This window comes from Salvelinus fontinalis, chromosome 21 (assembly GCF_029448725.1).
Source record: "Salvelinus fontinalis isolate EN_2023a chromosome 21, ASM2944872v1, whole genome shotgun sequence".
In the NCBI taxonomy this organism is placed as follows: Eukaryota; Metazoa; Chordata; class Actinopteri; order Salmoniformes; family Salmonidae; genus Salvelinus; species Salvelinus fontinalis.
This window is the reverse complement of record NC_074685.1, coordinates 41,400,399-41,529,032: the sequence shown is the minus strand read 5'-3', so window position 1 is coordinate 41,529,032 and position 128,634 is coordinate 41,400,399. Positions and strand designations below refer to the sequence as shown.

General features: G+C 43.5%; 7 protein-coding genes and 1 pseudogene across 17 annotated transcripts; 4 read left to right on the top strand and 4 right to left on the bottom strand.

Annotated features, from left to right (window-relative positions):
- The first annotated feature begins 3,805 nt into the window (after positions 1-3,805).
- Positions 3,806-5,477, top strand: LOC129818916 (D-dopachrome decarboxylase-A-like). Its single transcript, XM_055875268.1, has 3 exons — positions 3,806-4,018; positions 4,210-4,385; positions 4,899-5,477. The coding sequence occupies exons 1-3, from the start codon at positions 3,911-3,913 to the stop codon at positions 4,969-4,971; spliced, it is 357 nt and encodes a 118-aa protein (XP_055731243.1). The 5' UTR covers positions 3,806-3,910; the 3' UTR covers positions 4,972-5,477.
- A 2,752-nt stretch (positions 5,478-8,229) lies between these two features.
- On the bottom strand, positions 8,230-8,568 carry LOC129818917 (caspase b-like). The gene has a single exon (XM_055875269.1). The coding sequence runs from the start codon at positions 8,563-8,565 to the stop codon at positions 8,299-8,301; it is 267 nt and encodes an 88-aa protein (XP_055731244.1). The 5' UTR covers positions 8,566-8,568; the 3' UTR covers positions 8,230-8,298.
- Positions 8,569-8,825: 257 nt separating this feature from the next.
- On the top strand, positions 8,826-27,984 carry LOC129818913 (outer dense fiber protein 2-like). Of its 4 annotated transcripts, none has more exons than XM_055875263.1 (19): positions 8,826-9,192; positions 10,253-11,193; positions 11,441-11,554; positions 11,799-11,951; positions 12,171-12,361; positions 15,458-15,605; positions 15,854-15,979; positions 16,318-16,392; positions 16,595-16,666; positions 16,775-16,891; positions 17,086-17,271; positions 17,496-17,605; positions 20,222-20,357; positions 20,840-20,950; positions 23,082-23,345; positions 23,639-23,739; positions 25,932-26,094; positions 26,292-26,417; positions 26,586-27,984. In XM_055875263.1, the coding sequence occupies exons 2-19, from the start codon at positions 11,023-11,025 to the stop codon at positions 26,754-26,756; spliced, it is 2,535 nt and encodes an 844-aa protein (XP_055731238.1). In that variant the 5' UTR covers positions 8,826-9,192; positions 10,253-11,022; the 3' UTR covers positions 26,757-27,984. The 4 variants fall into 4 exon arrangements, with proteins under 4 accessions (XP_055731238.1, XP_055731240.1, XP_055731239.1 ...); XM_055875265.1 differs by having other exon boundaries at positions 8,826-10,566; positions 11,080-11,193; XM_055875264.1 differs by having other exon boundaries at positions 8,826-11,193; positions 15,893-15,979.
- Positions 27,985-33,326: 5,342 nt separating this feature from the next.
- Positions 33,327-84,912, top strand: sptan1 (spectrin alpha, non-erythrocytic 1). Of its 7 annotated transcripts, none has more exons than XM_055875252.1 (50): positions 33,327-33,451; positions 51,452-51,691; positions 52,117-52,242; positions 52,936-53,076; positions 53,314-53,594; positions 53,723-54,022; positions 54,291-54,426; positions 54,568-54,669; positions 54,768-54,905; positions 55,005-55,115; positions 55,192-55,269; positions 55,559-55,714; positions 55,991-56,195; positions 56,498-56,679; positions 57,363-57,729; positions 61,707-61,924; positions 62,082-62,174; positions 62,432-62,566; positions 62,796-62,944; positions 63,429-63,485; positions 64,280-64,478; positions 64,699-64,803; positions 65,001-65,033; positions 65,146-65,181; positions 66,420-66,467; positions 67,418-67,509; positions 67,632-67,776; positions 67,881-68,162; positions 68,306-68,503; positions 68,911-69,161; positions 69,277-69,439; positions 70,007-70,021; positions 72,959-73,090; positions 74,947-75,084; positions 75,430-75,534; positions 75,811-76,019; positions 76,138-76,380; positions 76,539-76,770; positions 76,988-77,147; positions 77,307-77,383; positions 77,495-77,704; positions 77,903-78,199; positions 78,483-78,595; positions 79,419-79,436; positions 81,070-81,124; positions 83,215-83,411; positions 83,492-83,545; positions 83,866-84,012; positions 84,187-84,334; positions 84,528-84,912. In XM_055875252.1, exons 2-50 carry the CDS (start codon positions 51,455-51,457, stop codon positions 84,651-84,653), a joined length of 7,440 nt encoding a protein of 2,479 aa, XP_055731227.1. In that variant the 5' UTR covers positions 33,327-33,451; positions 51,452-51,454; the 3' UTR covers positions 84,654-84,912. The 7 variants fall into 7 exon arrangements, with proteins under 7 accessions (XP_055731227.1, XP_055731225.1, XP_055731231.1 ...); XM_055875250.1 differs by lacking the exon at positions 33,327-33,451 and adding an exon at positions 42,332-42,470; XM_055875253.1 differs by lacking the exon at positions 33,327-33,451 and adding an exon at positions 43,941-44,113.
- Positions 84,913-89,351, bottom strand: dync2i2 (dynein 2 intermediate chain 2). Its single transcript, XM_055875260.1, has 9 exons — positions 88,942-89,351; positions 88,108-88,368; positions 87,711-87,820; positions 87,458-87,615; positions 87,229-87,338; positions 86,701-86,868; positions 86,275-86,507; positions 85,641-85,798; positions 84,913-85,387 (listed from the first exon to the last, which is right to left on the bottom strand). Exons 1-9 carry the CDS (start codon positions 89,017-89,019, stop codon positions 85,149-85,151), a joined length of 1,515 nt encoding a protein of 504 aa, XP_055731235.1. The 5' UTR covers positions 89,020-89,351; the 3' UTR covers positions 84,913-85,148.
- A 440-nt stretch (positions 89,352-89,791) lies between these two features.
- LOC129818912 (protein SET-like) lies at positions 89,792-93,594 on the bottom strand. Its single transcript, XM_055875261.1, has 8 exons — positions 93,375-93,594; positions 92,387-92,444; positions 92,148-92,290; positions 91,861-91,964; positions 91,672-91,785; positions 91,348-91,518; positions 90,829-90,954; positions 89,792-90,693 (listed from the first exon to the last, which is right to left on the bottom strand). Exons 1-8 carry the CDS (start codon positions 93,442-93,444, stop codon positions 90,673-90,675), a joined length of 807 nt encoding a protein of 268 aa, XP_055731236.1. The 5' UTR covers positions 93,445-93,594; the 3' UTR covers positions 89,792-90,672.
- Positions 92,688-102,252, top strand: uap1l1 (UDP-N-acetylglucosamine pyrophosphorylase 1, like 1). 2 transcript variants are annotated; one of them, XM_055875259.1, is made up of 9 exons: positions 92,688-92,878; positions 96,847-97,051; positions 97,272-97,447; positions 98,240-98,412; positions 98,591-98,784; positions 99,101-99,241; positions 99,507-99,692; positions 100,218-100,284; positions 101,039-102,252. In XM_055875259.1, the coding sequence occupies exons 1-9, from the start codon at positions 92,872-92,874 to the stop codon at positions 101,126-101,128; spliced, it is 1,239 nt and encodes a 412-aa protein (XP_055731234.1). In that variant the 5' UTR covers positions 92,688-92,871; the 3' UTR covers positions 101,129-102,252. The 2 variants fall into 2 exon arrangements, with proteins under 2 accessions (XP_055731234.1, XP_055731233.1); XM_055875258.1 differs by lacking the exon at positions 92,688-92,878 and adding an exon at positions 93,662-94,387.
- A 7,386-nt stretch (positions 102,253-109,638) lies between these two features.
- Positions 109,639-128,634, bottom strand: part of LOC129818907 (serine/threonine-protein kinase N2-like) — a 25,439-nt pseudogene continuing 6,443 nt past the window's right edge.

Below are 128,634 nucleotides of genomic sequence, written 5' to 3'. Positions count from 1 at the left end.
GTTACCTTCGCTTTCTTGGGAACAGGAACAATGGTGGCCATCTTGAAGCATGTGGTGACAGCACACTGGGATAGGAATTGATTGAATATGTCCGTAAACACACCAGCCAGCTGGTCTGCGCATGCTCTTGAGGATGCGTCTAGGGATGCCGTCTGGGCCGGCAGCCTTGCGAGGGTTAACACGTTTAAATGTTTTACGTCGGCCACGGAGAAGCAGAGCTCACAGTCTTTGGTAGCGGGCCGTGTCGGTGGCACTGTATTGTCCTCAAAACACGCAAAGAAGTTGTTTAATTTGTCTGGAAGCAAGGCGTTGATGTCCACGACGGGGCCGGTTTTCTTTTTGTAATCCATGATTGTCTGTAGACCCTGCTACATACGTCTCATATCTGAGCCGTTGAATTGCAAATCCACTTTGTCTCTATACTGATGCTTTGCTCCACGGTTTCTGGTTAGGCAAGATTTTAATAGTCACAGTGAGCACAACATCTCCTATACACTTCCTTATAAACTCGCTCACCGAGTCAGCGTATACGTCAATGTTATTGTCTGAGGCTACCCAGAACATATCCCAGTCCATGTAATCAAAGCAATCTTGAAGCCTGGAATCCGATTGGTCAGACCAGCGTTGGATAGACCTAAGCACAGGCGCTTCCTGTTTTAGTTTCTGCCTATAGGAGGGGAGCAACAAGATGGAGTCATGGTCAGATTTGCCAAAAGGAGGGTGGGGGAGGGCCTTGTATGCATTGCGGAAGTTAGAGTAGCAGTGGTCGAGTGTGTTACTCGCTCGTGTACTGCAATCGATATGCCGATAGAATTTAGGTAGCCTTGTTCTCAGATTAGCTGTGTTAAAATCCCCAGCTACAATAAATGCAGCCTTAGGATATATGGTTTCTAGTTTGCATAAAGTCCAGTGAAGTTCCTTGATGGCCGTCTTGGTATCCGCTTGCGGGGGGATATACACGGCTGTGACGATAACCGAGGAGAGTTCTCTTGGGAGATAATACGGTCAGCATTTGATTGTGAGGAATTCTAGGTCAGATGAACAAAAGGACTTGAGTTCTTGTATGTTATTACAATTACACCATGAGTTGTTAATCATGAAACATACACCCCCGCCCTTCTTCTTACCAGAAGAATGTTTGTGCCTGTCGGCGCGATGCATTGAAAATCCTGTTGGCTGTACGGACTCTGGCAGCATGTCCCCGGCTAGCCATGTCTCCGTGAAACAGAGTATGTTACAATCCCGGATATCTCTTTGGAAAGCAACTCTTGCCCTAATTTCATTGACTTTGTTAACTAGGGACTGGACATTAGCGAGTAATATACTCGGAGGCCTCACTAGAAGACCGCTCCGGCACACTCTCCTCTGACGGCGTTGTTTTGGGTCTGCCTCTGGAATCAGTTCAAATGCCCTGGGAGGTGCAGACAAAGGATCCGCTTTGGGAAAGTAGTTTTCCTGGTCGTAGTGCTGGCTGTGCTGGTAAGATGACATCTCTCTGATATCCAATAGTTCTTCCCGGCTGTATGTATTAACACTTAAGATTTTCTGGGCTAACAGTGTAAGAAATAATACATAAAAAAACAAAATACTGCAGTTTCCTAAGGACTTGAAGCAAAGCTGCCATCTCTATTGGCGCCATCTTGAACTCGCCATCTTGAATACTATGCATGCCAGTCTCTCTTGGCTATGAGTTGGGGTGAGACTGACTGCATCACTTCTTCTTTTCATAAGAAACAATGTGTTGAAAATTCCAACTTGTTTGCATAGTCAACTTACACACAGCTCTGACGAACACTTACCCCACCAGACATGTCTTTTCAGTCCCCAAATCCAGAACAAATTCAAGAAAGCGTATATTGAGCCATTATTGCATGGAAAGCCGTTCCATCTCATATTGCTCAAATAAACAGCATACCTGGTTTGAATAAAGCAACACTTCACGGTACAACCCCTCTCCCCTATTTGACCGAGATAGTTTGTGTGTTTGTATTGATATTGAAATGACCTGACTAGATCATAAAGGAACAATTGTCCAGACAGAGGATTGAGTTTACGAATTGACGGTTTATTAACCCAACTTTACACAGGCTGCTGTTTGGCCGTAGCTTACGCCAAATAAAGGAAAGATACCCCACAAGCCAACCGTGACCTCTTGTGAAGGCCAGATGAAAGAGAGAGAACAATGGCTAAACCTGGTCTTAACTTCCAATGCTCCATCCCCCTCCACGCCACTCCGCCAACCACCAGGATGCCCGGCACCAGAACATTCCAGGCATTCCCGTGATTAGCAGATAGTGGGTTGATTGGCATGTCGGACCCCGCGAACACTGGTGAATACAACACAACCCACTAATAGCCTGCCTAACACATAACACACCGCTGTCTGTGCGGGTCGCTACAATATGTAGGCTACGTGTGTTTAAAGAAAATGTATGTAGTTCTGTGCTTGAGCTGTTCTTGTCTATTAATATCGTGTATTATGTCATGTTTTGTGTGGACTACAGGAAGAGTAGCTGCTGCTTTGGCAACAGCTAATGGGGATCATAACAAAAAAACTAATCTGTGTATATTTAACCTAACGTAAGGCGTAAAAGTGTATCCTTCCAGAGACGCATTTGGCTTATTTTGGCGAGAGTGAAATCACGGGGGAAATGGCGCAATGGATTGTGGGATTGTAGTTAATTACCACGTTTCTGACCTGAACTAGTTTGAATATGTTTAATGAAAACTACAACTCCCTTCAGACATACATGAGAACACCCCATTTTTCTCCTAGAAGAACTGGTTAGGGTGTTTTCATGTTATCTAGAGCGTTAGTGACTGTATCTGTGCTGCTGGCAACAATTTAATTACGTTTTTTGCCGACCTTTACTGACACAGGTCATATTCAACGTGTGTTGCGCGTCTCGTAAATTCAACAGTTATTCTGCACTCTGGCACACTCAGACGAGAGCACTCTGAAATCGGAATAGATAGTCAGAGTGAATTTACGAACGCACCCCCAGAGAAACTGCACTGTTGGGCTCACAATTTTTTTGGATGTTTATTAATCGCTCAGCACTATTCTGCACAAATAATATTATATTTGAATAAAGTATTGAATAAAATCAAAGTTTATTTGTTATGTGCACAGGTAAATAGTACAATGTGTAAATAGTACAATGAAAGTATTACTTGCAGCTCTTCCTCAACTGCAGAATGAATGTAAAGTAGCAGAGTCAATCAATAGACAATAAGACAATACAAATAACATTATCACAACAGTTGGTAAAAAAAAAAGACAAGGTAATAAACCTATAATAAAAGAACACAATAATTTAAAGATGCACTATGCAGAAATCGCTCCACCACTTTCTGGTTGCAAAAATTATGTTTATGTGACAAAACAAGCAAGTATAGTGTAGAGAGTAATTGTACCATATAAACAACTGTGAATATATATTTTACATAACCATAAATATTGTGTTTTCAGCTGTTTGAAGCTGGTGTTCAAAACCCAAAGTAAAAAAAGCAAAACCGAAACTTAAGCAGAGGAAGCATAGAAATAGAACACAGAACATATCTACTGCTTCTTAAACTTGCATTCAATGAGAATGACATATCTGTAACACACATTTCTATGTAAATTTGGTTGGGTCGCTACATTTTGCAGCTTTAATGTCAAAATTCATAAAGGAGAGCAAATGTCCATAACTGATTAGGATTTCATGCCATGGGTTGCTATCAAATATAACATGAATAATGCATATGAACCTGGTTGGGAACCGACAAATCACAGCTCATGAGGCGTTTCTCTACCGACCTATGCGCAGAAGAGAAGTGCAATCGCTTTCTCGAACTGTGAACACTCGCAGTAAACTGACCCCTCTAGCCACCTCATCTGACAGAACGGCCTCTTTACAAAATCATCATGCCGTTCATTGAATTGGAAAGTAACTTACCTGCTAGTAAGTTTTCTGAGGATTTCTTGAAAAAGCTAGGGTCCAAAACAGCGGCTGTTCTAGGCAAACCCGAAGAGGTGAGTAGGTAGCTCTGGTTCACCGCGTTACTATATTTAATAACGCTACTTGAGTGAAGTTGCCTCACTGTAGCTAAAGAGCAGAGGTTACAAAATATCACCAATACAACATTCTCTATTGAGATTACAGTTCACTGTAGCTTAGCTAGGTTGTGCTCGTGTGTGTATTTATGTTGTATTTTTTTATGTAGAGAATGATGTTGGTGGTGAAACCTGGACTGCCAATGCTCATGGGTGGAACTTGCGCTCCGTGCGTCATACTGTCCGTGTCCGCCATCGGTGTCACTGACACTGCGGAGAAGAACAAGGAACACAGTGCAAATATCTTCCCTTTTCTTATTGGAGAACTTGGTCTTACTGAAGACAGGTTAGTAGCTGATTATGTGTGTAATATGCTACAAATCATTAGTTTTCATATGCAGACGATAAGGAGCTTGCTGTGGATAGAGGACAAAGTCATGTGATACCTCCTCTGATATTGAAAGTGGGAGTGTCCAACTCAACTCAGTTATGGCCAGTTCCTGTATCCTGTAGCCTCTTTAGAGCACAATTCAACATTGACTTCTCTAGCAAGTTTCTTACCTGTTATGCCATGATGTTCCTGGATTCATGGACAGTGTAGATGTTTAGGGCAACGCTACTAATACAATAAGTTGTTGATTATAGCCTAAGGCTTGTAAGTAAGGTGCTCCACTGCCGTGCAACAGCGTCATTCAAAGGGAATATAAATGTAAAATATGTATTTACTATATACTGGATTTCATTTGATATTGCATGAATATAATATTGTATTTAGTAGATTTTAATGATATAAACATGATTTTTGTGTATATGATTTGCATTACATTAATCTAATTATAGGTTAACTTGTATTCTCCAGGATTGTGATCAGGTTCTATGCACTGGAGCCCCATCAGGTTGGAAAGAAAGGTACTGTTATGAGTTACCTGTAGCAGGCATTGTGGACGACAGAGTGACTTAAGGCATCCATTCCACAACAGTTGCCATTGGAGAGGACAAACCCTGTCAGTGGATTTCCACCACTCAAATGGACATGAGTGCCACATGTCGTCAATAAGACTTGCATTGCATTTTAGGATTATGGAATTTGTCCTTATGAAACTATGTCCTGGAACCAGGACTCATTAATTTATATTACTGTACATGTCTGCCATAGTAAACAAAACCACTCATTTGACAAGCTAGATGATAAAATACCCTGATTAGAGGAAATGTAAGTCAATTGACCTGTATTCAATGTTATTACTATGTCATTTCAACTATTCAGTTCATATCACAAGAACATTGGATAATGTGGTTATAGATTTTTTTTCTGCTGTTTTGGTAGTAAGAATAATAATGACTAACATACACTACCGTCACTTAGAAATGTCCTTGTTTTTTAAAGATAAGCATGTTTTCTTTGTCCATTAAAATAACATGAAATTGATCAAAAATACAGAGTTCCTCTGTCCAGTGTCTGTGTTCTTTAAACCAAATGTAATTTTTATTGGCCAGTCTGAGATAGGGCTTTTTCTTTGCAACTCTGCCTAGAAGGCCAGCATCCCGGAGTCACCTCTTCACTGCTGATGTTGAGACAGGTGTTTTGTGGGTGCTATTTAATGAAGCTGCCAGTTGAGGACTTGTGAGGCGTCTGTTTCTCAAACTAGGCACTAATGTACTTGTCCTCTTAATAAGTTGTGCACCGCGGCCTCTTCTTCTTGCTTCTTTAATTAGCACAACAGTTTTCAGCTGTGCTAACATAATTGCAAAAGGGTTTTCTAATGATCAATTAGCCTTTTAAAATGACAAACTTGGATTAGCTAACACAACGTACCATTGGACCACAGGAGTGATTGTTGCTGATAATGGGCCTCTGTACGCCTATGTAGATATTCCATAAAAAAAGTTTTTTTACATTTTATTTCACCTTTATTTAACCAGGTAGGCCAGTTGAGAATAAGTTCTCATTTACAACTGCGACCTGGCCAAGATAAAGCAAAGCAGTGCGACAAAAACAACAACACAGAGTTACACATAAAAAAACGTACAGTCAATAACACAAAAGACAAGAAAAAATGAAAAAATCGATGTACAGTGTGTGCAAATGTAGGGAGGTAGGCAATAAATAGGCCCTAAAGGTGAAAATAATTACAATTTAGCATTAATAGAGTGATAGATGTGCAGATGATGATGTGCAAGTGGAGATACTGGGGTGCAAGAGGGTAAGTAATAATATGGGGATGAGGTAGTTGGGTGTACTATTTACAGATTGGCTGTGTACAGGTACAGTGATCGGTAAGCTGCTCTGACAGCTGATGCTTAAAGTTAGAGAGGGAGAAATAAGTCTCCAGCTTCAGTGATTTTTGCAATTCGTTCCAGTCATTGGCAGCAGAGAACTGTAAGGAAAGGCGGCCAAAGCAAGTGTTGGCTTTGGGGATGTGCCAGTGAAATATACCTGCTGGAGTGCATGCTACGGGTGGGGGTTGCTATGGTGACCAGTGAGCTGAGATAAGGCGGAGCTTTACCTAGCAAAGACTTATAGATGACCTGGAGCCAGTAGGTTTGGCGACGGATATGTAGTGAGGGCCAGCCAACGAGAGCATACCGATGGCACTGTGATAAACTACATCCAATTTGTTGAGTAGAGTGTTGGGGGCTATTTTGTAAATGACACGCCTAAGTCAAGGATCGGTAGGATAGTCAGTTTTACGAGGGTATGTTTGGCGGCATGAGTGAAGGAGGCTTTGTTGCGAAATAGGAAGCAGATTCTAGATTTTATTTTGGATTGGAGATGTTTGATATGAGTCTGGAAGGAGAGTTTACAGTCTAACCAGACACCTAGGTATTTGTAGTTGCCCACATATTCTAGGTCAGAACCGTCCAGAGTAGTGATGCGGGAGGGTGCGGGCAGCAATCGGTTGAAGAGCATGCACTTCGTTTTACTAGCATTTAAAAGCAGTTGGAGGCCACGAAAGGAGTATTGTATGGCGTTGAAGCTCGTTTGGAGGTTTGTTTACACAGTGTCCAAAGAAGGACAAGATCTTCCATTTCCAGCTACAATAGTAATTTACAACATTAACAATCTCTACACTGTATTTCTGATCAATTTTATGTTATTTTAATGTGCTTTTCTTTCAAAAACAAGGACATTTCTAAGTGACTCCAAACTTTGAACGGTAGTGTAGATAATAGACTAGTATTACCAAGTACTTTCAGTATAAAGAAAGCTAAGTAAATGTCATACTGATCACAGCTGTGAAACATCATTATATGCATTTATTGAGTGTAGAAGCAGTTAAGGACATAACACATTTTATGCTGCATTGGACTAATATGCAGACAGTATTTGTGAAGGGCTTTGCTCAGTGAATTTCCATATACTGTATTCCTTTTGAATTTATTAGGCTCACAAGTATCAAGAAAATGTTGCGAAAGATTTGCTGTAAAGTTAGTCATACTTGAAGTAAATATACTTATATTCTCAGTTGAGTGTCCCACATGACTCCAAATTATTTGCAGAATTTAATGTCTTGTAGATATTTCTTTACACTCAACAGGAAGAGTGGAAGTGTGTTAAAATTATACAAGATGTGCTTAAAATGTGACATTGAATAGCTAGATATTTAGGAACAGTGCACTGTAAACCAAACCAATGTAAAAAAAACAAATGCTATCTTTCCATGCAATACAGCCCACAATAGTCCAGTATTAGGCCTAATCTTGTCAAACAGCCATGTACATGTGAAGGCAAAAAAATAAATGCATATTTCGACTGTGGGCTTGCTGTCCATACATTATACAATTTAGTATTTATTATGATCCATAATTAGCCAAGGCAGCAGCTACTCTTCCTGGGGTCCAAACAATATTGTTAGTCTTAAGTTTGCCTTGTAACAACTCCAGCTGGATCAGCTTATTAGTATACAGAATTGTCCTTTTGTTTGAAACAGCAAGGCAAATGAAGATGTTGCTCATTCTTGTTTGGCTTGTGTTGAATTCAGAACAACACCCCTTTAATCTTGCTGTATGCATGACATCTTTCAGGATGTTGTCTGCTTCTCCAGGTCCTCTGACAGGGCCAGGTAGAATCTCCCCTTAGCTTTATCCTTATTCATCAGCTTGGTCAGCAGAGCCACTGAGCCTCTTCTCTCTAGCTGCTCATCGTTAAGGATGTGAAGACAACTAGGGATGCATTACTTTCCTAGATTGAGAATTACTGCACAGTGATTACTCCCCATATCCCCATATTAGTCAAAAGATAAGACTGTGTTACATACCTATATGTATTTATTTAACTTCTCAGCGAGACTATTCTGGTTCATCTTCTCCAGGATCTTCAGAGTGATTGTCACAGCACCGTCCAGTCTGTAGCTCTGCACCATCTTATCCACTGTGTCCATCCTGTCTCCATTCTCCAGCCAGCTCTTTGGGATGGGAGGATAGTCATTCAACACACCCTGAGTCAGGAACCACTGAAATCTCTTCAACCCGTCTGAGTCCAGATCCTCCATAATGTTAAACAGCTGAGCCGAACTGATCACCATGGTTGATCACTACACACACTACTAAGTAGAAATACTGGTCAAACTTTGACTGAAGCACCCTCTAATAATAGTTTTTTGAATACAGAAAAACAATACAACCTTTTAGTGTTTATTGAGACAAAACATTGTACCTATTGTACCTATCCAAAATAAGCTTTTCTCAGTGCCAACGTGTCACGATTGCGACACCCAGGGTTTACTTTCACTTTTGACACCAGGAAATATCTGTATATGAGTACACTCTGGCGGGAAACAACTCGCAAACTCCTTCTTCCTTGGGTGTGTGTGTGAGAGAGAGACAGCGAGAGGCAGGTTTGACAGACTGAGGGTTCTGTAGGACTGCCCTGTTTAGTTGTGAAAATGGTCCTGTTAAAAACATGTAATTTCAGAAATGAAAATGAATATGGAGGACCAATAGACTTACAATAAGTGATTAGAATCAGGACCAGAACATGTGGATTAACATTGTGTTGGCCTGTTTGCATCTGTTATAAGTAGGATTTAAACCTGGGAATATTGTGCATACAAGTTTTGCTTTGTTTACAGTATGAATGCAGTACTGGACAGTGCCTTGCACAGATTGAAGAGGAGTGGACTCTCTCCTGTACACTCTTCCACCGATCCTTGGTTAGTATTGAAATGTTCCCATAGTTCCTTCAATTCAATAATGGACACCACTGCTGAAAAATTACTATAAGAACCCATGACTAACCTCACATCATGTGGACCAGGTGATAGGCTACACATCCCATAATGTTGTGTACGAGTAGGACAAGACATGAGTGGCAACCACAGAAGGTAGAGCTGACAACAATTAGAACATTGGTTTACTTTGAGGGCCACCCTGAGCCTGATTTAATTTGATGGAACTATCCCCTACCAACCAGACCTCAACATTGACAGGGTGGCTGGGGGAAGTGGTACAAACTCCATCAGTAAAGAAAAAAACCTATAAAGAATAATACATTAAAAAAACATTGACATCTACAAGACAACGTTGATGATCTGGAATTTTATATAAACTGAAACAATATTGGGTCTGGGAAACTCTGATATTGATCAGTTTTGCAGTCCTAGCTTCATCACATAACAATAGTCTGTCATTATCATGTGTGAATGTTGCTGTTTCTTAATAATCTACTGTGAAAGCCACTTGCCACAGCTGACATCCCTCTGTGAAAAATAAAGTTATTATATTGTATTATTTTATTTTCTATCAGTTACACTGCATTCTAGAATTATATTATATTCTCGTGGCTGTACCTAAAAGTGACTTAGTTCACAACAACTGTCTTATCTAGGCTTGTGGTTCCCAACCTTTTTTGCTTACTGTACTACCAACTAAATTTTGCTCTGCCCGGAGTGCCCCTGAAGTATACCCTCGTGGGCATTTTACCAGTAAGCCTATGGTCTCATGAGTCTTCTTAAGTATCCCCTGTGGATAGGCCAAGTACCCCCGGTTGGGAACCACTGATCTAGGCTATTTTCATCCTTAATTTGACCACCTAACTACTGCCATCACCATCATGAGTGCAGCCAGGATAGTCATGGCTAGAACAAATCCAGCTTTGGTAAATTAAGGTCAAAAGGTCATGTGTTTTGCATTTTACCTAACCCTAACACTTTTTCTCACCTTAACCTAATTATCCTAACCTGCTAAGTTAATTATTCTAACCTGCTGCATAAGCCCTTCTAACCATGACCCCAGGAGAGGAGAGAGCAACTCCCAGCCAAAGCAAACTTGTGTTGGCTTGGACGGTTTCTAGGGAACCTGTTGCTATCAACAACGTGGATCATAAAACACCAAGGTCAGTTCTTTGCTCCAATCACAGATCAGCAAAGTTTTGAATCAGCCAATCACCTATCAGAATGCTAGTCTACCGGAAGAATGGTGTTTTGGAGGAAGCTTTGCCTGTTGAATGAAATGCTAGCAAGCTAAGTAAAATATATTTAACAATATACATAATCTACCAGTTCGAGGAATATTGGGGTTTTCACATGGTGAGTGACTTCTGATGTTAACGCTACAGTAGATACTTCAACTTATTTTTAGCTAATCAATTTGTCCACATCTTAGCAGAAACTCTGTTTAGCCAAATAGCTAGCTAGCTAACGCTACCAGGCCATTTCATATGGTATCTACTAAATTTCATAAGCTACGTATCTATCTATCTTGCTAGTATAATGTCTATCTAACTAACTACTTATATTTTGATTGACGGACAATCTCCTACTAAACAAGAATCACATCTGACAGTGAATCAACCCCACCTTGTTTGTTTACACTTGCCCCAATTTCCTTGATGTTTGTGATGTACCCAGGGAAACTGTCCCTTATCAAGGCCTGCTTTGCACCATTTACTCTGTTTCAGACAGTGCCTCCCTTTGAAAAAGTCTCCTTGACTGGGTTTGTTTGAAGGTGTGGTAGTGCTGGGCCACAATAGAAAGGTTGAGCTGATGAGGGAGTTATTTTGTGGCCTTTGCGTAGTTGACACACAGCTTTTTTTACTACAGAAAAAAGCACTGAGAACCCGATCAATCTCACCACCCCTACATGTGCACGTGAATGAGACCACGCCTGTGCATGTGCATGTGAAGAAGAGTAGGAGCCCTGCCAGGACACCACAGGTTGGAAAAACCTTTTCAGGCAAACACATTTGAAAAGTTCATTAGATGTCCTAGTTTCCTATGAATACAGTTCTGATTCAGAGCCTGAGGTGCTGAATTGATACGAAAAGCATGGAGAATATGTTCTACACTGTTTCCAAGGGTCTGAATGTATACCCCTTTCTTTTATGCTATTTGATACTGTATGCCATGCACTACATGTAAAGGCATAGTGTCTCCCTTGAGTTTTATGCAGTCTGTTTTTTAGGGTAAGACTAAGGGCGATGGAGGGAACCTGCGACCTACTGCAAAGGTCAAGACACGGGTGCCGTGGATACCGCCTGGGAAGGCCTCCATACGGGATGCCTCCTACAAATGGGAGGTCTGACATGCTATTCACTCCTTTTATCTTGTCTGTCTATTTATCTTAATTTCCACTAATACAATGTATCCATACGCCTATTAAAGCAGTATCTTATAAAATAACTAATTTCAAGACTATCCTATCAACCCTTTAAATAATATGTTATAAAATGGATCAAAAGAAGCAATGTTTCCAGAGTCTGTGGTCACTGAATCTATTCATGTCTCAGAGTCTGTGGTCACTGAATCTATTCATGTCTCAGGGGCCGACTCATCGTCTGGAGATCACAACATTACCTCAGCCCGAGATCTCCCACTCTCCGCTGCGATTTGCCGACCTCTCGTCAGAGGAGGAGGAAGTGCTGCATGGACGAATCAACCAGTACGAGAGGAAGATTGACAGCCTGATGACTGAGGTGAGCACGTTCAAAAGTGTGGTCTGTCCCTCCCGTAAAATTCTCCTTAGGACCGGATGCACAAGTTCCCCTAGTTCCCTACGTCTTGATACAACATTTATTTAAACTTGTGTGTGTGTGTGTGTGTGTGTGTGTGTGTGTGTGTGTGTGTGTGTGTGTGTGTGTGTGTGTGTGTGTGTGTGTGTGTGTGTGTGTGTGTGTGTGTGTGTGTGTGTGTAGGTGGAGCTACGAAGGAAGGAGCAGCTGCTGGAGCGGCAGTCTGAGAAACTTAGCGCCTCCCAGCGTGTCATTGAGGAGCAGGAGGAGGAGCTGGCCGAGGTGGCCAATGAGCTGGAGGTCACGGAGAGGGAGAACTCCCGCCTGCGCCACTCCATGGAGAAGATGCTGGACGAGAGCGACTGCACCAGCAGGTATGGACCAGACAGATACACTTGAAATCATAGTTTATTTAAATTTACTTTGTTTTCGTGATATTACAGCTTTAACTTATTTTCTTATTTTTGCCCTGTATTAAAAATGTACTGTATTTTATGGACAGTGTTAGTCAGAAAGTAGAGAGGAAAACAGATAGTGAGTGTCAGACAGAGAGGAAGATGTGATTCAATACCCTGTTGCCGGCAGGTATGAGTTGTCCAGAGTTGTTATGACTGTGATGATGAGCCATGATTCTCAGACGCCTTTAACCCATTAATAGTCCTTGTAATAAAAGAAGGTCTATTTAGTAGTTCTTTATATATAACATCTGATTTATTGTCGGGAGCCAAAAGTTAAGTTATCGAGGGCCACCAGTGAATCGCGAGCCAAGCAAAATATCACTGGCCTGTTATAATGTCATACAATGAGCCCCGGTGTCCTGGCTGAAATTCCCCATCTGGCCCTCACACCATCATGGCCACCTAATCATTCACATCATTCAATTGGCTCATTCATTGCCCCCCCCCCCCTCCCCCCCATCCCCTGTAACTATTTCCCAGGTCATTGCTGGTGGCTCTCAAACAAGCAAAGCGTCAGTATAGAGACAAAGTGGAGTCGCAATTCAACGGCTCAAGCACGAGACGTATGTGGCAGGGTCTACAGACAATCACGGATTACAAAAAAAAACCAGCCCCGTTGCGGACATCAACGTCTTGTTTCCAGACAAATTAAAAAACTTCTTTGTGCGCTTTGAGGACAATACAGTGCCACAGACGTGGCCTGCTACCAAAGACGGTGGGCTCTCTATCTCTCTATCATGAAGTGCTTTGAGAGACTAGTCAAGGATCATATCACCTCCACCCTACCTGTCACCCTAGACCCACTCCAATTTGCTTATCGCCCCAATAGGTCCACAGACGATGCAATCGCCATCACACTGCACGCTGCCCTATCCCATCTGGACAAGAGGAATACCTATGTAAGAATGTTGTTCATTGACTACAGCTCAGCATTCAACACCATAGTTCCCTCCAAACTCATCATTAAGCTTGAGACCCTGGGTTCTCGACCCCGCCCTGTGAAACTGGGTCCTGGACTTCCTGACGGGCTGCCCCCAGGTGGTGAAAGTAGGATCCTCAACACTGGGGCCCCACAAGGGTGCGTTCTCAGCCCCCTCCTGTACTCCTTGTTCACCCACAACTGCGTGGCCATGCACGCCTCCAACTCAATCATCAAATTTGCAGACGACACAACAGTAGTAGGCTTGATTACTAACAACAACGAGACAGCCTACAGGGAGGAGGTGAGGGCTCTCGGAATGTGGTGTCAGGAAAATAATCTCTAACTCAATGTCAGCAAAACAAAAGAGATGATTGCGGACTTCAGGAAACAGCAAAGGGAGCACCCCCCTATCCACATCGGTGGATGTGGACAGCAGTGGAGAAGGTGGAAAGTTTTTTAAGTTCCTCAGTGTACATATCACAGACAAACTGAAATGGTCCACCCACACTTACAGTGGGGTGAAGGAGGTGCAGCAGCGCCTCTTCAACCTCAGGAGGCTGACAAAATGTGGCTTGTCACCAAAAACCCTCACTAACTTTTACAGGTGCACAATTGAGAGCATCCTGTCGGGCTGTATCACCACCTGGTACGGCAACTGCACCGCTCACAACTGCAGGGCTCTCCAGAGGGTGGTTGCGGTCTGCACAACGCATCACCGGGGGCAAGCTCCCTGCCCTCCAGGACACCTGCAACACCCGATGTCACAGGAAGGAAAAAAAGATAATCAAGGACAATAACCACCCGAGCCACTGCCTGTTCACCCCGCTTTCATCTAGAAGGTGAGGTCAGTACAGGTGCATCAAAGCTGGGACAGAGAGATTGAAAAACAGCTTCCATCTCAAGACCATCAGATTGTTAAACAGCCACCACTAGCACAGAGAGGCAGCTGCCTACTTACAGACTTGATATCATTGGCCACTTTAATAAATGGAACACTAGTCACTTTAATTATGCCACTTTAAGAATGCTTACATATCTTGCATTATTCATCTCATATGTTGTATACTGTATCCTTCACTATCTATTCTTTACTATCTATTGCATCTTAGCCGCTCTGTCGCTGTTCATCCATATATTTTATACTTATATATTCTCATCCCATTCCTTTACTAGATTGTGTGTATTAGGTTTTGTTGTGGAATTTGTTAGCTATTACCTGTTAGATACTGCTGCACTGTCGGATCTAGAAGCATAAACATTTCGCTACACTCGCAATAACATGTGTATGTGACCAATAAAATTAGATTTGATTTTAAATGATAATGTGTTCTCAGTCAATTTATATGGTAAAATAAGGGTAAAATAAAATCTGTGTACAAAACATTAAGAACACTTACTCTTTCCATGACAGACTACGAGGTGAATCCAGGTGAAAGCTATGATCCCTTATTGATGTCAAGGGGAGGAGACAGGTTAAAGAAGGATTTTTAAGCCTTGGGGCAAGACAAAAGATTGAAGTGACTTTGAACGGGGTATGGTAGTAGGTGCCAGGCGCGGCGGTTTCTGTCAACAACTGCAGCGCTGCTGTATTTTTTACGCTCAACAGTTTCCCGTGTGCATCAAGAATGGTACACCACCCAAAGCACATCCAGCCAACATGACACAATTGTGGGAAGCATTGGAGTCAACATAGGCCAGCATCGACACCTTGTAGAGTCCAGGCCCCGAAGAATTGAGGCTGTTCTGAGGGCAAAACGGGGTGCAACTCAATATTAGGAAGGTGTTCTTAATGTGTTGTACACTTAGTGTATAATTAAGCAATTAAGCCCGTGGGGGAGTGGTAGAACTATTAGCCATATACCACAAACCCCCAAGATGCATTATTGCTATTATAAACTGGTAACCAATGTAATTAGAGCATTAAAAATAAATGTGATATACAGTCTGATATACCACGTCTGTCAGCCAATCAGCATTCAGGGCTCAAACCACCAAGTTTATAATACAACAATCTTTCCTTTCTGTGTCCCATATTCACAATCTGCCATTCCTCTGCCTCTCATACGACGTCTGCCTACACACCTGTCCAGACTAGAGAGGTCTATGGAGTCGATGCAGCTGGAGAAGGACACTCTGCTCAGGAAGTTGATGGAGGCTGAGATAGATGGGACAGAGGCTGCAATACAGGTGTCAGCCCTCAGAGAGACCGTCACTAAGATGAGGAGTGTCAGCACCAGCGTGAGTGACAACAGAGACAGGGTTAGGGGGTTGAGCACAATTTCAATTCAGGAAATGGATTGACATGCCAATTCAGACTATTTGTTATTTTCAGAGGGGATATTAGTTAACTTCCTCAGTTGACTGAATTCAAATGGAATTGACCCCAACCATGCTTAGAAACCAATATAGGTTTTCAAAATGCATATGGTAGGTGCAACCTCAGGATATAATGTAGGTGTTGAAATTCTTTCATTTGGTTGGAAAAGAGGATGTCTGGGACTGAGTCTTCCCTCCTGGCGATTCAGAAGGAGCTGCTGCTCCAGAAACTGGAGACGTTTGAGGCCACCAACCGCACGCTGCGCCACCTACTGAGGGAACAGCACGGACGTGAGGTACCGGTACACGCTTCAGGCCAGTAGAGGGCAGATTGGCCTGCAGTAGAGTAGAACTTACTTTTAGCTATAACATGCCTTGATTTAGGGCCACAACATGATTTGCAAAGATACTTTACTTAGCCTGAACCCTAGCCCTACTTGAACCCCTAAGTTTCAACAAATTCCGGGATGGTGAAAATGCTGACAAGATGAGGAACCAATGACTTTCAGAAGCAGGATGAGGCAGCAAGCCAATTACAACTCACAATCTTATGTTGTGGCCTGAAATAAGGCCCTCTTATAACTGCACTTTTACCTGTTGTGGTGGCTGTTTTTCTTGTTTGTTTTTTGAACAGCTGGAATCCACGATGATGTCAGAACAGAAAGATGTACTTCTGAAGAGGCTTACAGACACAGAGGCAGAAAACTCGGTGTGTTTCTTTGAATAAGCCACTGTCTGTCAGCAAAATGTTCCTCGTATTATGAATCACCAAAATGTCCTCTTCAAAATGGTTTGTGCTCTTGGGGCAGTTGATGAATAGAAGAAGGTTCTACTGAAGTTAATGTCTGTGTCATTCGTAAAGCATACATTACACTAAAAGCATATTATAAACATGGCATGTCATCACACAGAATATTGTGGTGAAACTGCAAGAGAAAAAGAGGGAGGTGAAGCAACTGACTACGCTTCTGGACACAGAGAAGGTGAAGTACAGAGGCAGTAATGTGTCTCACACACTCGCAGCGTGTTCATCAAATATATCATTATTTGAATGATTATGATAATGTATTTTCTGTCTGTTGATGTTCCAGGAGAATGCTAAGACCACAGGCGAACTGTCTAAAGTGCTGGAGTCTACTCGGGCCCACTTGCAGAGCCAGTTACGCAGCAAAGAGGCTGACAACAACCGCCTTGCTGTGCAAATCAAGGTAGAGTGACATCTTTGTTGCGTGGATTCTGTTTAGTACGCATTTCATCTTGCTCTGGAGCAGCTTCATTTTGCTATATTTACATACTTTGCCTATGCCTTATTTGTAAAAGAAAAGTGAAAAGATCAGTCCCACTACAAATAAAATTTCTTCCTGTATGTTTTTTTTCATCCTCTGCTTTCGGATTTGTCAAGAACCTGGAGCGGGCGGCCAGTCAGCAGCAGGAAGAGATGGGTCACCTGCTGGAGCAGTTGCGGGGTCTGAAACTACAGGCGGAGGCCGACAAAGAGGACCTAAAGAGGGCCACACGGGCCCAGAAACACCGGGCTGAACGCAGCGAAGATACCGCCGGGCAGCTCAGCACCCAGCTACTGGATGTGGTAGGTGAAGGGGAGGAGAAGGTGGCCTAACTGTGTCTAATCTTTATAAAAAACTGACCTTGAATCAGTGCTTAGGAACAAGATATCCCACAGAAGAATAGCTTGATGATAAGTCAACCTTTGTTAGTAATGGGCTAGAACAACAGCCAGATGTACCGTGTAGCTCTCCATGGCCCGACTTGAATAATGTTAAAATCTATTGGATAATATTGTTGACTTCACAGAAGAACCAGATGGCAGAGGCCCTATCAGCAGCAGAGAACTGGCGTGGTCACCACGCCCAGGAAATGAAGGACAAGACTCAGCTAGAGATGGAGGTCTCAGTCCTCAACAGGTGAGAGAAAGAGAGATGCTTCATTTGATTGACCACTTTCTCTCAGAATAAGAGGGAACACAGAATCAAGCACAATCATGAATATGTCAAATGTAAAATATAGTCAAATCAAAGTCGTACACAGTTTAGCAGATCTTATATCGAATGTAGTGAAATGCCTATGTTACTAGCTCCTAACAACGCAGTGAAATGCCTATGTTACTAGTTCCTAACAATGCAGTGAAATGCCTATGTTACTAGCTCCTAACAATGCAGTGAAATGCCTATGTTACTAGCTCCTAACAATGCAGTGAAATGCCAATGTTACTAGCTCCTAACAATGCAGTGAAATGCCTATGTTACTAGTTCCTAACAATGTAGTGAAATGCCTATGTTACTAGCTCCTAACAATGCAGTGAAATGCCTATGTTACTAGTTCCTAACAATGCAGTGAAATGCCTATGTTACTAGCTCCTAACAATGCAGTGAAATGCCTATGTTACTAGTTCCTAACAATGTAGTGAAATGCCTATGTTACTAGCTCCTAACAATGCAGTGAAATGCCTATGTTACTAGCTCCTAACAATGCAGTGAAATGCCAATGTTACTAGCTCCTAACAATGTAGTGAAATGCCTATGTTACTAGCTCCTAACAATGCAGTGAAATGCCTATGTTACTAGTTCCTAACAATGCAGTGAAATGCCAATGTTACTAGCTCCTAACAATGCAGTGAAATGCCTATGTTACTAGCTCCTAACAATGCAGTGGAATGTCAAAGAAGTACACAGATAATCCACAACCAAAAAACAAATCAAGAATTTCTGAACTAATTAATTAAAAACCCAAATAGAACTGTAACAGTAATCCAAATGCAATCTATACATATACAGTATACTGTATACACCAGATGAATTTACACAAGATACATAATATATACAAGAGTATGTGGACATCAGCCGCACATGTTGCTGACAGGTGTATAAAATCGAGCATACAGCCATTCAATCTCCATACACAAACATTGGCAGTAGAATGGCCCGTACTGAAGAGCTCAGTGACTTTCAATGTGACACCGTCATAGGATGCCACCTTTCCAACAAGTCAGTTTGTAACATTTCTGCCCTGGTAGAGCTGCCGCAGTCTACTGTAAGTGCTGTTATTGTGAATTGGAAATGTCTAGGAGCAACAACGGCTCAGCCGCGAAGTGGTAGGCCACACAAGCTCACAGAACGGGACCACCGAGTGCTGAAAATCATAGCGCTTAAAAATGGTCTGTCCTTGGTTGCACCACTCACTACCAAGTGCCAAATTGCCTCTGGAAGCAACATTGGCACAAGAACTGTTCGTCGGGAGCTTGATGAAATGGGTTTCAATGGCCGAGAAGCCGCACACAAGCCCAAGATCACCATGCGCAATGCCAAGTGTCGGCTGGAGTGGTGTAAAGCTCATTGGACTCTGGAGTAGTGGAAACGCATTCTTTGGAGTGATGAATCACGTTTCACCATCTGGCAGTCCGACGGACAAATCTAGGCAGATCCCAAGAGAACGCTACCTGCCCTAATGCATAGTGCCAACTGTAAAGTTTGGTGGAGGAGGAATAAGGGTCGGGCTGTTTTTCATGGTTCGGGCTAGGCCCCTTAGTTCCAGTGAAGGGAAATCTTAATGCTACAGCAAATCAAATGTTATTTGTCACATGCGCCGAAAACAACAGGTGTAGATCTTACAGTGAAATGCTTACTTACAAGCAGCAGTTTAAGAGTAGCAGCAGTTTAAAAGAGGGGGGGCAATGCAAATAGTCTGGGTAGCCATTTGATTAGCTGTTCTGGAGTCTTATGACTTGGGGGTAAAAGCTGTTAAGAAGTCTTTTGGACCTAGACTTGGTGCTCCGATACCGCTTGCCGTGTGGTAGCAGAGAGAACTGTCTATGACAAAGATGACAATGCCATTGTAGATGATTCTGTGCTTCCAACTTTGTAGCAACAGTTTGGGGAAGGCCCTTTCCTGTTTCAGGGTGACAATGCCCCTGTGCACGAAGTGAGGTCCGTACAGAAATTATTTGTTGAAATCGGTGTGGAAGAACTTGACTGGCCTGTACAGAGCGCAAACCTCAGCCCCATCGAACACCTTTGGGAGGAATTGGAATGTCGACTGCGAGCCAGGCCTAATCGCCCAACATCAGGGCACAACCTCACTAATGCTCTTGTGGCTGAATGGAAGCAAGTCCCTGCAGCAATGTTCCGACATCTAGTGGAAAGCCTTCCCAGAAGAGTGGAGGCTGTTATAGCAGCAAAGGGGGGACCAACTCCACATTAATGCCCATGATTTTGGAATGAGATGTTCGACGAGCAGGTGTCCACATACTTTTGGTCATGTAGTGTAGACTAAGAATGATATGTAAAGCAGTAGATATATTAGAGTGAGCTACATCAAGAATCCATTATATAAATAAGTATGCTGTGTTTATAAACAGTAACTAAAATGTAATTTACAGTAGTAGAAATATTAGAATGAGCTATGTCAAGAATAATGTCTTTAAATATACAGTACAAACCCCCATGGTCTAACATAAAGCCCAGCTGACATTAAGCCTTCCTAATCCAACTTTTATCATCCTGCTCCACCCTGTGTGTGTGCAGCCGAATGTCAGACCTGACACAGCAGCTCCATGGGAGAGAGGACAAGGGCCGGGCCGAGAGAGAGGGGCTCCTGGACCGCCTACACAGTCTCACCACAGAGGGCACCCACTGCAGGCTACAGAACCAGAGCCTCAAGGTCAATGATGACAATGGATTAACACCTGAAATGTTTTGCCCAGTTTCCCGGAGACAGATTCATTTTAGTCTAGAAGTTGGACTAGAAATCGCTTTTAATGGATATTTTTCATTGAGCTTTAAAGGGGAATGTAAACACTTTAGGAAGTAAAGCCAAGCAACGTTACAGTTAGCTGACGTTCTAAAGCCTAGTGTTTCCCTTCGCCTTTAATCTGTTTCTGTACCAATCCATTATGTGGTACTTTCTTCTTTTACGAGAATCCCATTTCTACGCGGTACCTAACAAATAGTACGTGTTGGTTCTGGTTTCAGTACATTACAAAGATACAAATGTAATTCATTATCCATAGATTTATCTGACCATATAATAGATTGCTTCATTGCATCATAACATCGACTTGCGGTCAGATTATTCTGGTACACACATGTACACCGTTCTGTACTGCTGGCTGACAGCCATATGTGTGTGTTTCCCTCATTCAGGCCAGGTTATCTGCTGTAGAAGAGAAGCTGGCTCTGTCCCAGTCAGAGGTACAACAAGTCAAAGCCTCTGTGAAGCAATACGAGAGCCTGGTAAACAGCTATAAGACCCAGGTATGTAAACACACACAAGCGCACACACACACAAGTATACGCCCACGTAGTACCCACATACAGTGCCCACAAACATGCAATAATAGACTAAATGAAAGAGAATTAAGCAATAAGGCCCAATGAGGTGTGGTATATGGCCAATATACCACGACTAAGGGCTGTTCTTATGCACGACGGAAAGCGGAGTCAGACCGTATACCATGGGTATGACAAAACATTTATTTTTACTGCTCTAATTACAGGGGTAACCAGTTCATAATAGCAGTAAGGCACCTCAGGGGATTTGTAGTATATTACCAATATACCACGGCTATGGGCTGTATCCAGGCACTCCGCTTTGCGTCGTGCATAAGAACAGCCCTTAGCCATTGGAATATTGACCATATACAGTTGAAGTCGGAAGTTTACATACACCATAGCCAAATACATTTAAACTCAGTTTTTCACAATTCCTGACATTTAATCCTAGTAAAAATTCCCTGTCTTAGGTCAGTTAGGATCATCACTTTATTTTAAGAATGTGAAATGTCAAAATAATAGTAGAGAGAATTATTTATTTCAGCTTTTATTTCTTTCATCACATTCACAGTGGGTCAGAAGTTTACATACACTCAATTTAGTATTTGGTAGCATTGCCTTTAAATTGTTTAACTTGGGTCAAACGTTTCGGTGGCCTTCCACAAGCTTCCCACAATAAGTTGGATGAATTTTAGCCCATTCCTCCTGACAGAGCTGGTGTAACTGAGTCAGGTTTGTAGGCCTCCTTGCTCGCACACGCTTTTTCAGTTCTGCCCACAAATTTTCTATAGGATTGAGGTCAGGGCTTTGTGATGGCCACTCCAAAACCTTGACTTTGTTGTCCTTAAGCCATTTTGCCACAACTTTGGAAGTATGCTTGGGGTCATTGTCCATTTGGAAGACCCATTTGCGACCAAGCTTTAACTTCCTGACTGATGTCTTGAGATGTTGCTTCAATATATCCACATAATTTTCCTCCCTCATGATGCAATCTATAATGTGAAGTGCACCAGTCCCTCCTGCAGCAAAGCATCCCCACAACATGATGCTGCCACCCACGTGCTTCATGGTTGGATGGTGTTCTTCGGCTTGCAAGCTTCCCCCTTTTTCCTCCAAACATAACGATGGTCATTATGGCCAAACAGTTCTATTTTTGTTTCATCAGACCAGAGGACATTTTTCCAAAAAGTATGATCTTTGTCCCCATGTGCAGTTGCAAACCATAGTCTGGCTTTTTTATGGCGGTTTTGGAGCAGTGGCTTGCTGAGCAGCCTTTCAGGTTATGTCGATATAGGACTCGTTTTACTGTGGATATAGATACTTTTGTACCAGTTTCCTCCAGCATCTTCACAAGGTCCTTTGCTGTTGTTCTGGGATTGAGTTGCACTTTTCGCACCAAAGTACGTTCATCTCTAGGAGACAGAACACGTCTCCTTCCTGAGCGGTATGACGGCTGCGTGGTCCCATGCTGTTCATACTTGCGTACTATTGTTTGTACAGATGAACGTGGTACCTTCAGGCGTTTGGAAATTGCTCCCAAGGATGAACCAGACTTGTGGAGGTCTACAATTTTTCTTCTGAGGTCTTGACTGATTTCTTTTTATTTTCCCATGATGTCAAGCAAAGAGGCACTGAGTTTGAAGGTAGGCCTTGAAATACATCCACAGGTACACCTTCAATTGACTAAAATGATGTCAATTGCCTTTCAGAAGCGTCTAAAGCCATGACATCATTTTCTTGAATTTTCCAAGCTGTTTAAAGGCACAGTCAACTTAGTGTATGTAAACTTCTGACCCACTGGAATTGTGATACAGTGAATTATAAGTGATGTAATTTGTCTGTAAACAATTGTTGGAAAAATTACTTTTGTCATGCACAAAGTAGATTACCTAACCGACTTGCCAAAACTATAGTTTGTTTTAACAAGAAATTTGTGGTGGTTGAAAAACAAGTTTAAATGACTCCAACCTAAGTGTATGTAAACTTCAACTGTACCACACCCCCCTTGTGCCTTATTGCTTAAATAAATGACTATGTGTGTGCGTGCACTGTTCCTGCGTGCCCTATGTGTGTTAGTGCGTCTGTGTAATGCTACCCATTGCCCATCACTCAGGTGGTGAAGACGCGGGCGGAGGCGGACGAGTACTGTGCCAGGCTGGGACAAACGGAATGCGAGGCACGGGAGGTCCGGGACCAGATGGAGAGGGAGTTGGAGGTGGTGCGTAGGGAGCTACTGGGCCGGCTGACAGAGCTGGAGCCTCTTCCTGAGGCACTGCGGCGCTCCGAGGTCCTACTGGAGGAAGCTCAGGACAGGGAACATGCCCAGGAGAGACACAGCACCGAGCTGACCACTGCCCTGGCCGACCTGCACATGAAGGTGTGTGTGTGTGGGGGGGTGAAAGTGTGTGTATGGGAGGTGGGAAGTTGTGTGTGTGTGTGTGTGTGTGTGTGTGTGTGTGTGTGTGTGTGTGTGTGTGTGTGTGTGTGTGTGTGTGGGTGTGTGTGTGGGTGTGTGTGTGGGTGGGTGTATGTGCCACCTTGGCTGACCTGAGCATGGTGTGTGCGCTGTACACAAAACTTAATGGTATGCTTCCAGACTGTGGCTTTATTGGTGTTATTAATGGTTTATTAATGGGTGGTGTGTGTGTGTGTGTCTCGCTCTCTCTCTAGGTGGAGCAACAAGGCACCCAGGTGGAGCTGGTGAGAGTGAAGAACTCGGTCCTGTTGGAGGAGAACAAACAGCTGCAACACCGTGTGGAGAGTCTGGAGAGGTCAGACAGTTACGGCCATTCCAGAGCCTGACACATGTATTGACCCGCATGAATATCATTACACACTGAACAGTACGAGTCTGTATGTGTGTACAGTGTGCATGTTCCTGTGTGTTTTTGTAATATGATAACTAATATCAGGGGTGCAACTTTTGCTGGGGACGGGGGGACATGCATTTCTGTGCCCCCCCCAGTTTTATCATTGGAATGTGATACAAAACGAGGCAACTGTGTGCTTTAGGACCATGCGGACGCCTCCGAGCAGTCGGGTAGGCTGTTTGGAGTGTTTATCCAACTAAATAAATAAAATAATATAATAATAATCATTTTAAAAGTATGTCTCCCCCACCAAAGTTGCGCCCCTGACATACTACAGTTGAAGTCAAAGTTTACATACACTTAGGTTGGAGTCATTAAAACTCGTTTCTCAACCACTCCACAATTTTCTTGTTAACAAACTATAGTTTTAGCAAGTCGGTTAGGACATTTTTCCAACAATTGTTTACAGACAGATTATTTCACTTATAATTCACTGTATCACAATTCCAGTGGGTCAGAAGTTTAAATACACTAAGTTAACTGTGCCTTTAAAAAGATTGGAAATTCCAGAAAATTATGTCATGGCTTTAGAAGCTTCTGATAAATTATGTCAATTAGCCTTTGTCAATTGAAGGTGTACCTGTGGATGTATTTCAAGGCCTACCTTCAAACTCAGTGTCTCTTTCCTTGACATCATGGGAAAATCAAAAGAAATCAGCCAAGACCTCAGAAGAAAAATTGTAGACCTACACAAGTCTGGTTCATCCTTGGGAGCAATTTCCAAACGCCTGAAGATACCACGTTCATCTGTACAAACAATTGTATGCAAGTATAAACAGCATGGGACCACGCAGCCGTCATACCGCTCAGGAAGGAGACGCGTTCTGTCTCCTAGAGATGAACGTACTTTGGTGTGAAAAATGCAAATCAATCCCAGAACAACAGCAAAAGACCTTGTGAAGATGCTGGAGGGAACAGGTACAAAATAATCTAAATCCACAGTAAACGAGTCCTATATCGACATAACCTGAAAGGCCGCTCAGCAAGGAAGAAGCCACTGCTCCAAAACCGCCATAAAAAAAACTAGACTACGGTTTGCTACTGGGGACAAAGATTGTACTTTTTGGAGAAATGCCCTCTGGTCTGATGAAACAAAAATAGAACTGTTTGGCCATAATGACCATTGTTGTGTTTGGAGGGAAAAGGGGGAGGCTTGCAAGCCTAAGAACACCATCCCAACTGTGAAGCACGGGTGTGGCAGCATCATGTTGTTGGGGGGGGGGGGCTTTGCTGCAGGAGGGACTGGTGCACTTCACATAATAGATGGCATCATGAAGGAATATTATGTGGATATATTGAAGCAACATCAAGACATCAGTCAGGAAGTTATAGCTTGGTCGCAAATGGGTCTTCCAAATGGACAATGACCTCAAGCATACTTCCAAAGTTGTGGCAAAATGGCTTAAGGACAACAAAGTCAAGGTTTTGGAGTGGCCATCACAAAGCCCTGACCTCAATCCTATAGAACATTTGTGGGCAGAACTGAAAAAGTGTGTGTGAGCAAGGAGGCCTACAAACCTGACTCAGTTACACCAGCTCTGTCAAGAGGAATGGGCTAAAATTCACCCAACTTATTGTGGGAAGCTTGTGGAAGGCTACCCAAAATGTTTGATCCAAGTTAAACAATTTAAAGGTAATGCTACCAAATACTAATTAAGTGTATGTAAACTTCTGACCCACTGGGAATGTGATGAAAGAAATAAAAGCTGAAATAAATCATTCTCTCTACTATTATTCTGACATTTCACATTCTTAAAATAAAGTGGTGATCCTAACTGACCCAAGACAGGGAATTTTTACTAGGATTAAATGTCAGGAATTGTGAAAAACTGAGTTTAAATGTATTTGTCTAAGGTGTATGTACACTTCCGACTTCAACTGTATATCCAAAGTGACATACAGTACAGTGAGTTCATACATTGTTAGTGTGACCCCGGCGGATACATGTGACCCTCCCCTCTGTGTGTGTTCATGTATACCGTGTGATGTATGTGTGAGCATACCTGGGTCTTACAGCCCTCCCCTCTATCTCTCTCTTTAACCCCCCTGTCCCTCCATCCCTCCCTCCTTCCCACCCTGTCTCTCCCTTACAGGAAGTTGGAGGAGGCCACCAGTCAAAACAGGGACCTGGCGGGGGTGATCGCCAAGCGGGAGGAGACCATACACAGCAACCATCTCTGTCTGGAGGAGAAGTCCCGTGAGTGCACCCACCTGACCCGCCAGCTGGAGGAGGCTTTAGAAGACGCCCGACTACAGGTCTGTCTGGAGCTCCTGGCTGCCTGGGGACAGGGGAGGCTGGGGAGCAGTCATTTTCAGACAACAAAAATCTCACCTCGACATCAGCTAAAATACTCTGACAATAGTTTTCTTCCCTGAGGATGTTTTATCTTTGTTGTAACAAGGTGAGAAGTCCGTTGCTCTGTCTGATGGAGTATCTCTGTCCTGGTGTATAGGTGTCCAACACCCGGGAGCGTGCGTCCACCAAAGAGCGCTCCACCCAGTCCAAGGTGGTGGACCTACAGACACAGTTGAGCAGGACCGCCACAGAACTCACCACCCTACGCCGTAGCAAAGAGGAGGTGTGGGGGAGTGTTTTAAGAAATGCACATCTCTCGTGTAAAACTCTGATTATAATCTATGATAGTCTCTAAACCTATTGTGGTCAACGACATTGAATCACGACAATACTCACCTTACACACACACAATCAGAGATAATTTCATAACTGTGTGTGTGCTCCCCTTCAGGTGGAGCGGCGTTACCAGTCGCGTCTGCAGGATGTGAAGGATCGTCTGGAGCAGTCAGACAGCATCAACAGGAGTCTGCAGAACTACGTCCAGTTCCTCAAAGCATCCTATGCCAACGTGTTCGGCGACTTAGCCCTCACCAGCTCTCTGCGGGCCCCCTCTCCTATCTGAGGGAACCATCCCCAAAGATTCTTTCAGAACACACACACAGACACACACACCTGTCTCATCTGAGGGTACTCTGTCCAAACACACACTTATTTATCCAGGTCCATTTTCAGAGGGCTCTTTTCATCTATATGAAATATGTGGATTTTGAGTGTGTATATGTTACAATTATACAATATCAATATGGCTATAATATATACATTTTTTCAAGAAAGGAAAGTGCTGTTTGCAGACATTAATAGTTTACACAGTCTTCACTTCCAGCTTGGACAAGTACACCCAAACACGCTTCAGGCCAGCTAAAACAGAAAAGGAATCATCTGAGGGACTTGGAAATCCCCAAAAAACACTCCTTACCCCAGGACACTTTAACTAGTGACTATCAGGGAGAATATAGAAAAAGGAGCATTCTGTTTCTGGGTAAAACTGATAGATTTATTGATGGGACAAAAAAACAATAGGCTTACGTTTAGGCATAATTCACCTTCATCAGAGCCTGACTCCCGGAAAGTCAGTAGTTGAATAATATATGCCATTTAGCAGTCGCTTTTGGGTGGCCCCGGGAATCAAATCCACAACCCTGGCATTGCTGACACCAATCTCAACCAACTGAAGTGTGCTGGGATAAGGAATGTTTGGTGGATTTACTTCCTGTTTGTCTACAGTAATTGTTACAGTTGTCCTATAGTTGTTGATGTCCTACTAAGTCCATTATGTTTTAACCTCTACGGTTTATGATATCTCAGCAAACTGTATCATTCTGTGCTGTACCCTACTGTACAACACTATATAGCTAGCCACCCACCTAACAAATGTACTGTACCAAACCATAGCTGTCCAGCTACCCTGTCGCGTAGCTGTCATATACAGCCTCCGTCTATTTATCATCTTATCATGTTACAGAATTGTTCCATTGGTGCTATGATTGATTAGCCTGGTCCCAGATCTTTTTGTGCTATCATGTTAAGTCATTGTTATGTTTGGCGTGACAAGGAGCGGCATGTTGGCACAAACAGAATGGTACCCAGGCTAATGATTGGTGCTATCTGCTAACCAAGGCCATATCAATGAAACTAATGATTTAGTTTGGGTTGTTTTTACTGTTTATTTGGGTCAGTAGGAGTTGATGTGTTCTTGGCGATAATTGTAATAGTTGTACTTCTACTTTAAATATGAAATAGAATATATATATTTTTCATACTTTAATAAAATTATTTAATATACCTTGAAAGTGTTGAGTTACAATAAAGCAATTTATAAGGTTATCTTTTTTTCCTTCTGGTAATAGCCTACACTCCTTTAGTGTCAATGGTTTATGTTACATACACACAATTAGAAATTATTTAAAAAAATTCTCATCCACTTTAATATAGGTAAAATGGAAAATAAATATATACAATGTATACATTTTTATTAAAATATTGTACAGAAAAGCTAAGATGATTATGGTATTCAAAGGAATTATGCATGGCATTTGCTATGCACGAATGCATGGAATTGATTGTATATTTTCATTCTTTCATCTAACTCTCTCATGAGAGAAGCCTGTCATAAGGCTATTGACTTGCTGTCAACTGCAAATCATCTTGCATCAAATAACTACCAATTTCTCGCCACTTGGGTAAGTGACAAATAACTTTATCAAATAACTACCAATTTCTCACAAACATCACATTCTCTGGTTCCAGAACCCAAGGTTCACACAACATTTGGTTATGGGTTGCTGAGATTACCTAACTCGATATCTCTTAGGTAGGCCTCATGCACAGCTCTGACTTGTGCCTTCATCAGGATGTGCCTTCTCTCCAAAATCCTCCCTTTAGCTTTAGCTTCTCTGGCTCTGGTCCTGAGCTCATCACGTTGCTGGATTATCAGTGCGAATTGTCTTCGAAAGGTGTTTTTCAGTGCTTGCCGGGATCTCATCACCCCCCGTAGGCGTATGCTGATTGAGGTGAGAGGTTGGCCACAAGAAGAACAGAGAGTGTCACCATGGCCTCGCATAGCACTGTTCTGAGATCCACGAACAGTTCTTATCGGAATAGGCATTTGATACTGTCTAGCCTGTTCACGCAGTTCCTGGAAGAGATCAAAATAAAGCTAAAAGTTCTACATCTAATTTCAACACAAATAATTGACACAAATTTGGCCCTCGTTGTGTTTAAGGAATGGTCACCCCATTTGTCTTTAGCTTTCAGTATCTGCACAAAAATACAGCCCTACCTACACATCCTAATCAAGCCAGAAAAGTAGACCTACCTGTATTTGTCTGCTGGCTCGCACTAAGTTGTTTGAGATCTGACCAGATTGTAAAGGGATTTGACCTGGTTGTAAAGCACTGACCTGTGCCCTCAACACAATGGCCTTTCTCTCAAACATCCTCACTTTGGCTTTGGCTTCTCTGTCTCTCCTCTGGTACTCGTCACGTTGCTGGATTGTTATCACTAACTGTCTTCGGAGTCTGTTTTTAAGTTCATCTCGTGAACTCATTTCGGCCATTAGGTGAATGGTGGTGGCGATGGGAGATCCTTCACAAGAACAGAGAGCAATCTTGGGACTTCTCATAGCATTGTTGTTCTCAGATTCATGAAGATTTCTTCTTGGACTAGGCAGGTTAGGCATTTCCTGGAAAACATCAAAACAAAGACAAATTCAGATAAATCTAAACCAAATTCGAACACAAATAATTGTGGAGTGTATTTTAACACACGGACACACTTTAATTCTGATTGAAAAGATAATAGGTTATAACTGTGTATCTGGTGCTAACACTTAGGCCTAGTAGTCTTTTGATTGTCCTCTCCAGCATGGTTTGAGCAACTATGGTAGAAGGATATCTAGGCCAGCCCCGTACTGCTTGGGTTAGCTTGGCTCTATAGCATGAATCTGTAGTGAAGTAATATTTTAAATACATTTATATTGTTATCCTCTCATGGGGCCTGTGATTATGCAATTATTATGAACAAAGAGAGGGAGAGAGTTCATGGGCTGAAAGGCCATGCCCCAAGAGTCCACGGGGTGTTTAGACAGTGTAGGTATCTCACCACAGCAGGTCAGGAACAAAAGAGAATGACACAATGAGTCTAAGACCCTTTTATAAACATTTTAGTTGTTTGTATTCGAAATCTGAGTTGACCAATAGAATAATGTAAAAGTTAACTTCCAATCACACCATCAGACCTATAGGCTTTTATCACAACTGCTTCCCAGAGGTGTGACAGAATGGGGGTTGTGGATAGCGTTTGCATAGAGTGTTGATAAAAATGAGGTCGGGTGTTGGGCCTGCCTACAAATCAGGCAATAGTATGTTCCACAAGGCATGGTCACACCAGAGAGTATTAGCACACAAATCAGCAAAAATAAAGCCAAAATAGGCTTACCTGTAATTGTTGGACATCACAATTGGTTGGGATGACACCAGGTTGCAAACTGTATCCTGAGTCAACTGCATCAAAGCTGTTGAGCAAATTATGAGTTTTATTACTGTATCACCTTTCAGTCAGCGGCAAATATGCTTAAATAGAACAATTTGGTATGGCAACATCCCCTCAGCAAAGGACTAATTCATGTAAGTGTCAGCAGGATAATAGTAAAGAAATATGGTACTTACAAGTGGAATGCTATGCCTCTGCCATTGTCCCTTGCTGCCAAATTCTCACTGGACAATGCAAAGTCCTCAGAAGTTGACATCCTCCTGGTTTGGTCTGTGTCTGTCACTGCAATGAATGTGAAGATTGCAAGGGTTGATTGCTGGTTTATATGGGGTTCTGGATCTAGAGTAGCGGGTGTCTTTCTATTGGTTGTTTCAGTCCTCTTTGTCATTCTATCTTGATGGGGCTGTCTAATGTAAACAGAGCCTGCAATTGAAAGTTGTGACAACATGGTTCATTGCATGCATGTCTGCTGAGGAGGGTGATACTTCAAGACAGAGAGCCATCTGGGAAACATGTTATATTATAATATAAATGATATGTTATTTGCTACAAGTAAGTTGTGTTTGTGTGCCTAGTTAAAGAAAGGTTAAACAAAAAATGGATAAACAAATACAATTATGTTGTGAGTGTGCCGGCTTCCCAACCCAGCCGAGTGAGTCATAGTACTACTGTAGGCTTAGCACTAGTTATACTACTGCAATTATAAAGTCATAATTAATTGAATCCTCAACCCAATGCCACCAATAATAGGTTGGTTGTGTCAGGTACTTTGGGAATACATTTTACATGACATTTTAGTCATTTAGCAGACGCTCTTATCCAGAGTGACTTACAGAGAAGAGCTTTAACACCTATAGGGTAGAGAGGGCCAAGAGACCTGAGGTGGCAGAACGGAGTGCTCGGGTTGGGGTGTAGGGTTTGAGCATAGCTTGAAGGTAGGGAGGGGCAGTTCCTCTTGCTGTTCCGTAGGTAAGCACCATGGTGTTGTGGTGGATGCGAGTGTCAACTGGAAGCCAGTGGAGTGTGTGGAGGAGTGGGGTGACATGAGAGAACATGGGAAGGTTGAAAACCAGGCAGGCTGCTGCATTCTGGATAAGTTGCAGGGGTTTGATGGCACAAGCTGGGAGCCCAGCCAACAGTGAGTTGCAGTAGTCCAGACGGGAGAAGACAAGTGCCTGGATTAGGACTTGCGCCACTTCCTGTGTTAGGTAAGGTCGTACTCTACGGATGTTGTGAGCATGAACCTGCAGGAGCAGGCCAGTGCTTTGATGTTTGCAGAGAACAACAGAGTGTTGTCCAGGGTCACTCCAAGGTTATTTGCACTCTGGGAGGGTGACACTGTGGAGTTGTCAACTGTGATGGTCTTTGAGCGGGCAGGCCTTCCCCAGGAGGAAGAGCAGTTCCGTCTTGTTTAGGTTGAGCTTGAGATGGTGGGCTGACATCCAAGTTGAGATATCTGCCAGGCACGCAGAGATGCATGTCGCCACCTGGGTGTCAGAAGGGGGGAAGGAGAAAATAAGCTGAGTGTCATCCGCATAGAAATGATAGGAGAGGCCATGTGTATGGATATGACAGAGCCAAGTGACTTGGTGTATAGAAAGAAGAGGAGAGGGCCTAGAACCGAGCCCTGGGGGACACCAGTAGTAAGAGTACCTGGTGCAGACAGAGATCCTCAAGGAGCGGCCTGCCAAGTAGGATGCAATCCAAGAGTGTGCAGAGCCTGAGAAGCCCAGCCCTGGGAGGGTGAAGAGGAGGATCTGATGGTTCACAGTGTCAAAGTCAGCAAATAGATCTAGGATGAGAACAGAGGAGAGAGAGTCAGCTTTGGCAATGGGGAGAGCCTCCGTGGCACAGAGAAGAGCGGTCTCGGTTGAGTGATCCGTCTTGAAGCCTGACTGGTTAGGGTCAAGAAGATTGTTCTGAGAGAGATAAAGAGATAGTTGATCAGAGACAGCACGCTCAAGTGTTTTGACAGAAAGGAAAGATGGGATATAGGTCTATAGTTTTTGACATCAGATGAGTCAAGTGTTGGTTTCTTGAGAAGGGGAGCAACTCAGGCCATTTTGAAGTCAGAAGGGACACAGCCAGTGGTCAGGGATGAGTTGATGAGGGATTTGATGAATGAGAGAAGGTCTCCAGAGATGGTCTGGAAAAGGGAGGAGGGGAGGAGGGGTCAGGAGGGGTCAAGCGGGCAGGTTGTCGGGCAGCCAGACCTCACTAGTCGCAGAAAGAAAGAGGTCAAGGTGTAAGGTAGTTCTGTGTGAGTGAGACCAGTGGACTCAATGGGCTGAGTGAATGAGTAGCCGATGTCATAATTTTTTTTTCCAAAGTGGTTGACAAAGTCGTCTGCAGAGAGGGAGGGGGTGGAGGCTTAAGGAGGGATGAGAAGGTAGAAAAAGGTTTCCTTGGGTTAGAAGCAGAAGCTTGAAATTTAGAGTGATAGAAAGTGGCTTTGGCAGCAGATACAGAGGAAGAGGAGGTGAAAGGATGATAGGTCCTCCAGGAAAGTTTAGGTTTCCTCAATTTTCGCTCAGCTGCCCACAGCCCTGTTTTGCAAGCTCACAATGATTCACTCAGGAGGAGAGGGCCGAAAACATGGCAGCCATGCATTCCCCTCAAGTGTTAAGCATACATTCTTGAAATATTACAACCTAGTTTAAAATCAAGTACATTGTGTCAGTCAGATTGGTTTGTATGCTAACACAAAACAAACTATGTATCAATATTACATTCCATGTTAATTTAAAATAATAGGAAACATGTTGTTAATTTGATACAGGGGTATAACAAAACATGTTTTATTTCTATGAATAAGATAACAATCATAAGGTGATACGATAGTATATACAATACAAACCATACTCATTTTTATATATTTGTATAGAACCACCATGTATTCTGTGGCACATGTCCAAATGGCCTGCGTCCTGCACGAGTACACACACAGTCTACTTCTACACATGTGAAACAGTCACTAAATTAATGTGATATGATATAGTTTCATTATCACTGGAAAATAATGATAATTTAAGTCACATTTATTACAAATGAATTACATGAGCATGCAAAACTATGGTATGATGATGTTCGGTATTTTCCGGTAGTCATCGTCACACATTCGGTGCTGCGGTATATGATGTCACTAGCGACAACCCAAACAGCTCGCTCTACAGCCCAGAACAGCTCGACGCCGTCGACAGCTATTTTATTCCGGGAGGTTTCCACACATTTTTGATCCGGTTCTAGAAAGCTACCTGCAAAGTAGAGGTAAGAGTGCACGTGGTGGGTTTCAATAAAAACGGCTTTGGCGTTTACTAACTAGCCTATTCATATAGCAATTTACCATCCTGCTTTTTCTAGTAACGTTAGGTTGTGTGGGATAGCATTTTTGTCACTCACACAACTAGCCTCACCCTATATACATCAGTGGCCTCACCATCCCCCTGCTAAATAAGTTAGCTAGCTACATGCATCTGGGAGATGCAAGCCCGTCAGCAAAACCACGGAGTTTCTAAACGTACTATACAATATTTGACATAACTGTCAGGGCACCGCCATCTCATCCCTGGTAAAAAAAACAAGCTTAATTTATAACTTGTTGAAACAGACTTGTATAACCTTATGGAGGAGACTAGCTTTATTAGCTAGCTGAACCAGAAGCCATCACTGGCTTGTCAGCTTGCTAGCAAGTTAGCTAAGCTTCCTTGCGTTGACTTTGACAGAGCGAGCCCACACAACGTCGCGACCCATTCTACAGCAAAATTTGCAGCTTATAAATGTTTATAAATCAAATACCCATTTATACATATGGTATGTAATTGTATATAACCTTAGTGTATATATACATTATTTAATCAATTGTTATTTATTGTCTGTTGTCGACGGAAGACATATTTGTGTCGGCTATAGGCGAAGGACCCGCCCATCATCAATGCCACACAGTTGGAATGCTATTGAATATAATGGCATCATCTGCTGGTCTAGCCAGCCAAAGCGTTTGTAAATAGCAGCAATCATTCGTAGTGACAAATATTTGCATACTTCTAAAATACGGCTTTAAGAATATCCTAAACTAATCTTTATCATGGTAAGCAGAAAGCACACTTAGCAGCGCAGTTGACAGGTATTTCTCAGCTGGCTGTTCATTGTTTTAGTAATTCAGACATTGGATGGTGTGGATGGCCTTTGTCGATTTGTCTTTCACCGTGCTTTCACGGTTTTCACATTGGGTGGTGGTATTACTAGCCTTTGTATACCTAATCCTTTCTGATTATAATTGTCTTGGTGGTGTGGTAAACTTCTTGCACTAAATTTAGTTTTAACTCACCCACTCAGGCTCCTGAGTGGTGCAGCTGTCTAAGGCACTGCATCTCAGTCCTATAGGTGTCACTACAGACCCTGGTTCGATTCCAGGCAGTATCACAACCGGCCGTGATTGGAAGTCCCTTAGGGCGGCCCCCATTTGGCCCAGCGTCGTTAGGGTTTGGCTGGGGTAGGCCGTCATTGTGAATAAGAATTTGTTCTTAACTAACTTGCCTACCGGTAGTTAAATAAAGGTTGAAACATTAAAAACAATTATAATAATAACAAAATTCATAAAAATCCTAATAAATGTAAAGTTATCATAATAAAAATATTTGTATTTTCCAACACACACTCAGATGAACAGCTGCTGTTGTCAGCAGTTCACCTTCTTTAAAAGTTTGTCAAGGGCCCTAAGGCGATGTAGATGTGAACGAACATGCCATGCCAATAAAAATCAAATAAAACATAGATATGTGTTGAAGTCACAGGGAGAGGATTTGCACAGCTGGGTGGGTGATGACCTCTGAGAATTTGGACCACGCTGTGCCTCGCTTGCGTCATTGCTTTTGACTGTTCTAATGGGTGGTGGCCAATTGTGGACATGACATAAGCCTTTTCCATCCTCAGTGAGAAATCCATGGGGAAAGTAACAACTACGTCCTCAAAGATTAGCATGCAAGGCTTGTGATCTGTGCTTGCTGTTTTAGTTTTTACTTCTCCTGTGAGCTAGTAAGACCAATGTCTCCATGACATTGCAGAGACGAGAAGGCCTGTCATTTTTCTATTTGATGGCCTTATTCAGTGCTAATTTATTAATAGAATTTCAGGTCTATTCTCCGAGCTGCAGCCTGAGTGAAGAAATAATTTCTGCGTTACGGATGAGCCTGTTCAGTTGTCTCCTCTCTGTCCTCATAGTGTCTGGTATTTTTTGCACCAATGTCAGAATTGAGTTTTCCAGTCATCACTCCAGACTAAAGACGGTATGTTCAAAACTCGGGCCTGGTTGCATTGTGGCCCCTAACTCCTTCCAATAGTCCCTCGCCCTACTATGCACAGATCTGAATCGATTGGATGGGGGAAGGAAGCTCCACTTAGCATTTCGGAGAGTTAGGTGGAGCAATCATAATTCTGCTGCTGTCTGTCCCTATCCCTTCAATGAGGTAATCACTGGAAATATATAGAATGGAAGGGGCCAGGCAGGAACCAAAATTAACTTATTTCATTAGCTTCTTGTGTAGTCAAGGGAGTTCATCCACCGAGCTCAGAAATGGGTATATTTTATAAGCTCTTCGACCCACCACCACCCACTTCCCTTCATAGGTGATGCACATTGTGTTTCTATTGAAGGGTGACAGAATGGGTGTGGCTCAACAACAACCTGCTCAAACCATTAGACACACACTACTTTGAAACACTAAAATGTACCCTTAGCAGGTCTGTGTTTTGCATTCTTGATGTGTGTTTTGCATTCTTGATGGGATCAAGAACACGGTTGAGGTCATCAACTGTCACCAGAGTGAAGGAGACACATGACCAAGGACAAATTCACATGGAAAACATTTCATCAGCGTTCCTCACTAAAATAAAAATATGTGTCGTATGGATTTCATTTTAAAGTCTGAACCTCGTATAGGCCTATCCTTAAACATATTAACAGTGGACTGATTTAGCTTCCAGTTCCCGGCATATTCAGTCATTTTTTTCTATGTTTGTCTTGTTTAACATGGTCAGCTATATGGTTTCCGGCTGGCTGACAGATAATCACATTTGAACAGAGAATGTGTTGACAGTGAAGTAGCCTAATTTAAAGCATCCCTACCCATTTAGTCACTCCCTGTCTGAAATGGTCGAGGACAGATGCCACTCTTATTCAGTTATACTGTCCGTATATGTTCTGTTCAGTGTGTCAGTTTTATGTAAAGGGCCCTACGTAAACAGAGCGACGGATATGGTCCGTTCCAAAATTTGAGCCGCACCAAAGTATATGGGTGATTCTCACGAAACTTACAGAAAATAATTTATCTTGGATCACTAACATAAGGATCTTCATTCATCCATTTCATAATTGTTATGTTTATTGATCAGATATGCATTTTACCACAATTTTCACAACTACAACGACAGTTTTTGAAGTCCAAAAAGGTAATAAACAAAGATATTTCAAAAGTTTTTAAAATGTATTTTTAATTATTTTTATTTTATACATTGCTCACCTATTGAAAAGGCTGGACTTAAACAACACTGAAAACAAATATATTTCAAATTAAATTATTATAATGTATTTCGCAACACAATCTTTTGTGAAACTTGTTTTTTGTCATAACTTGTGTATACATGTTATTTGTATGTACACATCCACTACATGGCCAATTACATTCCAAAATCATGAGATTAATATGGAGTTGGTCCCCCCCTTTGCTGCTCTTCTGGGAAGGCTTTCCACTAGATGTTGGAACATTGCTGCAGGGATTTGCTTCCATTCAGCCACGAGCATTAGTGAGGTCGGGCACTGATGTTGGGCAATTAGGCCTGGCTCGCAGTAAGCGTTCCAATTCATCCCAAAGGTGTTAGATGGTGTTGAGGTCAGGGCTCTGTGCAGGTGTAACGGATGTGAAATGGCTAGCTAGTTAGCGGGTATGCGCTAATAGCGTTTCAATCGGTTACGTCACTTGCTCTGAGTCTTGAAGTAGGGTTTCCCCTTGCTCTGCAAGGGCCGCGGCTTTTGTGGAGCGATGGGTAACGATGCTTCGTGGGCGACCGTTGTTGATGTGTGCAGAGGGTCCCTGGTTCGCGCCCGTGTCGGGGCGAGGGGACGGTCTAAAGTTATACTGTTACACAGGACAGTCAAGTTCTTCCACACCGATTTCAATAAACAATTTCTGTATGGACCTCGCTTTGTGCATGGGGGCATTGTCATGCTGAAACAGCAAAGGGCCTTCCCCAAACTGTTGCCACAAAGTTGGAAGCACAGAATCGTCTAGAATGTAATTGTTTACTGTAGCGTTAAGATTTCCCTTCACTGAACTAAGGGCCCAGCCCAAACCATGAAAAACAGCCCCAGGCCATAATTCCTCCTTCACCAAACTTTACAGGTGGCACTATCCATTGGGACAGGTAGTGTTCTCCTGGCATCCGCCAAACCCAGATTTGTCTGTCGGACTGCCAGATATTGAAGCGTTTTTCATCACTCCGGAGAATGCGTTTCCACTGCTCCAGAGTCCAAAGGCGGCGAGCTTTACTCCACTCCAGCCAACGCTTGACATTGCGCATGGGGATCTTTGACTTGTGTGCGGCTGCTCGGCCATGGAAACCCATTTCATGAAGCGAACAGTTATTGTGCTGACGTTGCTTCCAGTGTCAGTTTGGAACTTGGTAGTGAGTGTTGCAATCGAGGACAGACTATTTTTTACAAGCTTCAGCACTCTGCGGTCCAGTTTTATGAGCTTGTGTGGCCTACCGCTTCACGGCCCGAGCCGTTGTTGCTTCTTAACCTTTCCACTTCACAATAACAGCCCTTACAGTTGACCAGGGCAGGCATTTTTACGAAATGACTTGTTGGAAAGGTGGCATGCTCGATTTTATACACCTGTCAGCAACATGTGTGGCTGAAATAGCCGAATCCACTCATTTGAAGGGGAGTCCACATACTTTTGTATGTATAAATAACAAGGGGCACACTATCAGATTAAGCCCAGATTGCCAAAGTAAACATTTTATTTTTCCAAAATGTTTCGGAGAGGAGAATGCATGTTTCGGTAATGAGTGTTACCAAGTTTGCCATTGGAAAACTGTACTGAGCTCTATTTGAGATTTAGTAACCCAATACATCAAACTGTCATTTGTTAATCCCAAATGACTTGCATAATACAAAAATTACTGATCTTAATGTAGTTGATAAAAATGCCCCTTATTTTAGCATAAGTACTGTAATTACGTGCATGTATTTTCAGAAGTCAAAGTGGACTTAAGCATAGAAAAAGTAATTTCTCCAAGGTCTTTACAGGTAATATTGGTGTATTAGGGATCCTATAGGCAAATGGCATCTAAATATGTGGGATCTGGACTAGAGGTAGACCGATTAATCAGAATGGGCAATTTAATTAGGGCCGATTTCAAGTTTTCATAACAATCGGTAATCAGCATTTTTGGACACCGATCATGGCCGATTACATTGCACTCCACGAGGAGACTGCGTGGCAGGCTTGACTACCTGTTATGCGAGTGCAGCAAGGAGCCAAGGTAAGGTGCAAGCTAGCATTAAACGTATCTTATAAAAAAACATCTTAACAAAATCACTAGTTAACTACACATGGTTGATGATATTACTAGTTTATCTAGCTTGTCCTGCGTTGCATACAATCGATGCGTTGCCTGTTAATTTATCATTGAATCATAGCCTACTTCGACAAACGGGTGATTTAACAAGCGCATTCGCGAAAAAAGCACTGTCTTTGCACCAATGTGTACCTAACCATGAACATCAATGCCTTTCTTAAAATCAATACACATGTATATATTTTTAAACCTGCATGTTTAGTTAATATTGCCTGTTAACATTAATTTATTTTAACTAGGGAAATTGTGACACTTCTCTTGCGTTCTGTGCAACAGAGTCAAGGTATATGCAGCAGTTTGGGCCGCCTGGCTCATTGCGAACTGTGTGAACACTATTTATTCCTAAAAAAGACAGCCAACTTCGCCAAACAGGGAATGATTTAACAAAAGCGCATTTGTGAAAAAAAGCACAATTGTTGCACGAATGTACCTAACCATAAACATCAATGCCTTTCTTAAAATCAATACACAGAAGTATATTTTATTAAACCTGCATATTTAGTTAAAAGAAATCCAGGTTAGCAGGCAATATTAAACTAGGGAAATTGTGTCACTTCTCTTGCGTTCATTGCACGCAGAATCAGGGTATATGCAACAGTTTGGGCCGCCTGGCTCGTTGCAAACTAATTTGACAGAATTTTACGTAATTATGACATAACATTGAAGGTTGTGCAATGTAACAGGAATATTTAGAATTATGGATGCCACCCGTTAGATAAAATACGGAACAGTTCCGTATTTCACTGAAAGAATAAACTTTTTGTTTTCGAAATGATAGTTTCCGGATTTGACCATATTAATGACCTATGGCTCCTATTTCTGTGTGTTTTTATGTTATAATTACGTCTGTGATTTGATAGAGCAGTCTGACTGAGCGGTGGTAGGCAGCAGCAGGCTCGTAAGCATTCATTCAAACAGCACTTTCGTGCGTTTGCCAGCAGCTCTTCGCTGTGCTACAAGCATTGAGCTGTTTATGACTTCAGGCCTATCAACTCCCGAGATTAGGCTGGTGTAACCGATGTGAAATGGCTAGCTAGTTAGCGGTGTGCGCGCTAATAGCATTTCAATCGTGACGTTACTCTCTCTGAGACCTTGAAGTAGTTGTTCCCCTTGCTCTGCATGGGCCGCGGGTTTTGTGGAGCGATGGGTAACGATGCTTCGAGGGTGGCTGTTGTCGACGTGTTCCTGGTTCGAACCCAGGTAGGGGCGAGGAGAGGGACGGCAGCTATACTGTTACACTGGCAATACTAAAGTGCCTATAAGAACATCCAATAGTCAAAGGTATATGAAATACAAATGGTATAGAGAGAGAGAGTCCTATAATAACAACAACCTAAAACTTCTTACCTGGGAATATTGAAGACTCATGTTAAAAGGAACCACCAGCTTTCATATGTTCTCATGTTCTGAGCAAGGAACTTAAACGTTAGCTTTTTTACATGGCACAGATTACATTTTTACTTTCTTATCCAACACTTTGTTTTTGCATTATTTAAACCAAATTGAACATGTTTGATTATTTATTTGAGGCTAAATTGATTTTATTTATGTATTATATTAAGTTAAACTAAAAGTGTTCATTCAGTATTGTTGTAATTGTCATTATTACAAATAAATACATTTTAAAAATCGGTCGATTAATCTGTATCAGCTTTTTTTGGTCCTCCAATAATCGGTATCGGCGTTGAAAAATCATAATTGGTCGACCTCTAATCTGGACCAACAACTGGCTTGGGATATCAAACAACAGTATAGGTAAGTGCTAAAACAGGTGAATGTGTCAAATAGGGATATCCTCCTTTAAGTGGTGGGGTTGCTCTTTGCTGAAACAAAAACTCCAGTTTGTGTCTAAGTAAATTAAATGGGGTTTATACACTCATATTTCTTGACAACTCCTACTTAATCAAATAACTATTATTTTACAAAACATCTATACAATATATGTAAGCAGTGGTACTGGTAAATCATTAAAGTTACCAGCATAGGACACCTGGTGACTATACATTAGAACTAGCTCATTATCATTACTGAAATTAAGGTTATAATTACCGAAACAGACCTTAAAGTTATTTGGTAATGAGAAATGTTTGTTAGTGAGGCCCTTGGCTCAATCTGCAAGTAATAGGAGACAGCCATTATGAGTCAGCAAACCATTGACCACATCACTAAAGCCCATTCATGCCTCCATGTTGGTAAGGTAATGGTTCTCGAGGTTTTCCCAATTTGACCTTTTTAGTCATTTCGGTAATGAGAAAGTCAAGTGTCATAAAGGGTGTGTTTGAAAACAAGATATACTTGAAGAAATTCAATTAACTTGTGCTTATCTAAGCACTACTCCTCTAGATGATGCATCATGGGTGAATACCATTTTATTTAAAAAAAAATATTGCCGTTTTTACAGCAACTTAGTGTTACGGTAATGAGAAACATGTCCTCAGACACAGTTTTTACATAATCAATATTATATTTGAATGTTAACTTCAACTAGTATACAATTTTAATGATTTATGCACAACCTACAGCAAAATATTTTGTTTTATTCAAATAAGATACATTTATCTGAAGTAAAATAGTATAAAATGACCCAAGAATCTAATCTGGTCTCATTTCGGTAATGAGAATTTGGGGTTAAAATGTCTAATTCAGGCAAATGTAAAATGTATTTCAAAGCTAAATGACTTAAATGTAAAAATGTAAAAATAAGACACTGTGCCATTAAACTAGGCATCTTCATTTTCAGAATGACAGTTGATTCTTGCAGATAGATGCATCATGGTTTTCAAACTCAATTTGCTACTGCCATGGTTAACTGGTTTCATGAGTATCTCCCACGTAGAACTACGTAGAAAACAATGATGCGTTTGCATAAAGTGTGTAGCAGCTTAATGCCATAGGAACTAGGCTAAGGAGCCTCTTATCTGGATGTCATGCGAATGCTGTTACCCTGACCTTAGTGATCTATCAGGTTGCTGGCTGGCTGTCCTAACTCACCTCATACGTTGGGCATGCACACTTGACACAAAGCAAATAACAAACACTTTTGTAATGCTGCAACTGAATGAATATTCTTATTGCAACTGTATTTATCAATGTCAACAAGTCATGTTTGTTAAAAGCAATAGTTTTAATTCTCTTTTTGAATGGTTGGAAATAACCCATTGCTCTGACATGAAACTGTTGTGCATGTTGTTGCCTTTAGCCTGCGCAGGCACCTGTCATCATGTCCCAGTTTATTAAACCTAAACTGAAGGTAACTTGTGTCACCACTGTGTGTTAGTTTGCATGTTGTGTGCGTTGCTGCTATCGGAAGGGTGTTCATCGAATGCATGGACATTTCTAGAATGCTGAGAGCAGCCAGGGAGAATGTTTGAGAGCAGGCCATGATGCTGCTGTTTTGCTGAATAGAGGAAGAGGGAGGGAAAGAGGCAGAGAGACGCAAAGGGCTGGGCGTTATCTTGGCCTGCTCCCCTCACGGCCTAGCCACTGCAGGGGCGATGCGTCTATCTGAGCTGCAGCGAGAGAACGAGTGAGAGAGAGAATAAGAGAGGCGTTCAGTTTCTCATTCTTCCTTTATCAGTTGAGCCTTTCATCTGGAGCCTAGACCGAAGTGACTGCTGCTGGCTTCATGGCTACCACCTCTCCTCAGGTACTGATTGCAGAGACAGTGTCGGAAAGAACAAGGCTCTGGATAAACAGCCCAGAATATCTTGATTTTCTCTTGATACACAACCAAAGTTGGTTTTACAGGTTAATGGTTAGCCCATGTCCCTTAATTTTTGAGAATTTAAGTTGTGAGTAAATGTTTATGGTTAACTGTGTTAGTCTAACTCTGGTCAGTTGATTTGGTTTTAGTTTATTTTTATGGTAATTTGTCACTGCGTTTTCTGCATGCATTGTATGTTTGTGTAAGCAAATATTTTTTGTCTTGACAGGACTTGGTTAATTTGGTAATTTGATTGGTTTTAACTGAATTCCATGGTAATTGAATCACTGAATTCAGGCCTACGTGTATGCGCTACTGCATGCGTTGTCAGTGGATTTGTGTGGAGTCGTGTGCGTGAAACTGAAGGTTTGTTGATTTTAACTGAGCTGGATTAAATTAATGTCACTGACCATTATTTATGGAAAAAAAAACATGCAATCATGTTTGCCTTTGGCATGGTAAACCTTCCCAGATGTCAAATCTCTTGACATTGGCATTTCACTGTGTTGTTGACTGGGCGGCAGCCATTTTGATTTAATCCAGACGTGATTGTTTGGGTGATGTTCCAGAGAAGATTTGGGATTTGTATGACAGATTGAACGCTTTTTATGTGAAAACGTATGAAAATAAGAGTAACAATGAAGCTGAATTCAATCTTTTGTCATGTAGCCTAATCACACTCTTGTACATATTGTTTTAATTCACAAACCAACCATCCACTGTTAACTTCTTCAGCTGCACTCAAATCTCCCCTGGGCATGCTACCGATCAGCTAGGAGTGGAGTGGGCTGTAAGGGGGGGGGGGGTCAAGGTTCACTCTGAGGGAAGGGAACTGAAGCTACGCCTCTTCTCTTTGCACATGTATTTGGCATGTACTAAGTCTTCTGGGATCACCCTGCCGTTTCCTGTAAATTCCTCCGGTCTGCATTCGCCCAGTATGGCGTCATATAACTCCTCGCTAACTGATGTTACCATGGGAACCGTGAGGGGGCTGACTATGGCTGCGTTTACACAGGCAGCCCAATTCTGATCTTTTGTTCGCTTACTGGTCTTTTGACCAATCAGATCAGCTCTGAAAAGATCAGATGTGTAAAGATCTGATAGATAATTGGTCTTTTGACCAATCATGTTTCCCACTGTCTCACCCTTTGGGAGTGATGATGGGCCTTCTCCTCAGTATAATAATTTTCTGTGCTCCGTCAAAACTAATGCATTTGTTTATGCCAGGAAGCGAGCGAAGACTTTGGTGCACTCAAATTAAATATCCAGCTACGAAGAGTAGCCTAGGCCTAATGCGTAGGCAATAATTCTAATGAAGCAAATCGATACCCCTCCCCTCTCCACCAACCCGTCCACCCACCCACCTTGTGTCGCATTCTCTCTCCGCAGAGCAATATCTCGGGATACTTGTGCAGCGATGGGAGCCACACAGAGATCTATAAATATCTCTGGCCTCCTCGAATGGAATCTGTGGCACGTCTTTATGAGAATGACCTGATTTTAAAATGGGGAGAGTGGGAATAGATGCACTTATGGTTTTCATCCTTTACTTCTAATCATGGACTGATTCAGAACTGGGACACCAGGTGAGTGCAACTACCAGGTAGAAACAAAAACCAGAAGTGTTTTGGCCCTCCAGGACCGGAATTGGAACAGCCCTGTTAATATGACTTCATGACAATGGCTAACTGTCTGAAAAGGTACTGACACTACTGTGTGGCGATTACAAGTGGTTATTTCAGTGACAAAGACCTATTGCAGATAATGACGTGATGATATTTGCGTTCAAGTTGTTGTCTCATCAGGAATACCAAATTAATATTCAGTTAGAATATTGCTGATTCACTAAATTCCGTTAATGTATTGAAAATGTGAAATAGTTTGACATGACAGTTTGAGGTAAACACCCAAGTTGAATGCACCTTTGCTAAATGACTGAAGGGGAGAACAGAGGAAGGGAAGAATCTTTTAGAGAACCTTGAAACAGACACATTTACATAACACTTCAAGTGTGCCGGTCCCGTGCATGAGTATTGACAACGTCTTTCTTTCTCTAAAGATGTCTTATGTAGTTGGTACTGAAGTGGCAATTTAGCCTAGTTTCCTGCGTCCGTATTTAACCCAACCACTTTCCGGGTATCTAGGCCTATAGTTAGTGTTTTTTTTCTGCATAGAAAAGTATTTGGGAAAATAGTTTTAGAGATGAATTTTTTTTTTTTTTTTTTTAACTAAACGACTAAAACCAAATATTGTATGTAGGAATGATAATGGCACTTTAAAAAAAATAATTTTGAGAATTAGCAATCACCAAAATAAATGCAAATGATGCATTCAGGAGTATTTTTGTCATTGCATGAGGCCCCCATTTGATTTTATGTTTAAGTCACTCAGATGGCATGGCAAAATGTGTAGAATTGCAGATTTTCTCTTAGCTCCATTGTAAAATGTGTAGATTTGCAGGAAACTAGCATACATTTTTTAGCTAAGCCTAAAAGATTTCCGATATTTCGCGCGGAAGGTATCCTAGTGGTTAGAGCGTTGGACTTGTAACCGAAAGGTTGCAAGATCAAATCTCCGAGCTGACAAGGTAAAAATCTGTCGTTCTGACCCTGAACAAGGCAGTTAACCCACTGTTCCTAGGCCGTCATTGAAAAAAGGAATTAACTGACTTGCCTAGTTAAAAAGGTAAAATTATTATTAAAAAAATAAAAAGATTTCTGGTTGTTTACTGTACCATTGGCCACACCCATGGCCACCCACCCGTCACCCCCACCACCTAAGTGCTATTTTGAACCAGAAAAAAAAAACATTTAGCAAGACCGTCCTTCATGTGGTCTCGCCACAACAACAGGATGTGGGTCCACCATCTCAATCCACAACCTTTGTCTCTGTACAGTTGATAAGCAGGCCTAACCACTGTTAGGTATAAGTCCTAACCACCGTAGAGTTATTTAATTGCTGCTTGCTTACACGGTTGAGAAACCAGGTGGTTGGACTTTGACTATCCTATGTAATGCGGATGGAATTTGTGCATGGTGCTTCTGTCTCCTCCTCTTAGCACTAAAAATGAATGAGCCTGTTGGCGAGAGATCAAGGGTTACATAGACGGTGAGCCTCGAGGAAGCATTCATCTCTGCTGTTTAGTAGTAGTATGTGGGGGTGTGTGAGGTAGTTAGTGGATAAGTGGACGTGGGAGTGAAGGAGGGAAATAGTGTTAGAGAGAGGGGGCAGGAGATGGAGGAAATTGGTGTTATCTACCACTCACAGCGTCAGTCAAGCACTATCTCCTATTGCAGCTGCACTGTGCTAGGGGGTCTTCCGCGGGTCGAAGATACAACATGTGCTATGACGTGGCCACTTCCTTCCCCAAATGTATTGTCGTCTGATAAATGCTACAGATTTGTTTTTCTGTAACGTAACCGTTTACACTGCCTTCAGAAAGTATTCCCACCCTTTGACTTTTTCCACATTTTGTTGTGTTACAGCCTGAATTTGAAATAGATTATTTGAGATTTTCTTTGTCACTGGCCTACACACAATACTCCATAATGTCAAAGTGGAATTATGTTTTTCAAAAATTGTACAAGTTAAATACAAATTTAAAGCTGAAATGTCAAATATTCAATTTCTTTGTTATGACAAGCCTAAATAAGTTCAGGAGCAAAACATTGTCACATAAGTTGCATGGACTCACTCTGTGTGCAATAATAGTGTTTAACATGATTTTCTAACGGCTACCTAATTTCTGTACCCCACACATACAATTATATGTAAGGTCCCTGCAAATAGTCTGGGTACCCATTTGATTAGAGGCGTTCTTCCTAACACAGTTGCCGGAGACGATGGAAACCGCTCAGGGATTTTACCACGAGGCCAATGGTGACTTTAAAACAGTTACAGAGTTGAATGGCTGTGAAAGGAGAACTGAGGATTCACCAACACCATTGTAGTTATTACTTCACAATACTAACCTAAATGAGAGTGAAAAGAATGAAGCCTATTCAGAATAAAAATATTCCAAAACATGCATCCTGTTTGCAACAAGGCACTAAAGTAATACTGCAAAAAATATGGCAAAGTAATTCACTTTTTGTCCTGAATACAAAGTTATATTTGGGGCAAATCCAATACACCACATTACTGATTACTCCTCTCCATATTTTCAAGCATAGGGGTGGCTGTATCATGTTATGGATATGCTTGTAATCGTTTAGGAGTTTTTCAGGATTAAAAAGAAATGGAATGGAACTATGCACAGGCATATCCTAGAGGAAAACCTTGTCCAGTCTGCTTTCCACCAGACACTGGGAGATGAATTCACCTTTCAGCAGGACAATAACCTAAAACACAAGGCCAAATCTACACTGGAGTTGTTTACCGGCCTGATTGGCCGAGTTACACTTTTGACTTGAATCTGCTTGATGGCACGACTTAAATTGTTTTCTAGCAATTTGACAGAGCTTGAAGAATTTTTAAAAGAATGGGCAAGTATTGTACAATCCAGGTGTGTAACACACTTAGAGACTTACCCAGAAAAATGCAGAGCTATATTCGCTGCCAAAGGTGATTCTAACATGTATTGACTCAGGTGTGTGAATATTTTCGTATTTCATTTTCAACACATTTGCAAACGTTTAAAAAAACATGTTTTCACTCTATCTTTATGGAGTATCATATGTAGATGGGTGAGGAAAGATATATATTTAATCCATTTTGAATTCACTCTGTTTATCCACAAATGTGGAATAAGTCAAGGGGTATACATGCTTTCGGAAGGCAGTGGGCTTGACACCTGGACTCTCCACACATTCAGTTGTCTCTAAACCACATGCCAACAGGGCAAACTCTTTACAAGGTCCGATGACTTCAAGTTCACACTGAAGTAACGATATCTCACACGGCTGTAAAATTTGCAGCATCACTCCAACGACGACTTTGGCACATTGTGTCTCAGAGCAGCAGTGTCTCCCAGGAGAGGGTGGTGTCCTGAAGACACATGACCCAAAGGCTGTTTACTCATTGGTCCAGAGAGCTGTCCCTCAAACAGGCTAGTCAGAGTAGTGTGTGCCTTCATCCCCACAGGCAGATGTCAGAGCAGAACGGGGTTGCGGTCAGCTAAATCCTGGGATGATTTAAGCCCTTAGTGTATTAGGATTGGTGTAAGGGGATGGGGGAGGGGAAATTGTCTAGTACAGAAAATGGGCCAGTGTAGAAGCTACTAATTGTTTAAATGCTTTTTCATGATCTTGTCAGTTATTTCTGGCGTATCTCTTTCTTTTTATAGATTGATTTGTTTGATGGCAGAGTGGCCATATACTCATACAGTACATTTGGATAGTATATTGAAATTGAGCTCCAGTGCTTCCTGTTTTCAATGATCATTGAGATGTTTCTACAACTTGATTGGAGTCCACCTGTTGTAGATTCAGTTGATTGGACATGATTTGGAAAGGCACACACCTGTCTATGTAAGGTCTCACAGTTGACAGTGCATGTCAGAGTAAAAACCAAGCCATGAGGTCGAAGGAATTGTCCGTAGAGCTCCGAGACAAGATTGTGTTGACGCACCGATCTGGGGAAGGGTACCTGCAGCAATGAAGGTCCCCAAGAACACAACAGCCTCCGTCATTCTTAAGTGGAAGAAGTTTGGAACCACCAAGAGTCTACCTAGAGCTGGCTGCCCGGCTAAACTGAGCAATAGGGGGAGAAGGCATTTGGTCAGAAGGCATTTGGTCAGGGAGGTGACCAAGAACCCAATGGTCACTCTGACAGAGCTCCAGAGTTCCTCTGTGGAGATGGGGGAACTTTTCTAGAAGGACAATCATCTCTGCAGCACTCCACCAATCAGGCCTTTATGATAGTGTTCAGACGGAAGCCACTCCTCAGTAAAGGCACATGGCAGCCTGCTTAGATTTTGCCAAAAGGCACCTAAAGCACTCTCAGGCCTCGAGAAACAAGATTCTCTGGTCTGATGAATCCAAGATTGAACTCTGGCCTGAATGCCGAGTATCATGTCTGGAGGAAACCTGGCACCATCCCGACGGTGAAGCATGGTGGTGGCGGCATCATGCTGTGGGGATGTTTTTCATTGGCAGGGACTGGGAGACTAGTCAGGAATGAAGGAAACATGAACGGAGCAAAGTACAGAAAGATCCTTGAGGAAAACCTGCTCCAGAGCGCTCAGGACTGGGGAGACTTCCAACAGGACAACGACCCTAAGCACACAGCCAAGACAACGCAGGAGTGGCTTTGGGACAGAGAAGATTGGGAGAAACTCCCCAAATACAGGTGTGCCAAGCTTGTTGCGTCATACCCAAGGCTGTAAACACGGCCACAAAGGTGCTTCAACAAAGTACTGAGTAGAGGGCCTGAATACTTATGTAAATGTGATATTTCAGTTAATAAAAAATATAAAAAATGTTTTTTTTTCTTCTAAAAAGCAGTTTTTGCCTTTTCATTATGGGGTATTGTGTGTAGATTGATGAGGGGGAAAAACAATTTCATCCATGTTAGAATAAGGCTGTAATATAACAATGTGGAACAAGTCAAGGGGTCTGAATACTTTCCGAATGCACTGTATATGAGCTATATAGAACAATCTGCACTTTGACTGGACTCATGGCTCCTCAGTTTTTTCTCTTTCTGGTGCCATCTCTTCAGTGGGTTATGGTTATGGTGTAGTTCAGTGGTTCCCAAACTCTTTCATTTACTGTACCTCCAACTGAATTTTGCTCTGAATTACCCCTTCATGTATATCTTCTCAAGTACACCCTGTGGAAAGGCCAAGTACCCCCTGGTTGGAAGCCACTGGTGTAGGAAGATGTTTGGGGAAGAATTGAACCAGGCAACAAACTGGTCTGTTGATTGTTGAGGAGACCCAGCCAGCCCAGCGGCCCCTCTGTGGACCAGACCAAGCAGTGTCTCCTGGATCTGCTGAATGTCACCACACTGCTGACACCACTAATCCTACTGTCAGAGATGGACCATTTCACTCTCTCTCTCCCTCTCTCCATCTCTCTCCACCCCTCTCTCGCTGTCTGAATGGGAGCTGCGCTGGCTGTGTTTTAACAGTGGGCCTCTTTCATGAGGTCTAGTACTACCCCCACCCCCACCCCCCGGGGCAGACTGTTGGACTGTCAGCAATTTTATTTTATTTCTATATGGTCCTCTTTGCTCATGGGGTTCACTGTCCTTGGGTTGGCCGGGTAAATCAATGTTCAGTCCCTCCTTACTGAAATAAATTACTCAGTTAAGCACACTGGATTCTGTTCATAGTCGCCATATCACATTTTGATCTTATCCATGTCTATTGTGAGACACCTTGTCTGCACCTTTCTTTCTGGAAGAATGGTTAGTCCATTTATTTCTGTCAAGAAGGTTATGATTGTATGAAGGGTATGAGATGGTTTATTGGAACTGGATGACAACCATGCACAAACAGTCCTGACCTGAGATGAAGGATGCTGTGTGTTTTCTCCCCCTGGTGTTCAGCTGGACTGGCCTCCTTCCACCAGGGCCTGGTCTGGTGTATCAGAGGTCACAGGGACCTGATAGGCCACAGTTTAGGTCACACCACCCTGAGAAAAGACTCCAGATGTAGGCCTAAGCATTGGGAAAGACCAGCCACGGACAATTTATCAATCCCCCCCACAATGGTTGGCAGGTAGGCTGAGACTACACCCATGTGCTAAAATCCTACAATCTCACGGAAGCCATTTGGAGGCTGCCTCACATTTTGTTGTGTATTCATCAATGATTGAAAAAGACAAACTTGCCATCTTAAATGCACTTTATGCTGCTACAGTTCACTGTCACATCAGCTTCAAAGTTGCCATGTTGAATGTTGGTAATTCAATTTATGGTCTAGGAGCCTAGATTCTCTCGCCCTCCCAGGCCCCCTGCCACTCCAGAAATGACACCAAATGTTTAGCTCACATTCCTCGTTGTCCAGAGAGACTAGTAGTATATGAAAGGAAGCACCCTGGGTATGCCTGCCTGGCAGAGACTGCGTTACAGTCACTACCAGGGTGTGGTCCTCTGACAGCCCCACTATCCAGGCTGGGGACTAGAATACAGGGTGGGTGACTGTGATCCTGTCTGGTTACCTCGCCCTACTCTCCCCTCTCCCTACTGGCCTCCATTCCCCCAGTGTATGGTGGAATGGTATATAGGCTGGGTGAAGAGGGGGGCTTAGGGCCAGTGCGCGTTAGGAGGGCTGACAGCAGCAGTCCAATTGTGAAGTGAGGTCTGGTTACTGTTTGTTCAGAGCTGTGTGGAATTTCCGCCCCCACTCCCTTTTTTCATTCTCGCGTTCTCAGCTGCTGCTGGCCCCACGGCTAGTCAGCTGGACTGGAGAGGAGCTGGCTACTTATTTCACTGGGGAGTTTTTGTCCTTTCATAGCAATAGTCAGCCTTGTCTCGTTGTATTCTATAAAGTTGTGTGTCTTCCGTAACTTTTCCTCTAAAAAACGTTTTTTGCGTGGTGAGTAGAGATCCATGAAGAGCTGCACTGTGTTCAAATGTCCCCAGGGAAAGAGAACATGGAAAAGAAAGAATGGTACTTCGTGACATTCTGGAAGTTCTCCACAGCTATTCAGTTTCTGAGAGCTTTTGTGTTTTAAAGGCCTAAAGAAGCAGAGATTAGAGAAATTGGATGAAGGCCAAGTAGAAATGTTTGATGCGATGCTAGCGTTGCCATAGCAGGCTCAGTTGGACCGTTATTTCTATACTATTCAAAGGGATGGACAAATGGTAGCAGCCATCTTGTTCATACACATACATTTGTCAAGATGGCTGACGGCATTCTAATCCACTCATCTCAATTGTAGTAACTATTAATGCTAACAACTAGAAAGCAGAATCGTTTTGTTGCAAGTGGTAAGAAGTGTTAATGCTTACCTCCCCCATTGTATTTCTCTTGTCAGAGAATGGATACCAGTGGGGTGAAAGTGCTGGAGTCTGCTGATGACATCCAGGAGCGCCGGCAGCAGGTGTTGGACCGCTACCGGCGCTTCAAGGAGCTTTCGGGTGTGCGACGGCAGAAGCTGGAGGACTCGTACCGCTTCCAGTTCTTCCGCCGCGATGCTGACGAGCTGGAGAAGTGGATCCAGGAGAAGCTGCAGATCGCCTCTGATGAGAACTACAAGGACCCTACCAACCTCCAGGTCAGTCTGCTTTGTCCATATGTCTGTCAGCATCCGGAATAACAGTACCTACCTATCGCACATCATGGGTTTTAGTGCACAAGGATGCATTTCAACAGCTCCAGGTAGATTTAGGATCAGCCTGTCCAGTTGTCATTTTAGTCTATTGGAATTTGGGTTGTGTTGTACTGTAACCTGGGCTTTGACAAAATGAATGGTAACATCCTGATTCCATTTTATTGTCACCTTTATTACAGTATGCACAAGCCACTTTTTGTGAATTGACTGACTTGTAGCATTTCCAGTGGCCATTCAAAATGAAACCGCAAGGGCATAAAACTCACATAGAATGATCAGTACATCATGATCCGTGACCCTTCGCCAGGTATGTCTCTCCTTTCCACAGTAGTCTTTGCCATGCTAACATGCCTCCTCTCCCCCCACAGGGCAAGCTCCAGAAACATCAGGCCTTCGAGGCGGAGGTGCAGGCCAATGCTGGAGCCATCATTAAGCTAGACGAGACTGGCAACCTTATGATCTCCGAAGGCCACTTTGCCTCCGAAACCATCCGCGTAAGAGACAAAGACACACATCCACACAGTCCGCTGAGCTATGTGCCTGACCAAGATAGATCTACACAATCCACCCTTTTTAACCCCGATCATGTCTGGTTCAGTCCTTCACGCCCTACCGGACTTCCCAGAGACCCATAGTTTCAAGTTTCAATATGGCTGACTATATAAAAGTAGGTGCTTGGGTGATGTGGACCTCCTGGCTCTTGTGTTTCTCTCTCTTTTAGGTTCCACTCCCTTTTAATTCTTTCAGATCCATTCTGTTTGCTGTGTGGTTATGACCTATATAATAAGAATATGAGAAGTGCATGATGTGTGTGTGCCTATTTTCTATTGATATGCACTTATCTTGGTCTCAAACTACAGCGTCGGCAAGTACTGGACTCAAAGTACTGGAACCATAACCTGTGTCTCAGATTAGGAGTGCTGATTCGGGATCGGTTTTAACTTTTGGATCTTAATGGACAAGATCACATGGATGAGGGGAGCTGGTCCTAGGTCACCACACCTACTCTGAGATACTTTGTGAATATGGGCCCTAATTTCTCTTTTTAGATCGTAATGAATAACGTTGTATGGACCGAGGGGACCTGATCCCAGATCAGCACTCCAACTCTGAGAGACTGAATATGGGCCCTGGTCTTGAATCAGTTTCCATCACCCTGTGTAAATTGTCTTCCTTTCTGCTTTTAGACTCGTCTGGAGGAGCTTCACCGTCTTTGGGACCTGCTGCTGCAGAAGACCAAGGAGAAGGGTGTCCGTCTGCTGCAGGCCCAGAAGCTGGTGCAGTACCTGCGCGAGTGTGAGGATGCCCTGGACTGGATCAGTGACAAGGTCAGTGTCTCAACCTGAAGTCACACACATCCTCTATATCTACTGGAGGCCATGGCCTAAAGCATGTCTATGGAACTCTAAAAGACAACATGACCTTACCCTAAATCATATCCAACAGGAGACCATTGCCATAGGACCTTATTGACAACCTATCCTAACATTAGCCTCCCTAAACCATGTCTGCAGGGCCCTACTATATAACCGATTCTAAATCTTACCAAAACCTGTGTCTAACAGGAGGCCATGGCCACCTCGGAGGAGCTGGGCCAGGACCTGGAGCACGTAGAGGTGCTCCAGAAGAAGTTTGAGGAGTTCCAGACGGACCTGGCAGCCCACGAGGAGCGTGTGAACGAGGTGAACCAGCTGGCGGGCAAGTTGAGCCAGGAGTCCCACCCCGAGGCGGAGCTCATCGTTCGCAAGCAGGAGGAGGTGAACGCCGCCTGGCAGAGGCTCAAGGGCCTGGCGCAGCAGAGGCAGGGCAGGCTGTTCGGAGCCGCCGAGGTGCAGAGATTTAACAGGTATGCCCAGGACAGGCTGGGGGTGTGTTTTCTTTTGGAGTGTGTGTGATGGGGAAGCCACAAGACAACTGAGAGGATCAAGACATTTAGATTTTCTGTTCCGACTGAGAGTGTTATGTGGCCTGCAGGGATGTGGACGAGACCATTAGCTGGATCAAAGAGAAGGAGCAGCTCATGGCATCCGATGACTTTGGCCGGGACCTGGCCAGCGTTCAGGCTCTGCTGCGCAAGCATGAGGGCCTGGAGAGAGACCTGGCTGCCCTCGAGGACAAGGTCAACACTCTGGGCGGAGAGGCTGAACGTCTGCAGCAGACCCACCCCCAGAACGCCTCCCAGATCCACCTGAAGAGGGATGAGCTCATCACCAACTGGGAGCAGATCCGCACGCTGGCCGCCGAGCGCCACGCCCGCCTCAACGACTCCTACAGGTGGGTACCGGTAAAACCCTGGCCGCCCTAACAGCGAACACACTAACTTTACTGGGTCAGTACCGTATTGTTACTATGTCAGTACTGTAACTTTGCAGTGTCACTACTGTAACTTTACTGGGTTGGTACTGTAACACCACTGCGCTCAACACACAGCGACTACCCAATAGCATGGTCAAACAAAACATGTATCAGCCATTTGAGCCCAGTTTAGTTGAAAGTATGCAGAACCCTATCTTCTGACTGACTGTTTGTATGTGTTTTGCAGGCTGCAGCGCTACACTTCAGACTTCCGTGACCTGACCAGCTGGGTGACGGAGATGAAGGCCCTGATCAACGCTGATGAGCTGGCCAACGACGTGGCTGGAGCTGAGGCTCTCCTCGACCGCCACCAGGAACACAAGGTACAGGAAAACTGATCCTAATAATAATTTTAATATAATTGCAGCTGTTAAGTACTATATATTTTCTCAGATCTTCAATCAGTGATGCTAGTTTTTCCTGCAATGTTGCTGACGTTTACTGTGTGTGTGTGTGGTCCTTAGGGTGAGATTGACGCCCATGAGGACAGCTTCAAAGCCACGGACGAGGCCGGCCAGGCTCTGCTCAACACTGGACACTACGCCTCAGAGGAGGTCAAGGAGAAGGTATGGCTATCTGTCTCTTTATCCTTGGCTGGGAATTCAGGCTTTTACATGGACCTGTGGACAGATTAATTGAACCCCATCTGTGTGTGTGTGTGTAGCTGAGTGTACTGACTGAGGAGAAGGAGTCTCTGCTGGAGCTGTGGGAGGTGCGCAGGCAGCAGTACGAGCAGTGCATGGACCTGCAGCTCTTCTACAGGGACACGGAGCAGGTCGACAACTGGATGAGCAAGCAAGAGGTATCGCCATCCACACACAATAACATGCTCACTTAATTACACTTAAATTATTATTCTCCAAAAATGTTTGGGTGTGAAGTAATTCTTGTGTTCTTGCAGGCGTTCCTTCTGAACGAGGATCTTGGTGACTCTCTGGACAGCGTGGAGGCCCTGCTGAAGAAACACGAGGACTTTGAGAAGTCCCTCAGCGCCCAGGAGGAGAAGATCACTGTGAGTACATAACAGTAACCTCTAGGATCAGCTTTTCCTCCTCAAATGTTACGCCTAATCTCTAACCTCTCTCCAGGCCCTGGATGAATTTGCCACCAAACTGATCCAGAACAACCACTACGCCAAGGAGGATGTGGCCACTCGTAGAGATGCTGTAAGTAGAATACGATGATCAGGACCGGAATGTGTCCTATGTTTGTAGCACTTTGCTAAATGACTAAAATGTCAAATAGAGAGTACAGACTCTCTTATCCAGAGCAATTAGGGTTAAGTGCCTTGCTCAAGTGCACATCGACAGATTTTTCACCTAGTCGGCTTGGGGATTCGAACCAGCAACCTTACGGTTACTGGCTCAACACTCTGAATCACTAGGCTACCTGATGCCCTATATCTCGTTATACCATATCCTGGGTGTTGTGTATAAAATTTCACCCACCCTTCAGCTGCTGAGCCGCCGTAACGCCCTGCATGAGCGTGCCCAGTCCCGCCGCGCCGCCCTGGAGGACTCCTTCCACCTGCAGCAGTTCTCCCGCGACTCGGACGAGCTCAAGAGCTGGATCAATGAGAAGATGAAGACGGCCACCGACGAAGCCTACAAGGTATCAATGTTTCTCAGTTAGCTACTTTAGCTAGCTATTTTATAGTGATGTACTTTAGCTAGTTAGTTATCTACTTTATAGTGGTATACTTTAGCTACTTAGTACTTTGTAATGGGGTTTCAATACTCAACGTGGCTTTCTCCTAGACTGCAGTGTGATCCTATTAGGCTGCAATACCACTGTGAACCACACAGTTCATTATTCCCAGTAATTTGGCCTAATACTTATAACAACCCCTTCCTTTCACTATCTCTCTGCTCTTTCTGTTCTCCCCAGGATCCGTCCAACTTGCAAGGCAAGGTCCAGAAGCACCAGGCCTTCGAGGCGGAGCTGTCAGCCAACCAGAGCCGCATCGACGCGCTGCAGAAGTCTGGACAGGAGCTCCTGGACGGAAAGCACTACGCTGCCGACGAAGTGTCGGTCCGCATGGACGAGGTCAGCTCCCAGTGGAAGAAGCTGCTGGAGGCCACTGAGCTCAAAGGTGAGATGAGTGTGAGTGAGGCTGTTATTATTATGGCGACCACCATTTTGAGTTTGCCTCTAGTGGAGGAAATATAAAATGGCGGCGACGCTAGTTACTCTGTAGAGGAGCGCTGCAAAAAAGGCGCATTTATGTTTTAAGCTACTTTTTAGTCACTACACTAGGTTTCATTTAAGAGCCCCAAGATCTGAAACCAAACCTACAAATTTAGAACTGCCCTTCCTTCAATACCTACATCCAACTTAATTTAATCCACCCTTAAACCTCTCCTCACCACCCTCTCCTCTCTCCCCTCCTCCCAGGCATCAAGCTGCGTGAGGCTAACCAGCAGCAGCAGTTCAACAGGAATGTGGAGGACATTGAGCTGTGGCTTTACGAGGTGGAGGGCCACCTGGCCTCCGATGACTACGGCAAGGACCTGACCAGCGTCCAGAACCTGCAGAAGAAACATGCCCTGCTGGAGGCCGATGTGGCCGCACACCAGGTAATGATTTACTGTCATTTATAAACTGGGTGGTTCGAGCCCTGAATGCTGATTGGCTGACAGCCGTGGTATATCAGACCGTATACCACAAGTATGACAAAACATTTTATTTTACGTTGGTAACCAGTTTATAATAGCAATAAGGCACCTCGGGTTTGTGGTATATGGCCAATATACCACGGCTAAGGACTGTGTCCAGGCACTCCGCAATGTGTCTTGCATAAAAACAGCCCTTAGCCGTGGTATATTGGCCATATACCACACAGCCTCGTGCCTTATTGCTTAAATCACCGCCGGGTAACTGACTGACTGCCATCACTAGATGTTTTCAGAACCAAAAAGTAAACTACTAACAGACACTGTTGCATTTACCTCTGGGAGCAGCTAGTGTGTTTCTACTCTAATTATAAGAATCCCGTCCATGCCTTGTAGTTCCTAGAAAAAGCTGGACTGTGCTGATCTATAGGTTTTTGATTGACTGGCAAATATATACTCTGTGATTTTATTTATGGGAGTTGCCACTCCAAGTACTTCATAGCCCAGTTGCAGAGACATTATTATGGTCTACAATATTCAGGCATTCAAATATTTGTGTCGACTACTGTCTGTCAGTGCACAAGGTAAGTCTTGCTGACTGACTTACTGCCAACACTTAACTGACCGACTCTCTCTCCCCTCTCTAGGACCGCATTGACGGCATCACCATCCAGGCGCGTCAGTTCCAGGAGGCGGGCCACTTTGACGCTGACAACATCAAGCGCAAGCAGGAGGCGCTGATGGCGCGCTACGACGCCCTTCGCGACCCTATGGCTGCCCGCAAGCAGAAGCTATCGGACTCGCTGCGGCTGCAGCAGCTCTTCAGAGATGTGGAGGACGAGGAGACCTGGATCCGGGAGAAGGAGCCCATCGCCGCCTCCACCAACCGGGGCAAAGACTTGATTGGCGTTCAGAACTTGCTGAAGAAGCACCAGGCCCTGCAAGCGGAGATCGCCGGCCACGAACCCCGCATCAAGGCTGTCACCCAGAAGGGAGAGGCCATGGTGGAGGAAGGTAAGCCGGCTCTTACTAACATGCATACTGCCACCCTTTTCAACTGTTCACCTGTTGACTATCTAGCAGGTTGGGTCAATTCCATTTAAATTCAACACATTGACTCTAGTACTCGCGCTGCTAAAACACGATCACTGCTACTCGCCCTTCCAGGATGGCTACAAGGCCCTCCCCCGCCCTCCCTTCAGCAAATCAGATCACGACTCCATTTTGCTCCTCCCTTCCTATAGGCAGAAACTCAAACACGAAGTACCCGTGCTAAGGTCTATTCAATGCTGGTCTGTCCAATCGGAATCCATGCTTCAAGATTGTTTTGATCACGCGGACTGGGATATGTTCCGGGTAGCCTCCGAGAATAACATTGATATATACACAGACATGGTGACTGAGTTCTTCAGGAAGTGTATAGGCGATGTTGTTCTGACTGTGACTATTAAAACCTACTCAAACCAGAAACCGTGGATACACGGCAGCATTCGCATTCGCGCAAAACTGAAAGCGTGAACCACTGGGAATCTGGTCGAATACAAACAGTGTAGTTATTTCCTCCGTAAGGCAATCAAACAGGCAAAACGTCAGTACAGAGACAAAGTGGAGTCGCAATTCAACGGCTCCGACACAAGATGTATGCTGCAGGGTCTACAGACGGTCACGGATTACAAATGAAAAACAGCCCACGTCCCGGACATGATGTCTTGCTCCCAGACAAGCTAAACACCTTCGCCCGCTTTGAGGATAACACAGTGCCACCAACGCGGCCTGCTATCAAGGAATGTGGTCTCTCGTTCTCCGTGGCCGACGTGAGTGAGACATTTAAGCGTGTTAACCCTCACAAGGCTGCCGGCCCAGACGGCATCCCAAGTCGCGTCCTCAGAGCATGCGCAGACCAGCAGGTTGGAGTGTTTGCGGACATATTCAATCTCTCCCTATCTGTCGGCTGTCGCCACTTACTTCAAGAAATCCACCATTGTTCCTGTACCCAAGAAAGCAAAGGTAACTGAACTCAATGACTATCGCCCTGTAGCACTCACTTCTGTCATCATGAAGTGCTTTGAGAGGCTAGTTATGGATCAAATCACCTTTACCTTACCTGACACCCTACCCACTTAAATTTGCATACCGCCCCAATAGATCCATAGACAATGCAATCGCCTTCGCATTGCACACTGTCCTATCCCATCTGGACAAGAGGAATACCTATGCATTGACTATAGCTCAGCCTTTAACACCATAGTACCCTCCAAGCTCATCATTAAGCTTGGGACCCTGGGTCTGAACCCCTCCCTGTGCAACTGGCTCCTGGACTTCCTGACGGGCAGCCCCCCAGGTGGTGAAGGTAGGAAACAACACCTCCACTTTGTTGATCCTCAACACTGGGGCCCCACAAGGGTGTGTGATCAGCCCCCTCATGTACTCCCTGTTCACCCTTGACTGAGTGGCCACGCACGCCTCCAACTCAATCATCAAGTTTGCAGATAACACAACAATAGTAGACCTGATTACCAATGTTAGCAACTGATGTTATTCTTCAATAACACAAACTCCAAAGCAAATCATGGGGAGAAAAATAGGTTTATTCAGAGAGGACAAATCAAGATGTTATGCTGGGATTTAGATGTTCAGTCTCCCCTGTCCTCAGCTTTTCCCCACTGAACAAAGGAACAGGATGCCATTTATAACTCCCCCCACCCTAGCTTGGGGTTGACCATCAGAAGTTCTTGCAATACAACTTGGCCAATGGCCAAATAACAAGTATCCTGCCCCCGACTCAATATACATACCAATGAAAACGTGGCACAGGTAGCACACGTCGCTCTGAGTTCAGGAGTGACATTCCACAGATTCTGAACAGATGTTGAATTGAACTCCTATTTACAATTCCCCAATGACCATTAATACTCTAGTTTTTAGTCCTCTCACCCTCTGGGTTGTGTATTTATCTTCGACATATTCCTACACCAACAATGACAAGACAGCCCACAGGAAGGAAGTGAGTGTCCTGGCAGAGTGGTGCCAGGAAAATAACATCTCCCTCAACGTCAAAAAAACAAAGGAGCTGATCGTGGACTTCAGGAAACAGCAGAGGGAGCACGCCCCTATCCACATTGACGGGACAGCACTGGAGAAGATGGAAAGCTTCAAGTTCCTCGGCATACACATCAATAACAATCTGAAATTTTCCACCCACACAGACAGTATGGTGAAGAAGCCGCAACAGAGCCTCTTCAACCTCAGGGGGCTGAAGAAATTCAGCTTGACCCCTAAGACCCTCAAACCTTTACAGATGCTCAGTTGAGAGCATCCTGTCATCCTTATAGACGGTAGGCAATTAAGGTCACAGTTATAAAAACGTAGGACACTAAAGAGGCTTTTCTAATGACTCTGAAAAACACCAAAAGAAAGATGCCCAGGGTCCCTGCTCATCTGCGTGAACGTGCCTTAGGCATGCTGCAAGGGAGCATGAGGACTGCAGATGTGGCCAGGGCAATAAATTGCAATGTCCGTACTGTGAGACGCCTAAGACAGAGCTACAGGGAGACAGGACGGACAGCTGATCGTCCTTGCAGTGGCAGACTACGTGTGACAACACCTGCACAGGATCGGTACATCTGAACACCACACTTGCGGGACTGGTACAGGATGGCAACAACAACTGCCCGAGTTACACCAAGAACACAATCCCTCCATCAGTGCTCAGACTGTCAGCAATAGGCTGAGAGAGGCTGGACTGAGGGCTTGTAGGCCTGTTGTAAGGCAGGTCCTCACCAGACATCACCGGCAACAATTTCGCCTATGGGCTCAAACCCACCATTGCTGGACCAGACGGGACTGGCAAAAAGTGCTCTTCACTGACGAGTCGCGTTTTTGTCTCACCATGGGGTGATGGTCTGATTCGCGTTTATCGTCGAAGGAATGAGCGTTACACCGAGGCTTGTACTCTGAAGCGGAATCGATTTGGAGGTGGAGGGTCCGTCATGGTCTGGGGCGATGTGTCACAGCATCATCGTACTGAGCTCGTTGTCATTGCAGGCATTCTCAATGCTGTGCATTACAGGATAGACATCCTCCTCTCTCACGTGGTACCCTTCCTGCAGGCTCATCTTGACATGACCCTCCAGCATGACAATGCCATACTGCTCGTTCTGTGCGTGATTTCCTGCAAGACAGGAATGTCAGTGTTCTGCCATGGCCAGCGAAGAGCCTGGATCTCAATCCAATTGAGCACGTCTGGGACCTGTTGGATCGGAGGGTGAGGGCTAGGGCCATTCCCCCCAGAAATGTCCGGGAACTTGCAGGTGCCTAGGTGGAAGAGTGGGGTAACATCTCACAGCAAATCTGGTGCAGTCCATGAGGAGGAGATGCACTGCAGTACTTAATGCAGCTGGTGGCCACACCAGATACTAACTGTTACTTTTGATTTTGCCCCCCCTCCCCTTTGTTCAGGGACACATTATTCCATTTCTGTTAGTCACATGTCTGTGGAACTTGTTCAGTTTATGTCTGTTGTTGAATCTTGTTATGTTCATACAAATATTTACATGTTAAATTTGCTGAAAATAAACGCAGTTGACAGTGAGAGGACGTTTCCTTTTTTGTTGAGTTTATATACTGTATTCTAACTACTGTATTATTGTCATTGCCACTCCGACATTGCTCGTCCTAATATTTATATTTTTCTTAATTCCATTCTTTAACTTTTAGATTTGTGTGTATTGTTGTGAATTGTTATATACTACTGCTCTGTTGGATCTAGGAACACAAGCATTTCGCTACACCCACAATAACATCTGCTAAATATGTGTTTATGACCAATACAATTTGTTTTGATTTGAATTTAAATTAACTTCCTGAATTGGCTGAACTGAAATGGAATTGTCCCAACCACGCTCTCCAGGTCGTTATTGTAAAATATATTTTTCTCAATGATTTTCCCTCCAATAAATAAACTATCCCCCTCTCCCCGTGGTCCCCACTAGGTCACTTTGCCGGAGAGGAGGTGAAGGTGAAGCTGGAGGAGCTGAACGGCCGCTGGGACACCCTGAAGGGCAAGGCCGGGCAGCGCAGGCAGGACCTGGAGGATTCGCTCCAGGCCCAGCAGTACTTTGCCGACGCCAACGAGGCAGAGTCCTGGATGAGGGAGAAGGAGCCCATTGTGAGCAGCCCCGACTACGGCAAGGACGAGGACTCTGCTGAGGTAAGAGAGGCGGAGAGGGACATTTGACTATCTAGGCGGGTAAATGAAGGAGGTGAATTAATGAATGAATACTTTATTGTATGAGGATAGGTTTGGATGTAGAAGGTTGTAGGATGTAAAGTGGAGATGACACTCACCACTGTCTGCTCTTCCCCAGGCCCTGCTGAAGAAGCACGAAGCCCTGATGTCTGACCTGAGTGCCTATGGAAGCAGCATCCAGGCTCTGAAGGAGCAGGCCCAAACCTGTAGGGTAAGTCTGGAACCCACATTGTATCTTTTGCATTATTGTAAAATGGATATGAACCATTTGACAGCTTATGAATGCTTTATCTAGCTAGTTCACATTCTTTGGATAATACAACTTTCTCATCCATGCAAACATCTGAGAACCAGAGGTCCAACAAATCAATAATTTCTTTACTACTCCCGGTCTATCATATACACAACCTGATATGTTTATGTTGCCATCTTCTAGATTACAATCCTTATTTTTCATCTCACCTGCAGCAACAAGTGGCTCCCACCGATGATGAGACGGGTAAAGAGCTGGTGCTGGCCCTCTATGACTACCAGGAGAAGAGCCCCCGCGAGGTCACCATGAAGAAGGGAGACATCCTCACCCTGCTCAACAGCACTAACAAGGTACACACACACAACCACACAGCGTCTTAGCGAGATGAACAAAAGCCTTGTACCGGAAACAACTACTAGGGCATACCCATGACTAGGCACTTGATGTAGAACGGAAAGAATTGGAAGGATATAGGCAATATAGTATGGGACATATCTCTTAATATTTTATGGGGGATAAAAAGAGCACGTCTTCTCCTGTGGTCCTTTCTCCTGACCTCCCCTCTCTCCCCTGCTGTAGGACTGGTGGAAGGTGGAGGTGAACGACCGCCAGGGTTTTGTTCCGGCAGCCTACGTCAAGAAGCTGGATCCCACCCAGTCCTCTTCCAGAGAGAACCTGCTGGATGAGCAGGGCAGCATCGGCCTGCGCCAGGATCAGATTGAGAACCAGTAAGGGACTACTTCTATTCCCTCCACCTAAGCCAGTTCCAAAATACCCTATCCCCAGTACTTCTCTTCAGTACACTCCTGCATCTCTGTATAGTTATTTACCACTTTTACCCCTTTAACTTAGGACATGTTGTCCCTAATGGGTTAATTAACTGTGTATTCTGTTTCCTGACTTGAAGAAATGTCCATGTGAGCTCAACCCAATAACATTTACCTCTTTGATGCCCCAGTCTTGCTCCCCTTTTCTGTCTCTCTCTCCCTTTTCTGTCTCTCCCTTTTCTGTCTCGCGCTCCCTTTTCTGTCTCGCTCTCTTTTCAAATTATTTTTGTATCCCTTTCTATTCCTTAGTGAAACAGCCCAGGGAGTCACACTTTTTTCTCTCTCTATCACTAACGGCCTTTTGCCTTTTTCTCCATCTATCTCTGTTTCTTTCTCTAACCACTAACACCTGCCTGCCTGCACATGTCATGTCTGGACTGAGCAGGCCGTTGGCCAAGGAGGCGTGCAGTGTGTCTGTACGCATGAAGCAGGTGGAAGAACTGTGAGTAGGACCAGTGTCCCCATAGGTGTCGTGTTTGCGAAGCCACCACGCATCGCCACAGGCAAAGCCATTTGCCATTCCTGCCACTCCCTCAATTAATACCATGTCAATCAATACCCATGTCGATGTCGTGGTCCTTGTGACTGTGATTCCAGTGTGCATGCTCTCTCTCTCTCTCTCTCTCTCTCTCTCTCTCTGTCTCTCTGTCGCTCTCTCTCTCTCTCTCTCTCTTATATCCATCACTCATCTTCTATTCAACATGTCTTCTATTCAACAGAAGGATAGAAGCTTCATCTGTCTTTCTCACTCCTTTTTTCTCCCAGCTTGCCTGTGGGTGTCATGAGCTCTCACTTGCGTTCTGTTTTTCCATGAGAGCGTATAGACGTGTTTTTAACTCTGCATCATAGACAGCCATGTTACAAACGTGACTGATTATGTCATTCCGATGGCATCTTATGAAATTGTGAGCAAAGTAAGGGGGAATCACCTCATCCACCACCAATGTGTAGCAACCACCTGAGGGATGCCATGGCAGCCAATTTGTGCTGTGCCAGAAAGCTCACCACACATCAGTTATCACAGTGGAGAGGTGTGCACTTTAGGGCTGACCCTGCAGGTCTACCGGTATTTAAAGATTTCTCAATTATTAATCCAAATTGAAATATAATTTTGGCAACAACCCTAGTGCTCTCAGTTCTCCCTGTAAATCATCATGTATTGACACTTCTGTGTTATTTCCACTACCCAGTCTCCCCCCACAGGGAATTCTGAAAGCCTTTATCCTGTATTTTTAGGTACGGAACTCTCCAGGAGCTGGGCGAGAAGCGCAAGGACATGCTGGAGAAGAGCTGCAAGAAGTTCATGCTGTTCCGCGAAGCCAACGAACTACAGCAGTGGATTAACGAGAAGGAGGGAGCCCTCACCAATGAGGAGGTGGGCTCCGACCTGGAGCAGGTGGAGGTGCTGCAGAAGAAGTTTGACGACTTCCAAAAGGTATGCCGCACACAACATAGCCGCCAGGAGTAGGATAAGGACACTAGATTACTTACTGGACTAAGAAGCATTTAAAAAGCATGTTCAAGTACAGGAGCAATGTGTGCATTATACTTACTCAGTTCTCCTAATCTATGCTGTCCCATCTCACCCAGTACATTGGTGAATACTGGTATGAGTTTTGTGTTGACTGTCTTTCTTCTGTCTGTTTGACTACCAGGACCTGAAGGCCAATGAGTCTCGTCTGAGGGACATCAACAAGGTGGCGTCTGAGCTGGAGTCTGAGGGCCTGATGGCCGAGGAGGCAACCATGGTCCAAGCTCAGGTAGGATGGTGTAGCCAACCACTGCGGAGATATTAAATACTTTTCATATTAGAGGTCAATGATAAAAGCATATGGAGTGAATGTTCTGAGGATTTGTAAAAATAATTTGGTACATTATTTGAAACAAATCAAATGTATTAACTTCAGCTTACGGCAACATTTCTCTCGTCTTCTCTCTCTTTCTCTCCTCTCTCTAGGAACAAGTGATGCTGGGATCTGCTCCTGGCCAGGTAAGACAATTTCACAGTTGCAATACATTATACTGGTAAGGAAAGATAATGCAATCAAAATGTATAGATGTGCCATCAACGTCAACCCAAATTCCGCTCTTTGTTCCAACAGGATGAGGCTGATAACAAGAATGCCTCTCCATGGAAGGTAAGACGCTCGTCTTCTGACAACATGACCAATCAACATGATTTCATGTGCTTCCAAACAAAACATTTTGTGTCCCAACCTTATTTTAATGTTTTAGTCCATAACAGACATCAACTGCTAAGATTGGACAGCATGCAGCAGCCTGTAAATCTGGACTTGTCATATGAACCTGAGAATGATTGAACTGTATTGTGGATTTTGACACAGTGGGAGTCAAAACTATTTGAATGGACCTAAATCATGGCCACTAACTCAGCCTTGTTTATAGGAGCTTACATCAGTTAATGTAAGATGTATTTGTTAACACAAACAAGAGACAAAAGAATGGAAGACCTGGCAGTGGTACTTGCCATTCTATCTACAAGTTTACTTAAACAATAAGGCCTGAGGGGGTGTGGTATATGGCTGTTCTTAGGTATGGCTGTTCTTACGTAAGACGCAACACGGAGTGCCTGGATACAGCCCGTTGTTTATTGGCCATATACCACAAACCCCTGAAGTGCCTTATTGCTATTATAAACTGGTTACCAATGTATTTTTACTGCTCTAATTACATGTTTTGTCATACACGTGGTCTACAGTCTGATATACCACGGCTGTCAGCCAATCAGCATTCAGGGCTCGAACCACCCAGTTCATAAAAGACAGAGTAGCTGTACTCCACTGTTAAGTAGCTACTCTGTTTACTTACTAGCTGTTTACTCATTAGGGTAAACATTATTCCTCAAAATCAGGTCATTTTTAAATGTAAATCAGCCTGAAAAGACCAAAGCAGACATGTTGACTCACCCATATAAATAGAATTAGAACAGTATTTATTATATGGCTCTCTATGGACACACCCTGCACATAAATGTCCATATTACCCAGTGCACTGTATGTGTAGCAGTCCACGTTGGGGTTCAGTTTCCACTTTAGGGGTCAGTTTCCACTTTAGGCGTCAGTGTCCACTTTAGGGGTCAGTGTCCACTTTAGGGGTCAGTGTCCACTTTAGGGGTCGGTGTCCACTTTAGGGGTCGGTGTCCACTTCAGGTTCTGCTGGTCTTCTATTGCCATGGTGATGGTGCCGGTTGTCTCTTGGGCAACCGTGTAAAGACATGGGCAGCTTTTACCTCCCTGCTGCGCTTACATGGTGACTGGTGTGGTGTTTTCTGTTATTGTCCAAATCCTCCTTCCCTCCTCCCCCCTTTTCCTCTCCTCCCTCCTTTCTGATCTGGTTTTTTCATCTTTGATTGTAGAATGTACGCTTGGCTGTTCAAACGACGGCTAACTTTAATACTATCAAGGTAAGATTTTTAAAGACCACTCCATCTGTCCCGCCCCTGATCCCACCCCCTCCTCCGCCCTTGCATTATGTCCTCCTGGCTCGTCTCATACCTGCATCGTGTTTATTCGGGAGACTAAACCCTTCCATCAACAGTCTCATTGTGGTCTTGCCGTGCGTTCGTTGTCGTCCTGTAGTTCCATTGTCTTGCACATCGTCCTGGTCTGGTCTCCGTGTCCACACTCCTTACATCGTTTTTTGTTCTAATCATGTGACCGATGTCATTGAATGGCCTTGTCCCTCGTTCCGGTTTTCATTTGTCTCATCCCCCTCTTCTTTAACCATTGTTATTTGTTTTCAGAAGGAAGGATGGCTGTTACAAAAAGGCATTGAAATATACCTCAACACCATCTTTGTAATCCTAGCATTTTGTTGTCATTTGTTTCTCCATTTTGTGTGTTCTCATCACCATGCATCCCTCTCCCTGTCTGACTTACCTTCTTCCTCGTCACCAACCCCTCATCTGTGTTCAACACCCTCCTTTTACGTCAGTCTCTCTGTCAAACACGCAGAGCACAAACTGAATCTTGAGCACTTTCACTGATTCACAATTGATATTCACCACTGATATCAGTTTAAGTCAAGATTACCAGGATTGGGCTCCATTCTAACTGTCAATGCAAACAAGTTCATATTCAACTAATAAATGAAATATATATATTTTTCATTTATTGAGTTCAAATGGAATTTATCCTAACCTGGAGGATATACAACCAATTGTCTAAATATCATAAAATCCTGAAAAAGAAGTAACTTATCAATACATTAAAACATTCCCTCAATTTGAATCAGCTAAATTGGAGCACTGGGTTCCAGAAACCTGGGTAGAGGCCTCATGGGAGTGATTGACTCCTGGCGAAGCTCCATCTAGCTCTGTGATTGGGTGATACATTTCCGGGGGTGTGTTTGTAGGAGCTGAACAACCGCTGGAGATCCTTGCAGCAGCTGGCCGAGGAGAGGAGCAACATGCTGGGCAGTGCCCACGAAGTGCAGAGGTTCCACAGGTACACACACACACACAGTTGAGAGCAAGAAACAGTGGGTGGATTTCAATATTACAACGCACATGAAACAAAATGGCTGGTGTTGAGTCAAAATTGAAATGGCTGCTTTTTGTTGTCCTCAGGGATGCGGATGAGACCAAGGAGTGGATCGAGGAGAAGAACCAAGCGCTGAACACAGACAACTATGGCCACGACCTGGCCAGCGTTCAGGCCCTTCAGCGCAAACACGAGGGCTTTGAGAGAGACCTGGCCGCCCTGGGAGATAAGGTGAGAGGGATCACAGTCGGTCTCTCAAACACACACACACAGTCACACACTTTCGTTGCTCTGCTGTTTAGAGACGATACTGACCCTTTTCCTTCCGGTTCCAGGTGAACTCCCTGGGGGAGACAGCGGAGCGTCTGATCCAGTCCCACCCGGAGGCGGTGGACGACATCCAGGAGAAGTGCACAGAGCTCAATACGGCCTGGAGCAGCCTGGTGGGGCGCGCCGACCAGCGAAAGGATAAGCTAGGCAACTCCCACGACCTGCAGCGCTTCCTCTCCGACTTCAGGGACCTCATGTCCTGGATCAACGGCATCCGAGGCCTGGTGTCCTCAGAAGAGCTGGCCAAGGACGTGACCGGGGCTGAGGCCCTGCTAGAGAGACACCAGGTACTGCCTCTACACACACTGCACTGCTACTGTCCATCCACTGTCTCCTTATGGACACCAGATAAGTCTGATCTCACATATCAACATACACAAAGTTCTCGTCCATCAAATACACCTTCTTACCCTCCCCGTCTTCTCTCCAGGAGCACCGTACTGAGATCGACGCCCGTGCGGGCACCTTCCAGGCCTTTGAGCAGTTTGGCCAGCAGCTGTTGGCGCGCGGCCACTACGCCAGCCCTGAGATCCAGCAGAAGCTGGAGGCCTTGGACCACGAGAGGGCAGACCTGGAGAAGGCCTGGGTGCAGAGACGAATGATGCTCGACCAGTGCCTGGAGCTCCAGGTATAAACGCAGGCACACACTATCTTAGAAACCCCCTCTTAGAAACCCCCTCTTAGAAACCTCCTCTTGCTGATCTTTGCTTCTGGCACATTTAAGAGTACCAGACGAATCCTTCCAAAACCAAACGTCTTGTCTCAGTGGCTTTTGGCCATTTGAACTCAAGGACATGTTTCTGTGTCCCCATAAGTGTATGTTCCGTTGCACCAGATCTGACACCTTTTGAACAAGGCCTAATCTATTGTGTGTGTCTACCAATCCACAGAAAAAAAGGTCAATTTATTTATTATTATTTTTTTTTTTTTACCACACTCAACAGGTCATGACAACAATTACTAGCCTCTATACAACATCCACTGCCAGTAAATAACCTCTCTCTTTTCCCCTCTCTCTCTGCTCTCCTCCCTCAGCTGTTCAACCGTGACTGTGAACAGGCTGAGAACTGGATGGCGGCTCGCGAGGCCTTCCTGGCCAGCGACGACAAGGGTGACTCCCTGGACAGCGTGGAGGCTCTCATCAAGAAACACGAGGACTTTGACAAGGCCATCAACGTGCAGGAGGAGAAGATCGCTGCTCTGCAGTCCTTTGCAGACCAGCTGGTTGGCGCGGATCATTATGCCAAACCAGAGATATTCAACCGTCGCAATGAAGTCCTGGACAGGTCAGTCTTTCTCTTTTTGATGACCGTGTGTGTGACTTTGTGGGCATCTTTGTGTGTAACGGTCTGCCTGTTCGTTGTTGCTCCAGTCTTAAGTGTTTGTCCTCCCGGCCTGTAGGTGGCGCCGTCTGAAGGCTCAGATGATTGAGAAGCGCTCCAAGCTCGGCGAGTCCCAGACGCTGCAGCAGTTCAGCCGCGACGTGGACGAGATAGAGGCCTGGATCAGCGAGAAGCTGCAGACAGCTACAGATGAGTCCTATAAGGACCCCACCAACATCCAGGTACAGGATTGGCTAGCAGCAACTCAGGGCTCCACCCTTAAAGGTTTGAGCATGCTGCCACATAGAGGGCACAAATGCCAAAAAAGGCAATGATAAGCATGGGCAGCTCCATGGAAGACTTTTACCATGGGAAGTACGCCCTCTAACCATCTCAATGGGCTGCCACTATCCACATATTTAGGGTCAGTTTACCCTACTGCCCCATACCCATTAGTAGGATAACACATATCTGACCCTCTGGCAGTGGTTAGGGTTAATTTTTACCTAGCCTGTCAAGACTTTCTTGTCGGATGAAACACTTTGACCTGTTCAATAGATCACGATCAAATGACTTAATTCATTGTATTTTTTTTTTTCAATAGATGGTTAACCAATTTTGTGTGAGGGTTTGTTAATATACGTTGAATGACATCTAACTTGCCAGTGATTTTAATACTGCAGTTTAATGTCTTGTTGCTCCTTGTTAACAATGACTACTACTTCTACTCCTGTGACTACTGAACCAACCCCATGTGTTGTGTCTATATGGGACTGAATCTCTCCTCTGTTTTATTGTCTTGTTTATAGCTGTCGAAGCTGCTGGTAAGTTGAATAGTGTCAGCTAAACTAACATCCAAAGTAGGTTTCCTGTTATATGTCCACGTCTGTGCCTTGTTTGATGTAGAACGCCATCCCATCTGTCTATTTTCCGTGTTCCTCCGCACTCGCGAGTGCCTGCTTCCTTTTTGTATGGGTTTCATTCATGTGTTCATCCCCCCCCCCCCCCCCCCCCCCCCCCCCATCTTCTGCCATCAACGCACATGTTTGTACATGACTGTAGTTCTGTTATCATTTTAGCAAATGTCACTTTGTGTAGTTGCTGGTCGTGGCTTCCATATTTTGTGGCTTTCTTTCTTTTTTTGCTTGTTTGAGGTATGGTCATCTTCAAACACGCTCCACATATTGTTGCTTTTGTTTAAATATTCCTATAAGTCTTGAAATGTCTAAACATGTTCTGATCTTAATATAACAGAAACTTGATATATAATTTCATAAAACATTTAGTGTAAAATAAAAAATGGATTCCATCTATCAAAACTGCAATGTAAATTTGAATTTAGCAAATCTGTAGTGTATCAAATACATTGACCTGAGAGGGAGAGAGAGGAGACCTCCAGCTTAGAATTGTTGTGCCTTGCCTTATTGTAGCTAATGTAGAAACAATCATAGAGATATGTATGCTAGCAGCAGCCATGGTTGTGAACAAAAACCATACTTTAGCCGTAAAATAAGTATTGCCAAAGATCTATCAAACATCAAGGATAGCTCAGACAAGGACTGTTGCGGTGACCGTATTACCGCCACACCGGCGGTCAAATTCCACATGACCGTTTAGTCACAGTAATAAGGCTTCTCCAAGCTCTGATTCTGCTGATGGTCATTAGTAGCCTACCAAACTTGCTAACTGCCTGGTACTCAGCACTCTATTGTCCCTCTAATCACTCTGACATCAATGCAAATGTTATGGAAAATCTAATCAAACACTTTGAGCTCATGTTGTGTAACATTTCTATAGGCTATGCAATTGGGTGAGAAAACAGTCTATTAAAAAAAGGAGGATCCCATCAGCTTTCTATAGGCTAGGCCTACCATATTTATTTCTCAACTTTCCTAATATTAAGCACATTGCTTATATTTACAACAGGAGTATAGCCTACCTGTCTGGCATGAAAATAAACCCCAGGGAAAAGTGTCCTCCATTTGCTATTTAAGTACATAGATGACATGTCTTTTTCCCGCTGCCCTGTTTCCATACAGGTGCACGATAATGGTCCAATGTCTCATATATTATTTACTATATGAAAGACAAGATTAAATCAAGACAAAGCTAATATTGACACCAATCAGACAATCACTTGTTAATTATATATTATCACTTGTGAATGATGCCCAGCGTAAGAAACAATGCCTTTTTCTAATCATAGTCGTACACCTCATGTAGCCTTGCCCATAGGCCTATATGTTTTAATAAGGTTTGTATCACAACTAAAGTGGCCAAATAACTTCTTTAAAATTAAGCACATTAATCCGCTTTACAAGGGGTGTAGAGCCTAACTGGCATACATAAGCAGCGCGGGAGTTTCAAGTTTGGGGGAAATCATTTTCACCATTAAAATGCACCTTTTATAATAAAAGCATTACATGCATAATTGCATTTGCGGTCACTTTTGATAATGGTGTTTTCCATTAATGGAACATTCACGCTTATAGCCTACTACGAGGTGCGCATTGCAGGGCTCATGCCTTTCAAGCAACTTTTTTCAAATCATCATTAGAGTCGCCTTACAATGTATTAAAAATCAAAACATATAGCCCAACGTTTGTAGAACAACTAAAGTTACATTAATAACTCTAAATTAAGCATATAGAAGTACCTATTTCTTTGTTAACCTCTCAACACAGAATAGCCTCATATGCGCACTCTCTCAAATCGTTTGAAGAAAATATTTATATTTTATTCAGCATTGTTCAATTGTATTCTTCATTCTATTAAATAATGCCATGCAATTCTAAGTTAATCTTGTCTGCAAAATGAACTAGTATAGCGCGCAGCCATTTGGCATAGACACATCAGGTTCTAACATAAGGACAACTATGCTATTCTTTTATTCTGACAGACCACATTTTCTTCATATCATGCTTCTTTAGACCTGTCTAAAATAAATAATGGATTTATTGTGAAGGTACAGGCTATATTACATGGATTTTTTGGACTTTTTAAAAATGGCTTGTAGGCTATGTGTGGAAGCCTGGAGATGCTAAATGTGTTTAATTATCAAAGGTCAATTACCGTGAGACCGACCAGTTATTTGCTTGACAATCACCGGCTGACAATTCCGTGATCGCCACAGCCCTAGCTCAGACACCTCGCATAAGGTTTTTATTGTTTGCTCTCTCTCGGTGTGTAAAAACATTGTGGAACGAGTTTTGAAAAGACCCTGACCTCTTCTAGGTACTCATGAAAAGTAAAATTTGTCGTGGCCCCGTTGTGGGTCTGTTCCAACTCCATTTTGTGTTTGTCACCTTGGTGTGTCTTGTCTTGTAGAAGTCAGTCCGACACATTGTCTGTCCTCATTTGGTGGTGTCTGAATTTCACATTTGTGACCTCATCTTTTTTTATGACCTCACCTTCTGTGTGGATTTTGTCCTGCAGTCATCTCCTGGATGTAGACTTAGTGTATTTATGTGTGTATATATCCATCAACAATAGCACCAAGTTAGGAGACATTTACTCTCCAAACACAAACATGCATGAAAAATGACTGCCACTTATAAAAGTGGCATTCTAATATATATACATGTACTCAGCCTCCTTATTTTCAAATTGTACATCAACCCTTACCAACACATTATTTCTAAGTAGCCTACCGGATTGTGTTTTCACACAATCTAAGGGAGATGTCACCCATCCACCACCAACCCACTGCCTCCCATAGTTCTCACTCCTGCTCTCTCTCCCCTTCCCCTGCCTGAGCTCAGAGTAAGCACCAGAAGCACCAGGCCTTCGAGGCGGAGTTGCATGCCAACGCAGACCGCATCCGTGGGGTTATCGACACTGGCAACGCCCTCATCCATAGAGGGGCCTGCTCCGGCAGTGAGGATGCGGTTCAGGTACACACACTCTGTCTTTAATCATACTTGTTATTATACATACACTTCATACTTGTTGCTATACATACACATTATACTTGTTACAATACATACACAAAAAATATTTACATACAGTTGAAGTCGGAAGTTTACATACACTTAGGTTTGAGTCATTAAAACTCATTTTTCAACCACTCCACAAATTTCTTGTTAACAAACTATAGTTTTGGCAAGTCGGTTAGGACACCTACTGTGTGCATGACACAAGTCATTTTCCCAACAATTGTTTACAGACAGATTATTTCACTATCACAATTCCAGTGGGTCAGAAGTTTACATACACTAAGTTGACTGTGCCTTTAAACAGCTTGGAAAATTCCAGAAAATGATGTCATGGCTTTAGAAGCTTCTGATAGGCTAATTGACATACTTTTAGTCAATTGTAGGTGTACCTGTGGATGTAGTTCAAGGCCCACTTTCAAACTCAGTGCCTCTTTGCTTGACATCATGGGAAAATAAAAATAAATCAGTCAAGACCTCAGAAGAAAAGTTGTAGACCTCCACAAGTCTGGTTCATCCTTGGGAGCAATTTCCAAACGCCTGAAGGTACCACGTTCATCTGTACAAACAATAATACGCAAGTATAAACAGCATGGGACCACGCAGCTGTCATACCGCTCAGGAAGGAGACGCGTTGTGTCTCCTAGAGATGAGCGTACTTTGGTGCGAAAAGTGCAAATCAATTCCAGAACAACAGCAAAGGACCTTGTGAAGATGCTGGAGGAAACGGGTACAAATGTATCCATATCCACAGTAAAATGAGTCTTACTACGACAACCTGAGAAGCCACTCAGCAAGGAAGAAGCCACTGCTCCAAAACCGCCATAAAAAAGCCAGACTACGGTTTGCAACTGCACATGGGGACAAAGATCGTACTTTTTGGAGAAATGTCCTCTGGTCTGATGAAACAAAAACAGAACTGTTTGGCTATAATGACCATCATTATGTTTGGAGGAAAAAGGGTGAGGCTTGCAAGCCGAAGAACACCATCCCATGAAGCACGGGGGTGGCAGCATCATGTTGTGAGGGTGCTTTTCTGCAGGAGGGACTGGTGCACTTCACAAAATAGGTGGCATCATGAGGATGGAAAATTATGTGGATATATTGAAGCAACATATCAAGACAGTCAGGAAGTTAAAGCTTGGTCGCAAATGGGTCTTCCAAATGGACAATGACCCCAAGTATACTTCCAAAGTTGTGGCAAAATGGCTTAAGGACAACAAAGTCAAGGTATTGGTGTGACCATCACAAAGCCATGACCTCAATCCTATAGAAAATTTGTGGGCAGAACTGATAAAGCGTGTGAGAGCAAGGAAGCCTACAAACCTGACTCAGTTACACCAGCTCTGTCAGGAGGAATGTGCCAAATTTCACCCAACTTATTGTGGGAAGCTTGTGGAAGGCTACCTGAAATGTTTGACCCAAGTTAACAATTTAAAGGCAATGCTACCAAATACAAATTGAGAGTATGTAAACTTCCCACTGGGAATGTGATGAAAGAAATAAAAGCTGAAATAAATCATTCTCTCTACTATTATTCTGATATTTCACATTCTTAAAATAGTGGTGATCCTAACTGACCTAAGACAGAGAATCTTAACTAGGATTAAATGTCAGTCATTTTAAAAAACTGAGTTTAAATGTACTTCTACAATGCCACTTCAAGGATGAAAGCCTTTGAGAAAAATATGGTGATAACATTGCAGACAGAATGTTAACTGTTCCTATGGCATTCAAGCTACGTGAACCGATTCTTGCCTCATTAAACATCTATTGTTCTAAAGCTGGGTATCTAACCTGGGTGTGTGTTTCACCAGTCGCGTCTGGGTGCTCTGGACGAGCAGTGGCAGTTCCTGGTGAACAAGTCGGCAGAGAAGAGCCAGAAGCTGAAAGAAGCCAACAAGCAGCAGAACTTCAACACTGGCATCAAGGACTTTGACTTCTGGCTCTCTGAGGTAAAATAATGAAAGATGTCAATATGAGACTACTTTCACTTAATTTCAAATCTCCATCCACCACACAATTCTCAAAGTTAAAGATGCTGATATTGTGTATTCTGTACTGAAAACCTTGATGTTCAATAGGATTTATCTGAGACCTGCACAGATTAAGTACTGGACAGACACCCAAAAAGGCAACATCACCTCTGGATCTGAGATTGTGTCAGGCTATTTAGTTTTCTTATTTAAATGGATTTGACTTGTTAATAACCCATTAGCCTACCTGTGCTGTAGGAAAACAAAAACAAAAGAAGAGGCTGAGATTAGATTTGAATTTTTTTTTTTTTTTTCTCTGTGTAGGTCGAGGCCCTTCTTGCCTCTGAGGATTATGGCAAAGACCTTGCCTCAGTCAACAACCTGCTGAAGAAACACCAGCTTCTGGAAGCTGACATCTCTGCTCATGAGGTAATGTATTCAACGTCCCCGTATCTCTGTCAAACCGGGATTGATGCTGGGCTCAGCTGGGGGCCTTGATGTACTAAAGGATCTGTCAGATTACACACCTATATATGCTGACTGGCTGAAAGGTGACGCTGCCTCGTACTGAAAGCTTTCGATGGCAACCAAACCAAGTGTCCTCTGTTGAACAACTTCCAAGTTTATGAAGCATGTTTTTGTACAAAGCCATCCACTGAGTTCAGTCTAGTGCTTTGATTTGAACATCTTTCTGTCCGTCCACAGGATCGTCTGAAGGACCTGAACGGCCAGGCTGACAGCCTGACGGCCAGCACGGCCTTCGACCCCACCCAAGTTAAGGACAAGCGCGACGCCGTCAATGGACGCTTCGCCAAGATCAAGAGCATGGCCACTGGCCGCCGTGCAAAGCTCAACGAGTCTCACCGCCTGCACCAGTTCTTCAGGGACCTGGACGACGAGGAGTCTTGGATCAAGTAAGAACGCACCCTGGAGTTGTGGAAGAATGGATGCAAGTCAACGTCTGAGGGTTTTTCGATGTTGAGACATTGTGATTACTAACACTCTCTCTTTCACTCTCTGTTCTCTATCCAGAGAAAAGAAATTGCTAGTGAGTTCGGAGGACTATGGACGTGATTTGACAGGAGTGCAGAATCTGAGGAAGAAACACAAGAGGCTGGAGGCTGAGTTGGGGGCCCATGAGCCGGCCATCCAGTCTGTGCAGGACACAGGGAAGAAGCTGTCTGATGACAACACCATCGGCCAGGATGAGATTGAGCAGAGGCTGGCCCAGTTTGAGGAGCACTGGATGGAGCTGAAGGACCTGGCTGCAGCCAGGTTAGACTTGGAGCACAGACACGCGTATACATTCTGACACACACATATTCCCAGGCCTGCTTTGCAATGAAACGCCATTATCATCTTAAACATTTAATGATGTTGAGTGTTAATCTGTGTGTGCCTGTGTGTGTGTGTGTGTGTGTGTGTGTGATCAGGGGACAGAGGCTGGAGGAGTCGCTGGAGTACCAGCAGTTTGTTGCGAATGTTGAAGAGGAGGAAGCCTGGATTAACGAGAAGCTGAACCTGGTGGGAAGTGAAGACTACGGGGATACCCTGGCTGCTGTGCAGGGCCTGTTGAAGAAGCATGAGGCGTTTGAGACTGACTTCTCCGTGCACAGGGACAGAGTGAATGACGTGTGTTCCAACGGAGACGAGCTCATTAAGAAGGTAAACACTGACAATACTGTTGTCGTATAGAAAATGATAAAATATCAAATGAATAGCCTTTCCGTCTCTTCATACGGTACCAGCTGAATTAGTGTTTAAGCAATAGTTCACACACAAAAAATACCAACTTTTACAATGATTTTCCACTTACCTTGGCTGTTGTCAATTCACCCATACAGTTAAATGCATATTTTGCTTGTGTCCATCCCTCCATTAGAATAACCACCACGTGGACAGCATCTCAGCCAAGATGGCGTCCCTGCGGGGCAAGGTGTCTGAGCTGGAGAGGGCCGCTGCAATGAGAAAAGCGAAGCTGGATGAGAACTCTGCCTTCTTGCAGTTCAACTGGAAGGCTGACGTGGTGGAGTCCTGGATCGGTACGGTTTGAGACCTGAGAAGGGGAAAGGTTTAGGGGATGAGGCTTCAACATTCTTTGGTGTTGCAATATGATTTTTGCGTGTGTTCCCAGAAAGATGAGAGCATTGTTTAATTTTTAAGTGTAGCACTGAATTTATACTATCTGGTTGTTTGTTCAGGTGAGAAGGAGAACAGCCTGAAGACTGATGACTACGGACGAGATCTCTCATCTGTGCAGACCTTGCTCACTAAGCAGGTACTGTGTAGCAATATGTAGCTCTTAAATGAGTGATGCTACGGCAGCCATTTTGTGCAAGAAAGCTAGACACGTTCTCCTATGCCTCATGTTCCCCCTTCGGGTCCACAGGAGACGTTTGACGCAGGGCTGCAGGCCTTCCAGCAGGAGGGTATCACCAACATCACGGCCCTTAAGGACCAGCTGCTGGCAGCCAAGCACGTCCAGTCCAAGGCCATCGAGGCGCGCCACGCTGCCCTCATGAAGCGCTGGAACCAGCTTCTCGACAACTCACAGGCCCGCAAGAAGAAACTGCTGGAGGCCCAGGAGCACTTCAGGAAGGTATGTAAAGACTATGATGGCGGATAATTGTCATTTAGCTTACGATGAGGATATCATGACTACTATTCATAGATATCATCGTTGTTAATGTTCATATTTTGAACAGGAATATCAGACTATCCTTCACCTACGAAGTCAAAAACCTTAGTGGATGTGGACCTCTTACCTCCATCGATTCCATCTTGCTTCTGTCTCCAGGTGGAAGACCTGTTCCTGACCTTTGCCAAGAAGGCGTCGGCCTTCAACAGCTGGTTTGAGAACGCTGAGGAGGACTTGACAGATCCGGTGCGCTGCAACTCGCTGGAGGAGATCCGGGCGCTTCGCGACGCCCACGAGGCCTTCCGCTCATCGCTGAGCTCGGCGCAGGCTGACTTCAACCAGCTGGCCGAGCTGGACCGGCAGATCAAGAGCTACCAGGTGGTGTCCAACCCCTACACCTGGTTCACTATGGAGGCCCTGGAAGAGACCTGGAGGAACCTGCAGAAGATCATTAAGGTTAGAAGGGAGAAGAGGGGGGAGGTAGCATGGTCCCAGATTTGTTTGTGCTGTATCACCAACCATTTGGCATGACAACGACCATATGAATTGGCTATACAGCACTAACGTATCTGAGGAGCAGGCTTGGTGAGGAGAACATGCACATCTCATGTTGTCCTATTCCCCACTGTAATGCTCTACTTATGTCCAGAACCAATGAGGGCCTCTGGGGGCCGATGTCTTGATCTGCATCATGTCTGGGAAGCACTTCATCCATCTCCATCCCTCTCTGTCTGTATAGGAACGAGAGCTGGAGCTGCAGAAGGAGCAGAGGAGGCAGGAGGAGAATGACAAGCTGCGACAGGAGTTTGCGCAGCACGCCAATGCATTCCACCAGTGGCTGCAGGAGACCAGGTAGGGCCTGGATCTGTTGTGCTAGGAAGACAGTGCACTCACAGAACTCCCTTAATCAACATTCCTTTTGGCAATTTAATAGATAGGAATCTAATACTATTTCTAGGAATAGAATGGGGACGTTTCCAAGGCCTTGTGGCTGTTTATAGAATGTAGTTTAAGTTCATTGAATAACGTCACCTGCATGAATAGCATTGAGATGTCTTTAAATGTTGCATGCATCATTCTTTAGATTCTCTTACAACAATGAGAAATCAATGGAGCTACCTGGAATTTAAAAGTGCCTGCTGCTCAGAAATCTGCCTCCTGTCTCTCTGCCACAATGTTCTCAGCCATAGAGAACAGGAAGCTGCTATTCATCGGAGCGCAACGTGAAATGTTGCAGATAAATGTTTGTTATATGAAACTGACATGATTCTTTACAGTTTCTCTATTTTACACCTTGCATTTATATCTGCAATGCTCTGAATGTTGCTCCTCACTGAATTGGCCCCAGGCAACGCATGCTTAGTGTATCATATGTTCTGTAGATTTTGGGAGGTGGGTGGGGGACCACTGATACAACTTTTACACAACCGCACAAGTGGTCTGTGAACGTTTAGAAATTAAAACGGGATCATACTGCAGATGCTCCTGTGCTCCCACTATTTCTGTGTCTGTATATGTTTGTTTAGGGGAGGATGATGGAGTGACCATTTTGTCCCTGCCTAGTGTTTCTAACTGTTGTCTCTTTCTCTCTCTTTTCCCGTCCCACCCCCCCACCCTTTCCTCTCCCTCTCTCTTGCTGCTACCTCGCTGATGCTTGGATAACTTTGCTAATCAGGACATATCTTCTGGATGGGTTAATATCACATTTTACTATCTCTCAGTTGGGGCTGGGACGATACTAGTATCGCAATACTCATTAGTATCATGGCAAGGGAAGAAAACACGAAGCGGATTTAATTTTAGGAAAACATCCCTAATGTTGGAAACAAGCATCATTATGTTTGTTATTCAGAGTCACATTTATTTATTTTCCAAGATATAGCACACATTTTACATACAGCAGGTTATGGGACCAAAGAGTTTAGTCTGCTTCGTCTTTTCTTTATTTTCATTGAAATTTTGTGATACTGTGTTTGTGTGTCTGACTGTGTGAATGGGGTCAAATCAATGAGGGTTGATTGGAGTGACATTGTTTTGGACCAAAGAGGTTTGTTGTCAGGTTGGTGGCAAGATGTTGCACGATATATGTTGGTTAACATAGAACCACCAGGTAGGTAGATATCTGTCAAGTAAAGGTAAAACTGGACCAGGTATCACTATGTTCAAGGGAATCCAAGTTGTATTGTGTATTATTACTGAGTTTCTGTAAGCTCCCCCCCCCCCCTTTTGACAGTTTTTGTCGTATAATTTCCCTTTTGTCTGTCTCTAATTTCCCTCTTTCTGTTGGTATTTACTTTATTTTCATCCTTCCCTCCCTCCTTTTCTAAATAGCATAGCTTATCGACGGGTTGTCCGTGTCATTCAATATGAAGTCGGTGATGATCTTTCCGGAAGGTCTTTTCCTTTTTCTCATGGTTTTCCATTCCATATATCCCTCACTCGCCTTTCCTTCACCCTTCATTACTTCCATCACGCCCTCTGGGTTGCGTGTTTTCATACACTTCTAAAAGCCACCATTTGAGATCGGTTTGCTCAGTTACATCTCTACTAACGTCACCCCAATGTAGCTTCCTGAAACTAAGATCAACCTCATGATTTGTCTGGATACTCTTTTGAGTCTGGCAACATTGAGCACTGTTTTAAAGGAGTGAAAAGTCTTCACTTTCATCTTTTGGGGATATTTCTTTCACCAAATTTAGGGGTGGACACTGCAAAATGTGTTGAAATATCTATATTTTTTGGTTGAAAGTGTTAGACTAATTCACAACTGATTTGGGGTTAAATGCAGTTTCCTGCCCTGTACACAGTAGCCCTAACCTTGCATGGTATAGGTTACCATGGCTATGAGTTGACTTCTTTGGCATGCATTGGGGGGGGGGGGGATGCTCTGAACATTGAGTGATGTAAAGTTTTTTGTGTGTGTGTGTTTGTACTTCTGTTTCCCTCTTTTTAATTCACCAAATGTTCTCTGAAATTTTCCCAAAAATATTGAGGTTTCAGAAAAATCTTTCCTTTTGCTTCTTTACAAAAATCATTGGTTGGTTTCAATTAGTACATTTCAAGATTTGTTTAGAATCTCGACACACCTCTAGTATATTCAAATATATGAAATGGATCTTATCAAAATGATTATGAATTTCAAGGTAGGAATGGGGTTGGATCTAAGGGTTCCTACAAGTAGATGGGTGTGGGTGCAGACTCTGAGACTGTGTGCTGGTGTGACTGACTGTATCACCTGATCTTGATGGCTGTGGCATGTTGTCTATCCCAATATTTGATCATCCTGTCAAGATCCTCTCCCCTGACACTTGTGTGTATGCATCTAGGTCCTGCATGGTAGAAGAGTCCGGAACCTTGGAATCACAACTTGAGGCAACCAAGGTAAGAAAGAATCCCTCATCATTTATGCTATAGACCAGGGTTTCACAACCCTCTCCTCAGGCCCCACCTGTTGTTTTGCATTTTTGTTTTAAGCCTAAACTAGCACACCTGATTGAGTTAGTCAAAGGCTTAGTGATTAGTTGACTAATACAATCAGGTGTGCCAGTTTAGGGTTAAAATAAACATTTGAAACGTATGGGGCCCATCTTGGCTATTTCAAATCAAATAAAAATGTATTTGTCACATGCAACGAATACAACGGGTGTAAACTTTACGGTGAAATGGTTTCTTTACGAGCCCTTGCAAATAATGCAGAATTTAAAATAATATCAGGAGGAATAAAATACACAGGTCAGTATTCACAAGGCCGCAGAGCCAGACGGATTACCAGGATGTGTACTCCGAGCATGCGCTGACCAACTGGCAAGTGTCTTCACTAACATTTTCAACCTCTCCCTGGCCGAGTTTGTAATGCCAACATGTTTCAAGCAGACCACCATAGTCCCTGTGCCCAAGAACACTGAGGTAACCTGTCTAAATGACTACCGACCCGTAGCACGTCTGTAGCCATGAAATGCTTTGAAAGGCTGGTCATGGCTCACATCAACACCATTATCCCAGAAACCCTAGACCCACTCCAATTTGTATACCGCACCAACAGATCCACAGATGATGCAATCTCTATTGCACTCCACACTGCTCTTTCACACCTGGACAAAAGGAACACCTACATGAGAATGCGGTTCATTGACTACAGCTCAGCGTTCAACACCATAGTGCCTTCAAAGCTCATCATTAAGCTAAGGACCCTGGGACTAAATACCTCCCTCTGCAACTGGATCCTGGACTTCCTGACGGGCTGCCCCCAGGTGGTAAGGGTAGGTAACAACACATCCACCACACTGTTCCTCAACACAGGGGCCCCTCAGGTGCGTGCTCAGCCCCCTCCTGTACTCCCTGTTCACTCTTGACTGCACGGCCAGGCACAACTCCAACAAGTTTGCTGATGACAACAGTGGTAGGCCTGATCAGACAATGATGAGACAGCCTATAGGGAGGTGGTCAGAGACCTGACCGTGTGGTGCAAGGACAACAACCTCCCTCAACTTGATCAAGACAAAAGAGATGATTGTGGACTACAGGAAAAGGAGGACCGAGCATGACCCCATTCTCATCAACGGGCTGTAGTGGAGCAGGTTGAGAGCTTCAAGTTCCTTGGCGTCCACATCAACAAACTAACATGGTCTAAGCACACCAAGACAGTCATGAAGAGGGCACAACAAAACCTATTCCCCCTCAGGAGACTGGAAAGATTTGGCATGAGTCCTCAGATCCTCAAAAGGTTCTACAGCTGCACCATCGAGAGCATCCTGACTGGTTGCATCACTGCCTGGTATGGCAACTGCTCGGCCTCTGATCGCAAGTCACTACAGAGGGTAGTGCGTACGGCCCAGTACATCACCGGAGCCAAGCTTTCTGCCATCCAGGACCTATATACCAGGCGGTGTCAGAGAAAGGCCCTAAAAATGGTCAAATACTCCAGCCACCCTAGTCATAGACTGTTCTCTCTGCTACCACACGGCAAGCAGTACCAGAGCGTCAAGTCTAGGTCCAATAGGCTCCTATAGCTTCTACCCCCAAGCCATAAGACTCCCGAACAGCTAATCAAATGGCTACACAGACTATTTGCATTGCCCCCCCCCCACGACACTGCTGCTACTCTGTTATCTATGCATAGTCACTTTAATAACTCTACCTAAATGTACATATTACCTCGACACCGGTGCCCCCGCACATTGACATTGACTCTGTACCGCTCCCCCTGTATATAACCCCGCTATTGTTATTTACTGCTGCTCTTTAATTATTTGTTATTCTTATTTCTTCTTTTTTTTGTATTTTCTTAACTGCATTGTTGGTTAAGGGCTTGTAAGCAAGCATTTCACTCTAAGGTCTACACCTGTTGTATTCGGCGCATGTGACATAACATTTGATTTGATATACACAGCAAGTACCAATTATATTTCAGCTGTATTGACTACTTTTGTAATTGCATACCCTCACCCTTCTGTGTGCCACTCTTTCTGTAGCGCAAGCACCAGGAGATCCGGGCAATGCGTAGCCAGCTGAAGAAGATTGAGGACCTTGGCGCGGCCATGGAGGAGGCTCTGATCCTGGACAACAAGTACACAGAACACAGCACGGTGGGCCTGGCCCAGCAGTGGGACCAGCTAGACCAACTGGGCATGAGGATGCAGCACAACCTGGAGCAGCAGATCCAGGCCAGGTCAGAGAGACACACACATACAGTACCTCACAAGCAGTGAACATATTTCCTAATCTTGTCAAATCTCTCTTCCACCATAGGAACACCACTGGAGTGACAGAGGATGCCCTGAAGGAGTTCAGCATGATGTTCAAGTGAGTGGCGGCCATTTTATTTTAACACGATGTTCAAGTGAGTGGCGGCCATTTTATTTTAACACGATGTTCAAGTGAGTGGCGGCCATTTTAACACGATGTTCAAGTGAGTGGCGGCCATTTTAACACGATGTTCACGTGAGTGGCGGCCATTTTAACACGGTGTTCAAGTGAGTGGCGGCCATTTTAACGATGTTGAAGTGAGCGGCGGCCATTTTAAAACGGTGTTCAAGTGAGTGGTGGCCATTTTCACCATACCAAGTAGTTGCTTAAAGTAAAGAAACTCCCAATAATCTCAACCATGTTATCTTTGCTCCCAGGCACTTTGACAAAGAGAAGTCTGGCCGTCTGAACCACCAGGAGTTCAAGTCGTGTCTGCGCTCGCTGGGTTACGACCTGCCCATGGTGGAGGAGGGAGAGCCAGACCCAGAGTTTGAGTCCATCCTCGACACGGTCGACCCCAACAGGTCAGCAACCCCAGCTCTTCTCACTCATCTCTACTTGGGGTTTTCGATCAGTAGTTTGAGCAAAGCCAACATTCACAAGAATGTGATTTTATTCAGAGTGGGTGTGTCTTGCCTCATTTTCTATTCTTGGGTTTTTTGCTTTATGGGTAACTGATTTAATTGTGTATTTTCCAGGGATGGCAACGTGTCCTTGCAGGAGTACATGGCCTTCATGATCAGCCGCGAGACAGAGAATGTCAAGTCCAGCGAGGAGATTGAGAGCGCCTTCCGAGCCCTCAGCGTCGATGCGAAGCCCTACGTTACCAAGGAGGAGCTCTACCAGGTACTTACAGTCCGGTCTTACCTCCATCACTTTCTGGCACAGTGCTTATAGAAATGAGTATTAAATAGGACCAGCATTTAAGTATGAGCTTCAGCCATAAGTTGCGCATTTATAAATGTCTCTTAAATAACTTAGCAAAACTTAAAAGGTTAAAAATCCTCATACCTGACCATCTCTTCTCCTCTTCATTCAGAATCTGTCCAAGGAACAGGCAGACTACTGCATCTCGCACATGAAGCCCTACCTAGACAGCAAGGGCCGGGAAATGCCCTCGGCCTTTGACTTTGTCGAATTCACCCGCTCGCTTTTCGTCAACTGATCCAGTGACCAATCGGGATGCGTTTGTCACGCACACATACAAAAACACGGCTGAAACTGCATGATTCTGACACTAGAATACTCCATAGCTATATATATCTCACTCTTTGTGCTTCACTGTCAATAGCCTAGTGGATCTGTTTGCATTTGAATGTTTTAGTGCTTTCGCTGGATTTAAGAACCTATAGATATGGTATGCTGTAACATCACAATAAGGACTGCGGTGTGGTTTAATAAACGCTACTGGTTAGAACTGGAAATGTGTTCTCTGTGCCTTTTATTACATGTTTTCAGTACAAAACAAATTATTAGTCTTAATAACCAGTTCAGTAATATTTGATGTTTCACCATCACAAAAGATAACAAATCCATCTAAAATAATATGGCACAAAAACCCACGTTCTACCTATATACATCCACAGATGTGCCAGCAACCTTGCACGGAGACGACCCTGTTACTCTGTAATTTCATTGGCCCTCTCCTTCCTGCCTCGACTCACTCTGCCACCTCATTAGCTAGTTGCTCCAGCTTGGCAGTCTCTCGGGGCCCCTGTTCCGTCAGCTCCGTGCTTAGGTGCCAGATGTTGACGGAGCCGTCGGCGTTGCCCACCGCTAGGAGGTCTTTCCGTCTGGGGTTGAACTCCAGGCAGTAGACTGGTTGGCCACCCGACAGCTGGTCTAGGGTGGCTGCTGGTCTCAGGGACTTCCTGCCCAGATCAAATATCTGCACCAGACCTGGGAAGAGAGAAGGTTATGGGATTTTAAACTTGGCTGTTTAATGAAAAACTAAAAGGTTAATTGATGAGCTGGTGAGTTAACTTTGCATCAAGATGTGCCATTGTTTTTAGCGGTTAGGGATTGTTTCGGAATTATCATAAGTCTGAATGGGGGCGCCCTTAATGATTTTCAATATTAACTGTGGCTCAAGTCACACTATTTATAGCGAAATTCTGTGAACCAATTGAGAATGAGCTGAAATGGAGCATACCTTGTCCTGTGGCTGCAGCAAAGAGGAGGGGCCTTGTTGGTGACCAGCGTACCCCGAACACATACGAGTCGGACACCCGCAGCGAGAGCAGCGGATCGGGCTGCAGCAGAGAGTGAAGATGGGCCAGGCCGTCGGTCCCCACACTGACAAACAGGTTCCTTAGACATGAAATTGGAGACAACTAGATCATAACTTTGATTCATTGACAGAATATGTTAATATAAAGCATTTTACAGCTGTAGAGTTAAAAACTTATTACGAGATGCGAGTTAGCTACACGCTTCCAAATGTACTATAGGAACAGGGCAAACTGTTTAACAAACAGGTAAACATGAATAGCACTGGTTCATTCCTGGGTTTTGGCATCAAAACACAGTATAATGACAAATTCAGAGTTCCGAGTAAAGAAATGTTAAATTCTCTTATTTTTGTAAATCTTAAACCATAGTCTCAAGCATTCAGTCTGGTTAACTTCTCACTAAAACCACCTTCAGGCCTGACCTGAACCATGGGGAAAATCTCATTTGCACTCCTTGTGTCATCTCCTTCTCAAAACCCATTGGAGGTCAGAGGGGAGGGACCTCTGGCTTTCTCATCCAAAGGGATGTGAGAAGTATGCAATTGATCTTCTCACCTGTGGAAAGGGGAGCAGTGCAAGGAGTGGACAGGGCCTCCTCGGGGGCTGAAGGAGAACTGGGCTGGGGCACGCAGAGTCACACTCTCTCCATCGGGAGGTGCCGCCGCCAGCGTCTGGGCTGAGAAAGAGCACTTAAGGACCAGGCCGCTTTCGGAGCCCACCAGGAATGTGTCCAAGTCCCAGGGGGACAGGGCCAGGGAGGTGACCCCCACATTGCTGCTCCCTCTGTTCTGTAGCAGGCAGGCAGGTACCATTACAAGAACAACATCAGAAGGAGAGTAATTTTTGAAGGTTTAAGAAAATGTCTATAGATAAATGTCTGTTTCAGACAATTTTGTAAATAACACAATCATATTTCATCTATTAAATCACATTTTCACGGTCTGTAAATCACCACGTTGGCCCCTGTATCCCGAGTCTCACCTTGCTCAGTGCACTGTTGTGAGGCACCTGCTGTCTGATGAGGGCAAAGCCGGCACTGAGCACCAGCCTCCCCTCGTCTGAGTCCACTGTCCACAACAGCACCCTGCCCCCAGAACCAGCACTCAGCACCACCATCTCCCCTCGCCTTGGTCCAGGGACCCAGGCTACCTGAAAACACACTTGTTCAGACCTGTGTCCTGTTTATTACGACTTGCAACTGAAAATGTGTGTTTCTTATTGGACAAGTTCAGGTTGTCCTTCAGTTTCAATCCCCTGTCAGGTACCTAATGAACACAACCCTGCTATCAAAAATCTTACTGTCGTCATCCCTTAAAGACTCTCACCACTATGTGATATTCATGTGGTTTATTAGTAATATACAAGGGACCTACAGTACATAGGGACTGTGTACAAATTACACCATGAGAATAACCAATACTAGGTAAAGCATTTACCATCAGTTAACATGTGTCCTCCTGAATAAAGGTGTATTTTAGTGCCATAGGAGACAGCATGTGGTATCTATACCTGGTAGACTGGCTCCCGGTGAGTGTCGGTCGACATTCCTGTTTGCGCCAAAATTAGGTCCTGTGTCCTGTTTGTGTCCCAGACCACTACCTCTCCACTGTAAAGACCCCCTGTGGCGTTGGGTAGATGGTGAGAGAAGTAAGGAGTGAGCTACACAGGACCGTTGCATTTATGTACTAAGATCAGTTGGTGATCAAACCACTGGCAGAAGCAATATGGAAGTGCATACCAGCTATGAGAGAGGGTTGAGAGGGGTGGAAGGACAGAGACATGACTGGCCTGGCCACATCTATGACCATGTCTGGTCGCTTGGGGTTCAGGCCTCTGCGGTCCAGGTTCCAAGTGCACACACAGGACTTCTCTGTGCTCCAGTCTCCGTCATCAACACTGAGACAGATAGATCACTGTTCACCTCAAGTTCTGGCTACAAAACTACGATGTTGGCAAACATGATGGCAAATGAATGTGAAGTTTGAACATACCGACCGAAGGCGCAGGCGATTACTGAACCTGTGCAACTCCAGGATATGCTGGTAACTTGAAGACCCTTCTCCTGGGCACTGGGGTGCTGGAGACAATGTATGCATGAAACCTATACATAAACACATTTTAGAATTGACAATTCAACAGGGGGAAATGCACAAGAAAAATTGTCCAATATCAAATCAAATGTCATATGCGCCGAATAGAACAGGTGTAGACCTTACCATGAAATGCTTACTTACAAGCAGGTAACCAACAATGCAGTTTTAATAAAGAGTTAAGATAATATTTACTAAATAATTTTTTTTTTTTTTTTTTTTTTTTTTTTTTTACATGGAAGTAATGCACACTGAGATATTGCACATTTTGTTAGTGTGTTACTTATACTATTCTCACAGTCTCGTTCTGATCCTCCCAAATCACGTCGAACCCATCAAACGCATGACTCTTGGCGTTGCTGGCCAACTCCTTGACAACCATGTCCTCCACTCGATGCAGGAAGTCCCTCAGCCCGGGAGACTCTGGTCGGAGCTCACCTTTAAGGGGGAGTTGGTAGATGAGGTGGTCTTGTGGATCCGTCTGGGTGCCATTATCTGCATTAAGCAGGGGCTGTATTTCAGCCTCAGCTGTGTGTACGGGCCGGGTTTGACAACCTCTCTGAAAAACCAACAGACATAGCTTGCTAGGATTATATTAGGCCTATATAAAATGTTAAAACATGCCCATAACTGGCTTGATGATTGTCAAGAAGAAATTTTGCATTGCAAAAATGATGTTTCTGACTGCAGTTGACCCAAGTGAGTCAGTAATTCCACCAACTCTTGATGAGAAACCCATTTTTGTGTACCATGTCATTATTCAACTACCTACTAATATGTTCAGAAATGTGTTGGGCTTCACAACAACGCTGAAAATGACACGTTGGACAATGCACGTGGTCAGCCCACAACCAACACTGATCAGGATGTGCCGACTGTTGCTCCAGACCATCATCGCTAACTAGCTAACTATTTTGGCTAGCTAAAAGAACGCATTGATTCTCAGATTCAGGAGCTTCAGCAATATTAGACACTGGTAGTATTCATGTGTCTGATCTTTTCAGGGTCTATAGCCTTGTCATATATGGCCAGGTAAGTAAACGTACACGAAATAGTTAGCTAAACAAAAAATCAGATAGCATGCCATAGCAAAACTCTGATGCTAGCTAACTAGGTTGTCAACAGAACATACCGATTCCTGTGCAAACTGTTGCGATTTCCTCCACAGCGACTCAACGCCCAAGGCATCCAAAGTTTCATCAGTGAACATGATTACTGTGCCTCATAGACGTAGCTAGTAGCACATTAATAATATCCCCGTACGGCTTTACACTTCAGTGAACTTAATTGTATCTATTCAACACAAACAGCCATGTTTAGAGATGGATTTACTTCCGTTTATCGCTGCTTCCTTGGAAACACTTCGACGATGGAACCAATCCGTTTTTTTTCTAAGCACCATGCGCATTCCCCTCTCATTGGTCCGGCGTCGTCATTTTGGCCGTTGGAATACTTTTACAATGCACCCTTCCTTCCCTCGAAGTAATCGGTGATTTGATTGGTGAAAGCAATAACTTGTTTGGTATTACAAATGGGTGACAAGGAGTGCCACGCAGGCTAGGTCTGACCTGGTGCAAGAATTTCAACAGGGGCACACTGTCTGGGACAGTTTATATTATTTATTGCTCAAGCATTTGTGGTAGAATTCTTGCCTGCCAAGCAGGGGAAGGGCATGTTTTATTTGAAGTATTTGGAATATACAGAATGCATTGTGAGTAGACAGTCAGTGGTTCCATTGAATATGAATGGCCCATCCATCAGTCAATCATAGATTTATAAAAAAAGACTTGATTTAACAGTTATGATCAACTGACTGGCTGTTGTGACTACAGAACAAGAATGGATGACCTTGAAAATCTGATGAGTAGAAGATTCAGTAGAAGGCTCTCCAGACAGTAACAATTCTTTCCCCATCAGCCTGAATTATATATTTTACCCCCACAACACACATTGGGTCAAAACAGTTCAGAAACTACCCCAAACACTTGTGTATACATTTATTGTAACAAAGCAACTGGTACACTTAAATGTTAATGTGAGCAGTTTTCCAGTGGAAAAGGTGGAGATCACTAGTATATCCTATGAGATTCTATAGGGTCTCTACCTTTCCCCCCTTAACCTGTTAATTAGCCAAGCTCAAAATTACAAGAGGACATTGTTTGGGTTTTGTTTTTATTAAAAATGTAATTTTCAAACCTCATGGGTGTCTGTAAAACATTACAATGAAAAGTCAATCAACATAAACCCAAATGTTGAGGTGTCAAATGCCCACTTACCCCACCAAACCCCATTTAACTGTCTACAATAATAACTGTGTCATATCAAGATATCAACCCCAAAACATTTACAAATCGCTGACAGGAACAAGCCGGTGCTTTCCGTTAGTACAACGCACGACGAAGAAAATGTGTCAAACCCCAGAAGACCCCCCCCCCCACCAAACTCTGCATTAAAGAAAATTTATGAAATAAAATAAAATGTGGCCAGGGATGCTAAGTTATCACCGCACAATTGCTTATCTTTATTCAACGCACAAGTTAACAGAAAACTTAATTATCATACATATAAATTGCTATTCGACTTTATTTTAGTCTAAGATGACGTGCAGAATGCTTGTACTTTTATTGGTCTTCATGGACATGTGTAGCAGTTTTATGACACGCGAGACGGCAGAGTTTTCTGATCTGGGAATTTACTTGTCTTCAGACATGGTATGGACAGGCGGAAGCTTGTGGAACAGGAGACAGAGCACAAAATAATACAAAAATAAAATGAAAACAAAGCTTCTTGCTCCCAAGCGTTGAAGGATGATTAGAAGGAAAGAATGGGCAAAGGTATAGGTTGGAATATGTCCTTTTCTGCCTTAATCATCCTCGCCGTCATCCTGTAGGAAAGAGATACACATTTAACCCCATGCCTGTAAAGACAAACATTTCAGACAAGTGGCAGTCTCCAACAATTTTTTATTACGCAGACAATATTGTCCAAACAAGACCGGAGTGAATGAACTCCACCATACCTCTCCATCTTCTCCTTCCTCATCGTCATCTTCCTCTCCTTCCTCATCTCCTTCCTCATCGATGTCCTCCAAGCCCTCTTCCTCATCGTCCTCACCTTCCCCTTCCTCATCATCCATGTCAGGGACCTTGTCGAGTTGAGATGTTATATGAATACGAGTTCCCAAACACAAATCTTATTACCAGCATGAGACGATTTACAGTCCAGAATCTAGGCATCCAGTTTGAGATGTCTAGGTGGCTGGATATGGTTTAGTCATGTTCCGTAGAAACCTATGGTTATACAACACACTTCTGAAAGTGTCCCCAAAACACCCTTTAGAAAAAAGGTGAACAGATTTCACCTTTTACAGAGCCACTTTGGTCTAACCCTACGGCCGCAATGCCAAGACATTTTGGATAATTGTAAGAAACATACAGAATACTCTACCAGAGTAAGACTAGGCTGACACCAATTCGAAAATGTTTAGCACACAGTGGGCAGTCAACAAAGAACTATGGACAATAGCATGGAATCATACCAGGTAATACTGCAATGGGTTTGGCCAGATGTCATCCTTAACGACCTCTCCTAGTTCATCTGCCCCTGCGTCGGAGTGATCTGTGAACCAGGTGAAGAAGCTCTCTGGTTCTTCGTGTTGCCTTTTCTTACCAGCCTTGTTCGGCGTTTGGCCGGCACGCTTCGTCAAGTCCTGTGAGAGGGGACAAATGAATAAAAACACAAAAACAGCGACGGCATGTATTTTGCTTTTCTCCAGCATGACGCCACAAGACAGGACTTGAAATATATATATTTTTAAACTACATATAAGACGCACTGTAAAAATTGAGATGTGTAAACATACCTTTCCAGCCTTCCATTTGATTTCAGTTGACTTCGAAGATGGGTCCCCACTTTCATTCAAGTGAAACTCTTTGGAGAGGATTTTGTTCTCAAAGTACGGGTTCTCGTCGAAGTACTGAAATAACAATCTGGTTAATTTACGCACCATTATGTTTGAAATGCACAATCAAAAAAAGATGTAAATACTTACAAAATCTATTCTGTAACCCGACTTGATGTCCTCAAACTCAGTCACCTCCACTCTGGTAAGGTAATGAAGTGCCTCCTCATCTTCCTCACCAAGAAGGGCTGAAACTGAGAACAAGAACACATTTACATAGAAAGTTTGTCACCGAACAACAGTTTGTATATCAACCCCTTAAAACAAACTGATGGAAACATTTGTCATGTGCAGAATCCCACCATGTACAATAAGTATACAATTCCTCAAGAAAAGAACATGAACTAGTAAAATAAGAGCATAATATCTGAACTTACCTTGTGGGTGGTTGACGAATGTAGTGACCCAGAAGTTGGGGATTTTAGCTATGAGGTCTGACCGCTTCTGGAAGAATGGCTGGCGTAACTTATTGTACTTCTGCTCTACTTTTAAAATCTCCTCACTGGCCTGTTCATTCAATCTACAGGGAAGAGAATTGGCCAGCACAATTTGATGAGATTGATAAGGTAAAAGGTCAGCCTTATTAACCACAAAAGTTTCAGGATAATTGGCTCACCTGTCAATTTCATTTTGTACTTCGTCAATGTGTTCAATAGCTTCTTGTTGCTCTTTTTCTGAAAGAGATTAAATTTGTGTTAATTTTCTTGAAATAAATTAATGAAATTGGATGGGCATGTACATGTAGAACATCTTGATGGTAAAAATAAAGACATGGTAAAGAACCAACCAACGTAAATAACATAAAGACTTGCGCATTGGGTACCCAAGCTAAGCATTCCACCATCTTTTGTAGTAACGATTAGCCCTCAAGCTATGAAGTAGCTCTCTAGCTAAGCTAGCCAAAGTACTCTGATGCAGCTTCCTGCTGTTTCTCAAGGCCGCGTGGTTTGAATGAAGTGGCCGCCGCACGCTGGGGACTGGTTTCGCCCCTCAGGCAGCCGGTCGGCATTATAGCCGACTATTAGTATCTTACTAGTACAATATTTTTGCAGTAATCTATAAATCTGTGTCGACCCTAGTGCTGCATTTTGTTCGTTTACAATGGCAAGTAAGTACTTCTACGCGTGGGTGCAAACCGCGATGGCGGGTCAACAATGAATGTTGGGCCTCACGCAAACAAATGTTAGCTTGCTAGCCAACTTAGCTACCGCATTTGTTAGTCTACTAACTAGCTGGCTATTTCGCAAACAATGTTAGTTAACAAAACACGTGTAAGGTACTTAACCTTCAGAAGTTACTTTAATTTGGAAGTACACGCGAATTACTCCCAAACCTGCGTGGCACAATGAGCTTGTGCAAGGCACAACATGGCCTCCTCCAACGACGTTGTAGCATAGTTGGCTAGCCAGTTAGTTAGCAAGTTCTGTTCTCACTACTAGTCCTGCGCGAGCCATCACATTTCACCGTTCGCTAAAGCCTCCAAATAAGTACATTGTTTCGTACCAACTAAAGAGTGGTCGCTTAACCAAAAGTATACGCCATGGTAACAGTTATGCAATATAAAAACTATAAATTGCGTTGTATAGGAGGCCGCCATTTCTTACCGGAGGTCTCGTCCGCTCCATCATGATTAGAGTTTTCCTTCCTAACGACTTTCGCCGACGAGGCTGCCATGATTTTCGAACACCGTAGATGTTTGCGTCAGAATATTTATTCCCTGTTGTTTAGACTTCTCCTCGGGGAAGAGAAAGGTGAAGTTCCACCTTGAATGGTGGAGAGTGCAAATAAAGCGTGTCGTGAACGAGAGGCTTTGCTCATGCACACACTCTCCTCTTCTCGCGCTCGCCAGAACGCGCATCCCCCACACAAACTCCTCCCCCAACAGAACGGTTTCGCCGTGTTGAAATCGAATACTTTAAAAATACACCCTTCCTTCTTTCCTTGGCGCGATCAAACGATTTCCACTCAAAGTAGTGTTTGTATCTCTCCGGGGCTGCAGTTGGATACTGTAGTCATTGTACAGTGTTTGTAATATGGCAAGCCAACCACTGAAAGAAAACCGGATCTAAAACTAAAATGTTTCTTCATATTTTGATGAATGCGCAGCTGTGTGGTTTTGCTTTGTCCAGCCACAGGCAGGCAGCAACTCAAATTTAATCACAAGACAGCCTTTGTGTATTTTGCTCTTTCCTCCTGAGTCCTGCACAAGTCACGAGTTCCTGACGAAGGGAGTAACAAACCGAAGATAGACTAAATCAAACTAACCTTTACCACTGCTGTGTAACATGGTATATAGGTGAACGTGTTTCTTCTGAATATTAAGTCGTGAAAATGCTTTCATTTGAGGAAATAAAATCTTCTTTAGATCATGCAGGACAGTCTCACGTCCTGCAATTTTGGTCTGAACTTTCTGGGGATGACAAAAGCACTTTTCTGGTTGAGTTGTCTCAGTTGGACTTAAATGAATTGCGCGAGCACTGTGAACGGGCGGCGGAGTCTGCTAAAACTGATCATTCCGCAACAGCCGCGGACCAGCAAATTGAGCCAGTATCTTCAGAATTCATCGGGAGCATTCGGAAGAGTGATCACACAGCCTTATCTGGCTGGGAAAATGAAGGTATGCTACTGTATTCTTGATACGAGAAAAGTAAACCCTCAACTAGCTAATTTGAAGTGAAATCAGCAATTGCCAATAACGAAGTAATCCCCGCCTCGGGATGGTGCTGGAGAAAATGTAACCTCTTACATTCATAGACAGCGATATGGGATGCAAGGATTGACCATCCACGATATAAAAAGTATAGTTTTAAGCATGTTTTAAATCTATACAGTTTTTTAAAATGTATTTATTTTTTATACAATGTTTAGAAACATTACTCCATTACTGAACATTGGAGTAGGTATCCAAGCGTTTAAAGAGAGTTGGGCCAGTAACCGAAAGGTTGCCGGTTCGATTCCTCGTGCGGAATAGGTGCAACATCTGTTGATGTGTCCTTGAGCATGGCACGTAATCCCAATTGCGCCTGTAATTTGCTCTGGATAAGAACGTCTACTAAATGACTACGGTAAAATGTAAAATTTGTGAAACAAGTGTATATTTGTGGGGCTCTGATGCGGTATGACAGTTGAACTAATCTTATCAAATCTAATTTATTTGTCACATGCGCCAAATACAACAGGTAGACCTTACCGTGAAATGCTTATGTACGAGCCCTTAACCAACAATGCAGTTCAAGAAATAGATTTAAGAAAATATTTACTAAATACATTTTAAGTAAAAAATAAACACAAAATAACAATAGCAAGTCTATATATTGGTGACTGGAGTCATTGACAATTTTTTTGGGCCTTCCTCTGACACCGCCTAGTATATAGGTCCTGGATGGCAGGAAGCTTGGCCTCAGTGATGTACTGGGCCGTATGCACTACCCTCTGTAGCGCCTTACGGTTGATGCCGAGCAGTTGCCATACAAGGCAGTGATACAACCGGTCAGGATGCTCTCGATGGTGCAGCTGTATAACCTTTGAAGGATCTGGGGACCCATGCCAAATCTTTTCACTCTCCTGAGGGGGAAAGGTGTTGTCGTGACCTCTTCACAACTGTATTGATGTGTTTGGACCATGATAGTTTGTTGATGATGTGGACACCAATGAACTTTAAACTTTTGACCCGCTCCACTAAAGCCCCGTTGGTGTGAATGGGGGTGTGTTTGGTCCTCCTTTTCCTGTTGTCCACGATCAGCTCCTTTGTCTTGCTCACGTTGAGGGAGAGTTTGTTGTCCTGACACCACACTGCCAGGTCTCTGGCCTCCCCTATAGGCTGTCATCATTGTCGGTGATCAGGCCTACCTACCACTGTTGTCAGCAAACTTAATGATGGTGTTGGAGTCGTGCTTGGCCATGCAGTCATGGGTGAACAGGGATTACAGGAGGGGACTAAGCATGCACCCCTGAGGCATTTTTAAGTTATATTCTTCAAGAATCAATGGGTAATGTTAATTATAAATCCCAACATTTCTTTAGCAATTGCAGATTGCCCCTTTTTTAGATATTTTTTAAAAATAATTGAGTGACTCAATTTTGCTACACTTGGAATTGTCGCGACTCGTGTAAAATTTGAGAAGTATCTAATGCTCCTGTAACCAAATTTCAACATATTTTTTAGAATATGCCTTTATTTTCTGCAAAATCCCACATCCCACTAAAAGTTACAAACTTACATATGCGAGATCAGGATGGTTCGTACGAGACTACAAAGAGGGGTGGGCTATCATCTGATCATAGCGAATGTAGATTATGTAAATCAGATAGCTAGTTAGCTACACTGTTGAAACAATTCCAACTAGTCTTTACTTGTGATTGGAGTTCATTCTGCTGCTGACATCTGCCTCTTAGGCTTACTAACAAACAGTCGAATTGAAGCCTTCCCTTGCAACTCAAAAGGAAGCCACTTCTACACTACTGTTCAGAGCTGGTTGCTTCCCACTGGGCACAGACGTCAATTCAACATCTATTCGACGTTGATTCAACGTCGTTGAATTGAAATGGCGTGGGAACAACATTTATTCAACCAGTGTGTGCCCAGTAGCTTCTGCCTGCAGGAGGAGTGTAGGTGCCAGCGCTCATGGGGTCAGTGAAGTGGGGGAGGGGGAAATTAGCTAGCTTGATGGGAAATGAATTTAAATAAGAGAGAAAACAATGAAAAAATTTAATGATTAAAAAAACTATCTCTCATAGGAGGGCAAAAGGGCAGGTGCTCAGGCACCCTTAGACCTCTATATGTGCCTGGGTCCCACTGTCATTTGAATGTATGGCAATTACACTTACATTTTGATCAAGCATAGGTCAGGGATTCCCAAAATGTGTATTTTTTTGTTGTAATGGTAAATGAGGACTGTCAGGCCACTGTAGTGCACCAACATAGTAGCTTACTCTATAAAATCACAGCAAATGCAAATGTTGATACGAACACCTGTTTGGTGAATGTCAGTGTCAGCCTTGTTTCTTTGGTTTGTCTGTGCTTTGTCATGGTGCTGTAATGATTGTTTTCTTTCCTCTGGTATTGTCCTTTTACAGGGTTTTTGCAAATTTCCCAGAACAGAGTGGCTGTGCTGCTGTTGGCTGGTGGCCAGGGGACCCGTCTTGGGGTTCCATACCCCAAAGGGATGTACAATGTGGGTCTCCCGAGCAGCAAAACTCTGTATCAAATCCAGGCAGAGCGCATCTGCAAAATACAGGAGCTGACGAATGCAAAGCATGGATCAAAGTGCACAGTACCATGGTGAGATCTCATGGCCGTCAATTGACTGCTCTCATTTTATGAGCTGGCACAATTTTAATATGTTCAGAAACACATGATCAAAATAAAAAACAGTGCTCTTAAACTGCAGATCACACAATGTTATATTTGCAAACTTCAAAGTTCTCAATTTGACTGAGTGTTCCTGCTCTCTGACATTGGTTTTCCTCTGTGCTCTATGCTACTGTTCTGCCATCATCAGGTACATCATGACCAGTGAGTTTACCCTGGATCCTACCAAGAAGTTCTTCCAGGAGAATAAGTACTTTGGTCTGGATCCCTCTGACGTGGTCATGTTCGAGCAAAGGATGATCCCTGCTGTGACCTTTGATGGAAAGGTCATCCTACAGGACAAAGGGAAGATAGCTATGGCCCCGGGTAAGAAAATGGCATGGAGTGGGTTGGTAGATTAAAGTGAAGTTTTTGTTAAAGCAGGAATATGTAACTTTTTGGGCAACCCGACCAAATTCATATAGAAATGTGTTACAGATCTGTCATTCTCGTTGAAAGAAAGTCTAAGAAGCAGTAGGCTATTTCTATGCTTCTCGTACTAAATTTCGTTTTTCATCTTTTACTTTCGGTTTTGTACACCAGTTTCAAACAGCTGAAAATACAATATTTTTGGTTATGGAAAACATTTCACGGCAGTTTAGATGGTATAATGAGTCTCTACTCCCCTCAAACTCAACTCTGGACCTCAAAGCCAGTTCCACTGCATTTTTTCATTGTTCCCATTTAATCAGCGACTGCTTTAGACTTGGGACACCAGGTGTGTGCAATTAATTATTAGGTAGAGCAGAAAACCAGCATGCTCCGGACCTCGTAGGGTAAGAATACTCCTGCTTTACACAATGACTGCTTGTTTTGTCACATAAACTGAAATTAGGCTAACTATTAGAATTTTAACAATCAGGAAATGGCATATTCTCATTCACCCCTTTAGATTTGTGTGTATTAGGTAGTTGTTGGGGAATTGTTAGATATTACTGCACTGTTGGAACTAGAAGCACAAGCATTTCGCTACACCCGCAATAACATCTGCTAACCATGTGTATGTGACCAATACAATTTGATTTGATTTCTGCATATTGCATCTTTAATGCAATTTAGTTGATAGGGGCAGTGCATATGAATCCATGATTCTCTTTTCCGTCTCTCTAACCTTTTTAGATGGAAACGGTGGCCTGTACCGAGCTCTGGTGGATAACAAGGTACTTGAGAACATGGAAAAGAGGGGTGTGGAGTACCTCCACGTCTACTGTGTAGACAACATCCTGGTCAAAATGGCCGACCCCATCTTCATTGGTTTCTGCGTGAGCAAAGGAGCAGACTGCGGTGCCAAGGTAAACGAAAGGGAATCATCACACCCACAGTGTAATCATGCGGGCATGTTTTCCTGATCCACACTTATTAGGTTGTATACTTGTTATAACTTGGTCACATGCATGTTATTTATATGCGCATTTGGTTCTACGTTCTTAAGATTTCAAATGTTATGATAGTTGACATGACTATTTCCAGGTAGTTGAGAAGGCGTACCCAGCGGAGCCAGTGGGCGTGGTGTGCAAGGTGAAGGGGGTGTACCAGGTGGTGGAGTACAGCGAGCTCCGCCCAGAGACGGCCGAGCAGCGAGACCCAGGAGGAGAGCTGGTGTACAGCGCAGGAAACATCTGCAACCACTTCTTCACACGGCCCTTCCTCAACGAAGTGGCACAGTGAGTGAGATGAAGAGATGTATACTGTAATGGGGCAAAAATAAAACTACTATGTACAAGTCATGTGCACAACACTTCAGTAAGAAGAAGAAGAAAAAAATGAAAACAATTCTTACTGAAAGTAATGGTTGAATAAATTAAATTAACATTAATTTCTGGAATGCAATGAGTTGAAATTACATGGACCCCACTCCTGCACAATTTTGCACACTGTCACTGTCTTGTCATATTGTATTGCTGATACAACTGTCTGGGCAAAACCAACTTGTGATATAACAGTTTGTAATGTCTTCCATTCGTCCACCTATCTCCTCAGGAAGTTTCAGGGCCAGCTGAAGCAGCACGTGGCACTTAAGAAAGTCCCTTTTGTGGACAGAGAAGGAAACCTGGTGAAACCCACCAAGCCCAATGGGATCAAAATGGAGAAGTTTGTTTTTGATGTCTTTCAGTTTTCAAGGTGAAATTCAAATTTTGGGACTGATTTGCATTACACAATTTTCCTGCAGTTTCCAATATTTTAATGATATTCTAGATAATTTTACTAACGTTACATAGTAACCATAAATTGACTGCTTATTTTACCAAAATGATTGCTTATTTAAAATAATGTAATATTAATGCATGTAAAATATAATGTAAACGGAACACAGTAAAATATTTTGCTACTGAATGACATTCTCCAGCACACCAAATAAGAGACATTTTCCTCCTGACATTGGCAGGAAATTTGTGGCATTTGAGGTTCTGAGAGAGGAAGAATTCTCGCCATTGAAAAATGCTGATGGGGCACCTCTGGACACTCCTACCACAGCCAGACAATCCTTACTGGCACAGCACTACCGCTGGGCGGTGGCTGCAGGAGCCAGCTTCCTGGATGCCCAAGGGAAATCCCTACCTCCTAGACCCAGGTGGGAGTGAGCGCTACTCTACATAAAATATGGGGATTAGAGGGTGTGTGTGTGTGCACTTATCTCACCAATAAATCACAGTTGGGATTATATAAATTGCAGACATCTTGGGGCCTCCCGGGTGGTGCAGTGGTCTAGGGCACTGCATCGCAGCGCAAGCTGCGCCACCAGAGTCTCTGGGTTCGCGCCCAGGCTCTGTCGCAGCCGGCCGCGACCGGGAGGTCCGTGGGGCGACGCACAATTGGCCTAGCGTCGTCCGGGTTAGGGAGGGTTTGGCCGGTAGGGATATCCTTGTCTCATCGCGCTCCAGCGACTCCTGTGGCGGCCCGGGTGCAGTGCGCGCTAACCGAGGAGTTGTAGCGATGAGACAAGATAGTAATTACTAGCGATTGGATACCACGAAAATTGGGGAGAAAAGGGGGTAAAAAAAGAATTGCAGACATCTTTTATTTTTTCCTATATGTTGTTCTGTCCTGCACCTGAAACATTGGGATAATTCTATTTCCCTTTTCACATTCTTGTTAGGGTGACACGGGATGAAGACCCACCAGCTGTCTGTGAAATCTCCCCGCTGGTGTCTTTCTTCGGAGAGGTGAGGCCACAACAACAGTTCCTACGTGATGTCACTTCCTGCCCTTATTTCCTCCTATTGGAGTCTCCTAACAATATGACCATTAATATTTCATCTGCAGGGTCCAGTGTTGAGTTTCTCTGTAAGGTTACACTAGACTGAGCAGTTACTTCACCACTCTAATATTGTTAATGTGCACTCATGGCAAATTAGGAAAGTGGTCTGTTTTATTCGTGTCCTCAAGAACATGATATCTACTGGCACTTTCCCATGAGAGTGGGGGGGGGGGTGTATTTTTTACTCTAAAGGCACACTTTCAAATAAATCGACTTGGACCAATTTTTTTTAGCTAAGTGCGTGGCTCTCAAGTTTTAAAAAAAATTGCGCTAATACGAGGGAAATGTCGGCTTGAAGTATGGGAGGAGTTAGTGTGAATAGATAATGCAAATCATTACAAGGACACCTATCGCATTATGGCCCCCTCTCACAGACTCCAGTCAGTCTAAACTGCTCAGTCAAGTATGGCAGACTCATCCATATATTTATATGTATATATTCTTATTCCATTCCTTTACTTAGATTTGTGTGTATTAAGTAGTTGTTGTGGAATTATTAGATTACATGTTAGATATTGCTGCAGTGTCGGAACTAGAAGCACAAGCATTTCGCTACACTCGCAGTAACATCTGCTAACCATGTGTATGTGACCAATAACATTTGATTTGACTAAAGCTGCTCTCTCCATATCTGCTCTCTTTATGCCTGTCTCCCCCAGGGTTTGGAGCAGCTGCTGGGACAGAAGGTCCTGACGACTCCCTTCCTTCTGGATGAGAACAGGGCAAAAGAACTCCTCCAGGCCCAGTAGCTAGCTCTACAGTACACTTTTCCCATCAGATGGGCTTACCTCTTGAGCAGTTGAGCCTGTTGAAATGAGATGCTCATTCCTTGGCTGAATTTCAAAATGGAGCCCTTTGTTGCCCCTAATGGCATGTTTCTCATAACCAGGGTTGGGTAGGTTACTTTAAGTGTAATCCGTTATTAGTTACCTGTCCAAAATTGTAATCATTGACAACTTTTGGATTACCCTAAATCAGTACTGTAATCTGATTACTTTGTTACTTTTAGATTACTTTCCCCTTAAGAGACATTATAAGAAGACACAAAGGATACATCAAATGCATTTGGTGTGCCGCTATAGTGGTCTCTGACTTGTGGTCAGACTCGCTCAGGTGGAACAAACTTTAATTTGCGCCTTTTTCAATGCTTAATTGAATGTAATTGAGAAACCGAAAGGTGTCAATGTATCCTTTCTGAATTTAAAAGTAATCAAAGAAGTAATCATCTAGTTTTTCAAAAGTATCTGTAATCTGATAACAATGTTTTAGCTGGTAATGTAACTGATTAGTTGTTTTTTTGGTAATCAGATTAACTGATTACATGTATCAGTTACTCCACAACCATGCTCATAACTATCTGGTACTTTCAGATTTCCATGAAGTGTTGAGGAAAGGGGACTAAGGGTCTGTTTGGAATTCAGCACCAGAACACAAAGATGCATTGGCAATTACAAGGGAATTTTTGTATCCACATTTTTTTCATCCTAACATGCTCATTACAATGTTGTCCCATAATCTTCCATGATCTATTGCTTAAAAGGAAACAAATTATTCTAGCACTTTAAGACACATTGTGTTTATCTTCTGATTATACAGATTTCATTTAATTTGATGGACTTAATTTAAACGGGATACACATTTCAGTATGCATTTGGAAAAGTGAAATGGTCTAAAAGTTATTGATAAAGCAAAACTCAAGTACTGTAATCATGATACCTTAATACCAAGGAACTAATCTAAAACATCTGATTATATTTTTACTTTATGATACACTTTGAGGAAATGAATTGACCTTTTTTACCCATTTTGTATAATGTGTCAAATGTTAATGAAGAAAGCAACTGTGGAAATGATAAAGCTTTTCTATACCCCAGCCTTTCTGTATGAAACGCATCTTTTCTTTTATACATTTTTCTTTACCTCCTCTTTGGTTATTGGCCAAATTGTAAAAAAATTATGAAAACCAAAAGAAATTGGTCTTAATTTAAGGATAGATATTATGTTAGCGTCATAGTTAAGGATCGGGTCAAGATTAGGTTTAAAATACAATTTTAGGAACATAAATTGTAATATGCGGCACTGTTCATGACCTTATGGCTGTGGTAACTAGTGACAACCCTCCCTTTTGGATCATCATAATTCAGTCGAAAATTAGTCAATATTGCCATCTAATGGTAACATAACGCTTAACATGATTCAGTTTCCATCCAGTACAGTACACAGATTTTTAGTTTGTTGCTACGTTCATATGCTACTCGGAAATAACAACTATCTGACTGAACAAGTCGGGGTAGAAGTTGTTTCCCCATATTCCAACTCGTAATTCTGTTTTTGAGGGTCATAAATGAACTGTTTTGGCGTCGGAAAATCTTTATGGCCCGTTGTTAGATAGCACTTGAATACCAAACAAATTTCCCAGTCTGCGTTCTGGAATTCCAAGAGGAGGACATTAATTCAGCAAAAATCTATGTACACGATGATGTGATATAATGTACCACGTGGATGCAACTGACCAATAGAACTAACATATCCGTAGGAACGACAGCAACCCAGACAGTAATATTGCATCCCTCCAGAGATGCTTTCGATCATATTTATCAGGTTGTATGCATCTAAGCAGAAAGCTTGGTATGTTAATTTGGGGATTTAGTAGACCTTACCGTGAACTGCTTACTTACAAGCCCTTAACCAACAATGCAGTTTTAAGAAAAATAAGACTTAAGATTTATTTTTTACTAAATGAACTAAAATAAAAATTAAGAGTGACAATAAAATAACAGTAAGGAGGCTATATACAGGGGGTACCGAGTCAATGTGCGGGGGTACAGGTTAGTCGAGATAATTGAGGTAATATGTCCATGTAGGTATGGGGTTAAGTGACTGTGCATAGATAATGGATAATAAACAGCGAGTAGCAGCTGTATACAAAATAGGGGTAGGTCAATGGAGATATTCCGGTAAGCCATTTGATTAGCTGTTCAGTAGACTTATGGCTTGGGGGTAGAAGCTGTTCAGAAGCCTTTTGGACCTAGACTTGGTGCTCTGGTACCGCTTGCCATGCGGTAGCAGAGAGAACAGTCTGACTAGGGTGGCTGGAGTCTTTGGCAATTTTTAGGGACTTCCTCTGACACCACCTGGTATAAAGTCCGGTATGGCAGGAAGCTTGACCCCAGTGATGTACTGGGCCGTACGCACTACCCTCTGTAGTGCCTTGCGGTCAGAGGCTGAGCAGTTTCCATTCCATGCGGTGATGCAACCGGTCAGGATGCTCTCGATGGTGCAGCTGTAGAACTTTTTGAGGATCTGGGGACCCATGCCAAATCTTTTCATTCTCCTTTGGAGGAATAGGTGTTGTTGTGCCTTCTTCACGACTGTCTTGGTGTATTTGGACCATGATAGTTTGGTGATGTGGACGCCAAGGAACTTGAAGCTCTCAACCTGCTCCACTACAGCCTAGTCGATGAGAATGGGGGCGTGCTCGGCCCTCCTTTTCCTATAGTCCACAATCATCTCCTTTGTCTTGATCACATTGATGGAGAGGTTGTTGTCTTGGCACCACACTTCCAGTTCTCTGAACTCTTTCCTATAGGCTGTCTATCATTGTCAATGATCAGGCCTTCCACCATTGTGTCATCACCAAACTTAATGATGGTGTTGGAGTCGTGCTTGGCCACGTAGTAATGGGTGAACAGGGAGTACAGGAGGGGACTAAGCATGTACCCCTGAGGGGCCCCTGTGTTGAGGATCAGGGTGGCAGAAGTGTTGTTGCCTACCCTTATCACCTGGGGGCGGCCCGTCAGGAAGTCCAGGATCCAGTTGCAGAGGGAGGTATTTAGTCCCAGGGTCCTTAGCTTAGTGATGAGCTTTGAAGGCACTGTGGTGTTGAATGCTGAGCTGTAGTCAATGAACCACATTCTCACGTAGGTGTTCCTTTTGTCCAGGTGGGAAAGGGCAGAGATTGCAATAGAGATTGCGTCATCTGTGGATCTGTTGGGGCGGTATGCAAATTGGAGTGGGTCTAGGGTTTCTGGGATAATGGTGTTGATGTGAGCCATGACCAGCCTTTCAAAGCACTTCATGGCTACAGATGTGAGTGCTACGGGTTGGTTGTCATTTAGGAAGGTTACCTTAGTGTTATTGGGCACAGGGACTATGGTGGTTTGCTTGAAACATGTAGGTATTACAGACTCGGCCAGGAACAGGTTGAAAATGTCAGTGAAGGCACTTGCCAGTTTTTCAGCGCATGCTCAGAGTACACGTCCTGGCAATCTGTGCGGCCTTGTGAATGTTGACCTGTTTAAAGGTCTTACATTGGCTACGGCGAGCGTGATCACACAGTCGTCCGGAACAGCTGGTGTGCTCATGCATGCTTCAGTGTTGTTTGCCTTGAAGCGCGCATATAAGTAATTTACCTAGTCTGGTAGGCTTGTGTCACTGGGCAACTTGCTGCTAGGCTTCCCTTTGTAGTCTGTAATAGTTTGCAAGCCCTGCCACATCGACGAGCGTCAGAACCGGTGTAGTAGGTTTCAGTCTTAGTCCTCTATTTACGCTTGAAAGCGTAAGCTCTACCCTTTAGCTCAGTGCGGATGTTGTCTGTAATCCATGACTTCTGGTTGGGGTATATACGTACGGTCACAACGTCACCGATGCACTTGTTGATGAAGCTGGTGACTGATGTGGTATACTCCTCAATGCCATCGGATGAGTCCCGGAACATACTCCAGTCTGTGCTAGGAAAACAGTCCTGTAGCTTAGCATCTGCGTCATCTGACCACTTCCGTATTGAGCGAGTCACTGGTACTTCCTGCTTTAGTTTTCGCTTGTAAGCAGGAATCAGATTTGCCAAATGGAGGGAGAGGAAGAGCTTTGTACATACCTCTGTGTGTGGAGTAAAGGTGGTCTAGAGTTTGTTTTCCTCTTGTTGCACATGTAACATGCTGCTAGAAATGAGGTAAAACAGATTTAAGTTTCCCTGCATTAAAGTCCCCAGCCACTAGGCGCGCCGCCTCTGAATGAGCATTCACTTGTTTGCTTATGGCTTTATATAGCTCGTTGAGTGCGGTCTCAGTGCCAGCATCGGTTTGTGGTGGTAAATAGATGGCTACAAAAAATATAGCTAAACTCTCTTGGTAAATAGTGTGGTCTGCATCTTATCATGAAATACTCTACCTCAGGTAAGCAAAACCTTGAGACTTTCTTAATATTTGTTTATGCGCACCAGTTGTTATTGACAAATAGACACAGACTGCCACGTGTAGCTGCACGTTGAAAAATGTTAGGATTTCAAAAATGTCATTTTCCAAAATGGTAGATTATGTTCACCAAAATTCAGAAATTACATTATGCTTTAGAGACCTGTGATTATTCACTATACTATTTATGCTATAGAGACCTGTGATTATTGTTTTTATTTTATTTATCTTTTACTTAAACTAGGCAAGTCAGTAAGAACAAATTCTTATTTGCAATGACGACCTACCCCGGCTAAACCCGGACAACCCTGGGCCAATTGTGCAGTGCCCAATGGGACTGGTTGTGATACAGCCTGGAATCGAACCAGGGCCTGTAGTGACACCTCTAGCACTGAGATGCAGTGCCTTAGACCGCTGCACCACTCGGGAGCTGTTAAGGGTTCATACCCCCTTTTCCATTACTTTAAACCAAATGTTCATTACTATTATTATAGCCTACATGAAAAAGTAAGCATTATTGTAACTGGAAGGCTGCTGTGTCTGATCCCATGTAGGCCTACCATCTCCTGCCATTGTGCTCTTGATCAATGCACTTAACCCTCCACAAAGTAAAACTGCACTGTTAGTTACATGTCAACATGTGGTCAACCCTCATCTGGAGAACTCCTGGTTGTGCAGGCTTGGCTTTTGATCCAGCCCTGAAACATTCAAGTCTGCCTATCAAGGTCCTGTTGAGCAGCTGATGTTTAGGCTACAATTTGGTTAGACCAGGGCTTGAACAAAACCCTGCACACCCAGTAGCTATCCTGGAGGATGGTTGCGCCCTTGATATAAAATATTTCAACATTACTTTTGTCTTTATAAAATGATTCCCTCATTCAATTAATTTGTATTTATTTACCTTTATTTAACTAGGCAAGTCAGTAACTTCTTAGGGCTGCAATCCCATTAACGGGATCGATATGACAACAGCCAGTGAAAGTGCAGGGCGCCAAATTCAAACAGAAATCTCATAATTAAAATTCCTCAAGCATACAAGTATTTCACACCATTTTAAAGATACACTTCTTGTTAATCCCACCACATTGTCCGATTTCAAAAAGGCTTTACAGCGAAAGCACCACAAACGATTATGTTAGGTCACCGCCAAATCACAGAAAAACACAGCCATTTTTCCAGCCAAAGACAGGAGTCACAAAAAGCAGAAATAGAGATAAAATTAATCACTAACCTTTTGATGATCTTCATCAGACGACACTCATAGGACTTGATGTTACACAATACATATATGTTTTGTTTGATAAAGTTCATATTTATATCCAAAAACCTCAGTTTACATTGGCGCCATGTTCAGAAATGCCTCCAAAATATCCGGAGAAATTGCAGAGAGCCACATCAAATAACAGAAATACTCATAATAAACTTTGATGAAAGATACATGTTTTACATAGAATTAAAGATAAACTTGTTCTTAATGCAACCGCTGTGTCAGATTTCAAAAAAGCTTTACGGCAAAAGCACAATATTCAATAATCTGAGAACAGCGTTCAGCCACAAAAGCAAGCCATACAGTTACCCGCCAAATTGTGGAGTCATCAAAAGTCAGAAATAGCATTATAAATCTTCACTTACCTTTGCTGATCTTCGTCGGAATGAACTCCCAGGACTCCCACTTCCAGAAGAAATGTTCGTTTTGTTCGGTAATGTCCATAATTTATGTCCAAATAGCTACTTTTGTTAGCGCGTTTGGTTAACAAATCCAAAGTCACGAAGCGCGTTCACTAAAAGCAGACGAAATGTCAAAAAGTTCCGTAACAGTCAAACGATATATTGAATCAATCTTTATGATGTTTTTAACATAAATCTTCAATAATGTTCCAACCAGAGAATTCCTTTGTCTTCAGAAGTGCGATGGAACAGAGCTCGCTCTCACATGAACGTGCATGGTCAGCACATGTTCAGGTCATGATAGACCTTACTCAATCCCCTCTCCTTCGGCCCCACTTCACAGTAAAGCATCAGACAAGGTTCTAAAGACTGTTGACATCTAGTGGAAGCAGTAGGGAGTGCAAAATGACCCATATCCCACTGTGTATTCGATAGGCGATGTGTTGAAAACCTACAAACCTCAGATTTCCCACTTCCTGGTTGGATTTTTTTCTCAGGTTTTTGCCTGCCATATGAGTTCTGTTATACTCACAGACATCATTCAAACAGTTTTAGAAACTTCAGAGTGTTTTCTATCCAATACTAATAATAATATGCATATATTAGCAACTGGGGCTGAGGAGCAGGCAGTTTACTCTGGGCACCTTTTCATCCAAGCTACTCATTACTGCCCCTGCAGCCATAAGAAGTTTTAAGAACAAATTCTTATTTTCAATGACAGCCTAGGAACAGGGATCAAATGGAACAAATGGATAAGGTAGGCTACTTCAAAGCAACGTATCTAAAGAGACAAAGTAATTGCCCCATTACACTCAATAACTGGTTGTGCCACCTTTAGCTGCAATGACTTCAACCAAACGCTTCCTGTAGTTGTTGATCAGTCTCTCACGTCACTGTGGAGGAATTTTGTCCCACTCTTCCATGCAGAACTACTTTATCTCAGCGACATTTGTAGGTTTTCATGCATGAACTGCTCGTTTCAAGTCTGGCCACAACATCTCAATTGGGATTAGGTCTGGACTTTGACTAGGCCATTCCAAAACTTTAAATTTGTTGCTTTTTAGCCATTTTCATGGAGACTTGATTGTGTGTTTTGGATCACTGTCTTGCTGCATGACCCACCTGCGCTTTCAGGTTAAGCTCACAGATGGAGGGCCTGATATTCTCCTGTAGAATTCTCTGATACAAAGGATAATTCATGGTAACCTTCTATTAAGGCAAGTCATCCAGGTCCTGAGGCAGCAAGGCAGCAATGCCGTTTCCATCAGAATAAATCTCCCTGACTGGTGCTACAAGTTGGATTTTGTGTTGATGATTGTACACAACGCAAGAGTACTGTTACACTCCTACATCTACCTGGTCTCCCTCAACACCACCACCTGGGAGTTCATGTCGCGCCTCCGCATCTCCTACCTCAAGCACTGCGGCGCCGTCGAGAACCCGTTTGACCGCGGTGTGCTTTGCAACCTCTGGGGCTTCTTCGGCGCTGTAGTGTGGGAGCAGGTGTACTTCCGGGTGGGCAGTGACCCCATCTGATGACTTAATGCTAACTCACCATCCACTCAAGGCCTTCATTCCTTCCCTAGAAATCAGCCTTTCCTCCAATTGTGTTTACATCCTCCTTTCTAGAAGTATCTTTACCATCAAACTCTTATGAATAGAAATGAGGTCTCCATTTAAGTCAGTGATGGCATAATGGGTGGACTGGCAATAATTTTGAGTATACCCATGTAAATAAAAGCAGGAAAAGTAGGCCTACCCTTCAATCTGAGCTTTGATTTGTTGAGTCAACTCAACTGACATTACAAAAAATACATTCCTTAGATGCGGTAAAGAGGTCAATTGAACTCAAACACAATGGAATTGCCATGGAAACACATGGGGGAAAGATCCCAAATCTCCTCATTGCCTCCCAGCAAAATGTGCCTACATTCAGGCTATTGTTTATGTGTATTTCACACTACGTTGAGGTAAAAACCTTGTATGGATGTCAACCCCAACAAATGCTCATGTCATCCTCACCAATCAACTGCATTACAGTTAAAAACTTTTTGTATGCTAACCAGTTTATACAAATGAGAGTTAGCATTTAGTCACTTCTTCTAAACCTGAAAAGGGGCAACTTATAAATGTTATGCAGCAAAAACAGCCAAATACAGCTGAAGTCGGAAGTTTACATACGCCTTAGCCAAATACATTTAAACTCAGTTTTTCACAATTCCTGACATTTAATCCTAGTAAAAATTCCCTGTCTTGGGTCAGTTAGGATCACCACTTTATTTAAAAAATGTGAAATGTCAGAACAATAGTAGAGAATTATTTATTTCAGCTTTTATTTCTTTCATCACATTCCCAGTGGGTCAGAAGTTGACATACAATACACTCAATTAGTATTTCAATCAATCAATCAATTTTATTTTATATAGCCCTTCGTACATCAGATAATATCTCGAAGTGCTGTACAGAAACCCAGCCTAAAACCCCAAACAGCTAGAATGCAGGTGTAGAAGCACGGTGGCTAGGAAAAACTCCCTAGAAAGGCCAAAACCTAGGAAGAAACCTAGAGAGGAACCAGGCTATGAGGGGTGGCCAGTCCTCTTCTGGCTGTGCCGGGTGGAGATTATAACAGAACTATGCCAAGATGTTCAAAAATGTTCATAAGTGACAAGCATAGTCAAATAATAATCATGAATAATTTTCAGTTGGCTTTTCATAGCTGATCATTAAGAGTTGAAAAACAACAGGTCTGGGACAGGTGGCGGTTCCATAACCGCAGGCAGAACAGCTGAAACTGGAATAGCAGCAAGGCCAGGCGGACTGGGGGCAGCAAGGAGTCACCACGGCCGGTAGTCCCGACGTATGGTCCTAGGGCTCAGGTCCTCCGAGAGAAAGAGAGAAGGAGAAAATTAGAGAGAGCCAAGATTTTCAAAATGTTCATAAATGACAAGCATGGTCAAATAATAATCAGGAATAAATCTCAGTTGGCTTTTCATAGCCGATCATTAAGAGTTGAAAACAGCAGGTCTGGGACAGGTAGGGGTTTCGTAACCGCAGGCAGAAACAGTTGAAACTGGAATAGCAGCAAGGCCGGGCGGACTGGGGACAGCAAGGTGTCAGCATGCCCGGTAGTCCTGACGTATGGTCCTAGGGCTCAGGTTCTCAAAGAGAAAGAGAGAACGAGAGAATTAGAGAGAGCATACTTAAATTCACACAGGACACTGGATAAGACAGGAGAAGTACTCCAGGTATAACCAACTGACCCTAGCCCCCCGACACATAAACTACTGCAGCATAAATACTGGAGGCTGAGACAGGAGCGGTCAGGAGACACTGTGGCCCCATCCGAAGAAACCCCCGGACAGGGCCAAACAGGAAGGATATAACCCCACCCACTCTGCCAAAGCACAGCCCCCACACCACTAGAGGGATATCCTCAACCACCAACTTACAATCCTGAGACAAGGCCGAGTATAGCCCACAAAGGTCTCCACCACAGCACAACCAAGGGGGGGCGCCAACCCAGACAGGAAGTTCACGTCAGTAACTCAACCCACTCAAGTGACGCACCCCTCCTAGGGACGGCATGAAAGAGCACCAGCAAGCCAGTGACTCAGCCCCAGTAACAGGGTTAGAGGCAGAGAATCCCAGTGGAGAGAGGGGAACCGGCCCTGGAGAGACAGCAAGGGCGGTTCGTTGCTCCAGAGCAACGAACCGCCCTTGCTATTTGGTAGCATTGTCTTTAAATTGTTTAACTTGGATCAAACATTTCAGGTAGCCTTCCACAAGAAGTTGGGTGAATTTTGTCCCATTCCTCCTGACAGAGCTGGTGTAACTGAGTCAGGTTTGTAGGCCTCCTTGCTCGCACACACTTTTTCAGTTCTGCCCACACATTTTCTATAGGATTGAGGTCAGGGCTTTGTGATGGCCACTCCAATACCTTGACTTTGTTGTCCTTAAGCCAATTTGCCACAACTTGGAAGTATGCTTGGGGTCATTGTCCATTTGGAAGACCCATTTGCGACCAAGCTTTAACTTCCTGACGTCTTGAGATGTTGCTTCAATATATGAAAATTAAAATTACGTGAAAACGTTGATTCAACACTGTGCCCAGTGGGACACTCCCACCTACTCCAATGTCCTCTTCAGTCCAAAGAATAACTTATAAGACTGAAGAGTTAAAAAGTTTAGGAATTTGTAGTTTTTGGATTTTGAGCTAAGTGACAGAACACTTGTGAGGAAACACATTTACAGAATAGATCACACCATTCCTTGGCTGCATTTAGACAGCCTGCCCAATTCTGGTATTTTCTTTTACACTAATTGGTCTTTTGACCAACCACCACAGATCTGATTGGTCAAAATATCAATTAGTGATGAAAAAATATATATCCGAATTGGGCTGCCTGAGTAAATTAAGCCCTTGACAGTTATGGTAACAGATACATGAAAATCACTTATGGCTTGTTGTACAATTCCCTGAGTTTACTAAGTTATACACCAACTGTTATTTACAGAATAAAGGTACTTTCATATACTCGTGATATAAAACTGTCTATTTTTTAGAGCATTATTTAATTATTTGTTGGTGTCCTTTCCCCAATATCAACTCCGCATGGACAGAGCCTCTGTAGCCACTCAGTGGCTGATTGACTAAGGGCTGTACTCAATCCGTTTCGCGGAAAATCAGCTTTACAGCGCAATTGAAATTTAAAGGCAATGTTCCTGCGTTGTCGGCTCAAATCGGAAATGTACATTTACAGCACGCAATCTGTAAAAACAGATTTGCGTCGAGTTCCCCATCTTATGTGCAATAGGAGAGCATTGAAAAACAGAAATAAGCAATAAATGGTAATATGGACTACTTTTTATAGTATTGGAAAATCATTCTGGCTCTTCCAGTAGAATTTGAAGATGAGTGATGTGATTTTATATACACTTCTGTTTGGTCTTGAGTGCTGATTTCAGTGCGAACTGTATCTGAACAAAATGTATGCATTAAAAAAAAAAAAAAATTTTTTAAATGCAGTACTCATATGAATAAATTGAATTACAATGGTTTATTTCTGAAAAATGCTTCAAGAGTCCAGTTGATATATTTATTAATTTAAATTTCCTTCATGCATTGTAAAGAAAAACATACTTGTTTTATCTCTAGACAGTATTTTTTCATTGTAATTCACAGCATATATATTTTAGTAATAAAGCATGTATATTCATATGAAATACAATATATAAATGGCAACATACTCATTACTGGAATGGAATGAAAATGACTCCCTAGGAATACTTAAACTATAATCCTTCCAAAAAGTTTACTTACAATTATTATTATTTTTTTTTTTAGAAAGATACTTCAGGATGTCAGTTTCAACATGACATTCAATGGCCTAAACCAGCCCAAGATGGACCCATGGAATAGGTTGATTACAAAGTAGCACAATACACTTTTTAAACAGCTTCAGGGACCGTTTCCTCCATTAAGATAACATACACTAGCCTAGGAATGAATGGCGATTCAGTTTGGATTCCCAGGCTAAACATACAAACATCAGTCGCTACAATCAGTGTTAGATCCAAAACAGCAGTGGGTTTACAATAAATATATTTTTCTATCTTCATTTACAGCAAAGATTCTTACGATTGGAGTGTAGTGTTAGGAGGTGCTGGTCATGCATAACCTAATTAGAACCAATTTAAAAACTCATTATTGCACTGGTGCAATGTTTGAACAAAGTACTCTTGTTTAGTTTCACAAATGAATACAAAAGTGCAACAAAATGGCCTATTGATTATTGTTGATATAGCACCAAAACAGTGGCATGTCAAGTATTGATTTGGCAATGTCAAACCTAGTTGATATACTATCAATATGGAGTCGGAACCTCTTAAAGGAAAAAAGAAGAAAGACAAGTACAGTTGTAATAAAAGTCAATGTTGAACAGCAACACAGAGACACTGACATACCAATCCAGATTTGAACAAGGCAGGCCAAGCTCCCAGTTCTGATTGGCTGTAGAGGTACAGGTGGAGTTCATCACCCACAGAGCATATGAACAGTTATGGTCCTGAAGATAAGATGGCTACCCAAGAGGACATCACGGTAGCCTGTGTCGTCAGTACTCATTCAGCCACAGGTAGCCGTTTGACACAATGAAGTAAAGGCACCATCTTCAGTGGAGCAGCAACCGTTTTGGCTTTCAGTCCTGCCTGTACATCTGTCAGTGTATGCTTAAAAGGTCAGTGCAGAGAGGAAAAGTCAAAAATCGGCAAAAATCTCCTGTTGGTCTGCAGTGAGAAAGTAGGGTGTCTGTGGGGGGGTGAGTACTGGCTTGAGCTTTGTGAACTCCTCGTCAAAGTTACTGACGTCCCCCGGCGTCTTGATGCGCGGGAAGAACGGAGGAACCACTTTTCTGTGAAGCAAGGCTGCCCAGTCCACTCCCTGGGAACATTATACATAAAATGTACTATACCAAAATCTTGGTGATGCTCAACTGAAATTAAATGACACAAAAGCCCCAAATTAAGCTAGTTTTTACCTGGAAGAACCTGTGTTTCTTGACCTCGTTGGCATCCGGCTCTCCTGATCCCAGCCTTCTCTCAGGGTTCTTTTGTAGTAGCTGCAGCACAATAGGAAAGCCTGGCTCAGTCTATGCCCCCCCCACTATGCATATTTGTATGTTTTTTCCCACTTGTAGTTTTCATTTTGTGTACTTGCAATGCAGTTTGTTGTTGATTCAGACAATGTAATATTAGGATAATTTGTTTGATATAGAAAGAGGTAACCTGTATCCAGACCTGTACAAGGCAGTATACTGAGTGAAGGCCCACATACCTTCTGGGTGATGGAGACAGACTCTGGAGAGAGGAACCTGGGGTAGCGCACCTCATCATTCACTATGCTGTCAAACACCTCCTCCTCATCGTCACCAGGGAAGGGAGACTGCCACAGACGAGAGAGAGAGCAACAAAAGCCCAACCAACCTCACTCTTTAGCATCCGAAAACATCTTAATTCTAGCAAGACCAATCATCAGAATAATACTTAATGGGATCCCAATATGATTGGACATTGTGAGCCAACTGACCAGAAACATCCTTTAGGTTTCTCTATTCATTTCTCTGGACCAAACACGTAAATTCAACCAAGACCTCAAAATACTTTCTAGATTCACCATAGGAGTGGACCTGTGAGCCAATTGACCAGAAAGATCCTCTAGGTTCCATTATTCATCTCTATTTTACTGACCTCTCCCACCAGCATCTCGTAGATGAGGACACCGAGGCCCCACCAGTCCACACAGCGGGTATAGTTGTTGTCTGTCAGCACCTCAGGGGCTAGGAACTCTGGCGTGCCGCAGAACGTGGAGGTGCGGTCTCCATGACCCATACCTGCACACACGACAGGGAAAGATAACTTTAACAGGATTGGAGGGGTGTGCATCAAGACAGCAAGCTTGATGCTGTTGTCCCACTTTTAATAGTGAGGCGTTGCTTAGCCCAGGGCTAAAAGCAAATGACTGAACTAAAGTGCAACCTAAACCTAATAACACTGACTGTTCATTTGATAAACCAAGTGAGTGGGTGGGACAGTGGGTCTCAAAGGGAATGCCATAATGTACTGTACGTACCTTCCTTGCACAATCCAAAGTCTGCTATCCTCACATAGCCATCTGCGTCCATCAACAGGTTGTCTAGCTTCAGATCCCTGAAAGAGAAGAGAGATCAGTAACAGGTCGTTTAGCTTCAGATCCCTGAAAGAGAAGAGAGAGATCAGTAACAGGTCGTTTAGCTTCAGATCCCGGAGAGAGAAGAGAGATCAGTAACAGGTCGTTTAGCTTCAGATCCCGGAGAGAAGAGAGATATTAGTAACAGGTCGTTTAGCTTCAGATCCCGGAGAGAGAAGAGAGAGATCAGTAACAGGTCGTTTAGCTTCAGATCCCGGAGAGAAGAGAGATATTAGTAACAGGTCGTTTAGCTTCAGATCCCGGAGAGAGAAGAGAGAGATCAGTAACAGGTCGTTTAGCTTCAGATCCCTGAAAGAGAAGAGAGATCAGTAACAGGTCGTTTAGCTTCAGATCCCGGAGAGAGAAGAGAGAGATCAGTAACAGGTCGTTTAGCTTCAGATCCCTGAGAGAGAAGAGAGATCAGTAACAGGTCGTTTAGCTTCAGATCCCGGAGAGAGAAGAGAGATATTAGTAACAGGTCGTTTAGCTTCAGATCCCGGAGAGAGAAGAGAGATCAGTAACAGGTCGTTTAGCTTCAGATCCCGGAGAGAGAAGAAAGATCAGTAACAGGTCGTTTAGCTTCAGATCCCGGAGAGAGAAGAGAGAGATCAGTAACAGGTCGTTTAGCTTCAGATCCCGGAGAGAGAAGAAAGATCAGTAACAGGTCGTTTAGCTTCAGATCCCGGAGAGAGAAGAGAGAGATCAGTAACAGGTCGTTTAGCTTCAGATCCCGGAGAGAGAAGAGAGATTAGTAACAGGTCGTTTAGCTTCAGATCCCCGAGAGAGAGGTGAGAAACATGACAGGATGAAATGGGACAAGAATCAACTGAACCTGTATATAGCTTACTTACTTTCTTGTGTTATTATTTCTAGTGTGTTTTTGTTGTACTTGACTTAATGTTTTATAGTACTATTGATAACTGCATTGTCGGGAAAGAATGACCCACAGGTAGCTTCTTTGGTGTGTGAAGGCGGAGGGCTGGAAAGCAGTGCTGAGAGAACTTACTCACCGGTAAACTATCTTGTTCTGGTGCAGAAACTCTAGTCCCAGCAGCACGCAGGAGGCATAGAACCTAAATAAGGCACACATATAATGGTGAGTTTAGATACATCAACTCTAAAGCTCGTACTCATTACAGTACCCTTTTGTATGAGAATTAGACTAGCCTGAATTATCTATTTGTAGTCACCGGTAGGTACAGTTGAAGTCGGAAGTTTACATACACTTAGGTTGGCGTCATTAAAACTTGTTTTTCAACCACTCCACAAATTTCTTGTTAACAAACTATAGTTTTGGCAAGTCGGTTAAGACATCTACTTTGTTCATGACACAAGTAATGTTTCCAACAATTGTTTAATAATAACTGACAGATTATTTCACTTATAATTCCAGTGAGTCAGAAGATTACATACACTAAATTGACCGTGCCTTTAAACAGCTTGGAGAATTCCAGAAAATTATATCATGGCTTTAGAAGCTTCTGATAGGCTAATTGACATAATTTGAGTCAATTGGAGGTGTACCTGTGGATGTATTTCAAGGCCTACCTTCAAACTCAGTGCCTCTTTGCTTGACATCATGGTGAAATCAAAAGAAATCAGCCAAGACCTCAGAAAAAAAATTGTAGACCTCCACAAGTCTGTTTCATCCTTCGGAGCAATTTCCAAACGCCTGAAGGTACCACGTTCATCTGTACAAACAATAGTACGCAAGTAGAAACACCATGGGACCACACAGCCGTCATACCGCTCAGGAAGGAGACGCAATCTGTCTCCTAGAGATGAGCGTACTTTGGTGCGAAAAGTGCGTATCAATCCCAGAACAGCAAAGGACCTTATGAAGATACTGGAGGAAACAGGTACCAAAGTATCTATATGCACAGTAAAACGAGTCCTATATCGGCATAACCTGAAAGGCCGCTCAGCAAGGAAGAAGCCAATGCTCAAAAACCGCCATAAAGAAAGCCAGACTACGGTTTGCAACTGCACATGGGGACGAAGATCGTAAGCCCTGACCTCAATCCCATAGAAAATTTGTGGACAGAACTGAAAAAGCGTGTGCGAGCAAGGAGGCCTACAAACCTGACTCAGTTACACCAGCTCTGTCAGGAGGAATGGGACAAATTTCACCCAACTTATTGTGGGAAGCTTGTGGAAGGCTACCCGAAACGTTTGACCCAAGTTAAACAATGTAAAGGCAATGCTACCAAATACTAATTGAGTGCATGTAAACTTCTGACCCACTAGAAATGTGATGAAAGAAATAAAAGCTGAAATAAATAATTCTCTACTATTCTTCTGACATTTCACATTTTTAAAATAAAGTGGTGATCCTAACTGACCTAAGACAGGGAATTTTTACTAGGATAAAATGTCAGGAATTGTGAAAAACAGTTTAAATATAAATATATTTGGCTAAGGTGCATGTAAACTTCCGACTTCAACTGTACATGTCCCTGTAGCAAATGTATACGACCCTTGCACGATTCCCATATTTTGTTGCCTTACAGCCTGGAATTGCAATGCTTCACACTCGGGTCGCTGTCATGCTGTCATAATGGGGCCTGTGTGTGTGTTGCGTAAGGCTTACTGAGCCTGTCTCTCAGTGAAGATGCTGGTGTGTATGTGGGTCATGAGGTCTCCCCCGGGGGAGTACTCCATCACAAAGCACACGTGGTCCGCCGTCTGGAAACAGCCGTGCAGATTCACCAGGAAGGGATGGTGGGAGGAGTTGATCGTCTCGAAGATCCTCTTCTCACACATTAGACTAAAATCACAGACATGTGCACATGAAAGAACAAGCACAAAAAAAATATATATATATATATATATATATAATAATAATAGTATATTTTAGGTGGAACGCAAATGCTAGTCTTTCTGATCCGGTTCCCTCAACCTGTGGTATGTCTGAATCCACTCACTGTGCTCTCTCACCTGTCCACTTCATCACGCGTCACGACGTCCCCTTTCTTCAAGGCTTTGATGGCATACAGTTTGCCTGACCTCTTGAACTCTGCCAGCAAGACCTTGGGGCAGTGGGGAGGAGGGAAGGATTTAGGTGCAACACATAGTGAGAAGGTTGTGAACACCGAACAGAAGAAAACAGGGAAGAACTACTTGGACTTTTTGTTTTTCTTTGCAAAACGTTTTAATGAATACAACTCAGTGTAACTAAATAAAAGGTTCCATTCTTTAGGAATGAGGGCCTTGGGTTGTGAGTGTGACAGTACCTTTCCAAAGTGTCCACGCCCCAGAACCGAGATGCAGTTGAAATCTTCCATTTGCATCCCACCATTCACTTTCCTCCTGAACACAGAACAAACAAGGAGAGAACGTGAAAGAGGAGGAGGGAGGGGGGTTAGATAACTAGGTAACAAACATCACCTCCAGTCCTGACAGGGCTTAAACAATAAGTAGTGGATTTGGGTTACTGCTGTGTGTGTGTGTGTGTGTAGGTGGTGGTTATACTGAATGAGAGAGACATACTTAGGAGTGGGCTCAGATACAGTCTTTGGCCATGGCCTGTTATCCTCTGTTGAATGACCTTTGGAGGACTAAGGGAAGGGAGAACAAAAATAACCTGAAGACGGAGATTTTTGATACTCCAAAAAAAACATGAAAGTGGACGAGCCCCTAAATGCTGTAGAACTGCAACGTCACTGTGAAAGTGAGACCATGGAAACAGAATGTCTAGAACACAATCCTATTCATATGAGTGAAACTATGAGCGGAGACTTTTGTAGTAATGAAACATAAAATATTTTTTACAACTATTATATTAATATATTAACGCAATCTTAAATAAAAATAAAAAGTTGTTTTTCCTGTTAGTCTCCTACCTGAGAGAGAGTGGTTTGCCACATGGATTCTGATGCGAGAGTTTTCCCCGCATTGTTCTGCAGGGACTTGGTGGGGCGTTCCTCACTGAAGTCCAATTTCACCACAGCAGAATCTCTACAATGACAGAACTAGCCTTCAGAAAACATTTCCATTACTGTAATCAATACCAGTGTCAGAGTTTTATTGTCTCATGCACAAGTATAGTGAAATGCTTGACTTTCAAGCTGATCTAGGATCAGGCCCTCCCTGTCCATACTCCGGTCATTATGATCTTAAAGACAAAAGTGATCCTATACCAGCCCTCCTACTCTGAGACTATTTGTGAATGTGGGCCACAAAATCAATGTTACAGTTGGTCTTTCTTAAAAAGGGCGCCTGGGTGCACCCTCCAACTTACCTTAGCGGAGGGGGCCTGGGTGCACCCTCCAACTTACCTTAGTGGAGGGGGCCTGGGTGCACCCTCCAACTTACCTTAGAGGGGGGGTGGACTTGGCGATCTTCTCCATGGAGGGGGGCGAGGTGATGGCCGTGTCGGAGCCCACCAGTGGGGGGCTCATGGCCTGCAGGGAACCATTGCAGGGAGGCAGAACGCTCATCATCAGACGCCCCCACGTAGCAAAGTTCATGTTCATCTGGGCCGCCCGCAGGAAATTCTTCCCTGAGAAAACAGGATGTGATGTCAGAAGTAATTTACGGGGGGGGGGGGGCATGTATGCACATATGACTGGATAAAAACGTCTGCTAAATGGCATACATATTATTATATATAGCCAAAAGCTACGCTTATTGAGGTGTGTTGAAGCCAGGTTGTGGTACAGGGTAAAAGGCAGCTAAAGACAGTTTGATCGGTTTCCAATGTCCAAAAATATCAGGAACATATACCTTTTTCTTTAGGGAATATGCGCTTCTGTCTCTGAAGTTTAGGATGCCACTCAATGACAGGGTTGATGAACGTCACCTACAATAAACAGTAAAACATAATCGTTAACTGAGGTTGTAGCATCAAATAGAAAGTGCAGTGGTCAATGTTGTGGTCAGGTAACAATCTAGAAGAGATGGTATTGATTTAATATCAAACAGAACGCATATGGTGATTGTAACAATTATGACAAAGTCTAATGGCGATTGTGATATAAATAGGTGATTTAGACATTATGACCATTAGGGATTGTCACATGGTGATTGTAACATATATAAATTGTGACATAATGTCTAATAGTGATTGTGACAATTTCTAATGGCGATTGTGAAATATTAGTGATTGTGACATTAGTAACATACACTCAGTGGTCAGTTTATTAGGTACACCACCCCGTTCACAAAAATGGTTTGCTCCTACAGACAGAGTCAAGTGGCCATGGCTTGCTATATAAAGCAGGCAGACAGGCATCGAGGCATTCTGTTACTCTTCGACTGAACGTTAGAATGGGCAAAACGAGGGACCTAAGTGTCTTTGAACGTGGTATGATCGTCGGTGCCTGGCACGCCGGTAGCAGTTTACAGAGAATGGTGCGACAAACAAAAAACATCCAGTCAGCGGCAGTCCTGTTGGCGAAAACAGTTAGTTGATGAGACTTCGAAATGTGCACGCTAACAGGCGGGCCACAAACCGGCAAATAACAGCTGAGCACAACAGTGGTGTGAGGAAAGGCATCTGGGAAAGCACAACTCGTCGGTCCTTGTCACAGATGGGCTATTGATGCAGACGACCACACCGTGTTCCACTCCTATCGGCTAAAAACAAGAAGAAGCGGCTCCATTTACATAAGTATTCAGACCCTTTACTCAGTACTTTGTTGAAGCACCTTCGGCAGCGATTACATCCTCGAGTCTTCTTGGGTATGACGCTACACGCTTGGTACACCTGTATTTGGGAAGTTTCTCCCATTCTTCTCTGCAGTTCTTCTCAAGCTCTGTCAGATTGGATGAGGATCGTCACTGCACAACTATTTTCAGGTATCTCCAGAGTTGTTCGATCGGGTTCAAGTCCGGGCTCTGGCTGGGCCACTCAAGGACATTAAGAGACTTGTTCCAAAGCCACTCCTGCATCGTCTTGGCTGTGTTCTTAGGGTTGTTGTTCTGTTAGAAGGTGAACCTTCCTGAGCGCTCTGGAGCAGGTTTTCAATCAAGGATCTCTGTACTTTGCTCCGTTCATCTTTCCCTTGATCCTGACTAGTCTCCCAGTCTCTGCCGCTGAAAAACATCCCCACAGCATGATGCTGCTACCACCATGCTTCACTATAGAGATGGTATTGGCCAGGTGATGAGTGGTGCCTGGTTTCATCCTTATTTCTCATGGTCAGAGTCCTTTAGGTGCCTTTTGGCAAACTCCAAGTGGGTTTGCCTTTTACTGAGGAGTGGCTTCCGTCTGGCCACTCTACCATAAAGGCCTGATTGGTGGAGCGCTGCAGAGATGGGAGAACCTTCCAGAATGACAACCATGTCCACAGAGGAACTCTTGAGCTCTGTCAGAGTGACCATGGGGTTCTTGGTTGCCTCCCTGATCAAGGCCCTTCTCCCCTGATTGCTCAGTTTCACCAGGCGGCCAGCTGGTTCCAAACTTCTTCCATTTAAGAATGATGGAGGAACCTTCAATGCTGCAGACATTTTTTTGGTACCCTTCCCCAGATCTGTGCCTTGACACAGTCCTGTCTCAGAGCTCTACGGACAATTCCTTTGACCTCATGGCTTGGTTTTTGCTCTGACATGCACTGTCACCTGTGGGACCTTATATAGACAGGTGTGTGCCTTTCCAAATCCATTGAACTTGACTCCAATCAAGTTGTAGAAACATCTCAAGGATGATCAATGGAAACAGGATGCACCTGAGCTTAATTTGAAGTCTCATAGCAAAGGGTCTGAATGATTATGTAAATAAGGTATTTGTTTATAATACATTTGCGAAAATATCTAAAAACTCGCTTTGTCATTATGGGGTATTGTGTTGATTGATGAGGAAAAATATACATTTAATCCAATTAGAATAAGGCTGTGATGTAACAAAATGTGGAAAAAAGTCAAGGGTTCTGAATACTTTCCAAATGCACTGTAATGTCTAATGGTGAATATAATAGTGATCAATCAAATGTATTTCTGAAGCCCTTTTTACATCAGCAGATGTCACAAAGTGCTATACAGAAACCCAGCCTAAAACCCCAAACAGCAAGCAATGCAGATGTAGAAGCACGGTGCCTACGGAAAAACTCCCTAGAAAAGGCAGGAACTTAGGAAGAAACCTAGAGAGGAACCAGGGTCTAAGGGGTGGCCAGTCCTCTTCTGGCTGTGCCGGGTGGAGATTATAAGAGTACATGGCCATTAAGGCCAGAGATCGTGACATATTACTGATTGTGGCATATTTAATATTGACTGTGACAATGTCTTATTGTGATCGTGAAATAAGGGTGCTAGTTACCTCAGCGAACAGCATGCCCTGGGGCTCCAGGTAAAGACACATGCCGTGGCGCTGGTTGTCCAGGAAGTCCTCTAGACGTAGGAACTTGACCCCACACAGAGCCCTCCAGTCCCGCCAGTACACCCCAATCTCCAGCTCCCTGGACTGGAAACAGACTTTTAGTTAGTAATTTTTAGGGAAAGAAATGCAGATAAATTTGCAGGGAAAAGGGAAAATGTTTCCAGACTACAACACCTTATCTTCCACTTAATCTTGTTTATCTTTAAAAACGCTCCAGCCCGAGGCTTTCTGCAGCACAATCCAAAATACCAGTACAGCGCCACTCAGATGTGCCATTTTAAGACTCATAGTGGTCATCTATGAACATTTGAACATCTTGGCCATGTTCTGTTATAATCTCCACCCGGCACAGCCAGAAGAGGACTGGCCACCCCTCATAGCCTGGTTCCTCTAGGTTTCTTCCTAGGTTCTGGCCTTTCTAGGGTGTTTTTCCTAGCCCCTGTGCTTCTATACCTGCATTGCTTGCTGTTTGAGGTTTTAGGCTGGGTTTCTATACAGCACTTTGACATCAGCTGATGTAAGAAGGGCTTTATAAATACATTTGATTGATTGATTGATTGAGAGGATGGGGACAAAGTAGTGTGTGCCCTTGAGCTAGGAGCTGAAAGTAGTCTTAGAGCTCAACCATTGCCTCCAAAAGCCTGGCATGGGGCTATGGTTGAGATTAGTGGAAAGTGTTAAAGGATTAGCAGTGGGATTACATCTGCAGAGTGGGAGTGGAGGCATGAGAGAGGGGCGATTGCTCACTGCTATCCCAATAGCTGAGAGTTGTTAAAGCCAGCAGACTCTTGCTTTAACCATCGATGAGACAAGAGTGCCATTGATAGATCAACTGTTTGGAAGTGGCGTACCGGTAACTTTGATTTTGAGATGTGTAGGGGACAACTGATGGATGGGGGTCCTCCCCATAATTATTCTTGCAATCTAAAGCCAATTTCCTGCATTTCTACACTATTTAACATGACTCATGGCACCAATAGAGTGTTACTTTGAGAAAATACAGTTTCCATGCAAAGGAATAGAATGTGTGAACTGCTCCTACTGGTGTTAAACACAACACTGACCCGCTCCAGCTCAATGCTGAAGCTCTGGTCCCAGGCGTCCTTGCTCAGGGCTCTCCAGTGTGTCCGGCCCACCATTCTGTTGTCCACCTTCAGCACCGCAATGATCTCCGCTGTGGACAGCATACAGTGGCACAGATAGACAGTCAGTACACCTCCACAGACACACACTAGCTGTCCCAGTCAGATATTGACAGGGATACTAAATTACCACAGCCAAAGATACTGGGTTTAATGATCATATGCCTCTCATTCCAAAGAGAATAGAGTCATATCCTAAGCTACTTTTCAAGGTGAGGATTTCTGCTCTTAGTACAGGCTATCTGCAGGTTCCATGAAGTTGAATGTAAGACTGACCTTTTTAAGTGCCACTTGCAATACAAATGTTTAGGTCTGCATGCACCACACACCTGCTAAGATTCCTCTCCTAAAGTGAGCCCATATTGGCAATAAGTAGTATTTCAGGGCTGGTTATAGCCTACATGGCTCATATCAGGCAGGTATGCTATTTTAGCAATTGGCATTCTCCTGTAGCCTAACGAATGTAGTAGCATAGTGGCTAGGCTATAGATGGCTGAATCATGAGGTTGCCCATCTGCATTTATTTAGGCTACCCATTAGCTAGATCACAAAATATGTTTTCAGAATTAACAATAATGTTATCAACTTAGTATAACGATACTCAATACGATACCCCTGTGAAAAAAATGTCTTAAGTCAAATTTACAGAACTGTTACTGTATAAAACATGTGGTCAACTCTCCATCTGGAGAGCTAGGCCACTGGGTGTGCAGGCTTTTGATTCAGCACTGCTCAAACACACCCAAGTAAGCTTAACAAGGTCCCGTTGAGCAGTTGATTTGTAGAATCAAAAGTCTACACACCCAGTAGCTCGCTTGGGAGGTACCGTATTAAAACTGACTGCAATCAAAAAGTAGAATTCAACAAGTCCCTCATTCAGTGAATCAGGTATAAAAGAAGCTACAGGTGAAGTCGGAAGTTTACATACACTTAGATTGGAGTCATTAAATCTCATTTTTCAACCACTCCACAAATTTCTTGTTAACAAACCATAGTTTTGGGAAGTCGGTTAGGACATCTACTTTGTTCATGACACAAGTAATGTTTCCAACAATTGTTTACAGACAGATTATTTCACTGTATTACAATTCCAGTGGGTCAGAAGTTTACATACACTAAGTTGACTGTGCCTTTAAACAACTTAGAAAATTCCAGAAAAATGATGTCATGGCTTTAGAAGCTTCTGATAGGCTAATTGACATCATTTTAGTCAATTGGAGGTGTACCTGTGGATGTATTTCAAGGCCTACCTTCAAACTTTGCTTGACATCATGGGAAAATCCAAAGAAATCAGCCAAGACTTCAGAAAAAAACATTGTAGACCTCCACAAGTCTGGTTCATCATTGGGAGCAATTTCTAAATGCCTGAAGGTACCACGTTCATCTGTAGAAACAATAGTACGCAAGTATAAACAGCATGGGACCACGCAGCCGTCATACCGCTCAGGAAGGAGACGCGTTCTGTCTCCTAGAGATGAACGTACGTTGGTGCGAAAAGTGCAAATCAATCCCAGAACATCAGCAAAGGACCTTGTGAAGATGCTGGAGGAAACAGATACAAAAGTATCTATCCACAGTAAAACGAGTCCTATAATCAACATAACCTGAAAGGCCGCTCAGCAAGGAAGAAGCCACTGCTCCAAAACAGCCAGACTACGGTTTGCAACTGCACATGGGGATAAAGATCTTACTTTTTTTTGAAAAATAGAACTGTTTGGACATAATGACCATTGTTATGTTTTGAGGAAAAAGGGGGAGGCTTGCAAGCTGAAGAACACCCAACCATGAAGCAAGGGGGTGGCAGCGTCATATGGGGGTGCTTTGCTGCAGGAGGGACTGGTGCACTTCAAAATAGATGGCTTCATGAGGATGGAAAATTATGTGGATATGTTGAAGCAACATCTCAAGACACCAGTCAGGAAGATAAAGCTTGGTCGCAAATGGGTCTTCCAAATGGACAATGACCCCAAGCATACTTCCAAAGTTGTGGCAAAATGGCTTAAGGACAACAAAGTCAAGGTATTGGAGTGGCCATCACAAAGCCCTGACCTCAATCCCATAGAAAACTTGTGGGCAGAACTGAAAAAGGCATGTGCGAGCAAGGAGGCCTAAAAACCTGACTCAGTTACACCAGCTCTGTCAGGAGGAATGGGACAAAATTCACCCAACTTATTGTGGGAAGCTTGTGGAAGGCTACCTGAAACATTTGACCCAAGTTAAACAATTTAAAGGCAATGCTACCAAATACTAATTGAGTGCATGTAAACTTCTGACCCACTGGGAATGTGATAAAAGAAATAAAAGCTGAAATAAATAATTCTCTCTACTATTATTCTGACATTTCACATTCTTAAAATAAAGTGGTGATCCTAACTGACCTAAAACAGGGAATTTTTACTCGGATTAAATGTCAGGAATTGTGAAAAACTGAGTTTAAATGTATTTGGCTAAGGTGTATGTAAACTTCCGACTTCAACTGTAGCTATTTACATGTTCAGGGACTGCATGATGGCTATTTTGATGTGCAATATGTCAAAATAAGATCCAGAATGATCATATATATTTTTGGGCTCTTTAGAGATTAATTTCCTTGCATGTTCTTGGTGCATATTGGCCAAGGCTATGCAACATAATTTACCACCTGAGGAAGTAGGAACTCAAAACATAAGCTACATTGCTAACTCTAAATATGATATTGTTGCTAGATTGCATGCAATTGATCAAACAGTAAATGTAATGTACTAGAAAAACTTTTCTTTGGTAGACCTATATAGGCTACTTGATGTATTCACCACAAATGGCACGCTCAGTATCATCTCAATTACATAATTAGTAAAGTGGTGTCATTTCCCCTATATGGACTAACAGTAACAGTAGTTTTAAAAACGGTCTTTCCCGTAATTACATTTGAAATGTTGCTCAACTGTCAGTATGCATCTTTCACTTCATGTGTAAAGGGGGAGAAGGAGTGAGCACCAGCAGCAAAACAGGGACAGGGAGATACTTTCACTTCATGTGTAAAGGGGGAGAAGGAGTGAGCACCAGCAGCAAAACAGGGACAGGGCAGATACTTTCATTACAGGAAGCAGGTTAATTAATGCACATTACTGTTGACCAAAGAATGGTTTTAGAACCAAAAAATCTGTAGAAACGTTGTGTAGCCCAATCACTGACGTAAGCAAAATTGCTTCGGTAAGAGGAGGGCAAAGTCGTTGTCGGTAATTTTTGGTTTATCATCCCAGCTCTAGTTAGTCTATAAAATTGTACATGCTACCTAGCTCTTTCCTCTGGCAACAGCCTGACTCACACTGGCTCACGCACATGTACACACACAGAGACAGGTGGTTGGATAGCTCTCTAACATCTTGAAAGTGTGAAAGTATTAGAGGTTTTTCACTGTGGAAGAATTATGCAGCGGCACAATATAACGGAAACACTGTAGTCATCTCTGTCGCAGACTTTAAGACCTTTAAAAACTCAATTTAAAACATTTGATAACTTAAGGCTTTTAAAATCAGATAAAAGACTATGACTCAAGGACCTGTGGACACCCTGCTAGTAAGTAAATTACCACTCCTTGTTCCTGAACGATATAAAAGTACGAAACATTTGCATGTTTTCCATGACTTGTATTTTTATGGGAGTAATTAAAATGTAAAACAACATTTGCATAGGACTAGTGTAGACTCACTGGAGAGCTCATCGGTCTTGGTGATTTTGCCGTTGGTGCTGCGTCCGGAGAGACCGGCCCTCATCTTCAGGGACTTGGCCTCGGAGGGGCTGCCGGGGGTGGAGGTGATGCAGGCCATGCGGCACCGACCCGGCACTGACTCCTGCAGGTCCTGGCAGCCCATCAGACGCACCTCCAACCGACCTGGAGAGAGAGACGAGACAACATACAGGGAACATTAGTTCAGGCTTACTGCCCTGAGAAGGCAATTCAAACTCCATGTCCTTGGCAGAACTTTATACAAGGGCATACACACATTTTGTAACGGTATTTTCATGCGAGTAATTTCCTTCAAGGTCACATCAATATACTATATGACAACAAAATATCAAAAACCATACAAAAATAACACGAGACCAAAAAGTACCACACACACGTATTTTGAATAGGTAACTAAATCAGGCCGCTATAGCAACGCTGTCAGTTACCTGTGAGAGTGGCAGGTTTGAAAAAGGAGGAGGACGAACAGGAAGAGGTGGAGTTGAGGCGCTCCAGCTGCAGACCCAGGGAGGGCGAGGAGGCACCCAGTGCGAGCTCCTCCTTGATAACGGACAATTTGGGGTGGTCCCCGGGGAGCTCGGCTAGACGGCGCTCCAGAGACAGACGCAGCAGGTCCAGCTTCTGGCACGACTCCTGCAACCTTGTCTGGGCCTGAGGGACACATATACAGTCAGATACATGAGAACAAACACACTTTTAGATTTTCCTTGTGACCCACCAGGTACACATAACTGTTTCCAGCCAGGAAAACATTAACCGGAATCCTTAACGGTGAAACTGCCTTGTCCGTTTGCAATATTACAACAACAAAGAAGTTACTGCACACAAATGACAATTTTTTCCTCCTCAGTCATCATTGCATAGAACGGCAACATAAGTACAGCATTTTATTTTGTTTACCTTGATGCACAATGCTCCCCACTTCTGCTTCGTCAAAAAAACTAAAACAATAACAATGTCTGTGGGACGGACAGTGGCGCCGTTTCCCCCTAATGCAGATTCCATCTTTAAGATGCAACCCAAAAGGAATCAGACCTGTATTTACCAGATTTCCTCTAAAGACCTCAGCTATATTCTGGTGCCCTACCTCTGCCAGTGCGCGGCGGTCCTGCACCTTGCGCCCGCCCAGGTGCTTGACCACATTCTTGGCCCCCTCTGCCACGGCAGCCTCGATCTTCAGGTGGTGCCGTAGCTCAGCCACCCGCAGCTCTAGAGGACTGATAGTCTCAGTGGGACGGCCTGCAGGGAGGGAGGAGGAGGAATGGGTGAGCATTTATTCACCAATGGACGAACAATCAAAAGAACGGCACTGGAAAAAACACTAAATGTACATTAACACATGCACTACATGACCAAAAGTATGTGGAAACCTGCTCGAACATCTCATCCCAAAATCATGGCCATTAATATGGAGTTGGTCCCCCCTTTGCTGCCATAACAGCCTCCACTCTTCTGGGAAGGCTGCTTTCCACTAAATGTTGAAAC

Excerpts from the sequence above, each read along its gene's own strand:
- LOC129818916 (XM_055875268.1), top strand. The coding sequence starts at position 3,911 with ATGCCGTTCATTGAATTGGAAAGTAACTTACCTGCTAGTAAGTTTTCT. Across the intron at positions 4,019-4,209 it reads TTCTAGGCAAACCCGAAGAG|AGAATGATGTTGGTGGTGAA; the intron begins GTGAGTAGGTAG and ends TTTTTTATGTAG. Across the intron at positions 4,386-4,898 it reads CTTGGTCTTACTGAAGACAG|GATTGTGATCAGGTTCTATG; the intron begins GTTAGTAGCTGA and ends TGTATTCTCCAG.
- sptan1 (XM_055875250.1), top strand. The coding sequence starts at position 42,450 with ATGGCTACCACCTCTCCTCAG. Across the intron at positions 52,243-52,935 it reads TTGCCTCCGAAACCATCCGC|ACTCGTCTGGAGGAGCTTCA; the intron begins GTAAGAGACAAA and ends TTCTGCTTTTAG. Across the intron at positions 54,427-54,567 it reads ACCGCCACCAGGAACACAAG|GGTGAGATTGACGCCCATGA; the intron begins GTACAGGAAAAC and ends TGTGGTCCTTAG.
- LOC129818917 (XM_055875269.1), bottom strand. The coding sequence starts at position 8,565 with ATGGTGATCAGTTCGGCTCAGCTGTTTAACATTATGGAGGATCTGGAC.
- dync2i2 (XM_055875260.1), bottom strand. The coding sequence starts at position 89,019 with ATGTTCACTGATGAAACTTTGGATGCCTTGGGCGTTGAGTCGCTGTGG. Across the intron at positions 87,616-87,710 it reads ATCGCCTGCGCCTTCGGTCG|TGTTGATGACGGAGACTGGA; the intron begins GTATGTTCAAAC and ends TATCTGTCTCAG. Across the intron at positions 85,799-86,274 it reads CACTGCTCCCCTTTCCACAG|GAACCTGTTTGTCAGTGTGG; the intron begins GTGAGAAGATCA and ends TTCATGTCTAAG.
- uap1l1 (XM_055875258.1), top strand. The coding sequence starts at position 94,102 with ATGCTTTCATTTGAGGAAATAAAATCTTCTTTAGATCATGCAGGACAG. Across the intron at positions 99,242-99,506 it reads GATGTCTTTCAGTTTTCAAG|GAAATTTGTGGCATTTGAGG; the intron begins GTGAAATTCAAA and ends TGACATTGGCAG. Across the intron at positions 99,693-100,217 it reads TCCCTACCTCCTAGACCCAG|GGTGACACGGGATGAAGACC; the intron begins GTGGGAGTGAGC and ends CATTCTTGTTAG.
- LOC129818913 (XM_055875263.1), top strand. The coding sequence starts at position 11,023 with ATGAGGGAGTTATTTTGTGGCCTTTGCGTAGTTGACACACAGCTTTTT. Across the intron at positions 11,194-11,440 it reads GCCCTGCCAGGACACCACAG|GGTAAGACTAAGGGCGATGG; the intron begins GTTGGAAAAACC and ends TCTGTTTTTTAG. Across the intron at positions 16,393-16,594 it reads ACACAGAGGCAGAAAACTCG|AATATTGTGGTGAAACTGCA; the intron begins GTGTGTTTCTTT and ends GTCATCACACAG.
- LOC129818912 (XM_055875261.1), bottom strand. The coding sequence starts at position 93,444 with ATGGCAGCCTCGTCGGCGAAAGTCGTTAGGAAGGAAAACTCTAATCAT. Across the intron at positions 92,445-93,374 it reads TGGAGCGGACGAGACCTCCG|AAAAAGAGCAACAAGAAGCT; the intron begins GTAAGAAATGGC and ends AATCTCTTTCAG. Across the intron at positions 92,291-92,386 it reads GTACAAAATGAAATTGACAG|ATTGAATGAACAGGCCAGTG; the intron begins GTGAGCCAATTA and ends TCTTCCCTGTAG.